Source organism: Gymnodraco acuticeps, unplaced genomic scaffold (assembly GCF_902827175.1).
Source record: "Gymnodraco acuticeps unplaced genomic scaffold, fGymAcu1.1, whole genome shotgun sequence".
NCBI classification, from domain to species: Eukaryota; Metazoa; Chordata; class Actinopteri; order Perciformes; family Bathydraconidae; genus Gymnodraco; species Gymnodraco acuticeps.
Genome location: NW_022990177.1, coordinates 327,617 through 449,235, shown reverse-complemented (window position 1 = coordinate 449,235; position 121,619 = coordinate 327,617). Strand labels below are relative to the sequence as shown.

General features: G+C 42.8%; 5 protein-coding genes and 1 long non-coding RNA gene across 10 annotated transcripts in view; all 6 read right to left on the bottom strand.

Moving 5' to 3' along the window:
- Positions 1-3,578: 3,578 nt before the first annotated feature.
- On the bottom strand, positions 3,579-10,744 carry LOC117547204. 2 transcript variants are annotated; one of them, XR_004569131.1, is made up of 5 exons: positions 10,241-10,744; positions 5,996-6,048; positions 5,213-5,276; positions 4,595-4,943; positions 3,579-3,631 (listed from the first exon to the last, which is right to left on the bottom strand). It is a non-coding gene; the product is annotated as an uncharacterized LOC117547204 (long non-coding RNA). The 2 variants fall into 2 exon arrangements; XR_004569130.1 differs by lacking the exon at positions 3,579-3,631 and having other exon boundaries at positions 4,015-4,943.
- Positions 10,745-12,250: 1,506 nt separating this feature from the next.
- Positions 12,251-21,487, bottom strand: LOC117547195 (zinc finger protein mnm-2-like). Of its 2 annotated transcripts, none has more exons than XM_034217763.1 (7): positions 21,328-21,487; positions 20,726-20,826; positions 19,608-19,865; positions 17,510-17,570; positions 16,131-16,387; positions 13,376-13,533; positions 12,251-13,251 (listed from the first exon to the last, which is right to left on the bottom strand). In XM_034217763.1, the coding sequence occupies exons 1-7, from the start codon at positions 21,473-21,475 to the stop codon at positions 12,942-12,944; spliced, it is 1,293 nt and encodes a 430-aa protein (XP_034073654.1). In that variant the 5' UTR covers positions 21,476-21,487; the 3' UTR covers positions 12,251-12,941. The 2 variants fall into 2 exon arrangements, with proteins under 2 accessions (XP_034073654.1, XP_034073655.1); XM_034217764.1 differs by having other exon boundaries at positions 20,726-20,823.
- Positions 21,488-35,215: 13,728 nt separating this feature from the next.
- Positions 35,216-52,203, bottom strand: LOC117547200 (histidine N-acetyltransferase-like). Of its 3 annotated transcripts, none has more exons than XM_034217771.1 (6): positions 51,954-52,203; positions 51,059-51,142; positions 40,456-40,681; positions 38,548-38,772; positions 38,075-38,412; positions 35,216-36,292 (listed from the first exon to the last, which is right to left on the bottom strand). In XM_034217771.1, exons 3-6 carry the CDS (start codon positions 40,645-40,647, stop codon positions 36,061-36,063), a joined length of 987 nt encoding a protein of 328 aa, XP_034073662.1. In that variant the 5' UTR covers positions 40,648-40,681; positions 51,059-51,142; positions 51,954-52,203; the 3' UTR covers positions 35,216-36,060. The 3 variants fall into 3 exon arrangements, with proteins under 3 accessions (XP_034073662.1, XP_034073664.1, XP_034073663.1); XM_034217773.1 differs by having other exon boundaries at positions 35,216-36,289; positions 51,954-52,201; XM_034217772.1 differs by lacking the exons at positions 51,059-51,142; positions 51,954-52,203 and adding an exon at positions 49,219-49,340.
- A 4,873-nt stretch (positions 52,204-57,076) lies between these two features.
- On the bottom strand, positions 57,077-73,142 carry LOC117547198 (histidine N-acetyltransferase-like). Its single transcript, XM_034217768.1, is given in 7 exon segments — positions 57,077-58,150; positions 58,783-59,120; positions 59,256-59,480; positions 65,584-65,676; positions 65,679-65,814; positions 71,100-71,183; positions 72,311-73,142. Coding segments are annotated over 6 exon segments (1,071 nt in total). The 5' UTR covers positions 71,150-71,183; positions 72,311-73,142; the 3' UTR covers positions 57,077-57,921.
- Positions 73,143-83,865: 10,723 nt separating this feature from the next.
- LOC117547196 (GDNF-inducible zinc finger protein 1-like) lies at positions 83,866-97,945 on the bottom strand. The gene is made up of 4 exons (XM_034217765.1): positions 97,519-97,945; positions 95,229-95,326; positions 90,818-90,938; positions 83,866-84,971 (listed from the first exon to the last, which is right to left on the bottom strand). The coding sequence occupies exons 1-4, from the start codon at positions 97,778-97,780 to the stop codon at positions 84,259-84,261; spliced, it is 1,194 nt and encodes a 397-aa protein (XP_034073656.1). The 5' UTR covers positions 97,781-97,945; the 3' UTR covers positions 83,866-84,258.
- An 11,508-nt stretch (positions 97,946-109,453) lies between these two features.
- The window catches only part of crfb16 (cytokine receptor family member B16), a 17,376-nt gene continuing 5,210 nt past the window's right edge, over positions 109,454-121,619 (bottom strand). Inside the window, exons 3-7 of the mRNA XM_034217770.1 lie at positions 113,127-113,317; positions 112,457-112,575; positions 111,373-111,517; positions 110,908-111,059; positions 109,454-110,584 (exon numbers count right to left, since the gene is read on the bottom strand). Coding sequence (XP_034073661.1) covers positions 110,486-110,584; positions 110,908-111,059; positions 111,373-111,517; positions 112,457-112,575; positions 113,127-113,317 — 706 coding nt within the window. The 3' untranslated portion in view covers positions 109,454-110,485. The remainder of the gene's footprint in view (positions 110,585-110,907; positions 111,060-111,372; positions 111,518-112,456; positions 112,576-113,126; positions 113,318-121,619) is intronic.

Here is a 121,619-nt window from a genome sequence, read left to right as displayed (position 1 = left end):
TCTTCTTCATGTCTCTTCTACATCAACATGTGTCCCCTCTTCTCATGTCTCTTCTACATCAACATGTGTCCCCTCTTCTTCATGTCTCTTCTACATCAACATGTGTCCCCTCTTCTTCATCCCTCTTCTACATCAACATGTGTCCCCTCTTCTTCATGTCTCTTCTACATCAACATGTGTCCCCTCTTCTTCATGTCTCTTCTACATCAACATGTGTCCCCTCTTCTCCTGTCTCTCTCTACATCAACATGTGTCCCCTCTTCTTCATGTCTCTTCTACATCAACATGTGTCCCCTCTTCTTCATGTCTCTTCTACATCACATGTGTCCCCTCTTCTTCATGTCTCTTCTACATCAACATGTGTCCCCTCTTCTTCATGTCTCTTCTACATCAACATGTGTCCCCTCTTCTTCATGTCTCTTCTTCATCAACATGTGTCCCCTCTTCTTCATGTCTCTTCTACATCAACATGTGTCCCCTCTTCTCATGTCTCTTCTACATCAACATGTGTCCCCTCTTCTTCATGTCTCTTCTACATCAACATGTGTCCCCTCTTCTCATGTCTCTTCTACATCAACATGTGTCCCCTCTTCTTCATGTCTCTTCTACATCAACATGTGTCCCCTCTTCTTCATGTCTCTTCTACATCACATGTGTCCCCTCTTCTTCATGTCCTTCTACATCAACATGTGTCCCCTCTTCTTCATGTCTCTTCTACATCAACATGTGTCCCCTCTTCATGTCTCTTCTACATCAACATGTGTCCCCTCTTCTTCATGTCTCTTCTACATCAACATGTGTCCCCTCTTCTTCATGTCTCTTCTACATCAACATGTGTCCCCTCTTCTTCATGTCTCTTCTACATCAACATGTGTCCCCTCTTCTCATGTCTCTTCTACATCAACATGTGTCCCCTCTTCTTCATGTCTCTTCTACATCAACATGTGTCCCCCTCTTCTTCATGTCTCTTCTACATCAACATGTGTCCCCTCTTCTTCATGTCTCTTCTACATCAACATGTGTCCCCTCTTCTTCATGTCTCTTCTACATCACATGTGTCCCCTCTTCTTCATGTCTCTTCTACATCAACATGTGTCCCCTCTTCTTCATGTCTCTTCTACATCAACATGTGTCCCCTCTTCTTCATGTCTCTTCTACATCAACATGTGTCCCCTCTTCTTCATGTCTCTTCTACATCAACATGTGTCCCCTCTTCTTCATGTCTCTTCTACATCAACATGTGTCCCCTCTTCTTCATGTCTCTTCTACATCAACATGTGTCCCCTCTTCTTCATGTCTCTTCTACATCAACATGTGTCCCCTCTTCTTCATGTCTCTTCTACATCAACATGTGTCCCCTCTTCTTCATGTCTCTTCTACATCAACATGTGTCCCCTCTTCTTCATGTCTCTTCTACATCAACATGTGTCCCCTCTTCTTCATGTCTCTTCTACATCAACATGTGTCCCTCTTCTTCATGTCTCTTCTACATCAACATGTGTCCCCTTCTTCATGTCTCTTCTACATCAACATGTGTCCCCTCTTCTCATGTCTCTTCTACATCAACATGTGTCCCCTCTTCTTCATGTCTCTTCTACATCAACATGTGTCCCCTCTTCTTCATGTCTCTTCTACATCAACATGTGTCCCTCTCTTCATGTCTCTTCTACATCAACATGTGTCCCCTCTTCTTCATGTCTCTTCTACATCAACATGTGTCCCCTCTTCTTCATGTCTCTTCTTCAATCATGTGTCCCCTCTTTCTTCATGTCTCTTCTACATCAACATGTGTCCCCTCTTCTTGTGTCTCTTCTACATCAACATGTGTCCCCTCTTCTTCTTCGTGTCTCTCTACATCAACATGTGTCCCCTCTTCTTCATGTCTCTTCTACATCAACATGTGTCCCCTCTTCTTCATGTCTCTTCTACATCAACATGTGTCCCCTCTTCTTCGGTCTCTTCTACATCAACATGTGTCCCCTCTTCTTCATGTCTCTTCTACATCAACATGTGTCCCCTCTTCTTCATGTCTCTTCTACATCAACATGTGTCCCCTCTTCTTATGTCTCTTCTACATCAACATGTGTCCCCTCTTCTTGTGTCTCTTCTACATCAACATGTGTCCCCTCTTCTTCATCTCTCTTCTACATCAACATGTCCCCCTCTTCTCATGTCTCTTCTACATCAACATGTGTCCCCTCTTCTTCATGTCTCTTCTACATCAACATGTGTCCCCTCTTCTTCATGTCTCTTCTACATCAACATGTGTCCTCTTCTTCATGTCTCTTCTACATCAACATGTGTCCCTCTCTCTCTTCGTGTCTCTTCTACATCAACATGTGTCCCCTTTCTTCGTGTCTCTTCACATCAACATGTGTCCCCTCTTCTTCATGTCTCTTCTACATCAACATGTTCCCCTCTTCTCATGTCTCTTCTACATCAACATGTGTCCCCTCTTCTTCATGTCTCTTCTACATCAACATGTGTCCCCTCTTCTTCATGTCTCTTCTACATCAACACGTGTCCCCCTTCTTCCATGTCTCTTCTACATCAACATGTGTCCCCTCTTCTTCATGTCTCTTCTACATCAACGTGTCCCCTCTTCTTCATGTCTCTTCTACATCAAACATGTGTCCCCTCTTCTCCATGTCTCTTCTACATCAACATGTGTCCCCTCTTCTTCATGTCTCTTCTACATCAACACGTGTCCCCTCTTCTCCATGTCTCTTCTACATCAACAGTGTCCCCTCTTCTCCATGTCTCTTCTACATCAACATGTGTCCCCTCTTCTTCATGTCTCTTCTACATCAACATGTGTCCCCTCTCTTCATGTCTCTTCTACATCAACATGTGTCCCCTCTTCTTCATGTCTCTTCTACATCAACTGTGTCCCCTCTTCTTCATGTCTCTTCTACATCAACATGTGTCCCCTCTTCTTCATGTCTCTTCTACATCAACATGTGTCCCCTCTTCTTCATGTCTCTTCTACATCAAACATGTGTCCCCTCTTCTTCATGTCTTTCTACATCAACATGTGTCCCCTCTTCTTCATGTCTCTTCTACATCAACATGTGTCCCCTCTTCTTTATGTCTCTTCTACATCAACATGTGTCCCCTCTTCTTCCTGTCTCTCTACATCAACATGTGTCCCCTCTTCTTCATGTCTCTTCTACATCAACATGTGTCCCCTCTTCTTCATGTCTCTTCTACATCAACATGTGTCCCCTCTTCTTCATGTGTCTTCTACATCAACATGTGTCCCCTTTTCTTCTTCTGTCTTCTTCTACATCAACATGTGTCCCCTCTTCGTGTCCTTCTACATCAACATGTGTCCCCTCTTCTTCGTGTCTCTTTCTACAATCACATGTGTCCCCTCTTCTCCATGTCCTTCTACATCAACGTGTCCCCTCTTCTCCATGTCTCTTCTACATCAACATGTGTCCCCCTCTTCTCCATGTCTCTTCTACATCAACATGTGTCCCCTCTTCTCATGTCTCTTCTACATCAACATGTGTCCCCTCTTCTCCATGTCTCTTCTACATCAACATGTGTCCCCTCTTCTTCATGTCTCTTCTACATCAACATGTGTCCCCTCTTCTTCATGTCTCTTCTACATCAACATGTGTCCCCTCTTCTTCATGTCTCTGTCTCTACATCAACATGTGTCCCCTCTTCTTCATGTCTCTTCTTCCATCAACATGTGTCCCCTCTTCTTCATGTCTCTTCTTCATCAACATGTGTCCCCTCTGTGGAAAGAGACTCTGAAAAGTTTCAGGAACAAAGATTCTCTCTCTTTTTGATCCATTTCTATAAAAACCTGTCTGAAATGAGCTGATCAGATTTTGGCCATTCTTTATGATGTCATAACGAGGTTTTGTCTTGTGTAACCATTAGCCAATCACAAACCAAGGTAACCCCTCCCCCCCCCCCTCCCCCCCTATCACCTGAATCTCCTCCTAGAGCACCATTGAGTTCTTTGTAAACCAAATATCCTCAGAGGGGCGTGGCCAGCAGCAGCTCATTAGCATTTAAAGCTACAGAATCAGCACTTTGGAAACAGGGCTGAAACAGAGGGGATTATGGGTATTGCTGCAATGATATGTCTGGTGTTTCAGCCAATCAGAGACAGGCTCGTATATATCTGAGACCTGTGATATACTGATGAAGAACAGTATGATAGGGGACCTTTAAAGTTTGAACACAGTGTAATCCTAATGAAATGTAACTGTTAACAAAGTGGTATCCTGGGAATGGCTTATAAACGTTCGTGTGATCAGATGTGTCACAAAGGGTGTTATGACATACAGGAAAGGAAGAAGTTTGCTCTAAGGAGGATAGCTGCGATACCCAACTAGTTTTGCTTATTGTGATCGACCTTGGCTCAAATGTTATTGTTTGAAATGTAACTGAGCTTTTGTCTTCTCTATAAAAGAGTCCGTCACACACAAGAGGCTCTCAGGAGGAGTCGTCATGCTTGCAAGCATTAAAAGAAATATCTTGAAATACTTATATCGATATTGTGTTTCTTTGCATATTTGCTCATCATTTTCTCTAGACAGCAGCTGATTTTAAGTTGCTACGACAACCCCCTCACCTGTGTGGACCCTCAGGTGAGTCTTCAGGTTCTTCAGGCAGGACATAGTCTTCCCACAGAAAGTGCAGAAGAACTGTTTCCCTTGCTGGCCGTTTCCTTCGTCAGTAACTATATGAAAACTGTTAGAATCCGACGTCGCGGAAACGCTGTTGCTGGCGTACGAGCAGCTGGGATCCTCCCCCAAAGGATTGTGGGTAGAGCGGGGGGTGTTGGAGCTGTGGTTCGAATATCAGGCAGTCAGACCCTCCGCTGGCCTCTGACCTCTGGCAGGAAGTGCTGACAACTTCCTTCGCTACTTCCTGTTTGGTCGGAGGGGGCGGGGCTTCCTTCTCTGTGTGTCTGTCAACACCTGGAGAAATAACCAGAATTTAACACTTTCACAAACTTTATCGAGTGTTTTTTTATGATTCAAATGATAATAACACTTTCATTTAGCGTGAGAACGGCTTCAAAATGTTACAGTGTACTAAATAAACGTATGTCAAATGCTCTAATCTATAAATCTCAGTCAGTTTAGCCTCAAATTGCAATTTCTTTATGGTAATATGTGACCAGGTATCGTCTTAGATTTTGGATATTATGTCCAATAAAAAGAGAGTTTATTATAACTGGACTCACGGTACGGCTCAGTTTGGGAACATAACTCGTCGTCCTCCACTTTGATGGATTCTCCTACAGCCTGCTGCAAAAAGAGAGCGAGATTTAAGAGAGGTCTGCTTCATACTTATACTCCACTACACTATATCAGTATGTAGTGTCTCTACTTTAAAGAGTCCTCTCCTGCTGATGTTCAGGTGTATATCAGTATGTAGTGTCTCTACTTTAAAGAGTCCTCTCCTGCTGATGTTCAGGTGTATATCAGTATGTAGTGTCTCTACTTTAAAGAGTCCTCTCCTGCTGATGTTTCAGGTGTATATCAGTATGTAGTGTCTCTACTTTAAAGAGTCCTCTCCTGCTGATGTTCAGGTGTACATCAGTATGTAGTGTCTCTACTTTAAAGAGTCCTCTCCTGCTGATGTTCAGGTGTATATCAGTATGTAGTGTCTCTACTTTAAAGAGTCCTCTCCTGCTGATGTTCAGGTGTATATCAGTATGTAGTCTCTACTTTAAAAAGTCCTCTCCTGCTGATGTTCAGGTGTATATCAGTATGTAGTGTCTCTACTTTAAAGAGTCCTCTCCTGCTGATGTTCAGGTGTATATCAGTATGTAGTGTCTCTACTTTAAAGAGTCTCTCCTGCTGATGTTCAGTGTATATCAGTATGTAGTGTCTCTACTTTAAAGAGTCCTTCCTGCTGATGTTCAGGTGTATATCAGTATTAGTGTCTCTACTTTAAAGAGTCCTCTCCTGCGATGTTCAGGTGTATATCAGTATGTAGTGTCTCTACTTTAAAGAGTCCTCACCGTCCCCCGTGTAGCATCGTGTTCAGAGGGGTCTCCACATCGCACCGCCTCACCTGCAGGAGGTGAAAGAAAAAATGTTCTATCAATATTTAAAAACCATGGTGCTTATTGCTCATCAGTTAGGATGATGGATAATGTCAGAGATGCTTCTGATGATACATGAACACCTTTAGACTGTAACGATAGATATCCTTTGGCAGTAAAGTGACTCTCACAAATTCCCTTTTTTTAAAACCACCTATTATCTGTGAGGATCAGATTACTTCTCCCATTACGGATAATTAGTGCGAATGCTGTGCAATGTGAAATTCTACCGACAGCTGCTACCGTTTTTCAACTATAGTTAGAAATGTAGGAGGTTTATTTCTCATTCAGATCAATGGAAAGGCTCTCCTTTCACTGCACATCTCCAAGGAAACCTTTGATCTCTGGGCTCACACAGGTGTTTGATAACGTCGTCACCATGGTAACCTTTGATCTCTGGGCTCACACACTTATTTGTAGCTAAAAGCCGTAGTTAATTATGAAGTTATTACCCTATCTGATAATAATCCAATGCAGAGGCAATAATGTAATATAATAGGTTATTTTATATATATTAGGGATGCACGATAATTATCGGCCCGATAATTATCGGTCCGATATTAGGAATTATGACGTCATCCCGATAAACCCGATACCAGTATTAATAGCCCCGATAATATACAATATATTTTTTGGGTAAAAAAAAAGAAAAAAATACTGCGGTGTGGATTGGGATGAGGGGCGCTTATTTTTCACTCGGCTCCTCCCGTTTTGCCAGTACTGTGGTATTAGTGGTTTAGGAAGAGGGGAGTTTTTCACAAATCCAGCGCTCCCTAACTCATGCCTGGCTGTGACGTAAATGGTGTGCGGCCGTGAAGCCAGGACAGTAAACAAACATGTCGTCGGTGGTATGGGCTTGGAGCTATGTGCAACTCAAGGCATATGCTCGAACCGGAGCTGCCTGGACGCTGCAATCATGTTGCGCGCTATCCGTGCTGAGTGTGCTGACTTTTCGTACAATGTCCCACTGTCTGGCTTCCTGCATAAAGTCAAGTGCTCGGCGCAGTTGTGGCGAAATGTCGCTCCTCTGTTTTCATTTAAACAGCTCCGTATATCCGTTAGCGCAGCTAGCTAGCACCAGATGCTAACAACAACAATGCACGTAAGGTCTCTCTCTCGCTCGCTCGGGCCACACATACACACACCCTCCCGGTCCTCCAGATGGCCAGTCGGTGCCTGTCGGTGAGCGTGGAAGTGTGGTCTGCCACAAGCGGGCGGCAGGAGCGGGCTGTCAGCATCAGCTTGTAGATGGTATTTTAAACTCGATGCGCTCTGAAACTACGGGGCGGCCGAGGAAAAAAAATACACATGCGTTAATCGCGTTAAAATAATTAGTGGCGTACATTTTTTGTTATTATCGGTATAGGTCTTGAGAAGCAGGAAGTTATCGGTATCGGTATCGGTTTCAAAAAAACAATATCGTGCATCCCTAATATATATTTATATATTATTTTTTATATAGTCTTAAAGTTACAGCGGCCCTTTGAGTGCAGCCATAATGCTGATGTGGCCTTCGATTAAATTGAGTTTGACACCCCTGGTTTACAGCATTCGCACACATTTTCAGCAAGAAATGCATTTTCTAGTTAAAATGTACTTTTGGGTTATCTGTTGCCATTTTTTTTTTTTTTTTCAGACCCTCTAAATAAAAAAATGTTTCTAAAAAAAATCAGACTCTCTAAATACGAACTTAAAAAAAAAAAATTCAGACTAAATACGCACTTTTTTTCCCAGACTCTCAAAATCAGTGGTTCTCAACTGGTGGGTTTTTACCCAGGACCCGTTTCGAGTGGGTCGCAGATGTGTGAGTGAAGAAAAAAGAAATTGAAAAAAAAGAAATCTCTTTTCTTTTTTTTTTAAGTCAAACTTTTATTTTGAAGGCCCGATTTTCTAACGCATGCAGTCGGCGTTGGACTGGAAGTACCGGAGACCATAAACGGTTTTGAAAGCTTCTGTCACGTAGTGATCATCTTCTCAATAAAATATCTTTGCTGATGTTTTTTTCGAGTCTTCTGGCCAATCAGAATCAAGAGTGTAGCCGGAAGTCCCCACGGAGAATAACTTTGCGGTAGAACTATTCTTTATACATCCATGGGTACAACTTCAGATAGAAATGAACACATAATGAAATATGACCCCCGGTCTGATGATTGACAGGTCACAGAACAATGGGGGCTATCTCCCCTTACCCACAAAGTACTTCACACAGACTCCTCTTTGCTCTCTCTCTGTGAGGAGCAGCAAGCTGTCAGCACAAAGTGAAACACAAACAATGGCATAACATATTATTAATATTTCGGGTAGTAATAGATGTATTTATTCTCTTCTCAGAGTACCAGAATGCGTAGTTTATATGTTAGTATTTCTAAAAATCTCCTGGGGGAGAATCCCCCTCGACCCCCCTGCTGGGGTTGGGTTTCCAGCATGTGTGCCTTTCATGTCATGCAGTTCAGCTTTGACTCCATCACACTTTAGTTCTGTGAAGGGATATGAGGGATATATGCACTGTACTTCACTTTAATTAATATTGTATGCTGAAAAGCGTATATTTAGCAGCACGATTTTTGTTGAATAGCATTTGAGTGGTTCAAAATGTCGGGTCGCGATTTATTGACAAAGGAAAAAAGTGGGTCCCGAGGCCTGACCAGTTGAGAACCACTGGTCTAGCTAACCCTAACCGCTAGATTAATGTTTGTTATTTTGAGAAATGAAAAAAGTTCATGTGATTTTGCAAAATTAAAACCGGGGACATTTTGAGTTTTGCGGTCAATATATCATTAACATATCCAATTTCTCGCTTCACTGGTAAGAAAAAAGGGGGACAATTCTGGTTCAATGTAATTTGAAAATTGTAACTGTTGGATACAACAGACGGGTGGCGCAGTGGTCTGTGCGTTGATCATCAGAATCAAGGGGGCGTTGGGGAACTCCAGTTTGAAACCCGCTCCCGCCCCACTGCGTCAGGCCGTGTGTCCTTGGGCAGAACACTTCACCCGCAATTTGCTCCTGTGGGTATTGTCCACAGTAGATGACCATTACATGTATGATCTGTATGTGTAATGGTGTATTTGTAAAGTCTTTGAGAGTCTTTGATAAAGCGCTATAATAAATAATAAGGATTATTAGTAGAAGGACGATAGCTCATATATGAGACTTCAAAGGTCTTTTATTTATGAAACTCTACATCAGATTGTCCTGATTCTCTCTGAGTGACTAGATGGGGTCTCCTACTATCACCCCTGGAGTGAAATAAGTCTTTGATAATTTGACATGTTTTTATTTATTCTTGTATAAAAACAGAAGGACGATAGCTCATATATGAGACTACAAAGGTCTTTAATTTTGAAACTCTACATCAGATTGTCCAGATTCTCTCTGAGTGACTAGATGGGGTCTCCTGCTATCACCCTGGAGTGAAATAAGTATTTGATTGACTTCGAATGACTCTTTGATTATGGACAGTTTACATTAAATAATAATCAAAATATAGATGGACAATAGATCTAATTTGAGATTTTAAACAGCATACATTTTAAATTGTGCTTCAGAAAGTAATGTTATTTTAGGAGTGTTGTGAGATGGTGTCAACATCAATTGAAATTAGTCAATTAGTCAAAATATCAGATATGTCTTCATAACTGTATCCTTACATTTTACATTCACTCAGTTATAATGTGGTAGTTATACGTAGTTTGTTTTACATTATTATTGATCACATTATATAGTACATATTTCTTAATTTAAGCTCCAGTATATGAATATGTTTGGTGTGTTTTTTAGGTATATTTGTTATTGACCGAGTAAACGCTTTTATTTTGAAGGCAGTTTTTACATGCTTCTACCCTACCGTAATGCATAGGATATTCGCGCACCGCAATACAACAAGTGGGGGCTGGCTCGACCGCAGTCTGTTTACCCAGTGTTTCCTGACATGAAACGTTTTATTTCACCTTGCTATATGTTTTTAACGTATATTAAAAAAACGGGGACATTTCCGGGGACAGGCCAATACAAACGGGGACTGGCCCCAGAAACCGGGAACGTCTGGTCACCCTAAGCTAGCCGCCATTAAAAAGTGACGACAGATAACCAACAAGTTCCATTAAAACACTTTATTAAAATGTAAAATGTTTGACCTAAAGTTAAAATAAACTTTTTTACCACCAGTTTTTCCGGTCCTCCGCCGTTTCCAGGCTGATGATGAGCGGCAAACTGAGCGGCAGCGCGGCCGTTAGATAGGGGCAACGCGGTGCCGCTAGCGGTGGTTCTCAGCGTCGTTCCGCCTGCAGTGGTTGCTGCCGGCTGCGGTGGTTCTCAGCGCGGTGCCGCTTGCGGTGGTTCTTCCGCTTGCGGTGACCCGGACCGCTCGGATCTCCACGAGCCGCAGCTTTCTGCGCAGCGCCTCGTTCTCTTTGCGGCTCCGCGAGACCTCGAGCTGTAGCACCGCGAGCCCGCTGTCCACGAGCTCACAGATCTCCGCCACCGCCGTGTTCGCGAGGACCTCCATGATGGAGGCGAGCTGCGCGTGCAGGGACGCGGCAGGGGACATGTTTTATGGTTTAATGTTTATTATAATAAGAATAAAGTGTGGAAATCTGGACTAGATTCCCCCAACGAGGATGTAAACAGTCGCGGAGACAACCCCGGAAGTGAAGCGGGGCTACAAAGGACTAGAGAGAGCTAGTGCGCATGTGCAAAGTATCAGTTTACATTATTTCTTGGCAGCATTTCTATAGTAGTTTTTCATTATTGTTTGCCATTTTTACATTATTTTCTGTAGTTTTTGCATTATTCTCTGCATATTTTATTTCCACAAAATATGAATAATCTGTATATAAATAGAATATGTGCTGTATATTAGAATCTAAGAGTTTAGTTGTGAATTATACCAGTGTGACCTCAAACACACATATTTAAATCATGTCAATCCTTTATTGATAGACTTTCATCTACAAATAATTAATGATTATTATTAGCCTGCTAATGTTTCGCTCTGCAATGTAAGTTTTCATATTGCTTTTATTATTATTTTGCCCATCGTGTATCTTTGCAGTCATCATTCAGTGCATACCGGATGTAAAGCAATTATTTATTTTGCACCACGCCCTGATCATATTCACATGAAATAATAGCTAATCCAAAAACTAAAATACAGAACCACACACTATTAAATGATATTGCTATTTAACACACTGCCAGCAGCACAAAATGAAACACTTCTGTTCAATCATCACCTTTAAGACAGAAGAGGTGAAATGTGAATTTCAAAACACGATCATATTTATTCAGGATTCTTTAAAACACCTTTTGCAGAGGTGACAGGTCAATTAGTGATTTCTTACAAGTACAAATAAATCCTCTTTTGGAAGAAAACATTCCCAAAAAAGCTTCAGTCGTCAGGAGAGCAACACATGTAGGTTTAAGATAACTTAAAAAATATATATCATGTGTTAAAAGATCTGCAAAATACAAAAAGTAATAACATACAAAACTGTAGGAAGAGTTTTATAAACAAAGAAAAACACAATAACTGTAATTAAGTTTTTCACAACAATTTAAACATCGGATCAATATTTTTCCAAAGATGGTATAATTTTTTTTCTAAATTAACTGATTAATAGATATATTTCAAACAGTCCATTTCTGCAGCAAAGTCCTTGGTCACACACACACACACACACACACACACACACACACACACACACACACACACACACACACACACACACACACACACACACACACACCACACACACACACACACACACACACACACACACACACACACACACACACACACACACACACACACACACACACACACACACACACACACACACACATTACATTTACTTACATGCATTTCCTGGAGACTTATCCTAACCTTAACCATAACCAACACATCCATAACCCTAATCCTTACCCTAACCAAGTCTTCACCCTAAAATTAATGACTCCCCTTATGGGGACCTCCAATTTGTCCCCATAAGGGAGGCGAGTCCCCACACGTGACTGTGTAAACAGATTTAGTTCCCCACAAGTATAGTGATGCTAGGACACACACACACACACACACACACACACACACACACACACACACACACACACACACACACACAGAGCAGCGTCACAGTCGGGAGGCTGTGGCTCAGTAGTGCGCTGAACTTTGAATCAGGGGGTCACAGGTTCAAACCCCACTGCAGTCAGCATGTCGTTGTGTCCCTGAGACTCTTCACCCCAAAGTGCTCCTGTGGGGATTGCCCGCAGTATTGAGTATGTGAGTTGCTTTGGATAAAAGCGACTAACATGTAATGTAATGTCACCTCGTGGCTCAGCTCATGTTTTGCCAAAGCTCCAAATAAACCGTCAGTGTTTGCCATCAAAGTTCCAGCTCTCTGAGTTTCGTCTCCATTGCTTCAGAGGTTTCCATCACACACATCATTCACCTGCAGCATCTGGTCTAAAACCTCCAGACTCAGGGTCAGTTTCATCCCTCAGGCCATGAGGCGGTTCAACACCTGCACCTTTTTAAGAACATCCATAACATTCATCTGTTTGCAACTTACACATTATTTATCTAATATATCATATTCCAATCACTTATAGACTCTTATGGCACTATTTATATTCTATTTGTATTAACCTGCACTATTGTATCTGTGTTATTGTGTTGCTCTGCTGGAGGAGCCTGTGACCTCAGCTACACTGTAGCTCTGAACACATGCCATTAAAAGCCTTGAATCCTGGTGGTGGAAAACAGGAAGCATTTGAAAACCAGAGGTGGGAAGTAGTGAAGTACAAATACTTCCGTTACTGTACTTAAGTACATTTGTAGGTAAAAACGTATTCTCTTGTTTACACATTATGTCAACATTACATTTTGTTCGCCTCCAGAGGCGTGGTAGCGGTCCATGTGCAGCTTCAGGCTGTATTTGACGATGAAGCTGCGCGGGCAGAGCGTGCACGTGTACGGGCGCTCCCCGCTGTGCACGTGCTCGTGAGCCTTCAGGTGCGCCGACTGCGTGAACTTCTTCCCGCAATGTGCACACCTGAAGGGCCTCTCACCGGTGTGGATCCTCATGTGCACCTCCAGGTTCTGAGAGGTGGCGTAAGTCTTCGAACACACGGGGCAAAACAGACGCTTCCCTCCCTCAGCGCCGCTAAACTGGTCCCTGGAGGAGAAGATCATATCAAAATCAGAGAGGTACACACACCCTTTACTCAAGTAGAAGTACAGATAGCAGAAACATGTACTTAAGTACGGTAACCAAGTATTTGTACTCTACTTCTTCCCACCTCATCTCGTAATCAAACGCAGAGCCGCTGCTCTCGTTCGAATACGAGCCGCTGACGCTGACCATCTTCAGCCCGAAGGCGTCGCCGTCTTCCAGGTTCCCGCTCTGATGAAACTGAGGGAAGGGCGGCAGCGTTCTGGGGCTGGAAGGAGAGTCCGTCTGCACGAAACACAAAAAGCATCAACAAGGTGTGAAGATTTCCTGTTCTTTCAGAGCGGGAGTACAGAAGCTGTAGTGAGTAACGGTAGGAGTTCAGCAGGCTAAAACAAAGAGGGCTTTAGTACAAACTAGGGCCCAATTCCAAACCACACCCTACCCACTCCCCCTCAGTGATGGAGTGAACTCCGTCTGTAGTCTCACTCTAACCAGATGGGGGTGTGAAAACAGCACGAGGCTTTGGGACGAACTCCCCTCTCTCCAGCTGACACAGGAAATGCCGTGAATCTTCGTAGCAACGGTTTCAAATCAGCTTCTCTTGGATTAAAAATATATATTTTTAAAAATCTCTAACGGTGTTTCTTTTTGTAAAACACTTTTTGTTTTAAAATATGATGTTTGTAAGCTGCTTGGTTTTTACAACAGCCTGTAGATATACACAGGTAGCATGAAGTTGTTAACATCTGTACGACGATATTAAATGTGTCTCTTGTTGTGAAGTTTATCACTTAATGTTTGCAGGAACTATTTGTGAACGAGCAAACGGAGGGGTAGTGTGTAGGGGGCGGTTTGGAATTGGGCCTGAACCTAACCTCAAAGCTTTTATTTTGAAATAAGGGAGGGAGGCTGTGGTGCTGTGGACTAGTGGAGCAGTGGACTAGTGGAGCAGTGGACTAGTGGAGCAGTGGACTAGTGGAGCAGTGGGCTAGTGGCGCAGTGGACTAGTGGAGCAGTGGGCTAGTGGCGCAGTGGGCTAGTGGCGCAGTGGACTAGTGGAGCAGTGGGCTAGTGGAGCAGTGGGCTAGTGGAGCAGTGGGCTAGTGGAGCAGTGGGCTAGTGGCGCAGTGGGCTAGTGGAGCAGTGGACTAGTGGAGCAGTGGGCTAGTGGCACAGTGGGCTAGTGGAGCAGTGGGCTAGTGGAGCAGTGGGCTAGTGGAGCAGTGGACTAGTGGAGCAGTGGGCTAGTGGAGCAGTGGGCTAGTGGCGCAGTGGGCTAGTGGAGCAGTGGGCTAGTGGAGCAGTGGACTAGTGGAGCAGTGGGCTAGTGGAGCAGTGGGCTAGTGGCGCAGTGGGCTAGTGGCGCAGTGGACTAGTGGCGCAGTGGGCTAGTGGAGCAGTGGACTAGTGGAGCAGTGGGCTAGTGGCACAGTGGGCTAGTGGAGCAGTGGGCTAGTGGCGCAGTGGACTAGTGGAGCAGTGGGCTAGTGGCACAGTGGGCTAGTGGAGCAGTGGACTAGTGGAGCAGTGGGCTAGTGGAGCAGTGGGCTAGTGGCGCAGTGGGCTAGTGGAGCAGTGGGCTAGTGGAGCAGTGGGCTAGTGGCACAGTGGGCTAGTGGAGCAGTGGACTAGTGGAGCAGTGGGCTAGTGGAGCAGTGGGCTAGTGGCGCAGTGGGCTAGTGGAGCAGTGGGCTAGTGGAGCAGTGGACTAGTGGAGCAGTGGGCTAGTGGAGCAGTGGGCTAGTGGCGCAGTGGGCTAGTGGAGCAGTGGGCTAGTGGCGCAGTGGACTAGTGGAGCAGTGGACTAGTGGAGCAGTGGGCTAGTGGAGCAGTGGGCTAGTGGCGCAGTGGGCTAGTGGCGCAGTGGACTAGTGGCGCAGTGGGCTAGTGGAGCAGTGGGCTAGTGGACTAGTGGCACAGTGGTGCAGTGGAGCAGTGGAGCAGTGGACTAGTGGCGCAGTGGACTAGTGGAGCAGTGGACTAGTGGCGCAGTGGGCTAGTGGTGCAGTGGACTAGTGGAGCAGTGGACTAGTGGCACAGTGGACTAGTGGAGCAGTGGACTAGTGGAGCAGTGGACTAGTCGAGCAGTGGGCTAGTGGTGCAGTGGAGCAGTGGACTAGTGGACTAGTGGAGCAGTGGACTAGTGGACTAGTGGAGCAGTGGAGTAGTGGAGCAGTGGGCTAGTGGCGCAGTGGACTAGTGGAGCAGTGGACTAGTGGACTAGTGGACTAGTGGGCTAGTGGAGCAGTGGGCTAGTGGAGCAGTGGGCTAGTGGCACAGTGGGCTAGTGGAGCAGTGGACTAGTGGAGCAGTGGACTAGTGGACTAGTGGAGCAGTGGAGTAGTGGAGCAGTGGGCTAGTGGCGCAGTGGAGCAGTGGGCTAGTGGCACAGTGGGCTAGTGGAGCAGTGGACTAGTGGACTAGTGGAGCAGTGGACTAGTGGACTAGTGGGGCAGTGGAGTAGTGGAGCAGTGGGCTAGTGGCGCAGTGGAGCAGTGGACTAGTGGAGCAGTGGATGAATGAGCAAACGGAGGGGTAGTGTGTAGAAGGCGGTTTGGAATTGGGCCTGAACCTAACCTCAAAGCTTTTATTTTGAAATAAGGGAGGGAGGCTGTGGCGCAGTGGGCTAGTGGAGCAGTGGACTAGTGGAGCAGTGGACTAGTGGACGTGTGGCGCAGTGGAGTAGTGCGTTGGTGTTGGGATCAGGGGGTCTCAGGTTCAAACCCCACTGCAGTCAGCATGTCGTTGTGTCCCTGAGACACTTCTCCAAAATTGCTCCTGTGGGGATTATCCACAGTATTGAGTATGTAAGTCGCTTTGGATAAAAGCGTCTAACAAGTGACATGTGATGTAATGTAATTTAAAAATAACTAGAGTTTCACCATCTGAAGTGTAGTTCTGGGGCTGCTGGAGGGAGACTCTGTCAGGCTGAAGAACGAGGGTCTGTTCGGGTCCGTGTGAGAGGAGAAGGATCCCAGCGACTCTCCGGCCTCCAGAGAATCCACCAAATACACTGGGAAGTTCTTCTTCGCTGGTTTCGGCGGCTCCGAGGAGGACTTCCTGTCGGCGTCCTCGCCTCCGGGCCAGAGTCTCTTCACGCTCCGGCTGACGAGATCTCTGGAGGAAGACGTCTTATCATCTGCAAAGAAATACAAAACGCATCACTGAGAGGGAGAATAAAGTATGAGGGCGCTAACGTCACTTCCGGACACAATTAAGTCCCGCCCACTTTCCGGTGGTGAAAATAATGCATTAGAGCGAAGTGTCTTCATTTCTTAAAGCTGCTGAGTCACCTCAAACAACACATTTGATTGGATTTATTTCGAATGTGTAAAACAATAATACAAAAAGATAATAATGACATTTAACATGATAATTATTATACAATACAAAATGAAGCTGTGTCAAATTGATAAACAAAAATATTACTGATTCTAAATTATATATAAAACACAAATAAATCCAGAATCACGTTTTTTTTACTTCCTCTATAGAACAAAAAGGACAGAGTCAGACCCACCGGACATCCATCCCATAATTATTCTCCGTAAAAACAAAGCCCTCTCTGATGCTCATATTTCTGGAGAAATTATACCGTTTTTGACGAACAGAAATATTGTTTTCCGGCATCACTTTAACATTTTCGGTATGAGTGTAACGGCCCGTCCACACGGCGGCGTGCGTTGAAGCTTCAACGCTTCTTCCCATTCACTTTGAATGGGGGGACGTCAGGCTTTGCCGACCTGCATTGTGGTTCCGTCGCTTCGCGTTGCTCGCTTCAAAAGTTGAGAAAAGTTTTCAAGCTTCGGCGGAAGCGTCAGCCAATCAAATCATATGCCAGTATAAGCTCTAGCCAATCAAACCGCGTGCTTGTGTGTCCGGGGCGGGAGAGTCATGTGATTGGTTGTTGGCCGATTTTCAGACACGCCCGCCGGCAAGCTTCAACGCACGCTGCCGTGTGGACGCTGCGTAAGAGAAATATATAAAACACTGAATATATTTCCTGTTCTTCTCAGAAACTGTCTGTAAACCTTCTTTCTGCAGAGATGAGACACACGTGATAGTTTATCAAGTTTGCGACACTTAAAATGATTGTTGTTAACCTCAAAGCTTTGTTTTTGAAATAATTTAAGTTTCGTCATTTTAAGAGTTGTCTCAAGTGACGCAAATAAAATATTCAAATATGGTGGCGTCGTTTTTTAACCATTTGTTAATTAAGTTTACAGAAAAAAGAACAAAATACTGGGTGGTTTCCCCTCACCTTCCTCTGAGCTGTGGTTACTGTCCGAGTCTTCGTCTTTGATCAACACCACGTCGGGAAGCTGGAAAGAATAAACGAAAGCAGATATAATCACAGTTACAGCTTAAAGTGTGTAAGACTTAAAACATCTTTAATTCCACCAGAAATACAATTTAATACCAAATTCCTACTGTAATTTGTGTGACCTCAATTCAAGGTGTATTTGGAAAATGATTGTAAAAAATGCATTAATTAAAAGACCAATTTATTTTGTATTTTATAATGGAACATCAGAACAAATTATACCTTAAATCCCCCCAAAAATACAATATATAAATATATAAAGGAATATTAGAATTTGAAAGATTTAAAAAGGGATTTAAAGGTCACCTATCGTGCTATTTTAAGACATATATTATGGGTCTCAGATATATAAAAATAAATAAAAAACATGTCTGTGAAGTTTTTTGCTTCAAATACCAAACAGTTCCCTCGTTGTAGCCATGCCTCAAACCCCTCTATTACAGCTGTTAGAGAAACAAGGATTTTGGGTCCTTAGCTTAAAAAAAAAGAGGAGGCGGAGCTAATGCCTGATCAGAATTCTTCCGGAGATAAAGTTAAATTCTGCTGTGATAAAACGCCATCCTGTTCTAAACCACATCAAGGATTATCTCTGAAACAGTATGGAGCTCAAATGCTTTTGCAGGTTTATCACAAGGTGAGTTCCTTTTTTATTTCCTGCTTTTTAAACACATGTGCTCTCCAGTACAGGTTAGCTCTGAGTGTTAGCGATGCTAATGTAAACAAAGACGAGATCACGTCCAAAACACGTCAGGCATTGTTTCTGATAGTGCCGTGGGTCCACCGCCGATTTGACGTCATATCGGACGCAAATCTGTATCCGCTCGTTGTTCCCCCCCTTTTTTTAAGAGCTTTGGGTACGGAGGAAAAGAGAGAGGGTTTATTTCCTGACGCTGCGTGAGTTCCCCGACACACCGGGGACACGTGTTGATGTAGAAAAGACATCAACAAGTGCATTTTGCATGATAGGTCCCCTTTAAGAGATTTCAATATTAATTAAGTAGATAAAACGTTTTAGAACCCTAACCTTAAAAAACGTACGTAAATACCAATCCATTTCAAATGAATCGCAGAAGAATTTGCTTTATCAAATTAAACCCAAAACTAATCAAGATAAAATGTTTCCTGAGTCCTGATTGGCTGATTCTTCTTCAAGGTTAATTTCATTTTCATTTTAATGGAAGCTTTTTTTTTTTTATCCCATTATCTCAAAATCTCCGTTTAATTATCACACTATCTAGAATTAAAATCAAAAAACATCTTATCATAAAAACCTGAGTTTCAGCCCAAGGCAACGAGACTGGGATGAAGAAATAAATGAAATGTTTTATCTTGAGATCAGCTTCAGATAAGGAGATGATTAACATGCTGTCAGCTGCTCTCAGTGCATTAAGGTGGATCTTAAGGCATAGTAAGGATATTTAAAAGGATGCAGTGACCGCTTTGTTCTTGAAAAATCCAACATATCATCATTAAAGCGGAAGTTAAAAGTGTGGAGGAAAAACAGGCTGCTATTATTCAATTCAGTGATGGTTTACTTGCAGATGTAATGCTTGTTATTTACTTAAAGAGGCCCTATTTTCCTTTTTGTACTTGTCCCTTTCCTGTAGTGTTTTCTATAGGTTTTAGTGCATGTAAATGGTCTGCAGAGGCTAAAATCCCAGGAGGGTCAAACTCAAGGCCTACGGGCCAAATCCGGCACGCGACTTCATTTCATGCAGCCCCGCAAGAGCTTTCAAAGAATATAATACGTTTATTATACGGTTACAGGCCACTTAACAGAAGCACGTTGTCCATGAACTACATGTCCCACAATGCATCTCATTTTGAGACAGACTTCTGCTTTCACACGTAGTTAATTATGAAGTTATTACCCTATCCGATAATAATCCAACGCAGAGGCAATAATGTAATATAATACATTATTTTATATAATTACACCAGGTGCTCCGCGACGAAATTGAGTTTGACAGCTCTGCTCCAGAGGGATTTCCCCAAATAGTTCGGGGGAAAAGTAGATCCCAGTCTTTGTGTTTACCTCCTCCCTCAGCACCGCTCCTCCTCCTCCAGCAGCTGTTGTGTGTCCCCGGTCATTCTCCGGTTGCTGTGCGTCCTCAGTTGTCGGTTCGATCCCCGCTCTCCCCTCAGTTGCCGGTTCGATCCCCGCTCTCACCCCCCGCACCACGATGGACTCGATGAGGATCAGCTTCTTCTTCAGGTCCTGGTTCTCCTTGTGTTTGCGCTGGATCTCCGTCTGCAGAGCCTGGTATCCCTCCGCCACCAGCTCACAGATCTCCTGCAGGTGACCAGGGGCCAACAAGAGACATGGGGGACAAAGAGGGACACAAAAGAGAGGGACACAAAAGAGTGGGACAATGTGGGATAAGTTACTGCAGCGATAAGATACGTTTTAAAAATAAACATTTCTATTGATACTATTAGCTTATAAATTAGTAAATACATTTATAGACTTTGTTGGTTGATTGACATCCGACACAGCTAATGGGGGACATTATGGGCACACGGTGGGACCCCTGGTCACCCTAATGGGGGACGTTGTGGGACCCCTGGTCACCCTCATGGGGGACGTTGTGGGACCCCTGGTCACCCTAATGGGGGACGTTGTGGGACCCCTGGTCACCCTAATGGGGGACATTGTGGGACCCCTGGTCACTCTAATGGGGGACGTTGTGGGGACGTTGTGGGACCCCTGGTCACTCTAATGGGGGACGTTGTGGGGACACGGTGGGACCCCTGGTCACTCTAATGGGGGACGTTGTGGGGACACGGTGGGACCCCTGGTCACCCTAATGGGGGACGTTGTGGGGACACGTGGGACCCCTGGTCACCCTAATGGGGGACGTTGTGGGGACACGGTGGGACCCCTGGTCACCCTAATGGGGGACGTTGTGGGGACACGTGGGACCCCTGGTCACCCTCATGGGGGACGTTGTGGGGACACGTGGGACCCCTGGTCACCCTAATGGGGGACGTTGTGGGGACACGTGGGACCCCCTGGTCACCCTAATGGGGGACGTTGTGGGGACACGTGGGACCCCTGGTCACCCTAATGGGGGACGTTGTGGGGACACGTGGGACCCCTGGTCACCCTAATGGGGGACGTTGTGGGGACACGTGGGACCCCTGGTCACCTACCTGCACGGCGGCGGTGGTCAGAGCGCCCAGGATGATGGAGATCTGCTCTTGGAGAGCCACGCCGCGGAGAGACGCCATCCAACCAGAGCTCTGCTGCCCTGCTTTGTATCAGGTGCAAAGAAACACATTAACCTCAGCAGCAAGGATACAGATCCACAATAGCAGTGGCGGTTTATCTCATGTTCTACCTTCTGTAAAGCGTCTGTGAGCACCTGATAGACTTTAGGAATGTAATCCGTTACTACAACTATACCTGTCAGTAACTTCATCTCACTTTCTGTTACTTTTGGAGTACCTCGATATCAAATGCAAAGCAAATAAAAACAAGAGACAATAAATAACAATAGTTATATAAGTGTATGTCACCTTAGAAAAGAAGAAACTAGGATATCAATACATTATATTATATTGTTTAATAAATCAGGTGTGCTGTATTCAAAGATAAATATATTTAGAAGAATTAAAGTAGATATAAACCATAACGAAAATGCATTCAATACGTTTACCTGTAATATATCCATATGCATTTATACATGTATTGTTATGCTGCTACAGTAGTCATCTCTGTGCTTTCTAATGTCATGTACATCGAATATAGTTACCTTCTTTGCTTCCTGATCGCGTGATCTCGTCACATGTAATAAACTCCCGGAGAGTAAACCGCTCTGGAGGCTCCAATCTGCGAAGCAACAAAAACAAAACGAGAATACAAATTGTGTTTCTGCTCACGAGCGTTTTCCGGAATAACATACCGGACTTCTGCTTTGGTTCAATGGCAGAGAGCTCACTAACATTGAAGGGCTATTACTGCCACCTCCTGTGCTGGAGGGAGGACTGCGATTAATATAATAATAAGAATTAAAAAAGGAGGAAAATTATAGAAAAATATGGAAATAGGCCCAGAATTATCCAACAATAATAATAACAATAATAATAAATATACATTATTATTATACATTTTTTTAAAGTATTAAAAAGGGAATACTTTGCAGACTGCTAAATAACATTAAAGGTGCATTAGCGCCACCTACTGTGTTGGAGGGAGGACTAAAGTAAATAATAATAAATAACAAAGAAGATCATTATAAAAATAGTAAGACAATTGACTAGAATTGTGTATCCATAAAAGTAATAAAAACAACAATAATAATAATGAATACAAATAATAAATAAGTTAAAAGTTAATTTAAAGTTTTTTATTGTCATTATACAAAAAGTACAACGAGATTCAGACTCTGTCCCAGTGTGCAACAACTAGACATACGTAACATTAAAAACATGGCAGTAGGACAGACAACATAAACAATCATACGGTGGAAATAAATAGTTAAAAATATTGAATTTTTAAAGTGCATTCAAAGTGTGTATAGGCCTGGAGATGGTTACGGTTATTGCATTACATGTCACTTGTTAGACGCTTTTATCCAAAGCGACTATACTCCAGGTATCCCTGCAGGTCTTGAAAAAGAGATCTATGACCTCAAGGGACAATCTGGATACATAAAGGTCTGACATTAAATGATTCAATACTGTGGGCAATCCCCACAGGAGCAATTTGGGGTGAAGTGTCTCAGGACATAGAAATATTAGTAAAACATTAGGTAACAGCCAACACATAGTCATTGAACCAGAAGACAAGGGGGGACAAATAGTCATACAGGACAGGGACAATTACAGATTAGAAGCACATAGACAATTACATAACATACTTACAGACCACTGACACACTCACTACAATTAATAACACAAACACTAGTTAGGAACATTACAGAAACACTATACAGAAACAAATCCATCAACAAAAAACTAAAACAATATCTGGATGGTCCGGAGGAGCCCAGGCCCCGCCTCTTCTACCTGCTCCCCAAGATCCACAAGCCTGTGGAGACGTGGACGGTCCCCTCTGTGGTTCCGGTCGGCCGCCCCATCGTCATTGACTGCTGAAACCTACAACATCACAGAATACATAGATCACTTCATAAATCCCCTCTCCAAAGTCCACCCCAGCTACATCCAGGACACCTATCATCTTGTTAATAAAATAAAAAACCTCCCCATTCCCAGTCACACCCTTCTTTCTTCTTTAGATATAGACTCCTTATACACCAATATAGAAACTCCACTTGGCCTCTCTGCCCTTCAACACACCTTCAATAAATACCCAAACCCAGCCAGACCCGACAGTCACATCCTCCAGTTACTCCACCTCCACCTCACCCGGAATGATTTTGTTTTCAACAGTATACCAGTACCTCCAGCTGTGCGGTTGTGCTATGAGCCGCAAGTATGCTGCAGCATATGCAGATATTTACCTGGCCCACTGGGAGGAAACGGCCTTCATCAAACTCACCCTCAAACAGTGGCGGCGCCAGAGTATTTGTGTTGGGTAATCTATGGTAGGGCTAACCCATGCAGTGGTGGGGCTCAAGTCAGTATTTGCAATGTAATTACATACACGCTATATCGCTCCCCTTGACAATGAAACGCCACGCGTGAGGTTTAGATTATTTCCCTGTCTCAATCGAAATTGAACTGTATCAAATAAAAAGGCACATTTGTGTTGTAGTAAATAAAAAGGGCGACCTGGAGCCAATCCTGCAATTTCCCCACAGGTGAAAGAGTTGACATGCTGAAAACCCAACCCCTTTGAATCCCCCCAGGAGATTTTTTTTAAATACTAACATAAAATACACATTCTGGTACTCTCTTGAGAAGAAAAATAAATACATATATAACTACACATTTAAAAAAATGAATGCCATTTTAGTTTTGTGTTACTTTGTTCTGAAAGCTGAACCTTCTCTCCTCACAGAGGGGAGAGGGAAGAGGCTGTGAATGACTTTACATGGTGGATAAGGGTGGATAGCCCCCATTGTTCTGTGTGTCAAAATGAAAGACAGCCCACACACCTATCAATCACCAAACCGTGGGGTCTTATTTCACTCAGATGGAGGGAGTAAACACAGCAGCAGGCTTTGGGACGGCCTCCACTCTCTCCGGCAGAAACAGGAAGTGCCGTTACTGTATAACAACGGTTTCAAATCAGCATCTCTTGGACTAAAAATGTAAATGAATAACTCAAATAAAACTCCAAACATCTTTCATTGTGTTTCAAAGCTCTTTTAGTTTTAAACCTTTTTCTAGACTAAACACAGGATTGATCCTAAGTTAAAACATATGAGGTCATCATGAGGTTGTTAACATCGCAGTTTATCAGCTGGAACTACTTGTAATCAAAACCATGAAAGGTTATTCAAACTATTCAAGTATTATTATTGTAGTATGCCACTAAATACTTACATAACTAAACATTACATCAAGCCATGGAAACGTATTCAAACTATTCAAGTATAACGGTTTTCAAGCATGCCTGACGTTTATGGAACATGGATGTCTCTTTGACTTTGTGGCAAACATACTAGCTAGTGTGAATATTCCTGAACCAAACCAGGTGGAATTTCACAAGCAGCAAGCTGGTAACGATGTTGCTGCCTAGAAACACAAGGTGAATAGCCAATTACAATGCTGCATTGCATTTGCAAAACATTAAATCGGTTAGCACTTTGTCACTCAATTGTGAGCGATGGGGTCGCATTATCACCCCGCCATGGCTGAACACACGTTCAACAGGTGCACTTGATGCAGGGACTGCCATAACTTTAACCGCCACCTTGAACAAAGAGGGGAGGGTGTGCCTGTTCATGGCCCAAACCTGAAGGCAGCTTTGTCCATCACAAATGTCCAAATAGTGGTTCAGCTGAATTTGGAGACTGGAACTTGAGTCTTTCTTCTGTTTTTTGCGGTATGCTGAGAACAGCCCAGGCTGGCTGTCTGGCTCTGCCATTGTCATTTGGTCCTGCTCATCGGTGGTCGGGGTGGTCTTGGTGGTCTTGGTCACCTCTTTGAGAATCCAGTCTGATAAACACAAGCAAAAAAAGGTAGTCACAAAATGGATTCAGGGGTTGAATACTGCATACCAACAATCATAACACATACGTGGGTTATCATAAGAAACTATGTCCTGGCAATCTGTCAATTTATTTTATAACTCATCTCATCTATGGTGTGATATTAAGTTAGATTACCACGAAAAATATAACATACTTTTTATCATCATAGACACAGCCTCCTTGATGTTTTCAGTGACATCATGGGTCAACCACATGGTGCCAAATGAGGGATCCAGCAGAGCAGCTTTTAGGAATATAGGGTCAGAGAAGGGTAAGGTTGCACCATCACTCTCTTCATCTGCCATCCTCACATTGACAAAGATCCCTCTGAATCTTCTTTGGAGTGATCCTTGCAGCCCACGGATCAAGCCACCCAAGTAGCGCACTTTCTCTTTTTGATTTTCCAGGTGGTGATTAAGAGAAAGGATAGAGGGTACCACAGCACTTATGGTCACACTTTTTTCTCCTTGTGTGAGGTCTGTGGCTTCCCCAAAAGGCTGAAGAACATCCACTAGTTCCCCAATCTGATTCCACTCTCTAGCTGTGAATACTGTCTCTTTGTGTCCCCCATCTTCAAGAACTGTAGACAGTCTCAGGTGGTCACAGTTGAGCACTGATTTCAGTTGCCTCATTGTAGAATTCCAGCGTGTGGTAACAGAGGCAGGGATTCCACGCTGCCCAAACTCCTTCTCAAATGTCTCCTTGAAGGTGGTGCTTGTATGGAGCAAAGAGCTCAACCTGGAAGCTTTGGCGAGAGCTGCATTGATTAATTGTGTCTCTTTAAGGCCATCTCCTATAACCAGTTGAAGAGTGTGTGCAAAACATTGAAGTCTTGTCTGGGTTTTTGCGCTCAAAGAATGTTCAACCCTCTCTTGCTCTTCCACTGTCAGGTCATTCCATATGTCAGAATCATCAAGGTCATCTTCTTCATCTCCCTGTCCTGGAAAACATGTAGTTAAAGCTTTTTTCATATTAGCAGCGTTGTCACGGATGATGTGGTCAACTTTTTTCTTGATCTGGTACTGTTCACATATTTGCTCAAACTCTTCACAAATTCTTTGCCCTGTATGGGAACCTTTGAAGCGGTTGCACACAAGCAACTGGGATCTCATCTGAAGATTGTCATTGTTAAGGTCGATCCCGTGTGCTGTGACTCCAAGAAAGCCTCTCATCCTACGGTCTGACCATATGTCTACAGTCACTGACACATTATCTGCCTTTTCTAATTCATTTACAGCTTAATTTGCCTATCTGCCACCAGACCGTCAAGCTTTGATGTAATTGTTCTTCGACTCACTGGAGAGTACCTGTTGTCCACTAGTGACAAAAAGTGATGAAAGCTTTGATGTCCAATGATGGACAATGGCATGTTGCAATTTATAATGAGGTCTGACAATATTGAGTTTGTTATGGCTTTCTGCTGGGGGTGGTTGCAGTTGTATAGCGGCACAGTCCTTGATTCGATGAATTGGGAGATCGGAGGCTGGCTAGGATCACCAGGCATTTTGGTTTGAATGTACTCTTCATATCTGTAGACAGTAAACAGAAGAGACAGAAAATGGATTTAACCCACACTATGATCTTCATTACATACGTTCATTTGAAATCTAATTTAGACCGATGACAATCATATTAGATTAATATTAACCCTAGAACTGCAGACAATATAGTTAGGGCTCAAAAAGTCTGTTCAAAAAGGCAGAATTCCAGGTAAGAAAATCATATATGGCATTTGCCATTACACATATTTAATTTAAATTTCTGTTAACACTAGAACCGCCAACAGCGTCAGCACCTACAGAGATATCATTTTCAAATCCTTTAATTTTGTCCTCTTCATCATTTCCTTAAAAACTAAGTAGGACGATTTAAAACTCACTTAATTGGGTTAATTTAGAAATTGCTTCAGTTTATCATCATAAGAGATCAAAAAGTTCAGATTCATTTTACAACAAATCAAGGAATGATGCACTTCTACAAACAAAAACAACATAATTAAAATATTTAAACAAACTACTAAAAGTAGTTGAACTACATTATTCAAAATGTTACAGTCACTTCTGATAAAACACAGGGGAAATAAACTCTCTCTCTCTCTCTCTCTCTCTCTCTCTCTCTCTCTCTCTCTCTCTCTCTCTCTCTCTCTCTCTCTCTCTCTCTCTCTCTCTCTCTCTCTCTCTCTCTCTCTCTCTCTCTCTCTCTCTCTCTCTCTCGACAGCCCGTCAGTATCACCCTATTAATCAGGGTTCTAATGTTAATTTACCGTTGGCGTTTTGTCTTCTCTATGCAATGCTTAATCGATTTGAAACCAAGTCTCAAGGCTAACGTGGCTTAAACTTAACGTTAGCTTCCTAGCTAAGCTAACACAACACATGCACGTACCTTTCTCTGTGGGTCTTTTATAGTGACGAATGAAGTTAGATGTGGTGGTGGTCGTGTCACTGCACTTTGTGCTGCAGACCCTGTATACCGCTGTCCTCTTCTTTTTGGCGTCATCTACAACATAATCTTTGAATCCAAACTTCACAATTTTCGGAGTAACGCTAGCCGCCGCCATGTTAACTGCCGTCTAGTGGGTTGCCATGTTTGCGCGCACGGGGCTATAATCACCCAATCACGTTTCGAAAAAAATAAACAAACGTAATATCTCATTACAAAAACAAACGCAAATATTTAATTAAAACAATTTCAAGTCATCTGTCTCGAGCTTAAGTCAAGTCTCAAGTCATGAATACCAAGTCAAAGTCAAGTCAAGTCTTTTATCAATGTTAGTCAAGCAAGTCTCAAGTCAAAAAATATGCGACTCGAGTCTGACTCGAGACAAGTCATGTGACTCGAGTCCCCACCTCTGCCACTCCCCCTCCACACCGCTCCACACTCGTTGCTTTGGAACAGCCCTCAATATGGCGGACCCTCGGTGTGAACGCGCAAACGGAGGGGTAGGGTGTAGGGGGCGGTTTGGGAATGGGCCGAAAAGAGAGTCTCGGTTCATTAAACCCGCCGTGTTATTATCCAAAGTTACTGTAAACTTCTGAATAACGTATTACTAGTCTGTCAAAGGGAGAATCTAGTCATTTTTTCGCGCAATGTTAGTAACTATAGTATGATTACTGATAGGGTTGCACGATGTATCGTGTCGTGACGATAATCGCGATATGCGCGTGCACGATATTCACAACGTGTGATTTAAAAACAAATTTTTTAAATTTTTTTATTTTTATGACTTGTGATATTAAGTAGGCACATTTACTTAACCTCCTTAGCCCGAAGGTCCCCCCAGTGGACCCCTCCCACAGTTTTTTTTCGAGACTATGTCTCAGGGCTTCTTAACATTTATGAAACTATTAATGTTTCATACCCTTTTAAAGGTAAGCAACTCCGCTAACTGACAATAAGAACAATTTTTAGCTAAAAAAAACACAAGAGTAATACCAAGCCTTTGAATTAGCATTGAGCGAAAACATGCTAACTAATGCTAACGCTTTTTTACACAGAACTCACGGTAGAAATGCCCTTATTACTATCTTAACTGCACAAACAAGATATACGATTTAAAGCTGAGACTCCACAGATTCCACACATGTAATGTCATCACTGTCCGACCTCGAATTCCTGGAGCTATCAGCCAGAAAAGAGAAAGTAAACAACATCCGGTTCCAAAAATATTACAATAATTACGTCTTACCTTTTTTGATTTGTGATCAAAAGTTGTGTTCAACGGAATAAAAACGCCGCTCAAGGTTAATCCAATGTCGTTGTGTCACGTAGACATTTTTACTGATAATCCATCATCATATTTATGGCAATATACTGGGTATTGTGGTGACACGTTATTGGACATAATTCACCTCTCGTATTGTGTTGCCACACGGACCCTTTAGTGGGAACACCGGTAGCGTTAGCTTCCATTCCTGCTAGCTCGTCAAGCAGAGCAGTTCATGCGATAACCTCTCTGTTATTAATGGCTAATAAAGATTGGAACTCTGTTCTTAATACACCGCCTCCGACTCCCTTTTCCTGGCACTACACTGGTGACCTTGACTTTTCCGAGAAAGTTTCCGGGAAATTAACGAGCATGGCTGAACGCGATGTGGAGGCGCACTTCGCCTGCCGACAGGTCCGTGACGGGGACCTGAAATACTACCATGTGGTAGCAGCGCTGGGCAGCTCTGCGTCGTCCAGGTTGGTGGGATTCATCGCAGCCCCCCCACATCATGGCAAATATGAGGCGATTAAGGCCCTTCTCCTTAAGACATTTAGCTTATCTGCTAAGGAGAGGGCCCGCCAGATACTTGACATTCAAGGCCTAGGAGACAGCAAGCCATCCCAGCTAATGGAGAAAATGCTAAATCTGCCAGGGGGGGAAGATCCCCGGATTTTATTCACGGAGATTTTCCTGCGTCACTTGCCTCCCCGGGTACAGACGGCGCTGGCCAACATGCCTGTCACGGAGCCCCGTGCTTTGGCTGAGGAAGCGGATCGTTTTTTCCTGGCTACACAACAGCCCGGTGCAGAGACGTTAGCCGCGACGCTCAGCGGCCCACCTGCAGTCAAGAAAGCGTGGCGGAGGCCGGACACGGCTGTGGCGAGCCGGTGTGGAGACGCCGGAGAGTGCGTTTACCACGCACATTTCGGGACAAGGGCGAAGAGATGCATCGCTCCGTGCAGCTACAAACCCCCGGGAAATGGAGGGGCCGGCGCTCAGTAGTGGCTCTGAGCGTCGGCGGCACGTGCAGGATCCTCTTCGTCAGCAACAGCGTTTCGGGGAGCCTGTTTCTGTGTGACACGGGCGCTCAACGGAGCGTAGTTCCAGCGTTGAGTGAAGACGTCGCCCGTGGGGGGCACGGACCGCGATTGACGACGGCTAACGGCGGTCCCATTCGCACGTACGGCGTGAGGCCTATGTGTTTGTGCATCGGAGGACAGCGTTTCAGCTGGGATTACGTGACAGCGGACATTTCTTTTCCCCTCCTCGGAGCGGATTTTTTTGTGTGCTCATGGACTCTTAGTGGACGTTAAGAATAGGCGTTTGGTTGATGCCTTAACGTTTTCTTCCCTCGTGTGCATACTTGGCAGGGCTGTCAGGCTCGCTGTCAGGGGCAGACACGTTTCTCAGACTGTTGGCCGAGTTTCCAGACCTGTCGCTACCCGCCTTCTCTGCGCTTACCACTAAGCATGGCGTGGAGCACCACGTCACTACCGATGGGCCTCCTGTCTACGCCAGGGCTCGGCGGTTGAACCCTTCTAAGCTGGCTGTAGCGAGGGCGGAGTTCGCAACCATGGAGCGCCTGGGCATTGTCCGCCGCTCCGACAGTCCTTGGGCTTCCCCCCTGCACGTCGTTCCCAAACCGAACGGCGGGTTCCGCCCGTGCGGGGATTACCGCCGACTCAACAACGCCACTACGCCTGATCCGGTGCCGCACATTCAGGACTTTTCGGCGCATCTGGCCGGTACGGGGGTGTTTTCCAAGGTGGACCTGGTGCGTGGATACCACCAGGTGCCCATGCACCCCCTGGGCATTCCCAAGACAGCAGTGATAACGCCTTTTGGACTTTTTGAGTTCCTGCGGATGCCTTTTGGACTCAAGAATGCCGCTCAGACGTTCCAGCGCCTGATGGATTCGGTGCTGCGGGACCTGCCGTTTGTGTTGTCTACCTCAACGACATACTCGTCGCCAGCGTTTCAGTGCAGGAGCACCTGTCCCACCTCCGAGCCCTTTTGCTGAGGTCAAGACCGCGTTGGCTCAGGCGGCTTTGCTGGCACACCCATCATCTACGGTTCCCATCTCCATCACCACGGACGCGTCGGACTACGCGGTCGGCGCAGTGCACAAGCTTTTTCAGCCGCCAGCTGACGCCTAGAGAACGCAAATACAGCGCCTTTGACCGGGAGCTCCTCTGACTTTATTTGGCCGTGCGGCACTTCCGTTTCATGCTGGAAGGCCGTGAATTTACGGCGTTTGTCGACCACAAGCCGCTCACCTTCGCCATGTCAAAAGTGGCGGAGCCTTGGTCGGCACGTCAGCAGCGGCAGCTGTCCTACATATCGGAGTTCACTACGGACATTAAGCATGTGGCTGGCAAGTCGAACCTGGTTGCTGATTGCCTCTCCAGGGTCGTCATCGGTGCCGTCCAGTTGGGCCTGGACTATACTCGCATGGCGGCGGACCAGGTCACAGATCCCGGCGTCCTGGCTCTGAAGGTGGAGAGCGCGGGGCTGCGCTTGGAGGACGTGGTGTTCGGCGACGCGGGCATTACTCTCCTGTGTGACGTCTCTACGGGCCTGGCGCGGCCTGTCGTCCCTGCCAGCTGGAGGCGTCCTGTGTTCGAGGCTGTGCACAGCCTGTCACAAATCCGGCGTTAAACCTTCAGTACGTTTGGTGGCGGCGAAGTTCGTTTGGCAAGGACTGAAAAGAGACGTGAGGACTTGGGCCAGGGAGTGCGTGGCTTGTCAACGCGCTAAGGTGCACCGCCACACGAAGGCCCAGTTGGAACGTTTCCTGGTGCCTGAGAGGAGGTTTGATCACGTCAACATTGACCTGGTTGGTCCGTTGCCTTCCTCTCAGGGGTTTTCCTACCTCCTCACCATGGTGGACAGAACGACCCGTTGGCCGGAGGCGGTTCCGCTCGTTTCGACATCAGCCGCAGACGTTGCCCGGGCCTTCATTGCAACGTGGGTGTGTCGTTTTGGCACCCCGTCAGACATTTCTTCAGACAGGGGCTCTCAGTTCACGTCCGAGCTCTGGAACACTGTGGCAGGCGGTTTGGGGGTTAAGCTGCACAGGACTACCGCTTACCACTCTCAGGCTAACGGCCTCTGCGAGCGCTTTCATCGCTCCATGAAGGCGGCCCTCAAGGCCGGCCTTACATTACATTACATTGCATTTAGCTGACGCTTTTATCCAAAGCGACTTACAATAAGTACATTCGACCAGGAAGACACAACCTTGAAGAAAACAGAATCATATAAGTACATCAGGTTTCATAGAGCCAAACATTTCAAGTGCTACTCAACTGGCTTTAGGTAAGCCAGTCCTTTATTAGTATAAAAGTGCTTCGTTAATAGTTCTAACGCTCGAAGTGGAGTCGAAAGAGATGAGTTTTCAGTTTGCGCCGGAAGATGTGCAAGCTATCTGCCGTCCTGATGTCAATGGACGGTAACTGGGTCGACAAGCTGCCCTGGGTGATGCTGGGCCTGAGAACCGCACCTAAGGAAGATCTACAGTGTTCTACAGCGGAGATGGTCTACGGTCAGCCGCTGAGAGTTCCGGGGGATTTCCTCCCAAATGCATCAGCTCCCTGGTCTGCCACGGCCCAGCGAGTTTTTCTGCGTGACGCGGCGGAGGCTTTCGCTCCAGTCCCGACTACTCAGCACGGTGCGCCAGGGTCTCAAGTTCCCGCGGAGCTACGCTCGGTTGGGCACGTCTTCATTCGTCACGACGCACACAGAGGCCCCCTGCAGCCCCCTTACGATGGACCTTTCCGGGTTTTGGAACACGGTGAAAAACACCTGGTGGTCGACATGGGCGGTAAGGCTGAGCACGTCTCGGTTGACCGGGTGAAGGCTGCTCACTTGGGACGTGGACCGGCCGGTGGTGCTGGCTCGGCCGCCGAGACGGGGCCGACCCCCGGCTTTGATTCCTGTCAGGGAGTGTGGACCTGTTGTTCCGGTCCTTCCTCTGTCAGGGGCCGCACGGGCAGAGGTCGCTGTACTGACTCCTGTGCGCAGGTCTCGTGGGGGCAGGCGGATTGTTCCTCCCCGCCATACGGATTTTGTTTACATGTGAATTCTGGGGGGGCTTGTGTGGTGACACGTTATTGGACATAATTCACCTCTCGTATTGTGTTGCCACACGGACCCTTTAGTGGGAACACCGGTAGCGTTAGCTTCCATTCCTGCTAGCTCGTCAAGCAGAGCAGTTGATGTGATAACCTCTCTGTTATTAATGGCTAATAAAGATTGGAACTCTGTTCTTAATACACCGCCTCCGACTCCCATTTCCTGGCACTACAGTATAAAGTTTTGCCGTCCAGGCTTGCACTTTCAGATATGCTTCGTTTGCTTCTCTATTACGTCCGCTATGGTAATGTTTACGTGGATTTGGGAACTGCCCATCGATTCTATTGGATGTAATGGTTAAGAAAAAGGTGTAAATCACACGAATCGACCAATGGGTTCCAGAGATATGGTCCTGCGTAAAGTATAAAGAATGCCAGCCAGCGTAACAACATTACGCAGCCGACTTCATTTATTGTTTACAACGTAACGAAGCAGGAAATGCAGCAGGACCCAGAGCGCACGGAGCACAGAGCGGACAGCAGATAACGGAATTGCAGTTTTATTGCTTATAGATTATCAGAACATTTCAAAGGGGACACAGCCCTATTGGATATTAACCTATGGATTAACTACATCATCGTTTTTATCGTTCTAATGCCATTGAAGACCAGTTTAGACCAGACAACGAGGAAGGTAAGTCATTGTTAGCCTAGCGCATGTTAGTACTTAGTACTTAGCACTTGTTTTGATGTACGTTTTTGTTGATAACCTCGCGAGTTTGTATCTTTCAGTGTTGAGGTGGGCACCGTTAGATTCTGTGTCTCCTTGCGATCATAAACGATGTGTTGGATGTGCAGCTAGGATAAGTAATAAGGGAACTAGGAGTGATTTTCGGTGCAGTAATAGGTTAGCATTTTTCGCTCGGGGCTAATTCAGAGGCTCACTGTTAGCATTGTGTGTTTTTTTTGAAAAAATAAATGAAAAAGATCAGTTAAATGAGTTTTTTCCCGTTATATAGATATCAAATATTCATAGTTTATTAAATATTAAGGTTCCTTAGACGTTGTTTCCTGCAAATGATGCGATTTCGGGTCCGTGGGGCTAAGAGGATAACAGAGTAGGCCTATGTTTTATTTTTTTATTTTATTTATTTTTTCACAACAGTTGTATTTGGATGGAATGAATACCTATAGTGATAATTCAGGGGCAGGGCCAGTGCCCCCCTAACACTGACCTCTGACCCCCCTGTGGCCCCTAACAATGAACTTTTTTTGTTGTTGCCAAAAACCGCAGGATTTTGTTGCTGTAATGTGAGATTGTGCAGACACCCTTATGTAAAGTAGAGATGTAACTGTTCATTGCCTTTATTTTTATATAAATATGGCGTTAGTGCAAACATTGCACTCTAACTTAAGCTGAAGCTAACAGTAATAACTATAAGATCTATCTGCAATAAATAAGTGTACTGAAACAAATACCAATAACTGTATTGCATTGTTTTCTTATGCGCAATTACTTCAAACTGTCTTGTTCTCTTTTTCGTCCTGCATTTATTGTGCCCCCCTCAGAAAATAACTGGCCCCCCAGTGCTCCCCCCCCCCCCCCCCCCCCCCCAGTCAAATTGGTCTAGAACCGCCACTGAATATAGTTAAAAAATACCAATTGTATAGCATTAAAGTTCAAGAAAGGATGGTTTGCGGGAACAAAAACGGTCTTTTCTTCAATTCCTGTATGTTTTCATATCGCAGGAGGGAAAAAATCGCAATGTCAGTTTTTTCCAATATCGTGCAGCCCTAATTACTGAATCTATAAAATAACACGTTTCGCGCAATGTTAGTAACTGTAGTGTGATTACTGAATGTATAGAAGTAACGCGTTACATTAGTCCGTTACCAACAAATGTAATATTATTACAGTAACGCGTTACACCCAACTCTGTTTGGAACCTTGATAACCTCTAAAAATACATACAAATATGAGGTTGTATCAACACCTCAAACAGCAATTGAATATCATAGTCTTTACAAATGTATTTCTAACGGACGTATTGTATCTGATTACGTAACATTATTTCATGTCCACCCTCTGTATATATTTAGGTATCGTTAACCAGGTGAGCCCCAAGCCTGTTTTTCAGGCCTCAGGCTCGAAAATGACATTCCCAGAACAATTGACTATAACTTAACTTCTAAAAGGGGTAAATTAATAATCTTTTTTCTCAAAGCAATGATACACCTGTGAGTTGGATGTCATTTTTGTATTTGAAAGTAAATTTAGATTGAACATAGTAAAATATTTTAAATTATAGTGTCCGTCCCAAAAAAAAACATGACTTATAGTGAAAACTACCCTTGAATGATGATAAGGTAGACTAAAAGCTTTAGGAATCCAAACTACAACATATAATAAGTACCCTGTATCAAGATTGATGCAAAACAAGTGAAATTTGACCTTTTTAGAGAGATTTAGAAAAAAACAAAAACACTTCTGGGGTCATTTGGGTGGATTTTCCATATCTCTGGCCCCCCCTTGGTCGATGTTGATGATTGACACCTCTTTCTAACCGTTATAGCCAATATAATCGAGAGGAAGTTCCTTAAATCCATCTAAACATTACCCATTGGTGAATGAGTGCTGCGTAGCCAGAATGCCCAACACCGGAAGCTGTACACTCTCGTAGCTAATATGAAATCTCGGTTATTAACATAAATATGAAGATGGATTATCAGTAATCATTCAAAGTGACACAGACACATTGGATTAACCTTCAGCAGCGTGTTTATCGTTTTAATGCCATTGAACACAACTTTTGATCAGAACAACAGCTAAGGTAAGAATTTCTCCTGTGTTTGCTCCGTAATGCTACATTGTCTGATGTCTGTTTGTAGTTTATTAAATGTTAAGAAGCCCTCAGACGCTGTTTCTTGCAAGATGTTGCGTTTTGCCCCCGTGGGGTTTAACTGGTTAAATGAAACTGCGCTACCAGCAAAAACTTGTTTTGTTTTGTAGAACCTACATTTTGTTTGCCTGGTTTCTACCTCCTCATTACAAAGGGTTGTGTTTTTGTGTAATTGATACGATATTACTTTATTTGTCAGATAGCAGCTCCATGTCCAACATCAACAGACAAATATCCAGACACAATACATGAAACACAAACATTTAACATAACAGTACAATCAGTGAGACGAAAGAGAGCCTTCAGCGTGCATCTGATCTGGGATCAGCTCTGTGTTTACTGAGAGGATTGACTGATGCACAAAGGAGTGCTTCAGTCTGACCTTATTGAATGGTGGGACCCTGTATCTCCATTAGATGGTAGCAGTTCATATTCACTGTTCAGAGCATGGTTTGGGTCAGAGATTATGTTGTTGGACAGCCTCACTAGGTTGTTATGATAGGTCATAGAGTCTCTGACAGGGTTGAACAACAATCTTTGAGCAGATTTTTAACAGGTGGAGCAGTTTTGATTTTCAAGCTGCTGACAAACATTTGTACCATTTGTACCACCAATTGAGTTGTGTGCACTCCTTGTTGTTTTGCCCCTTGTCCTTATTCCTTTCTGGCTCCAACGTCTCCTACTCCTCTCCATCCACCTCCCGTAGCTAGATGACGTCTGACTCCAGCACGTATTGCTCGGTGTACTCCTTCACCAGCTCCACGTTCAAGATGTTGAGGCAGAATTCCACCATGGGCTTCCAGAGTGGGGGGTCCAGGAACACCTGGCACATCACGTGACCCTTCAGAGTGGCAGTGTGGCGCTGCAGGTGGCACAGGAACTGCTGTCGGACAGGATCCAGCTCCTTGCCGAACATGTCAATGTTCAGGTAATACCTGCTTGAAAATAAGTGTACTGGTCAATTGAGTGACAATACTTTCTTGTTCTACAATAACTTCTGGAAATCTTAACCCTCCTGTCGTGTCTGTTTCTCCCCCCTTACTAAAATGTGACCGTTCTGTAATTTTAACTTATCTTACATTGAAACAAAAACCATTAGAAATCATCACATTTTATTTAACACCCTGTTAAGATGCAAACAATGTCTCAGACTTCTGGTTTACATGAATGGGTGTGTACTATCTGATGGATGAACAGACTTTAGAGCAGTGGTTTTCAAACTTTTTTCAATCATGTACCCCCTTTGAAAAAACATTTCAGCCAAGTACCCCCTGATCAGCGCAAAAACAATTTGTTAAGGAAAAAAAGCCTATATAAAGAAGTACAGCACAGCACTGCACCATCAGTGTCTGATTTATTAAAACAACAACATTATAACTCAGAAACTCTTAAATGCTACATTTCAAATGTTTACAATCCATCACTAAATTCATGGCAAACCAATTTTAACATCATGCAATAACACTAAGACGACATTAGTTGCATTGAACTGATCTTTTTAATAAGTTGTACAATGTAGTGAAACATGGGCTTGAGCTTCACTGAGGATCCTTGTCATGCTGACAGGGAGGCAACCTGCAGTTATTACTCTTCGTGTTTTGAGATATGTGTAACTCTGTTAATATAAAACCCACACTGCTCAAACTTCGTTACTTTCCCTAAAATTGGTATATTTATTTATTTTGGGGCGTGGGGAATGAAGAGAAAAAAAAATATGAGCATTTTATGAGCATGGGATTTTGACCCCTCATATAAACATATGCATAATGCTGCGCTATACTTTGCTTATTGTTTAGGTCCTTTGATAAGCAGGCAGTCATATCATTAACTAGAACTAGCTAGATCTGATAGATTTGGACATAAACGCGAGTGAAGTCTAACCGGACGCGAGAGAGAGATCAGATCAGCTGCTGCTGACGGAGAACACGCAGCTCTGCATGATCACAGCTCCGCCGCTGTGACGGATCGTTGAGCCGAGCAAAATACACTAAGAGTTAGACCTAACACACTTAGCTAGTTTATCTACTCTGGAACTAGCTAAACTAGTTATACATATATTTATTCTTTAATGTCGGGTCACTTATTACAGGTTCAGCGAGCTGCACGAGACTGACGGGCTGTCAGGAGAGGGAGAGGAAAAGAGAGCACCCCGTTTATTTTTCCCATTTTATTATCCAGAGTTTCTGTAAACCTTTGAATAAAGTAGTTAATCTACTATTAGCAGTTTGTTTAAATGCATTAATTAGGTTGTTTTGTTTCATTAACATAAAATAAATCTTACGTACCCCCTGCAGTACTCCAACGTACCCCTAGGAGTCCGCGTACCCCCATTTCAGAACCACTGCTCTAGAGTTACCCATTCATTTCCTATGGTGGTCATTTTTGACTTGGAACACCATCATTGTTACAAAGTGAACTAAACCACTCAAAATTCAAAGAAAGTGGTGATCAGCAACTTTATATGTTCAAATGCCGACTGTGGAGGATATCATAAGGTCTTGACGCAATCAAATATAAAACATAATATTTATGATTGATAAAATAAGTAATCATTCCAATTTGATCTGAACATGACAGGAGTGTTAAAACCACTATGTATATAACAAAGTATCAAATCTGGCACCAATGGTATTAGTGTAAGACACTATTATTGAATATTTTTCTGCACACTAGTTGTCCCTGAATTGAAATTATTATAATAAGAAAGAAAGAAGAGTTACCAGTCATCTCCAATGGGCACCCTGAAAGGGAATGTACAGAGGCTGGTCACAGTAGGGTTGGCCACATCATCGACCATCCAGTCGATGTCCTTCTTCAGTAGAATAGCCATGTTACTGGGTAGAAGCTTGAATGGCTGCCAATCTTGAATGATGGTGGCGTTAGGAAGGACCCCAAGCATCCGATCAGAGGTCAGATACAGCCGGCGGACGGCTGTATTGTCGAGACGCACTGGAGGAGTTTTGAAGGAGGTGGACAAAGAAGATTGAATATCTCCAAGACCAAGATCGGACAGACGCAGCTTGAGTTCTTCAGCCCTGAAGCGCACCAGGAGAATACCCTATAGAGAAGAAAGCCAATGCATGAGCTGACCATGGACTATATCGTACATATTTACATCAATAGTGTAACCAACGGACTTAAATGGAGGCTTATAAAGCACAAGCCGATACATAGAAAGGCTTGTTGCTTGTACCTGCTTGGTTATGAGGCGATATTTCTGGAAATCCTTGGGTCCGAGCTGATCTTCACGGGTCAAGCGGGTTACTTTGACATCAGGGAACTTGGATTTGACCAGATCAGAGCAAAAGCGCTGCAGAACCCCAGCCACACCCTTACCTCTTTCCTGAGGGGCGACACGTAGTGCTTGCACCAGCATAGTCTCCCCATCGTCAATCACAAACACTGACTCCAGAGCAATCTGTTGAGTAGAAAAAGAAAAAATGCGAAGAAAATCATTGACATGTCCTTTTTAGAACCATTTCTGAAGCTGGTCTAGAGCAGCATAACTGACAAATGATGAATGATCTTAAATGTCTAAGAGATTTGGGAAACAAGAACATGCTAATCAGAGCATGAAACATGAGCCAATTTCTGTGTGGCAATGGCGGCAGACTAATTAATGTACCACCAGAACCAGAACATCTGTAAACAGTTAACGAAGTTTAGCTTGGATCCACTGATCTTTGGAGCTAGAAGGAGCCAGTTGAGATCCTTCAGGCATCTTATTATTATCTTATTCTGGAAACCTTCTTTTGTCCCTGTGTTCTGGGAATGTCCAACTGGAAGGAGAACCCCAAAAACTCAGAATAGCTAAAGAGATTATCCATTTGCCCTGAAAATACCTTGGGATGACCCAGGGTATGTTGGGAAGAACCCTTTGGATACTTTGCCTTCTGTCACTGAAAGTTATCTAAAACACTTTCAATGTCATTGAGTCGGATAAGACGTAAACACAGAAAGAAGTCTTCCTAAATACTCAAAGCTGGTGTAGTGTAACTTAAAGTAACTACTACCAATTCAAAGTTCCACCAAAGTTTGTATCCATACAACATGTCAGCATCAGTGCAGATTACGATTTAAAATTCAGTAATTATATAAACAGTTCCTAACCCAAGTAACCCCCAATTACTACTGTTGAGATCTCCATATTAGGTTGAATACTTAAAACGAAAGTTAATTATAATCAAATATAATCAAATATATTCTTGTATAACCCACAATGAAAATGTTTCATATTTTATGGTTTTCTATATTTAGAGTATAAACAAAAAACAAGCGGTTTGTTAAGTTGAGTGTGTAAGGCCTATTATGGTTTATGGGTGTCACTGATAAGAGAGGAGAGACAGTTTCTTCCCTCTCGCCTCACAGCAGTACCCAGGGAGGGGGGCTCCTGACTTAAAGAGAAATAGACTGAGGCCCCAAAAAGGTGTTTGTGCCATAGCCGAGAATAATATTTTTCAGTCCTGCACACTAGAGGTCATGACCTTTTTACACAAACTTGATAAATATCTCTCAAATTTCTTTGTTGAATGCGGAGTGAATTTCTTTGTTGAATGAGCGGAATTAATTGATGTTTGTTGAAAGTTAGTACCCTGCCAGTTGTGAGGAAAGGTCCTCCGAATTCATGTAGGACTAGTTGAAGTATACGAATGCGGAAATGAGCAAAAATTAACTGATTTGTTGAATGCAAATTTGAATGTTAAGGTTAATCACATTGGTGGGCTCTACTTTAGAGAGACTGGTCTGGGACCTGTTAGAATGGCAGTTAGTAAAAAAAAGTAGGACAAAGGTGACTCCCAGTAATTCACAATTGTTTCATTTGAATTCTGTGTTTTTGGATAGTTGGAGAATGGAAAATTCCCAGTAGGTTTCTGCTTATTAAACGCAGTTGCTGAGAAATGAAACCAACGAGGAATGGACTTAATTATGACAAATTTAATTTTTTACTTTTTAATTTTAAGTCATGAAACTCTTACTTTTGCACAGAGAAATGTCTTGGATAAGAAAACTATTTCCCGACTTCTATAATTCAAGAATTCAGCTTTTTATGCATCCATAAGTTATTATATTACTCATAATCAAATATTTTGATTGAACTTACTACTTTTCCCTGTTTGCGGGCCAATATGACGGTGCGGTTGGTCTCCTGCAGCCAGTCCATGTATATCGTGGGCAGGTGGTCGAGACCTCCATGTATACCCTGGCTCATGCCCATGATCTCATCAAAGTCCTCCTCAGTGGCCCCAGAAAACTGAAGGCCTGCCTGGGACAGGGCCTCTGGGAGCTGGAGCATGGTCAGGCTGGTGACAATCTTCCTCTTGAAATAACTGATGAGATACAAAGTGGGGGAGAGGTTATTATGGATAGTTATTTTCTTAACCTGTTAAACCCCGAGCCTGTTTATCAGGTTTCAGGCTCGAAAATGACATTCCCAGAACAAATGACCATATCTTCCCTTCTAAAAGGGTTACATTAATAATCTTTTATCTCAAAGTAATGATAAATCTGTTAGTTGGATGTAGAAAAGTCAGAATCAATATAGATGTTTTTTATTTTAAAGAAAAGTCAGATTGAACATGGTAAAAAACTGTAAATTATAGTGTCCGTCCAAAAAATATGTTGTACTTATATTGAAAACTAACCTTGGATGATGGGTTAGTAGACTAAAAGCTTTAGGTATCCAAAGTACAACATATAATAAGCACCCTGTATCAAGATTGATGCAAAACAAGTTATATTTGACCTTTTTAGACAGATTTAGCACAAAAAACCCTCTTCTGGGGCCATTTGGGTGGATTTTCCATATCTCTGGCCCCCCTTGCTGGATTTTGACATGTGACATCTCTTTCTGACAGTCAGAGCCAATGGAATCGAGGGGAACACCCACATAGTCCTTATTTGGTAATGTGTGTGTGTGTGTGTGAGACTGCTGCATCGCCAAGACCGGAAGCAGCAGCCACTCTGGTGGCTACCATTAGCAGCTAACTTTTGCTCTGCGATTTTTACATAAAAATGGAATTATGGATTATAAATGAAATACATTTTTTATACAGAGACGTTAAAAACCTATGGATTAACCGATTCAGCCGCGTTTTTTCTCGTTTTAATGCCATTGAACACGTCTTTTGATCAGATTGACAGATACGGTGAGACGATCTCCCTAGAAGCTCCGTAAAGATACGTGTTGTGATGTCTGTGTTTGCTTCCCCTGTCGCGAGTTCGGATCACTCAGTGATGGTACTATATATCTAAATAATCTGTGGAACCTCAGCTTTAATCGGATATCTTGTAAGTGCAGCTACGATAAGTAATAAGGGTACTTTATCTTGAGTTCTGTGCCAATGTCCGTTAGCATTTTTCGCTAAGGGGTCATTTAGATGCTTCTTATGAGACTTGTGTTTTGTTTTGGTAAAAATGGTTTGTATCGTCAGTTAGCTGAGATTATTTCCGTTAATCTGGTATAACACATTAATAGGTTCTTAAATATTAAGATCCCCTGAGACCAGTGATGTGCACAGGTACGGGCTAATGTTGCCCGGGCAACAGCCCGTTTGCCATTTTTGTCCGACCTGTCCCTCTGGAGAGAGCGAGAGTTTTTTTTGTTTTCTTTTGTGACCGAATCAACATGATAAGCCCACAATTAGTATTATAGCGTCTCACTGCGATAAAAACACAACTTGTCGGCGCTTTCATCTGCCTCAAGTCACGTGACTTTGTTTACAATCTGACAGCTGGAAGCAAAGGCAAGCCCTGCGAGTCCGGCCTCATATGGCTATGGTGATCACACCAAATGGCGTTAGAGTATAGGGGACTTTACTTCCTCTTGACACCGTTGGTTATTTACAAAAAAAACACCTAAATATACTTGTTATTGTGTTTCTGTCTTTCTGTGTCTTTCACTCTACTCCGTGAACTCCCTCAACGGGGCCGCTCACTCTCTTTTCTTGATTGCCCTCTCTCAGAGAACACTTCACTGTCCCGCTTCATTGTAGGATTTCTGCCATGCCTCTACTTTAGTTTGACCATCTCTGTTATTAAGTTATGGAATTCTAAATAAATAAGTAATGAAATACCTTACCGTTCATATAGAATTATAAGAATGATGCGTATTGAACTGGTTTAATGAATTTGTGATTTTATTTACGGTAGGCCTAATTAGTTAGAAGCCCTATTTTTTCAGCAGCCATGTCTGCCGAGCAGTTACAATGGTCAAACTACATTAAAACAGAATTGTCCCCATTTTTCTTTAATAGTTACTAACATTAGATATTTTAATGAGATGTGGACCGCAAAAAATTTGCCTGAATAATGAATTTAGCAGTTGGACATGAAAGTCAACTGAGTGTCACTTGCAATGACAGTGTTGTGCTTTTATTACATTACATTACATGTCATTTGTTAGACACTTTTATCCAAGGTGACTTACATACATTCAGTACTGTGGACAATCTCCACAGGAGCAATTTGGGGTGAAGTGTCTCAGGGACACAACGACATGCTGACTGCAGTGGGACTTTTGTATTGTATTGTAGCCTTTATTTAACCAGGTGAAAATCCCATTGAGATCAACGATCTCTTTTTCAAGGGAGACCTGCAGCAGACTTGAACTTCCTATCCCCAGATTCGAAGTCCAGCACACTACCCACTCAGCCACAGCCACCCCATTTTATATCATGAACCTTTTACATTAAAAACAAGGGGGGGAGGCCCTTTTTCCAGTTTAGAGCAATAGCCCCTCCAAAGGTCTGTGCACGTCCCTGCCTGAGACACAGTGTCGTGGAAAAAAAACCTTGGGGTTTAACAGGTAAGAATTGGGAAAGCCCAAGAGTTGTCCCAACCCAAGTGGAAAATCCTGGATGAGGCTAAACAAGCTTCTTCAAAATGTGTCTGCTTGGATAACAGGTGTTTGTGTCAAATCCACACCAAACTAAGCTGTTAGTTCTTAATTATAAACACATTCAATAATGTTTCTGCCACTTTAAATAGATATAATGGAAAGAATAATCACATTAGTAACTCCCGGCACAAAGGTGTATGTGTTATGCCTTGTACAGTGTAAATGAAACATACTGTAAGCAGCCTGTGAAAGCAGAGTAATAGCAGTGGTAAAACACAGACAGACAACATCTATACACATTTATTTGTTCACTTATTACATTATATAGGTGTTAGGAACCTTGACTCAATAGTTTAGGACTCAAATGCACAACCCAGAGACAAAAAAGGTTTGAAGAACAAATAATCTTTACTTGCAAAAAACAAAATCACTCTTTTAGAGGAAATAACAAAATGACTAAAGTAAAGCGCTCACATGGAGGGAAAAAGGCACAACACTGAATCTCTTAAGCGATGGCTTGGATCTGGCTTCTTGGGACAACGAACAAGACGAACCGACAACTAACAAGGGGAGACAGGACAATATGTACATGAGGTAAGTGGGCACAGGTGGAAACAATCAGGGGCGGGGCAGACACTGACGATGACGATGGTTTATTGCTGATGGATTATCAGAAATGTCAAAGTGACACAGACACATTGGATTAACATTCAGTAGCGTTTTTATAATTTTAATGCCATTGAAGACCACTTTTGATCAGAAAACAACAAAGGTAAGACACATTGCCGTGTTGGCTACCTAATGGTACGTGTTGTGATGTATTTGCTAGCTTCTCATGTCACGAGTTCGGATCGGTCAGTAATGATACTAATACCTGTATAATCTGTGGAAACTCAGTTTGCTAATCGATACCTTATTTGTGCAGATACGATAAGTAATAAGGGTATTTTAATGTGAGCTCTGTGCTAAGTGTGTTAGCATTTTTTCGCTCAGGGCTAATTCAGAGCCTTTGTTATTACCCTTATGTTTTGTTTTGCTAAAAATGGTTAATATTGTCTGATAGCTGAGTTTCTTCCCGTTAAGTGGGTATGACACATTAATAGGTTTTTAAATGTTAAGAAGCCCTCAGACGCAGTTTCTTACAGATGTTGTGATTTTGAATGGGGGCTTAACAGGTTGAGAAGCAACGAGAAGGACACGGACGTGGAAGATGCAAGCTGCGGCCACGAGGCTAAGGCTAAGCTAGGAGAAATGGCGTCGTTTTTTGGACTCGGGGACAGTCACATATGAGAGTGCGGACCAGGCCGCCGAGGATTTACGAGCAAAGGGATTCCGGATTCCACCGACACCTGAAGGCAGACCGAGAGGAGTGAGGCGGCTGAGCTCCGGCTGGGAAAGGGCGAAAAACACACGGCGCAGAGACAGAGAGCCCGGCTCTCGGGCCCGGGACAAGCTCCGTGGATTTCAACGACCGCCTGAAACGGATGCTAAGGACTGTTAATTCACCTCATTGTAACATTCAATCGCTTTGCATCTTCTCCATCGGAAACAGGACGGTGACGGTAGGCTGAACATTTCTAATGGCGCGTTTCCACTGCAGCGGGTAGCTCGCTTTAAGCGCGCCGAGCCGTGCGGGGCCCGTTTTTGGTTGCGTTTCCACTTGGCCTAGTTTTGGCCCGAGGCTACTTTTTCACCCTTTTTCTGGCCCGACTAAATCGTGGTTCTATCGAGGCCAACAAGCGGGGCCAACAACCGGGCGGAATATGCTAAACTAGTGACGACTGCTGATTGGTCAGAGAGAATCGTCACAATTCTCGCGCGACTTAATCCCTAGTGTCGCATATATTAAGGGACGCTTGCAGCATTTTTGTACACCCACTGAGTGTGTGTGAAAGATGGAACAATCACACCCCACCACTCGGTTGCTCGGTCAAGCATCCAAACACATGGTCTGCGGTGGCAACCTAACTTCTGAAATACACAAACAAAAGCATACATATTTTAATACGTAAAAGTGGTAGCTACAATTAATTAAATACTTGAAACACTTTTGTCATATAATGAGCGTGAAACACTTTGGTCGTATAGTGAGCGTGAAACACATTGCTAGTTAGCGAACGTTAGCTTACCGAGTAGCGTTGTCGTTGAGTCGTCCTGGAGTAGTCTCTGCCGCGTTGTACGATTGCCATAAGTCTCCCCTCAGCTTCTTCTGTATTACGTCTTGCTATAAGCAGCCTTTTCCGAAACAAAGTTTTCCTTCTTGCTGTGATAAAAAACCACATACCAAGAAGCAAGGACACGATGGCTTCCACATCCTCCATTGTTGTTGTGTGTTTTGTGAGTTGTGTCGCATTGAAGATGACATCACGGCAGTTGTATGCAGCGTCGCTCCGCCCGCCAAAAAGCTGATCGCCCCGCCTACACTGCGTTACTATGGTAACTACCCCAGTTCCTAAACTGTAATGGAAACGCAGCATTAAAGTGAGCCGGGCTAAACCAAACCGAGCGAGGCCGAGCGAGGCCTGCAGTGGAAACGCGCCATTAGTGGATTTCACTTTTTCATGTATTTCTCACCTACCCAAACTGAACCAAGATAAGGCTGCACAGAGAGCATCCCCTGATTATCTGGGCCAAAGGTTTTTTTATTTATTTAATTTTGGATTAAGGTAGTCAGTCTTGTTGAGTTATAATGACCGCCACCCACAGACATTTCCCGAGGGGGCCCCGCCACCTAGAGTTAGGAACATCCCCCTACTCAAGAGGTCAAGAGAAGGCCTCATTGATGGAAGCCCTTTTTTATTTTTACTGTTATGGCTGTTCAATGCTTACTGTTTATAGTTGTTGTTTGTTGTTTTGGGGGATCACGAGTGAGTGTCTAAGGGAACTCTGGTTTACACATGTATGACAAAGAACTCAAGGTTATCAGCCTGAATGTTAATGGCTTGTCCAGCCCCATTAAGAGGTGTACAGTTATTTCAAAGGCAAAAAAGGAAAAGGCCCATATTCTATTCTGGCAAGAAACTCACTTAACGGATCAAGAACATGAACAAATTAAGAAAATGGGTTTTAGACATACTTATTATTCATCTTTAAAAACAGGACATAAGAGGGGAGTGGCTATTATGATGCCAAATTCGGTTCACTTTGAACTTCTGTCAGAGACAAAAGACAAGGAGGGGAGGTTCATTATGGTTAAAGGTAGACTAGATAATAAAGAGGTGACTCTGCTTAATGTGTATGCACCTCCGGGTAGCAACGGGGCGTTCTATAAAAAAGTATTTGATTTAATTGCATTTCAATCTGTGATCATCTTGATAGATGTTTGGAGAGACTTTCATAATCAGGATAGACAGTTCACGTTCTACTCAAACCGTCATGATGTCTATTCAAGGATTGATTATTTATTCATGCACAGTTCTGAGAGGCACAGGGTAAAATAATGTGGAATAAGTCAGAGAGACTTGTCAGATCATTCCACTGTTCACTTAAAACTACATTTAGATGGTAGAACTAGGAGAACAATGTGGAGATTAAATATAAGTGTACTAAATAACACTGGAATCCTGGAAAGATTAAAGAACAAGTTACAAATATACATCACTGATAATGACGTTGGAAATGTTAGCCCAGTGATACTGTGGGATGCAGCAAAAGCAGCTTTGCGGGGGGATTTTATCAGAAACGGCTTTTGCTAGAAAGATGAAACCCAGAGACTCCTAGACTTGCAAACACAGCTCTCTGATCCAGAGTTACTCTCTCAAATGAGACCAATTCAACAAGAAATTGATGAGATATTTTGTGATGAGGTGGAGAAAAAGCTAAGATTTACGAAACTGAGATATGATGAGGCAGGCTCCAAGGCCTCTAAGTTGATAGCCTGGAGGTTGCGGAAACAGCAAACTGAAAATACAGTTCATAAAAATAGGGACCCTCTTCCTAAAAAGATTACATGTGAGTTGGAGGGCAATAATCATGCTGTCTAATCAGCATCTTGATATGCCACACCTGTGAGGTGGGATGGATTATCTCGGCAAAGGAGAAGTGCTCACTATCACAGATCTTTTCAGATTTGTGAACAATATTTGAGAGAAATGGTTATTTTGTGTTTATAGAAATGTTTTAGATCTTTGAGTTCATCTCATGAAACATGGGAGTAAAAACAAAAGTGTTGCGTTTATATTTGTGTTCAGTGTATAAACATAGAGATTCACAGATAAAAGACGATCTAGATAGCTGGGCCTCTTTGCCCCTGGATCTTGGAAACACAATGATGTCAGTAAAAACTAATATATTACCCAGACTTCTTTACTTGTTTATGTCATTACCCATTCATATTCCGGATACTACATTTAGAGAATGGGACAAAGTGATATCACGATTAATATGGAACAGCAAACCCCCTCGGGTGAGATACAAAACTCTACAGCTGCCAAAGCAAAGCGAAGGGATGGGCTTCCCAACCTTAAAGCGGCACAGATAAGCCCACTGATGCTCTGGTGTAATAAAGAATATCTTTTGGAATGGAAACACATGGAGCTGTCAATGCTAGACAGGCCCTTACAGAGTTTGCTAGGATGCCCACTAGCTGCTAAACAATATGAAATCCCGAGTCGCTGGGTTCGGTTTTCTATGGAGATCTGGTCCGGCAAATGAAACAACTCAACATTCAAAAATAAATACGAATCTTAATGTGGCCGACTCACGACCCAGATTTCAAACCAGCTGTTAATGACACAAGGTTCATTCAATGGTTGAGGCAAGGAATTACAGCACTTTGTGTGTTGGTTGATAATCAAGAATTTATAGATTTTAAAACGATGTCAGAAAGATATGGCCTTGCCCAGCAGGATTTCTATAGATACCTCCAAATTCGACACTATTTTGATAAGAACATCAAAGGATACATGCCAGGTAATGTATCGGGCATCACTCAAATGTTTATTAGGGCTTATAATGCAAAATGATCCAGAAAGATCGTAGGTGAGCTATACAAATGCATAGTTGAACTGAGAGGCCACTCAACAAATTACATAAAGATAAGAATAATAATAATCCCCTTGATTATTTATCACAGTTCCAAGCAAACTAGTGCTTTGTTTTGAAATCACATCCGTGAGTTTCGCCCCCCCCCCCCTCGCTCCAATGACCATTTTGTTAGGGAAATAATTGTCCTAGACTCCTAGATATGACGTGCATGGCCAACCCTGACGTCTGCTATCTCCTTTAAGCAATAAGTAACTGACGTAAAATGCTAACTGTTACAACAATATTAACAATCAATAATGTCATATATTATAATATAGCACATATGAAATACATTTTCCTGGAAAATTAGTCCCCTTATTTTTAATACTTTAATAGTGAGAGTAAGTGTGGTTTTAAATGCATTTACTTGTAAAGGAGTCTTTGACATTAATCGTATTGGTACGTTTACTGAAGCAAAGACTCTGAATACTTTTTCCACCAAAGTAAAGTACAAGTTCTCTGATCCTCCTCACAGTCTAAGTGTCTGTTACTTTATATAAGAACAAGGTCAACGTCTTCTTTAATATCAAATATGCCAAAAGGTGGCGCAGGAATGAGTTCTAAAACCAGCAAATGATTCAGCATTTTGGCACTTCCTTGTTTTACATTTGTTCTACGACGTTGATCAGAAACCCTGCAGCACTGTAAATAAGGAGAGTTATCAAAAGTATTGTTGACATCATATCAAAGTAATATCACCAAAAGTAAAATGTTAACGGCCAACTGGAAGATTTCAGAAAGAAGTATGATATCTGTATAAAATGCCAATGTACGTCCGTAGTCCCCAAGCAGGTAAAGAATACAGAACATATACCAGTACCAATATCCAATCAAAAACATACAATACACAAGTACAAAGAAAAATGAAATGCACTAAATGATGTTAGACGAGATCCTAGTTCTGGTTTTCCTCAAAGATTAGTCCTACCTTGAGATCTCTTTAGATCAGATCCTGGTTCTAACAGAAGTATTCAGTGTGTTTGAGGTTTGTAGGAAACTCACCAGAGATTCTGCTGTTTGTTGAGAAAAACCTGAGATCGTTGATTCTCCTTCAGAGAGACACGGAGCAGGAGACTCAGTAGCACAAATGATCCAGAAAGATCGTAGGTGAGCTATACAAATGCATAGTTGAACTGAGAGGCCACTCAACAAACTACATAAAGATAAGAATAATAATAATCCCCTTGATTATTTATCACAGTTCCAAGCAAACTAGTGCTTTGTTTTGAAATCACATCCGTGAGTTTCGCCCCCCCCCCCCTCGCTCCAATGACCATTTTGTTAGGGAAATAATTGTCCTAGACTCCTAGATATGACGTGCATGGCCAACCCTGACGTCTGCTATCTCTTTTAAGGAGATAGGCTGCTTCAGCCATGATGTTGTTGTTCCCATTCGATGACCGGGCAACCCTAGGTCACAGATGGTTTATTGTTGTGGGTACACTGGGACACTTCCTTCTCTGTGTTTGTGGACTCCAAGGTGTGAAATCTCCGAGGCCATAAGTGTCAGACGCAAGTAACTCAGTGTTCCCAACTGTTTAGGCTATCTTCTCAAATATGTTGATGACTCTCTGTGAAACCAGTTAAATGGGCTGACGAGAGAGAGGCGCTCCAGAGTTGACATGACAACTCTACCGTGCAGTCAGATCGTGGCTGCTGTGACTTGTGATGTGAATTCTCCGGCCGAAGCTCCTAAATAAACCACCAGTGTTTGACATCAAAGCTCCTGCTCTTCCCGTGTCTCCTTCATGAGTCGGTGACTCCCGCTGCATTGCTACACAGAAGTTTCCCCCACACATTTGACCATTTAGTAAGGTAACAAACAAAAGCACTTCGCAGACACTCTTCCGTTTACTTGTTGAATAAAGAAAAACAAATGGTCCGAAGATACACGGATTTCATCTCCCTCCATCATGTTGATTTGAATCCGAAGTTCTGAACATGAGCCCGCCCCTCTCGACCTTCTGAGCCAATCACAGCGCGATAATGACCTGCCTTCCGTTTCAACCATACTCCTTCCGTTTCTTCTCTTGCATACATATATTGTCTTCAGACATGCATATATTATTTATAATATTAAATGTAAACATTGAATGAATGTACACGAGAGCAACATGTATACATATGTGAGTGACAATGCATGAATGTGTGCATTGAAATAAGATAATATGAGAACAAAATGTATGAATGTGTGAGTGTAAATATATATGTATATGAGAGTGTAAATATATGTAAAAGGAGAATGTATGTGTGTGAGAGGACCAGTATTAGTTACGGCCTGTACGGCCCCTCATAAAGTTCTGCTCTGCTTCACTTACGGGGCGTGGTTTGCAAATTGCCCAGCCAATCAGAAATTGGAACCTTTTTCTCTCCAGGAAAGTCCCTGCTCTCTAGCAGGGACTGAAAAGGGGTGAAAAGGTTCCCGAAAAGTTCTAGTTCCAGATATTTTTGGTGTGAACGCAAAATCCCAGGAACTATCGGAACTATTCCTGGGAAAAGTACTCCGGTGTGAAAGCGCCTATTAGCATAAAGCTCTCTGAGCAGGGTCGGTCAAAGTAAAAGTGTTGGCCCAGTCTAATGACAAACAAATGACTACACACAATGACCAGGTTAACATGTGTGGCGTCTGACATCGATTCAGCGCCCTGACTGCCGGCTGTCCACAGCTTATATGGGCAACAACAGCAAGTCGTCCATCTTTGGTAGAGTAAAGTAATCTGACAGACAGCAAGTCTCCTCGCTCTGCTTCACTTAATGCACTGAAGGAGGAAGCAGCCTCTGCAGTTACCAGCGTGTTGTTGTTCATACCTGAAGATATAAAAGGGAGGGAACCATCACATACCTTGAGAGGGAGCAGCTGGCTGCGTTTGAGAGCAGGAAGGAAGGGAACAGGCTTTACTGCACAAAGAGGAGCAGTGTGTGTCATCTGTCGATTACAACATGCAATAAGTAACTGAAGTAAAATGCTAACTGTTACAACAATATTAACAATCAATAATGTCATATATTATAATATAGCACATATGAAATACATTTTCCTGGAAAATTAGTCCCCTTATTTTTGATACTTTAATAGTGAGAGTAAGTGTGGTTTTAAATGCATTTACTTGTAAAGGAGTCTTTGACATTAATTGGTACGTTTACTGAAGCAAAGACTCTGAATACTTTTTCCACCAAAGCAAAGTACAAGTTCTCTGATCCTCCTCACAGTCTAAGTTTTGGTTACTTTATATAAGAACAAGGTCAACGTCTTCTTTAATATCAAATATGCCAAAAGGTGGCGCAGGAATGAGTTCTAAAACCAGCAAATGATTCAGCATTTTGGCACTTCCTTGTTTTACATTTGTTCTACGACGTTGATCAGAAACCCTGCACCACTGTAAATAAGGAGAGTTATCAAAAGTATTGTTGACATCATATCAAAGTAATATCACCAAAAGTAAAATGTTAACGGCCAACTGGAAGATTTCAGAAAGAAGTATGATATCTGTATAAAATGCCAATGTACGTCCGTAGTCCCCAAGCAGGTAAAGAATACAGAACATGTACCAGTACCAATATCCAATCAAAAACATACAATACACAAGTACAAAGAAAAATGAAATGCACTAAATGATGTTAGACGAGATCCTAGTTCTGGTTTTCCTTAAAGAGTAGTCCTACGTTGAGATCTCTTTAGATCAGATCCTGGTTCTAACAGAAGTATTCAGTGTGTTTGAGGTTTGTAGGAAACTCACCAGAGATTCTGCTGTTAGTTGAGAAAAACCTGAGATCGTTGATTCTCCTTCAGAGAGACACGGAGCAGGAGACTCAGTAGCACAAATGCTGTCTTTGATAAACTGTTAACCTTTATCTGAAGGCGTGGCATTAAAGTACTGAACACAACAAGAAGACGGACCGGATCACACCTGTGACGGGTATGGGTGTGACTGTATGAAGAATATGCAACCACTGTCAATCCAAGCCAAAATCAGCCACGCAGGAAAGTCAGTAAACAACTCTGAACCGATTTTTTAATAAATGCGAGGGGTTCTTAGTATCCGCTGATCACAGGTTCTTCGGGGTAGAAGTTAACATTTACCGCTACAACCATCATAACCTGACTCATCAGAGAGAGAGAGAGAGAGAGAGAGAGAGAGAGAGAGAGAGAGAGAGAGAGAGAGAGAGAGAGAGAGAGAGAGAGAGAGAGAGAGGTGAGAGACAGACAGGTGAGAGAGAGAGAGAGGTGAGAGAGAGAGAGAGAGAGAGAGAGAGAGAGAGACAGAGAGAGAGACAGAGAGAGAGACAGACAGACAGACAGACAGACAGACAGACAGACAGACAGACAGACAGACAGACAGACAGACAGACCAAATCTAATTGGCTTCCTTCCAAAACACCGCACCACCTACCATGTATATGCCCTTCACACTTTAATTAACAAACATGTACACCAAACAAAAAATGTGGTGTACATGTGGGGGGCTCTTGGGAAGATATTCACTTGTTTCATTGATTTCAAGAAGCACGAAGGGCTCTGTTATAGACTTCTACATTGTGGTATAGGGGGCAACATGTATGATCTGGTTAAATCAATGTATTTAGAAAATAAATATGCTGTTTAAATTGGAGACAAACAAACTGAATTCTTCAATTCTCAAGTGGGTATGACACATTCATAGTTTGAGGGAGGATTAGGCAAATGAAGCCGCTGACGTCACTTCTTCTTCTGCTGCTTTGGGTTTACTGGCAGGCCGCAAACTACTTCACGGCGTATACTGCCACCCGAAGTCCCCGGCTGGAAGTCCCCGGAGTTGGGGAAGGCTTCAGTAGAAGCTGCTGGGACTCCCAGCAGCTTCTACTGAAGCCTTCCGAGTAAATCGCCAGAACGCCGACACCTCCTCATCTCCACCGCTCCCATGTTTTCTTTTGTGTTGCCATAAGTTAGTCTCTCTGCGTTGGTGCGCTGGGCTAATGCTAATAATGCTAATGTGAGCAAATAAAATGGCGGCTTCACAAAACTTTTTGTAGTTTTACGGGGCGTGGTTTGCAATTCGCCCAGCCAATCAGAAATGTGAACCTTTTCCCTCCCCAGGAAAGTACCATCTCTTTAGCAGGGACTGAAAAGGGGTGAAAAGGTTCCCGAAAAAAAACATTTTAGTTCCAGATATTTTTGGTGTGAACGCAAAATCCCAGAAACTATCGGAACTATTCCTGGGAAAAGTACTCCGGTGTGAAAGCGCCTATTAGCATAAAGCTCTCGGAGCAGGGTCGGTCAAAGTAAAAGTGTTGGCCCAGTCTAATGACAAACAAATGACTACACACAATGACCAAGTTAACATGCGTGGCGTCTGACATCGATTCAGCGCCCTGACTGCCGGCTGTCCACAGCTTATATGGGCAACAACAGCAAGTCGCAGTGTTAATTTTGGCAGCTGTTTTTGATTTAGTCTTAGTCTTTAGACGAAAATGGTTATTAGTTTTAGTCACATTTTAGTCATTTCTATCATAGTTTTAGTCTAGTTTTAGTCGACGAAAACTCAAAACGTTTTAGTCAACTGTTAGTTGATGAAAAATTACATTTTAGTCAACTTTTAGTCAAAAGGTTTTCTCTCTTTAAACTAATTCAGTAAAAATACAGGAATCTGAAATCTGAATCAATGTGACAGCATCAAGTGTTGAAATTCGTAAAGCAACATTTCACTCTCTTAACACTTTACTTGTGTAATATCTAGGGATGGGTATCGTTAAGGTTTTCTACGGTACCATTAGTCTTATCGATACTGCATTACATTACATTACATTACATTTAGCTGACGCTTTTATCCAAAGCGACTTACAATAAGTAATACGCAGTGAATGTTGTTTGTTCCTACCTGCATGACTAAAGGTAGGTCTTTAATGACATCCACTTAAACACAGACAGTGGCAGAAATTCAGTGTTAGTATTATTAGATCTCAGTGCTGCGTTTGACACTGTTGACCACAGCATATTACTAGACCGACTGGAAAACTGGGTGGGACTTTCGGAAACAGTTCTAAATTGGTTTGAATCCTACTTAAAGGACAGAAACAACTTTGTTTCTATAGGTAAATACACATCTGAGTTGACAAATATGACATGTGGGGTTCCTCAAGGCTCCATCTTGGGGACTCTTCTCTTTAAGATCTACATGCTACCACTGGCTCAGATAATGAAGAACAACAAAATAAGTTACCATAGCTATGCAGATGACACACAAATTTACGTAACAATTTCACCAGGAGACTATGCTCCAATTCAAACACTGAGTAAGGGCTAATAAAGATTGGAACTCTGTTCTTAATACACCGCCTCCGACTCCCATTTCCTGGCACTACAGTATAAAGTTTTGCCGTCCAGGCTTGCACTTTCAGATATGCTTCGTTTGCTTCTCTATTACGTCCGCTATGGTAATGTTTACGTGGATTTGGGAACTGCCCATCGATTCTATTGGATGTAATGGTTAAGAAAAAGGTGTAAATCACACGAATCGACCAATGGGTTCCAGAGATATGGTCCTGCGTAAAGTATAAAGAATGCCAGCCAGCGTAACAACATTACGCAGCCGACTTCATTTATTGTTTACAACGTAACGAAGCAGGAAATGCAGCAGGACCCAGAGCGCACGGAGCACAGAGCGGACAGCAGATAACGGAATTGCAGTTTTATTGCTTATAGATTATCAGAACATTTCAAAGGGGACACAGCCCCATTGGATATTAACCTATGGATTAACTACATCATCGTTTTTATCGTTCTAATGCCATTGAAGAGCAGTTTAGACCAGACAACGAGGAAGGTAAGTCATTGTTAGCCTAGCGCATGTTAGTACTTAGTACTTAGCACTTGTTTTGATGTACGTTTTTGTTGATAACCTCGCGAGTTTGTATCTTTCAGTGTTGAGGTGGGCACCGTTAGATTCTGTGTCTCCTTGCGATCATAAACGATGTGTTGGATGTGCAGCTAGGATAAGTAATAAGGGAACTAGGAGTGATTTTCGGTGCAGTAATAGGTTAGCATTTTTCGCTCGGGGCTAATTCAGAGGCTCACTGTTAGCATTGTGTGTTTTTTTTGAAAAAATAAATGAAAAAGATCAGTTAAATGAGTTTTTTCCCGTTATATAGATATCAAATATTCATAGTTTATTAAATATTAAGGTTCCTTAGACGTTGTTTCCTGCAAATGACGCGATTTCGGGTCCGTGGGGCTAAGAGGATAACAGAGTAGGCCTATGTTTTATTTTTTTATTTTATTTATTTTTTCACAACAGTTGTATTTGGATGGAATGAATACCTATAGTGATAATTCAGGGGCAGGGCCAGTGCCCCCCTAACACTGACCTCTGACCCCCCTGTGGCCCTAACAATGAACTTTTTTTGTTGTTGCCAAAAACCGCAGGATTTTGTTGCTGTAATGTGAGATTGTGCAGACACCCTTATGTAAAGTAGAGATGTAACTGTTCATTGCCTTTATTTTTATATAAATATGGCGTTAGTGCAAACATTGCACTATAACTTAAGCTGAAGCTAACAGTAATAACTATAAGATCTATCTGCAATAAATAAGTGTACTGAAACAAATACCAATAACTGTATTGCATTGTTTTCTTATGCGCAATTACTTCAAACTGTCTTGTTCTCTTTTTCGTCCTGCATTTATTGTGCCCCCCTCAGAAAATAACTGGCCCCCCAGTGCTCCCCCCCCCCCCCCCCCCCAGTCAAATTGGTCTAGAACCGCCACTGAATATAGTTAAAAAATACCAATTGTATAGCATTAAAGTTCAAGAAAGCATGGTTTGCGGGAACAAAAACGGTCTTTTCTTCAATTCCTGTATGTTTTCATATCGCAGGAGGGAAAAAATCGCAATGTCAGTTTTTTCCAATATCGTGCAGCCCTAATTACTGAATCTATAAAATAACACGTTTCGCGCAATGTTAGTAACTGTAGTGTGATTACTGAATGTATAGAAGTAACGCGTTACATTAGTCCGTTACCAACAAATGTAATATTATTACAGTAACGCGTTACACCCAACTCTGTTTGGAACCTTGATAACCTCTAAAATACATACAAATATGAGGTTGTATCAACACCTCAAACAGCAATTGAATATCATAGTCTTTACAAATGTATTTCTAACGGACGTATTGTATCTGATTACGTAACATTATTTCATGTCCACCCTCTGTATATATTTAGGTATCGTTAACCAGGTGAGCCCCAAGCCTGTTTTTCAGGCCTCAGGCTCGAAAATGACATTCCCAGAACAATTGACTATAACTTAACTTCTAAAAGGGGTAAATTAATAATCTTTTTTCTCAAAGCAATGATACACCTGTGAGTTGGATGTCATTTTTGTATTTGAAAGTAAATTTAGATTGAACATAGTAAAATATTTTAAATTATAGTGTCCGTCCCAAAAAAAAACATGACTTATAGTGAAAACTACCCTTGAATGATGATAAGGTAGACTAAAAGCTTTAGGAATCCAAACTACAACATATAATAAGTACCCTGTATCAAGATTGATGCAAAACAAGTGAAATTTGACCTTTTTAGAGAGATTTAGAAAAAAACAAAAACACTTCTGGGGTCATTTGGGTGGATTTTCCATATCTCTGGCCCCCCTTGGTCGATGTTGATGATTGACACCTCTTTCTAACCGTTATAGCCAATATAATCGAGAGGAAGTTCCTTAAATCCATCTAAACATTACCCATTGGTGAATGAGTACTGCGTAGCCAGAATGCCCAACACCGGAAGCTGTACACTCTCGTAGCTAATATGAAATCTCGGTTATTAACATAAATATGAAGATGGATTATCAGTAATCATTCAAAGTGACACAGACACATTGGATTAACCTTCAGCAGCGTGTTTATCGTTTTAATGCCATTGAACACAACTTTTGATCAGAACAACAGCTAAGGTAAGAATTTCTCCTGTGTTTGCTCCGTAATGCTACATTGTCTGATGTCTGTTTGTAGTTTATTAAATGTTAAGAAGCCCTCAGACGCTGTTTCTTGCAAGATGTTGCGTTTTGCCCCCGTGGGGTTTAACTGGTTAAATGAAACTGCGCTACCATCAAAAACTTGTTTTGTTTTGTAGAACCTACATTTTGTTTGCCTGGTTTCTACCTCCTCATTACAAAGGGTTGTGTTTTTGTGTAATTGATACGATATTACTTTATTTGTCAGATAGCAGCTCCATGTCCAACATCAACAGACAAATATCCAGACACAATACATGAAACACAAACATTTAACATAACAGTACAATCAGTGAGACGAAAGAGAGCCTTCAGCGTGCATCTGATCTGGGATCAGCTCTGTGTTTACTGAGAGGATTGACTGATGCACAAAGGAGTGCTTCAGTCTGACCTTATTGAATGGTGGGACCCTGTATCTCCATTAGATGGTAGCAGTTCATATTCACTGTTCAGAGCATGGTTTGGGTCAGAGATTATGTTGTTGGACAGCCTCACTAGGTTGTTATGATAGGTCATAGAGTCTCTGACAGGGTTGAACAACAATCTTTGAGCAGATTTTTAACAGGTGGAGCAGTTTTGATTTTCAAGCTGCTGACAAACATTTGTACCATTTGTACCACCAATTGAGTTGTGTGCACTCCTTGTTGTTTTGCCCCTTGTCCTTATTCCTTTCTGGCTCCAACGTCTCCTACTCCTCTCCATCCACCTCCCGTAGCTAGATGACGTCTGACTCCAGCACGTATTGCTCGGTGTACTCCTTCACCAGCTCCACGTTCAAGATGTTGAGGCAGAATTCCACCATGGGCTTCCAGAGTGGGGGGTCCAGGAACACCTGGCACATCACGTGACCCTTCAGAGTGGCAGTGTGGCGCTGCAGGTGGCACAGGAACTGCTGTCGGACAGGATCCAGCTCCTTGCCGAACATGTCAATGTTCAGGTAATACCTGGTTGAAAATAAGTGTACTGGTCAATTGAGTGACAATACTTTCTTGTTCTACAATAACTTCTGGAAATCTTAACCCTCCTGTCGTGTCTGTTTCTCCCCCTTACTAAAATGTGACCGTTCTGTAACTTTAACTTATCTTACATTGAAACAAAAACCATTAAAAATCATCACATTTTATTTAACACCCTGTTAAGATGCAAACAATGTCTCAGACTTCTGGTTTACATGAATGGGTGTGTACTATCTGATGGATGAACAGACTTTAGAGTTACCCATTCATTTCCTATGGTGGTCATTTTTGACTGGGAACACCATCATTGTTACAAAGTGAACTAAACCACTCAAAATTCAAAGAAAGTGGTGATCAGCAACTTTATATGTTCAAATGCCGACTGTGGAGGATATCATAAGGTCTTGACGCAATCAAATATAAAACACAATATTTATGATTGAGGAAAGAAGTAATCATTCCAATTTGATCCGAACATGACAGGAGGGTTAAAACCACTTTGATTTGATAACAAATTATCAAATCTGGCACCAATGGTATTATTGTAAGACAATATTATTGCATATTTTTCTGCACAGTAGTAGTTGAAATTATTATAAGAAGAAAGAAAGAAGAGTTACCAGTCATCTCCAATGGGCACCCTGTAAGGGAATGTACAGAGGCTGGTCACAGTAGGGTTGGCCACATCATCGACCATCCAGTCGATGTCCTTCTTCAGTAGAATAGCCATGTTACTGGGTAGAAGCTTGAATGGCTGAGAATCTTGAATGATGGTGGCATTAGGAAGGACCCCATGCATCCGATCAGAGGTCAGATACAGCCGGCGGATGGCTGTATTGTCGAGACGCACTGGAGGAGGTTTGAAGGAGGTGGACAAAGAAGATTGAATATCTCCAAGACCAAGATCAGACAGACGCAGCTTGAGTTCTTCAGCCCTGAATCGCACCAGGAAAATACCCTATAGAGAAGAGAGCCAATGCATGAGCTGACCATGGACTATATCGTACATATTTACATCAATAGTGTAACCAACGGACTTAAATGGAGGCTTATAAAGCACAAGCCGATACATAGAAAGGCTTGTTGCTTGTACCTGCTTGGTTATGAGGCGATATTTCTGGAAATCCTTGGGTCCGAGCTGATCTTCACGGGACAAGCGGGTTACTTTGACATCAGGGAACTTGGATTTGACCAGATCAGAGCAAAAGCGCTGCAGAACCCCAACCACACCCTTACCTCTTTCCTGAGGGGCGACACGTAGTGCTTGCACCAGCATAGTCTCCCCATCGTCAATCACAAACACTGACTCCAGAGCAATCTGTTGAGTAGAAAAAGAAAAAATGCGAAGAAAATCATTGACATGTCCTTTTTAGAACCATTTCTGAAGCTGGTCTAGAGCAGCATAACTGACAAATGATGAATGATCTTAAATGTCTAAGAGATTTGGGAAACAAGAACATGCTAATCAGAGCATGAAACATGAGCCAATTTCTGTGTGGCAATGGCAGCAGACAGTGGCCGCTGGTAGAATTGTTTTAGGTGCGGCTGTTGACATAGTGACCAAACCAAAAAAGGGTGGTCCGGGTGGATGCTCCGCCGGAATTTTTTTAGGAGAAATGACCCCTTAAATTATGACTTCTGGTGATGCTAGAGGGGGGGAGGGGGGGGGGGGGAGGAGAAATTGAGGCTTAAAAATATGAGAAGACTGATCAATACCTGCATAATCTTCAGTGTGGAAAATATTATGTATCAACCTGGACATCTACCACTGTACCAGGAATTTGTATTCTCAGAACTGGTCTTTGTTTTTTTCTTTCTTAAAACTGTTCATGTTTGATGAACCAACACCTCCACGAAGTGGCTTTACAGTGAACTGCATGTGGGATATAAAAGATAATGTGTTTCTGGTCATTAATAGCATCTTTTCAGTAGCATTAATTATATGCTATTAAATGATTCATATAATTTACCCCCGGCACAGTCCACGGGCACATCGTGTCCCCGGCTGTTTGAAAAGCAAGTATGGGAGACAAAAGACAGCATTTACCTGTTTGCATCAAGCTAGCCATGCCTTTCTGGTGTACCAGCTACGTGAGAAGCCTCGTTGATTCGTTTTGTTTTTTTCACGAGCTTGCTGCGATATATACAAATCGGGTTGGTCCGGTCCAAGGTCTTTATGCAACAATTTATCTCCCAAAGTTCTCCTTTCGAAAGGATTGGAGATTAGCTCTTGAACGGAATTGGGCGGGGACCAAGGTCTGGAGACTCCACCTGCACACGAAGCCATCCTCATCAACTACTGCCGTACTGCGTCACCCCACCGGATACGAGTCACTAGTGTCCAAACTACTCACAGACTGCACTGGGCGCTGACCAGTGGCGCCCTATGACCATCAGATTTGACGACGCTGATTGGCAGAAATTATGTTTCGGCGGCATAGTTTACAGACAGCAACAGTCAACAATGTGTTGGCTGCTGGCTGCACTGGCTCAGGGCTCCTCTCTTAGCGCCCAGAGGAGAGAGGGTAATGATACACGCTGCGGCCAGGCAGGAAACATGTGACTTATCAGTAACTTTAGACATCGTTACACAATTTTAAACGAGATTTTATTGTAGATTATACATTTTCCTGATAACAATTATATAATATTTACCTTATATTTATATATTTTTTAAATATATATATTTTTTAATGTGGGAAGAGGGGGGGCGGCGCCCCTATGGGCCGGCCGCTACTGGCAGCAGACTAATTAATGTACCACCAGAACCAGAACATCTGTAAACAGTTAACGAAGTTTAGCTTGGATCCACTGATCTTTGGAGCTAGAAGGAGCCAGTTGAGATCCTTCAGGCATCTTATTATTATCTTATTCTGGAAACCTTCTTTTGTCCCTGTGTTCTGGGAATGTCCAACTGGAAGGAGAACCCCAAAAACTCAGAATAGCTAAAGAGATTATCCATTTGCCCTGAAAATACCTTGGGATGACCCAGGGTATGTTGGGAAGAACCCTTTGGATACTTTGTCTTCTGTCACTGAAAGTTATCTAAAACACTTTCAATGTCATTGAGTCGGATAAGACGTAAACACAGAAAGAAGTCTTCCTAAATACTCAAAGCTGGTGCAGTGTAACTTAAAGTAACTACTACCAATTCAAAGTTCCACCAAAGAGCTTGGTGCATAGTTTGTATCCATACAACATGTCAGCATCAGTGCTTGGCGTGTAGAGGTTACGATTTAAAATGTAGTAATTATATAAACAGTTCCTAACCCAAGTAACCCCCCATTACTACGAGGTTTTTCTCGATTGCTGTCTAGCTGGACGTTAGAAAGGTTAAACACATTGGTGGGCTCTACTTTAGAGAGACTGGTCTGGGACCTGTTAGAATGGCAGTTAGTCTCCAAAGTAGGACAAAGGTGACTCCCAGTAATTCGCAATTGTTTCATTTGAATTCTGTGTTCTTGGATAGTTGGAGAATGGAAAGTTCCCAGTAGGTTTCTGCTTATTAAACGCAGTTGCTGAGAAATGAAACCAACGAGGAATGGCCTTAATTATGACAACTGTAATTTTCGACTTTTTAATTTTAAGTCATGAAACTCTTACTTTTGCACAGAGAAATGTCTTGGATAAGAAAACTATTTTCCGACTTCTATAATTCAAGAATTCAGCTTTTTATACACACAGCAAATTCGCCAGTGTGAAAATCCTGGCGTTAGGGCTTTTCGGGTTAAAGTGTTGTGGTCACATTTAACATGATAAACACCGCCTGTTGTTAATACACTATATAGTACAGGGTTGAATCATGGTGTTAAACATATTTAACGACAGATAGTGTGTTCTCTCAATCCGGGTACTTTTACGTGATGTGCGTGAAATTATTTAGATCTCCGCCATCTTTTTGATGCAACATTCAGTCTCGAGAGACCGCAGTCCGTGACGGTAAGTTATCGCTACGTTTCATAATTTGTTCCCCAGATAGCTTACATTGATTTGGCTTGAAAATACAGTTGTGTGTGGGAGGTAGCGTAAAATAATGTTTTCGTTACTAGCTTGCTAATACTATTTGACTGTATGGTCATGACCAGGTTCAGGTGCACGGACCATACAGTCAATGCTTGCTTGCTAAACTGTCGAATTAGATATGGATGTCGAATTAACGTTAGATAATTATGTAACAGAAAATGTAATCAACGAAGATCAATGTATTGCACATGTCTATCGTTAGTTCGACAGCGAGCTAACAAGCTCTAGTGTCCGTAAAAAAGTTGTTCGATAATTGCCGCCTTTTCCTTTCCAGCATGTTCTCCGTCTAACGGAAGCAGCCATCAGTCCGTCTTGCAGCAAGTGTCCACCGTGTGCCCTCGACAGACTGCAGTCAGTGAGTGACGTTAAGTTATATAGATAACGTTACATTTAATTTAAATTGTTCCCCAGTTATCTAACATTACTTAATTTGAAAATAACGTTACAGTTGTGTGTGGTAGCTAATAATGTTTACTAGCTTGCTAAGAATATTTGTCTGTAGTGGCCGTGCACCTGCTTGTTAAACGTTAGCTAGCTGGCTAGTTAGCTATCCGGTTAGTTAGTTAGCTAGCTAGCTAGCTGTCAAATTAGACACAGATGTCGAATTAGATAACATTAGCTATTTTACATAATATTATGTCATTACGAACACCAGCGTATTGCACATGTCTAACGTTAGTTCGACAGCTAGCTAGCTAAGAGGTTCTGGTGTCGGTGCCTATCGGTATAGTTAGCTGACTTCGCTAACAACGTATTTCCTTTCTAGCACTATCTCAGTGTCACCTAAGCAGCCATCAGCAGTGGCGGCGCCAGAGATTTTCTCTAGGGGGTGCTGTGGGGTAGCTTGACGTTTCATAGAGGGTGCTCAAACATTTAGGGTTTCCCATTCATGCACCAGCGCTACAGTTGAATTGTCTACTGCAACACTCCCCACGCACACACACACAGTGCACCCGCGACTGTTACAGTGAAGGCTCGATAATCAGCTCACGGCATATAGGCAGGGGTAAAGTGCTATTTTTACAAGTGGGGAGCGGACCTCACCTCCTCTAGGAGGGTCCTCACCTCCTCTAGGGGGGTCCGGGGGCTAGCTCCCCCGGGAAGATTTTTTGTTACATATTTAAGTTAAAAGCATCAATCTGGTGCACTTTGAGAGCAACATTAAGAGATCTATGGATACATCTCAACACCCATACGAAACAGAACTGTCAACAGATTTTCTATTTCTTTATAGATATTTTACAAATCACTCCCCTTTTAAAACAAACCGTTTGAGACCCACTGAGATAACTAGACTAAAGTTAACTATCTAAACACTGAGAGAGTCCTTTACTTCACCTGAGTTGAGGTTACCTGAGACTCTCCGTCTGACAGGAGAGAGTTCTCCCTCCACCTTGTTGTTGAAAAAGCTCCTTATATCCATTAGCTTGGCTAGCTAGCACCAGATGCTAACCACAACGATCTCCGGTAGATACCCACTGGTGCGCGAGGCGAGCTCTCTCGCTCGCTCGCTCGCTCGCGCACGCACGCACACAAAATGGCTCGTGCCACACACACACACACACACACACACACAGAGCAGGGCTTGCATGAAACACAGAGACCCAGAAGTAAGCTACTTGTACTCACAAGGCCTATTATGTGCAGAATCCCTCTCGCTTTCAGTTGGTTTTGATTGAGTGTCCACACGTGGTCGTTTAAGGACTAAAAAACGATCAATTTTTCACTTTGCTGTTAGCAAATCATTTGGCGCTCTAGCTAACAGGAAGTTAATCAAGTGTCACAAAGTAATTTAGCCTATGGGTAGGTCAAAAATCGAATGGGTGCTGACCATTGGCCTAATCATATCACCTGTGTTGGCTTTATGTTTTTGGTCAAAAATGTGTTTGTTTCACATATGCATTGATGTAATCAATAATATTTCTAATTTAATTTAATAAAAATAATAATAATAATTTTCGAAAAAAAAAAAACAAACACATATTTCTTGGGGGTGCTTAGGGGGTGCTTTGGCAATCCTGGGGGGTGCTTCAGCACCCCCTAGCTCCCCCCTGGCGCCGCCCCTGGCCATCAGTTGCTGATATCATATATGCTGATATCTGGAATGATTTATTGGTCATTGTAACTTTTAACACCAGTTTGTTGTCATCATAATACCAATACACTACATTTGATACTAGATTAGTGTTCATTTTGAACTCCCAGAGGGTTGAGGCTAATGCAAAATGCAACACCAGTAGCTATAATGTGCATTCAATACTAGCTCAGTGATAGATGGGATGAATTGTTTCACTACTGTGTTACTCTACAGCAGGACAGTGTAAAATTGCAACACGAGTAGTGTACATGTTTAACTCTTAAAGGTGTTAGATGGGAAAAGATGTATCACTACTGTAGTTTTACTCATTTATAAAGCCTTGCGTATAATTCAAGTGGGAAGGTTGCTTACGTAGGACAAAGCAAATAAATACGCACAGACATTTTTCCGATTTATATAACACTGCGTAGGATGTGCGTGCAGCACATCATACGACGGTTTCCCTTTTATAAATCACATGGCACACACCGGCATAAAACATTAGTAACGTGATAGTATATAAAACCATGCTAGTATCTATACAACCTATAGAAAAGCAAAACGGCCTCAGTTTAGACGTAATTATGTCCTCCTGCTTACCGCATAATTTAAGAGAATACATTTCTTAACAAGAGAACATAATCGAGGGGTGATCAATAACATTTCCGTATTTATTTATTTCTCCAGGTTGTGTTTGTGTGCACTGAGGAGTCTCAAACAGGCGTTTGTTAAATTATTTTAAGATTGGCTTTAATCAATGTTTGAAAATGAATTCTTCATAAATGATAAATGAGAGGTAACATTTTATTCATGGTATTATTTCCACATATTTCTCTCCATTCTTCCTTCTGCCAACGGCGTCGCAGTTTCTCGTCTCTCCCGTTGTTGTGCTTAGTGCGTACGCATGGGTTAGAGTTTGCGTGGAGGACCGCACGTTTTCCCGTCAAGTTGGTTTTTTATAAACCGCAAACATTGCTTAGAAACTAGCGTACGCCATCTTTTGAGCGTGCGCAGCGTTTATAAATGAGGCCCCTGGACAGTGTAAAATTGAAGCTGCAGCCAACACTGTTAGTGTTGTTCTTATCGTCTTGGTGTTCAGTGTTGGTGATCACATCTTACACTCTTAGTGTTGCTATAGTAACACTGTGATAATGTTATATTGTCAACACTTTGGAAAGTGTTAATTTAACACTTTGCTGGTGGTTTCCATATAAACTCGTGTTAAAATGAACTACATGGGTGTTGAATTTTAGATTTCAAATGAGCTGTGCATCCATAAGTTATTATATTACTCATCATCAAATATTTTGATTGAACTTACTACTTTTCCCTGTTTGCGGGCCAATATGACGGTGCGGTTGGTCTCCTGCAGCCAGTCCATGTATCTCGTGGGCATGTAGTCGAGGCCTCCATCTACAGTATACCCTGGCTTATGCCCATGATCTCATCAAAGTCCTCCTCAGTGGCCCCAGAAAACTGAAGGCTTGCCTGGGACGGGGCCTCTGGGAGCTGGCGCATGGTCAGGCTGGTGACAATCTTCCTCTTGAAATAACTGATGAGATACAAAGTGGGGGAGAGGTTATTATGGATTGTAATTATTTTCTTAAACAAGGACTTGGGAAAGCCCAAGAGTTGTCCCAACCCAAGTGGGAAATCCTGGATGGGGCTAAACAAGCTTCTTCAAAATGTGTCTGCTTGGATAACAGGTGTTTGTGTCAAATCCACACCAAACTAAGCTGTTAGTTCTTAATTATAAACACATTCAATAATGTTTCTGCCACTTTAAATAGATATAATGGAAAGAATAATCACATTAGTAACTCCCGGCACAAAGGTGTATGTGTTATGCCTTGTACAGTGTAAATGAAACATACGGTAATAATATAGGCATCCAATACAGTGGGAAAATAAATAGGAATCAAATTGATGAGGTGTAGGAATTGAAACTGAAGCAAAACAATGCCAGTGAAAAACCTTTCATTTTCATTCAATCCCCAAAAGAGTGAACCAAATACAAATGACTGCAGGAATGATAATGGCAGTAACTGAATCCGATTAAGCAATTGATGAGTAGAAAGCAGAATAAAGACTTATTCAGGAAAACATGAATGGATGGATCAGAAGGATAGAGAAATGCAAGACATGAAACCAAGAGGCAGACACAAACAGAAAGATGGGCCAACATTCTCCACATTATAATCACTGGTATCTGTCCAGAACTTGGCTAAAGAATTTACAGAATTAAAAAGACAAGATAAAATAGAGAAAGCTTTAAACACATTTATTTCATCACACAACCTTGAAGGCCACAATGCTGTTATTTCACCCAGAGAAGGCTGGATTATTGTAACTCCTTATTATCAGGGTGTACCAAGAAGTCAGTCAAGTGGCTTCAGCTGATTCAAAATGCTGCAGCTCGTGTACTAACCAGAGTTAGGAAAAGGGACCACATTACTCCTGTTCTGGCTGCCTTACACTGGCTCCCTATAGAACACAGGATATAATTTAAAACTCTTCTTCTCGCCTACAAAGCCCTTAATGGGCAGGCGCCATCTTACCTTAAAGAACTCATTATACCCTACTGTCCTACTAGGGCATTGCGTTCCAAGAATGCAGGGTTGTTGGTTGTTCCTAGAGTCTCTAAAAGTACAATGGGAGCCAGAGCCTTTTCTTATCAAGCTCCACATTTGTGGAATCAGCTTCCAGTTTGTGTTCGGGCGGCAGACACCCTATCCGTTTTTAAGAGTGCGCTTAAGACCTTCCTTTTTGATAAAGCTTATAGTGATAAAATAACATAATAAGAGTGCATTGACCTATACATCTTAGTTCTTACTCTTTCCTAAAGGCCCTGTCACACTGTCCCGAAATTGACACCCGATGGACACACGATAAAGGAAATGTTCAAATTCGGCTGTGATCGTAGCAACATCGGGCCATTCGTGAGGGCATCTAAGCCATCGTATGACCGCCGGTGGAGTTTCTCAGGCTCTGGCAGCAACTTCGTGAGCGGCAACTTCGTAAGGCACTCGTGAGGGCATCTTGTCAAATCGTGTCATCTTCGTGTTATCATCGGTGCAATCGCCCTCACTCTGATCGGGGCGAATGCCCGATGGCACCGATGATAACAAGATGCCCTCACGATGGCCTTACGAAGGGCACAATTGACACACGAATTCAACACGAAAATGAACCTTCGCAAGGTCCTTCGGCAATTCTTTGGCATGCCAAAGACTTTGCCACCGCTCACGAAGTTGCTGCCGGAGCCTGAGAAACTCCACCGGCGGTCATACGATGGCTTAAGATGCCCTCACGAATGGCCCGATGTTGCTACGATCACAGCCGAATTTGAACATTTCCTTTATCGTGTGTCCATCGGGTTGTTTTATTGCACAACAAAATCATGTAAATATATTATGTAAATAACCCAATTTGTGTTCTGTGAAACTGAAAAGGATATCATATATTATTTTGAAGGACAGTTGACAGGAAGTTGTTGTTGTTATGGAAACAACATTACGGAGAAAACGTAATATTTTCTACATATAACGACGGATAAAGTAAAGAACAAAGTCTGAAGATATCAGTACAGTATCCAGTGATTCCCGCAGAAATGAAATATACTTTGGGGGAACGACTCGGGGTGGGGTGGGGTGGTGGCGGTGCGTGAAAAAAAATCTCCTCAGAAATCTCTCAAAAATGTAGGAGCGGGGATAGTCCTGGTGGGCTACCCAGGCTGAGTGACAAGGTGGCATCCAGGAAACTGAAATGTTCAGGTCACTGCCATCGACACCAGGAACTTCCAGCTGGCAAGTTAGTACTCTGGGAGCCAACACACGGGCACCGACCAAGAGGGCGCCCCACGCCAACATACGTGGAGGTGCTGAGGAAGGATGTGGGGGTGGAAAGCTCCACAGAGCTGGCCGGGTGTATGGAGGACCGTGAGGATTGGCGAACCCGTTGGCAAACTCGTCTAAGGACGACCTAGTAGTAGTAGTCCTTGATTGGCTCAAGTTCACACCTTTTTAGGGGCGGGGCTAGTGATGTTGTCCCGGGGATGCTTAGGAGTTGATAAAGGAGATAATCCCACTGACGTCATCATTTGATTCCAAAAGTGGGTCTGGACTCGCGCCCATAGAGGCTGTTTACCAGTATAATGGCTCCCCCCAAAGTATAATTTATGGGTAGCTCCCCCCAAAGTATAATTTATGGTTTTTTAAGTTTGTTTACTCACTGAGCACTCATTGCCACCAATGCAAATGCAAATGAGTGCTCACTGAGTAAAAAAAAAAAAAAAAACACACAAATTATACTTTGGGGGGAGCCATTATACTTTGGGGGCCCCCCAAAGTATTAACATGCTGTGGGAATCACTGGTATCATAGTACTGTAACATCATTGTTTGTGTTACTTTCGTTGCAGTTGTATGTCTTAAATGTAATGTAAATGTTGCCTTCGTGTGTGGTTCGGGCCATCTTCGTGCAAAATTCACAATTCCATATTCGTGTGTCCATCGGGTGTCAATTTCGGGACAGTGTGACAGGGCCTTTACTGGTGGTATATCATTTGGTTGTGTGTGTAGACGGTGGAAGCAGGGAGAGGCATATATGTGCCTTGATCCCTGCCGAGTCGACGCACAACTGTTGATTGGTGTCAGTGCCAGAAACACTTTTTAGGAGCAATGCGCTCATGGTATAGATGTGGCGCATACATCTTAGTTCCTACTCTTTTCCCTCACCCTATCCTAAGGGAGTGCATGTACGTAGACACGTTAGTCTAGCTGCTATAGGCTTGGACTGTCGGGGACACCTTACTCCGTCTTTCTGTCTGTCTGTACCTGTGTACTCTCATGTTCCGAATAACCCAGCTTCCCCCAAATCTCTTTTTGGTGTTTATCTACGGCGGGATCCTGAGTCGTGGCTGATCCTGTTGCTGTGGTCGTGTGTCCTGCATCCTGAGTCCTGCATCCTGAGTCCTGAACCAGTCTCTGCGGTCCTGCCTGACTCTCATCACACTACTTCCCTAATGGCTCCCACAGGATTGTTGACATCCTCGTGGATTCATCTTCCTATTATACACACATGCATTTCCAAACATTTGGACTACCTATGTTGCAAATGTATTAGCTTTTCGATTTACACACGGCATCTATTGCACGTCTGTCCGTCCTGGGAGAGGGATCCCTCCTCTGTTGCTCTCCCTGAGGTTTCTCCCATGTTCCCTTTAAACTGTGGGTTTTCTCTGGAAGTTTTTCCTTGTACGATGTGAGGGTCTAAGGACAGAGGGTCTGAGGACAGAGGGTCTAAGGACAGAGGGTCTGAGGACAGAGGGTCTGAGGACAGAGGGTCTGAGGACAGAGGGTCTAAGGACAGAGGGTCTGGGGACAGAGGGTCTGAGGACAGAGGGTCTAAGGACAGAGGGTCTAAGGACAGAGGGTCTGAGGACAGAGGGTCTAAGGATAGAGGGTCTAAGGACAGAGGGTCTAAGGACAGAGGGTCTGAGGACAGAGGGTCTGAGGACAGAGGGTCTGAGGACAGAGGGTCTGGGGACAGAGGGTCTGAGGACAGAGGGTCTAAGGACAGAGGGTCTGAGGACAGAGGGTCTGAGGACAGAGGGTCTAAGGATAGAGGGTCTAAGGACAGAGGGTCTAAGGACAGAGGGTCTGAGGACAGAGGGTCTGAGGACAGAGGGTCTAAGGACAGAGGGTCTGGGGACAGAGGGTCTGAGGACAGAGGGTCTAAGGACAGAGGGTCTAAGGACAGAGGGTCTGAGGACAGAGGGTCTAAGGATAGAGGGTCTAAGGACAGAGGGTCTAAGGACAGAGGGTCTAAGGACAGAGGGTGTCGTATTGTCATACTGATATTCTGTACAAACTGTGAAGTCCACTGAGACAAATGTAACATTTGTGATATTGGGCTATAAATAAACATTGATTGATGATTGATTGATGATTGATTGATTGATTGATAAGACACATCAAGACAAAGTCAAGACCAAAGTGTTGTGGGCATTAACCAAAAAAAAGTATATTGAAGAAAAGAGTGCACAGGTGCCAGGTGTTAAAGTGCACCTATCATGCTATTTGTAGGCATATATTATGGGTCTCAGATATATATACAAATATATAAAAACATGTCTATTTTGTGTTTTTCTCAAAATACAAACAGATAATGCATTTTAGAATCGCTCATATCCCTCTATTCCAGCCCTGTTATGGCGCTTTTCCACTGCAGCACGTAGCACGGCTTAAGCAGGCCCGCTTTTTTAGGGCTAGTTCCGGCTCAGAGCTACTTTTCATCTTTTTCTGGCCCTCCAAAATCGAGGTTCTTACCGGGCCAACAACCGGGCTGAGTATGCTAAACTAGTGACGTGAACACTCTCGACTGCTGAATGGTCAGAGAGAATCGCTACAACAAAATGAACATATTTGACCGTGATTTAATTGTAATACACGTTTGAAAATGATGCCGAACTAACAACATACTGACACCGGTTAGTAAAACCATGAATTAATGCTTTGACAAGTCTGCAGACAGACGGCAGGGGAAAACCTTTTAAAATGTGTGTTTTCTGAATGGAGATCGGTGAGATAAACCTCACTGAATCTAGTGGTTAAACAATTAACAACCCAACAGCCAAAACAGCACTCACTGCAGTGACAGAAAGCTCTCTGAGCAAAGTAAAAGTGTTGGCCCAGTCTAATGATATACACATTACTTCACACACAATGTCCAGAATAACGAGTTAACCAGGTTGATGCCCTGAAGGAGGAGGCAGCCTCTGCATTTACCAGCATGTTGTTTGCCCTAAAGGTATAAAAGGGAGGGAACCATCACATACCTTGAGAGGGAGCAGCTGGCTGCGTTTGAGAGCAGGAAGGAAGGGAACATGCTTTACTCCACAAAGAGGAGCAGTGTGTGTCATCTGTCGATTACAACATCCAATAAGTAACTGACGTAAAATGCTAATTGTTACAACAATATTAAAAATCAATAATGTCATATATTATAATATAGCACATATGAAATACATTTTCCTGCTAAATTAGTCCCCTTACTTTTGATACTTTAAAAGTGAGAGTAAAGGTGGGGTAGGTCATTTTGGAGAAACCAGCTCGAGTGGCTAGAATTTGAAAATACACAGCCGGAACAAATCTGCCGCTTCCTCACAGAGCCCCTCCTCCAACACACACGAACGCACACATGACCAATGAGGGCACGAGATCAGTTTGTGCCCAGATGGAAGGCTGACAGGCAGGTAGGCCGTCCAGTTACCTTAGCCGGCTCAGATGATTGGTCGAGCTTTCTACAGCGCCACGGCTTCAAAGCACTTCAGATATTCATTGCTATCGGATGTTAAGAGCATTCCATGGAATATAACAACAAGTGTATCTCGAGCCGGTTTCTCAAACTTACCTACCCCACCTTTAAGTGTGGTTTTAAATGCATTTACTTGTGAAAGGAGTATTTGACATTAATGCTATTGGTACGTTTTCTGAAGTAAAGACTGAATACTTTTTGTCTGATCCTCCTCACAGTCTAAGTGTCTGTTATATAAGAACAAGGTCAACGTCTTCTTTAATATCAAATGTGCCAAAAGGTGGCGCAGGAATGAGTTCTAAAACCAGCAAATGATTCAGCATGTTGGCACTTCCTGTGTCCTTGATATTTGTACATCGTGTTCTACGACATTGATCAGAAACCCTGCACCACTGTAAATAAGGAGAGTTATCAAAAGTATTGTTGACATCATATCAAAGTAATATCACCAAAAGTAAAATGTTAAGGGCCAACAAAAAAGAAGCAACTGGAAGATTTCAGAAATAAGTATGATCTGTATACCAATGTACGTAGAATACAGAACATGTACCAATATCCAATCAAAAACATACAATACACAAGCACAAAGACAAATGAAATGCACTCCATGACGTTAGACGAGATCCCAGTTGTGGTTTTCCTTAAAGAGGAGTCCTACGTTGAGATCTCTTTAGATCAGATCCTGGTTCTAACAGAAGTATTCAGTGTGTTTGAGGTGTGTAGGAAACTCACCAGAGATTCTGCTGTTAGTTGAGATCGTTGATTCTCCTTCAGAGAGACACGGAGCAGGAGACTCAGTTGTTATGTTTATGCATGTTTTTTTTTGGGTTGTTGTATTGTTTCCTGTTCGCTCCTTTTACCCCTCACTACTCTGTCTCTCCGTCTCTGCAGGGCTGGTGTGTGACAGGGGGCGTGGCTGGTATTCTCCCGGCTGCAGATGAGGCACACCTGTTCTGCTGAGTCCATTTCTTACATGTTCAGGCGACAAAATGGCAGATCTAACTAGAAATGTACCCTATTTGCACTCTCTATGGGCTGATGTTGATTACCCTGAGTAGTGTTGCGACCACTGGAGATAGAGATGACAATTATTATCTCTACTGTTTACAATTTGTTTTCAAATAAATTCAATCCATGGTTTGTTTGGGTATTCAGAAACAATAATAATAATAAAAAAAACTCACAAATGAATGCGAGAATAACGCGTTAACTTGTCCAGCCCTAATTATAACTAAAAGTGATGGATGAGTGACGAGTGTTTCTTTAAAGCTCACCTATTATGCTATATTTGAACAATATATCATAGGGCCAAATCTATACAAAAGTGTTTGCTAATGTTAGCTTAGGTACGTCAAGTGACAGTGACACGCTAACGGTAGCGTGTCACTGTCACTAGCTAACATTAGCTTTATAACATGTTGTTATGTTCTCTCCACTATGACAGACCCTTTTCATTCTGTCACACTTTTCTTTGTGTTCATATTTCAGGTTTTGGCGGCGTATGGGCAGCTTTGTGAGGGAGACATTATCTGGATGGTACCTCCAGACACGTTCTACCATAAGTTAGAAAGCCTAATAGTGTGGGGTTATGGCCTATTAGCACAGACTGAGAGTGATGGTGACCTGTCTCACAGGGGATATTTGAGAGTCAGGGCCTGATCTTAGCACATAATGCGGGCTGTGTCAGTGAACCGTCCCAGAGGAGAAACATGAGAGACGGGATGATGGTAGTAGAGGTATGTGAGTTCTCACCAGGGACGAGAGAGTCTTTGCGGCAGTCGTACAACATCCCGAGGCTGAAAGGCCGTCCGAGCGCCGCCACCTCCATCGTCCCGCTGACTTCCACCGCTTTGAAGGAACTGAAATAATCGACAACAGCTTGTTAGTTAAAGGTCACCTATTGTGCAAAATCCTCTTCTTCATGTCTCCTCTACATCAACATGTGTCCCCTCTTCTTCATGTCTCCTCTACATCAACATGTGTCCCCTCTTCTTCATCAACATGTGTCCCCTCTTCTTCATGTCTCTTCTACATCAACATGTGTCCCCTCTTCTTCATGTCTCTTCTACATCAACATGTGTCCCCTCTTCTCCATGTCCCTTCTACATCAACATGTGTCCCCTCTTCTTCATGTCTCTTCTACATCAACATGTGTCCCCTCTTCTTCATGTCTCTTCTACATCAACATGTGTCCCCTCTTCTCCATGTCTCTTCTACATCAACATGTGTCCCCTCTTCTTCATGTCTCTTCTACATCAACATGTGTCCCCTCTTCTTCATGTCTCTTCTACATCAACATGTGTCCTCTCTTCTTCATGTCTCTTCTACATCAACATGTGTCCCCTCTTCTTCATGTCTCTTCTACATCAACATGTGTCCCCTCTTCTTCACGTCTCTTCTACATCAACATGTGTCCCCTCTTCTTCATGTCTCTTCTACATCAACATGTGTCCCCTCTTCTTCATGTCTCTTCTACATCAACATGTGTCCCCTCTTCTCCATGTCTCTTCTACATCAACATGTGTCCCCTCTTCTTCACGTCTCTTCTACATCAACATGTGTCCCCTCTTCTTCATGTCTCTTCTACATCAACATGTGTCCCCTCTTCTTCATGTCTCTTCTACATCAACATGTGTCCCCTCTTCTTCATGTCTCCTCTACATCAACATGTGTCCCCTCTTCTTCATCAACATGTGTCCCCTCTTCTTCATGTCTCTTCTACATCAACATGTGTCCCCTCTTCTTCATGTCTCTTCTACATCAACATGTGTCCCCTCTTCTTCATGTCTCTTCTACATCAACATGTGTCCCCTCTTCTTCATGTCTCTTCTACATCAACATGTGTCCCCTCTTCTTCATGTCTCTTCTACATCAACATGTGTCCTCTCTTCTTCATGTCTCTTCTACATCAACATGTGTCCCCTCTTCTTCATGTCTCTTCTACATCAACATGTGTCCCCTCTTCTTCATGTCTCTTCTACATCAACATGTGTCCCCCTCTTCTTCATGTCTCTTCTACATCAACATGTGTCCCCTCTTCTCCATGTCTCTTCTACATCAACATGTGTCCCCTCTTCTTCACGTCTCTTCTACATCAACATGTGTCCCCTCTTCTCCATGTCTCTTCTACATCAATATGTGTCCCCTCTTCTTCACGTCTCTTCTACATCAACATGTGTCCCCTTTTCTTCATGTCTCTTCTACATCAACATGTGTCCCCTCTTCTTCACGTCTCTTCTACATCAACATGTGTCCCCTCTTCTTCACGTCTCTTCTACATCAACATGTGTCCCCTTTTCTTCACGTCTCTTCTACATCAACATGTGTCCCCTTTTCTTCATGTCTCTTCTACATCAACATGTGTCCCCTCTTCCTCATGTCTCTTCTACATCAACATGTGTCCCCTCTTCTACATGTCTCTTCTACATCAACATGTGTCCCCTCTTCTACATGTCTCTTCTACATCAACATGTGTCCCCTCTTCTACATGTCTCTTCTACATCAACATGTGTCCCCTCTTCTTCATGTCTCTTCTACATCAACATGTGTCCCCTCTTCTACATGTCTCTTCTACATCAACATGTGTCCCCTCTTCTTCATGTCTCTTCTACATCAACATGTGTCCCCTCTTCCTCATGTCTCTTCTACATCAACATGTGTCCCCTCTTCTTCACGTCTCTTCTACATCAACATGTGTCCCCTCTTCTTCACGTCTCTTCTACATCAACATGTGTCCCCTCTTCTTCACGTCTCTTCTACATCAACATGTGTCCCCTCTTCTTCATGTCTCTTCTACATCAACATGTGTCCCCTCTTCTACATGTCTCTTCTACATCAACATGTGTCCCCTCTTCTTCATGTCTCTTCTACATCAACATGTGTCCCCTCTTCTTCATGTCTCTTCTACATCAACATGTGTCCTCTCTTCTTCATGTCTCTTCTACATCAACATGTGTCCCCTCTTCTTCATGTCTCTTCTACATCAACATGTGTCCCCTCTTCTTCATGTCTCTTCTACATCAACATGTGTCCCCTCTTCTTCATGTCTCTTCTACATCAACATGTGTCCTCCTCTTCTTCATGTCTCTTCTACATCAACATGTGTCCCCTCTTCTTCATGTCTCTTCTACATCAACATGTGTCCCCTCTTCTTCATGTCTCTTCTACATCAACATGTGTCCCCTCTTCTTCATGTCTCTTCTACATCAACATGTGTCCTCTCTTCTTCATGTCTCTTCTACATCAACATGTGTCCCCTCTTCTTCATGTCTCTTCTACATCAACATGTGTCCCCTCTTCTTCATGTCTCTTCTACATCAACATGTGTCCCCTCTTCTTCATGTCTCTTCTACATCAACATGTGTCCTCTCTTCTTCATGTCTCTTCTACATCAACATGTGTCCCCTCTTCTTCATGTCTCTTCTACATCAACATGTGTCCCCTCTTCTTCATGTCTCTTCTACATCAACATGTGTCCCCTCTTCTTCATGTCTCTTCTACATCAACATGTGTCCCCTCTGTGTAAAGACGTTCTGAACGTTTCAGGAAAAAAGATTCTCTCTCTTTTTGTCCTGATCTGTGAGGGCTACAAGACGTTCTGAACTTTAATGGTGAATCGCTTCCACTTGGAGCATACAGTTTCAAGAAAAAGTATGTGAACCCTTTGGATTCTCCGCACATAGCGTTGTGTGTTCCTTCCAAACAACTCAACGTTGGTTTCATCTGTCCACAGAATATGTTGCCAGTAGCGCTGTGGAACATCCAGGTGCTCTTTTGCAAACTTCAAACGTGCAGCAATGTTTCTTCTGGACAGCAGTGGCTTCCTCCATGGTGTCCTCCGTGGTGTCCTCCGTGGTGTCCTCCGTGGTGTCCTCCCATGAACTCCATTCTTGTTCATTGTTTTACGTATCGTAGATTCGTCAACAGAGATGTTAGCATGTGCCAGAGATTTCTTTAAGTCTCTAGCTGACACTCTAGGATTCTTCTTCACCTCATTGAGCATCCTGCGCTGTGCTCTTGCAGTCATCTTTACCGGACGGCCACTCCTAGGGAGAGTAGCAACAGTGCTGCACTTTCTCCATGTATAGACAATGTGTCTTACCGTGGACTGATGAACATCAAGGCTTTAGAGATACTTTTGTAACCAGCTTTATGCAAGTCAACAATTCTTAATGGCAGGTCTTCTGAGAGCTCTTCTGTGCGAGGCATGGTTCACATCTGGCAATGCTTCTTAAGAATAGCACATTCAAAACTGGTGTGTATTTTTGATAGGGCAGGGCAGCTTTAACCAACACCTCCAGTCTCGTCTCATTGGTTGGACTCCAGGTTGGCTGACTCCTGACTCCCATCAGCTCTTGAAGAAGTCTTTAGCCTAGGGGTTCACATACTTGTTCCACCCTGCACTGTGAATGTTTACATGGTGTGTTCAATGAAAACATGAACACATATCATTGTTTGTGTGGTATTAGTTTAAGCAGACTGTGTTTGTCTATTGTTGTGACTTAGATGAAGATCAGAACACATTTTATGACCAACTTGTGCAGAAATCCAGGTCATTCCAAAGGGTTCAAAGGGTTTTCTTGCAACTGTATATCGCCACCTAGTTTTTGAGGAACTTGAAGATCAGCTTGTTAACTTCATTTCTTGATTTACTTTCGTATATTGACTTGAAATCCATGTCCTTGATGTTATGTTGTTCCAGTGCAGTTTTCCAGAGTCTTTGTCTGTTAGCTAAAAAATACATGATGTATTGTCTCTGGTTGTTGGCAACCATCACAATTGCCATTTGGATGTTTTCCAATCAGATGCAGTGATGAGTTTAATCCAGAGTGACCCAATGTTATCCTGCTGTTAATGCTCTGTTCTCTTCTACTACTCCCCCAAGTGCTTCCCGTTCCCACCTCCCTTTGTATCTGGTATAAATGTCTTTCTTTCGTGTTACTGTCCCATAGTTTTGCCATTGTAGCTTGATAACAACTCTTGTAACAGATTTGACTTCTGCTCTACTGATGGGTACCATTATATCAATCTGGTTTGCAAACCACATGTTGCCAGTTGATCCACTACCTCATTCCCTCTAATACCCACATGCGCTGGAACCCACACAAATTGAACAACAATTCCCAAATGAACTAACCTAAACATGATGTGTAAAATGTAATGTAAAATATCCTGACGGCATTCTGAAGAGAAGTTGTTTATACTCTCCAGAGATGCACTGGAGTCAGAGCAAATGACTCGCATTGGCTGTGTTTCCTCTACCCACTGAAGTGCTAGAGAGATAGCCATCATCTCTACTGTATATACTGCCATGTGATCACTCGTACGCTTTCCCACTTTCACCTTTAACTCAGGAACATAAACTGCACAACTAGAATGTTCTGGATCCATCAGAACATATTTGTATAAACTGCCCATATTGTTCATGTAGAACAGTGTTCACGTAAGCCTGCACATTGATTTGACTTTTCATTGAATGTAACCGTTTCAATAATGATAAATCTACTACAGGTTGAGGTAGCAACCATGGTGGAACAGCTGATAACAACACCGTCAGACTAATATTCCATTCTTTAACTTTGAATTCCGAAACACAAACACTTTCTTTTTTTAAAAGGCTGAGCTGATGGAAAACACCTGCCTTTATAGATGTGTCAGCTAATTGGACTACGCCATTCCTCAAACCCTGAGGGGTGTTTAAAGAGGCCACTCCATTTAAGCCACCCCTTTTTAGGGCCTTTTCCCCCTGCACGCAACAATGGACTGGCCAGTAGTGCTATACATTCCTGCAGTGTGGAGATGAGGGGGGGTGTGTGAGTTCACACTACAAACCAGACAAAAGGTAATCAACATGTTGTCGAGTGCAGAGGTTGTTTCCTTACCTGCAGATCTGTGAAGGAAAAAACCAAATACACTGAAAAACTGAATCTTTGGCAACAAACTCTGCATAACTCTATTAGGTTAGTTGAAAGCAATACGTTTACATTTAAAATGAAAACCCTAATTTAATACAGTTATGTGGAATCTGTTGACATAATACATTGAATTAAAGTCAACGTTTTTTCAGTGCGTCACGATAGGGTGTGGCTCGCTGTGTTTGAGAACATGAAGAAAAGGTTTAACTGTGTTATCCGTCATTTACAAAAGCAGTACATTTATAAAGTTAAATGCTAATTGAGGCAACAATATTAACAATTTAATAATGTGATATCAAAATATACTACTATTGTGGCAATTTTCCTGTACAATTAGTACTTGTTGCAGATAATCCTTCTCTACTTTAACTTTCTTTTTTATATATATTGTTTATATGGTTTTATATTTGATATTTTAATTTGTAATTGTTAACTATTCCACTTTTTAAGTATTTGTATTTTAATGTTGAACACACTGCTCCTGTAACAACATTATTTCCCAAATTGGGATTAATAAAGTACCTCTGCGGTTCCCTGCTGTGGAGGTCAATGGTTTTCTGAATGTGTTTTTGGTTGTTAGCCTGAAATAAGGTGTGGCTAACACAAGCTGAAGAGATTTTAACATTTTGTTCTACAACGTAAAATAAGTGAGGGCTGTAGAAAGTATATTTGATAAAGTATCAAGTTACAATACACCAGTTAAAAAAGACTCCATGACGTTAAAAGAGATCCCAGTTCTGGTTTTCCTTAAAGAGTAGTCTACATCATCTGTGATCTGAAGGCGTGACGTTAAAGCACAAATGATAAGAGAAATACAAAGGACTAAGTAGACGCCTCAAGATCCTCGTCACAGTTTAAGTTAATGATCCTTTGTTCGTGTATCAGAACAAGGTCTGTTAGTCTTCCTTAATTCCTTACATATCCAGAGAGAGCTGCAGGAAGGAGTCAGCATTCAACACTTCCTGTTGCCTCGTCGTGAAGTCAATGGGTTTTTGTCTGTTTTTGGTTCGAATGAAATATCGTAAATAATCATAAAATGAAGATCACGTTGATCATTTTCATCAACTTATCGTACGATATATGGACTAGCCATGGAAAACGTTACTTATCGTACGTTATAAGGATTCAACGGCAATACATTGTACGTTTTTGTGCCATAAAAGGAACATGACCTAAACAGCCATGTTTTTATATTGTGACATACCCTGCTAGTTATCTCATTGGTTGCCCTTCAAAAAGGTCACCGGCAATTGAGGTCAAAGTTGAATTATTTTGAACTTTTAGGGAATAGTTCAAGTGGACCTATTATTTGAAAAATATATTGTAGGGCCATACCTATACAAAACATGTCTGTGAAGTTTTTTGCTTAAAATCCCAAACAGATCCCCCTTGTAGCCTCATACTGCTCATACCCCTCTTTTGCAGCCCTGTTCCAAACAGGCTGATTCGACTTTAAATGGAACGGCTGCTGCTAGCCACGCCTCTTTGTAGCTGCTGCTAGCCACGCCTCTTTGTAGCTGCTGCTAGCCACGCCCCTTTGTAGCGTCACGCAGCTTTCGCCTGCTAGAGAGTTTTCTACAGGGAGAAACTCTGCTAAACGCTGCCATGATTAAACGCCATATCATGTTCCCAACCACTTCAAGCATTATTTCTGAAACAGTATGGAGCTCAAACGTTTCTCTCTCGCAGGGTTTACCACAAGGACATTACGTTACACATATTCTCTCCAGTAGCCTACAGGTTAGCTCTGAGTGTTAGCATGCTTGCTAATGTAAACACAGACCATATTACTCCCAAAACACGCCGCATATTGTTTCTGATACAGCACATAACTTGATATGTTCTTTCTTAAGTGTTTACCGATAGAACAGTGCCATTATATGTATTATACAGTATATATAACAACTTTACTCTAAGTGCCTCCTGCAGACATCCTACTGAATACACAGACACACAGCTGCGAGAGGGGATTCACTGAATCCCCTTCTCAAAGTGTGGTCCGCGGACCACTGGTGGTCCGTGAGCGCCCCCCTAGTGGTCCATGAGTATATTGGTACAATTTCACATTTGAAATAAATAAATAAATTAAAGTTGTCCGCACTCTCGCGGGAATATCTCCGCAATGGAGCGAGCTTAAGTTTCAGCCCAGCGCAACACCTTCATCAAACATGTTGCCACTTGTTTGTACCATTGTCAGGTGATTTGTAATCTGTTCTAGAAAAACGATGTGTTTTTTAATATTTGTGGAGTTAGGTGGTCCGCGAGTGTTTTTGTATTGGTTAAGTGGTCCTTGGTATGAAACAGTTTGAGAAACACTGAACGACTGTATACGGAGACGATAGGTTGGGACGTGTCACGTGTGCTGGAGACGATAGGCTAGTTTGAGATGAGCGAGACCGACGCAGACCTGCGCAATTGCGACTGCCGTCTTGCTAGTGCGTTGCATGATGGTTAGTCATTTTGTCCGACTTGCTCTGGAGGCTCGACTGCATGAGACGTTGAAATCTCGTGGGACAAAGACGCCGGCAGCCTTGAGAGCGAGGCGGCGCAGTTTCTCTCCACGAGCTGCAGAAGCTAAATGCTTGATGGGAAACGACTCGCTGGTACATCGAGCTGAGCGCTCATTGGTGGTGTTTACCCCGTGCTGCTGATGAAGCTCTCCAATTGGCTCGGCAAACGTTTTTTGTTGTTTTGTGTCAGTTTTACGTCGCCACATCCATTCACATTTTTCATCATTGTTCCACAATGTTTATCATCATGAAATTAATATCTATATATTTTATACTATACTTGCACTGCTTACTGTTTCATACTTTATATATCTTAGCATATTCATACACACTGTTCATACTGCTCACAGGCTGATATCTAGTGTATTCATACCCCTCACTGTTTATTCATCATTCAATTCATTCTATATTTTATTCTGTAGATTGTAGGGATGTAACGATACCAAAAAGTCCACGGTACGATATTTATCGCAATATTGAAAAATAAAGGAAAAAAATGTGAATAATAAAAAAAAAAAATGTCTTTATTAAATAATAAATCTGATTTGTACAGCATTTTATAGGATAGTAGTATTTTAAAGTGTCAATAATATAATAATCAGACCCTGCAATAGAATAAATCAAGTTTCACTTTAGTTTTTCAAGTAACTCAACTCTAACTCACTCACTCAGCATCATCAAGGTTATCTTTTAGGAATATGAGCATGTCCACGGTACAGTACAGTACAGGTCTCTACCGTAATGCATAGGATATTCGCGCACCGCAATACAACGTGCGGGCTGGCTTGACTGTGTTTTCCGAAGTGGGGGCTGGCTTGACCGCAGTCTGTTTACCCAGTGTTTCCTGACATGAAACGTTTTATTTCACCTTGCTATGTGTTTTTAACGTATATTAAAAAACGGGGACATTTCCGGGGACAGTTTCAAACGGGGAGCGGCCAATACAAACGGGGACTGTCCCCGGAAAACCGGGACGTCTGGTCACCCTAAGATAGAGGCCTGTAAAAACTGCCTTCAAAATAAAAGTGTTTACTCGGTCAATAACAAATATACCTAAAAAACACACCAAACATATTCATATACTGGAGTTTAAATTAAGAAATATGTACTATATAATGTGATCAATAATAATTTAACTAGTATAACTACCACATTATAATGTAAAATGTAAGGATACAGTTATGAAGACATATCTGACATTTCCACTGGGTGACTAATTTCAATTGATGTTGACACCATCTCACAACACTCCTAAAATAACATTACTTTCTGAAGCACAATTTGAAATGTATGCTGTTTAAAATCTCAAATTAGATCTATTGTCCATCTATATTTTGATTGTAATGTAAACTGTCCATAATCAAAGAGTCATTCGAAGTCAATCAAATACTCATTTCACTCCAGGGTGATAGCAGGAGACCCCATCTAGTCACTCAGAGAGAATCAGGACAATCTGAAGTAGAGTTTCAAAATTAAAGACCTTTGAAGTCTCATATATGAGCTATCGTCCTTCTGTTTTTATCCAACAGTTCAAATGTTCGAATTACATTAAACCAGAATTGTCCCCCTTCTTTCTTTAACAGTGAAGAAAATTGGATATGTTAATGATATATTGACCGCAAAACTCAAAATGTCCCCGGTTTTAATTTTGAAAATCTGGTCACCTTAGTCAAAGGACCCAAATTCTGGATCCTTTTTTTTTAGAGATGTGGGTAAGGAGGAAAAGAGAGAGGGTTGTAGTCTCTGAAACTTTGTGAGTCTCCTGACACATATTATAAAAGACATAAAAAAGTGCATTTTTCATAATAGGTCTAAACAACAATTGTTTACCGCTTCCCCGCTGATCATGTGATTCCTGCTTTGCAGTATCCATGTGCAGTATTTCAGATAGATAGATGCTTTATTTATCCTAATTGGGAAATTATTTTGTCACATCAGCATTGTTATCAAGCCTTACACACAAGTTACAAATATGTAAAATATACAGTAAGATACAAATCTAGTAAAAATACAAATGAACATTAACAGCAAGTATTTACAAATTATAAATATCACTTTTTCAGCAGGTTTCTCCACAGTGTTTGTGAGAACTGAATGTCCCTCTCCTGCTGATGTTCAGGTGTATATCAGTATGTAATTTCTCTACTTTAAAGAGTCCTCTCCTGCTGATGTTCAGGTGTATATCAGTATGTAATTTCTCTACTTTAAAGAGTCCTCTCCTGCTGATGTTCAGGTGTATATCAGTATGTAATTTCTCTACTTTAAAGAGTCCTCTCCTGCTGATGTTCAGGTGTATATCAGTATGTAGTGTCTCTACTTTAAAGAGTCCTCTCCTGCTGATGTTCAGGTGTATATCAGTATGTAGTGTCTCTACTTTAAAGAGTCCTCTCCTGCTGATGTTCAGGTGTATATCAGTATGTAATTTCTCTACTTTAAAGAGTCCTCTCCTGCTGATGTTCAGGTGTATATCAGTATGTAGTGTCTCTACTTTAAAGAGTCCTCTCCTGCTGATGTTCAGGTGTATATCAGTATGTAGTGTCTCTACTTTAAAGAGTCCTCTCCTGCTGATGTTCAGGTGTATATCAGTATGTAGTGTCTCTACTTTAAAGAGTCCTCTCCTGCTGATGTTCAGGTGTATATCAGTATGTAGTGTCTCTACTTTAAAGAGTCCTCTCCTGCTGATGTTCAGGTGTATATCAGTATGTAGTGTCTCTACTTTAAAGAGTCCTCTCCTGCTGATGTTCAGGTGTATATCAGTATGTAGTGTCTCTACTTTAAAGAGTCCTCTCCTGCTGATGTTCAGGTGTATATCAGTATGTAGTGTCTCTACTTTAAAGAGTCCTCTCCTCCTGATGTTCAGGTGTATATCAGTATGTAGAGTCTCCATGCTCTAATGTTCAAAAAGCTCTTTATTTCTCTCATACTGCCTGTGCTGCAGCACCTCCTTTCACCCTCTGTCTGAAACCAGAGCCCAGTATGCTCTGATTGGTTAGCTGGCCGGCTCTATTGTGATTGGTCAACCGCTTACAGATGTCCCGCCCCTTTAGCTCATCCTGCAGAGCCTTGCTGTGAAAACAGCCAGTTAAGCTGTTACCTGATTGGTTGTCCGTCAAAATGTCTGCTGCAACGTTGAAATAATCTACCATTTTTAGCTTTTTTCCTAGAAACAAAACGGCAACCTCAGCGCTGAACATACGCAGATCATGTAGTGGCAGGTTAACAGGTCCCCTCACAGAAAACTGCATTGTTCTTCTGGTTAAAGCTGCTGTTGATCCAGATGGTGTTTCTGCAGGTGGATCCTCAGGTTCTGCTTCCCGGCGAACCTTTTCCCGCAGTGCTGGCATCCGAACGGCCGCTCCCCGGTGTGAACGCTCTGGTGCGTCTTCAGGTGTCCGGACTGCGTGAAGCGCTTCCCACACTGAGCGCAGCTGTACGGTCTCTCGCCCGTGTGAACGCGAACGTGCGTCTCCAAACTTCGCCCCGACGTAAACCATTTCCCACAGTAACTGCAGACGAAACGACGATCCCTGCAGAACTGATTCATCTCCACTGGGTCCAGTTGGGATCCTGCGAACTGGAGCGCTAACGGGAAAGCTGGGACGTTCATATCAGATCTGTTGTTGTCGAGAAGTCGGTGAGACGGCAGGCTCTGATTGGTCCAAGAGGAACAGCAGATATCTGAGTCGTAGGAGATTAAAGACCCACCTATTTTCAGCTCAGAAGTCCCGGGAAGCAGCAAGTTTTTTCCTCCCGACGCCCCAACGACGAGGAACTGTTTATCCGGAGACTCACAGTCCGACTCCACGTCAAAAACAACGTCTGAAGAGTCGCCTCCTCTGCCTGGAGACCCAGGTGCACTCTGGGAGTTTTGACGCTCCGATGCCACCTCACTGTTCTGGTCCCAGAGCCTCGTTTCCCCCGAGGGTCCAGCTTCACTGTCGTCTGTATCCGACAGCTGCACCGCCGATCCTGCAGGAACACATCAACACATTTTTTGGTAATTTTGATGCAAAATAGTCTTAAAATACAGTTGTTTTGCCTCTCAAATAGAGAGATTTCCTGCGTTTCTCTGTTTAATATCATATTAAAGTGAATATATGGAAGATATTTCAAGACATCACCTTGGACTTTGAGTAAATGGGATGGATATTTTTCACTATTTTCTGACATTTAATAGACCAAACAACAAACAATAACCCACAGATTTACTAATATTCAAAATACTAAGCAGAACTTCCTGAAACTCAACAGCTCCAAGACCGAAGCCATTATAGTTGGCACCCCACACCAGGTTCGGTCATCCACCATCACCACCATCACCTTCTCCGGCCAGGACATTCCCCTCTCCTCAATAGTCACCAACCTGGGTGTGAAAATGGACGCCCATCTGACCTTTGAGGCTCACATTAAACAGCTGTGCAAGAACTCCTTTTATCACCTCAGGAACATCGCCAAACTCCGCCCCACACTCACTCTGTCTGACGCTGAAAAGCTGGTCCACGCCTTTGTCTCCTCCACGCTGGACTACTGCAATGCACTCCTCATCGGGATCCCTAACAAAAGCATCCAGAAGCTCCAATACATTCAGAACAGCGCTGCTAGGATCCTGATGAGGGTGCGCAAATATGATCACATCACCCCCATCCTTAAAGCACTACACTGGCTCCCCGTGGAACTGAGGATCGAATTCAAGGTCTCCCTCCTCACCCACCAGTGCGTCCATGGAACTGCCCCTCCCTACCTCAAGGAACTCCCCGCCCCCATACCACCCGCTCCAGAAACTCCAACTTCCTCAAACCCCCCAGGACTAAGCTCCATGCTATGGGAGACCGGGCCTTCTGCTCGGCTGCTCCCAGTCTGTGGAACGCTCTCCCCGACCACATGAGAGCACCAGACCGTGGAGGCTTTTAAAAAAGGCCTCAAAACCCATCTTTTCAGTCGAGCCTTTGCCTAGACCTTTTTACCACCCTTTTATTTTATTTGTATTTCTCTTGTTTTTTATTGCTTTTTATTATTATTTCTACCGTGCTGTGTAATGTTTATGTATACTGTTCATGCTCACTGCTTGTAGCACTTCAGGATTTGAAATAAAATATGAAGTGCTTTATAAATGAAACCCATTATTATTATTATTATTATTGTTATTTACTTCCTGTCTGTCTACTTCAGTGGCCTGTACTACGAAGCCGGTTCAACCTAACCTGGATATGTTTGAGTTAGCCGGTTGGCCTAATCCAAAATATACGCGCTCTCGCTAAACGGTACTACGACGCTGGTTATCAAGTGGATCGCTCAAGCCAGCCGTGACCTATCGAGTTAGGTGTTCACATGAAACGGGTGGTATCTGGAGCATTCGACCAATCACAGACATGGAGAAGCGTACTGACAGCGCAGCGTCATACTTCCTGAATGAAAAGTGAACTTTAATATTAGACATATGAAGAAGTTAAACTTTAAACATCCATGACTTAAACACTTGATCCAGGATCAAAGCCACAGAGCTGCACCTGCAAGGTGAACACAGCTGGGAACAGAACAAGTGTTTGAATGCGTACATTAACAGGTTTATGATATCACTGCCCCGTCTAAGACACCATCTGACTTTCATTACATTTGACTCCAGTGTTTCCTCAACTTAATGTGTTGCTTAAAATAATCCTTCTGCATCCAGTCTGTGACGCTGTGAGTGTTGCACGGCCAGATACGGCTCAGCTGACTCAGATAAGGAGATATATGATACATTATGAAGTGATATGCCGCGGACTGTACTTAATGTTACTCTGATCCGGTTACTTATGTTGTGGCAGATATTTCAGTAAGCTTTCTTAACGCTAATGTTATAATAGTCAGATTGCTCTGAAGATGGAGCTGATATTCTATTCATGTTCACGTTCACACAGTCGCTGATTTTTGCCGGCCGTCTTTCCTGCAACGGCAGCTTTTCTGCATTTCCTTTCTCCTGTAATATGACTTGATTGCTTTAAACTCCGCCCACTGAGCTCTGATTGGTCAGCAGACAGTGCTTTCACTGAGTTGATCTCTTAGCCTGCAACCTAACCTGGTCCCGACCAGGTTAGCCGCTAAGCATAAGTTACCATGGAGATCTAGCCTGCTAAAAAGAGAACCAGCTTCGTAGGACCGGAAACCCCGAGTTTTCCCTGAAGTTAGCCGCTAAGAGAAAATCCTGCTTCATAGTATACCCCCCAGGCCTCTGCTGTTCCATTTAGTGTTTACGTCCTGTCTCTCTTCTTCTGCTGTTCCCTTTAGTGTTTACTTCCTGTCTCTCTTCTTCTGCTGTTCCCTTTAGTGTTTACGTTCTGTCTCTCTTCTTCTGCTGTTCCCTTTAGTGTTTACGTTCTGTCTCTCTTCTTCTGCTGTTCCCTTTAGTGTTTACGTCCTGTCTCTCTTCTTCTGCTGTTCCCTTTAGTGTTTACGTCCTGTCTCTCTTCTTCTGCTGTTCCCTTTAGTGTTTACGTTCTGTCTCTCTTCTTCTGCTGTTCCCTTTAGTGTTTACGTTCTGTCTCTCTTCTTCTGCTGTTCCCTTTAGTGTTTACGTTCTGTCTCTCTTCTTCTGCTGTTCCCTTTAGTGTTTATGTCCTGTCTCTCTTCTTCTGCTGTTCCCTTTAGTGTTTACTTCCTGTCTGTCTTCTTCTGCTGGTTTATCTGACGTCCAACACTCCGTCTTTTAACCTCTTTTCCTTTCTCTCTCTTGATCCTCCTCAGCAGCGTTGTGTTAACGAGTATTAACCTGTTAAACCCGAAGGTCCCCGCCGGTGGGTACCTTAGTTTTTTTTTCACTACACTGTGTCTCAGGGCATCTTAATATTTAAGAACCTATTCATGTGTTATACCAGATTAACGGGAATAATCTCAGCTAACTGACGATATGAACCATTTTTACCAAAACAAAATACAAGTCTCATAAGAAGCATCTAAATCACCCGAGCGAAAAATGCTAACCTATTACTGCACCGAAAATCACTCCTAGCTCCCTTATTACTTATCCTAGCTGCACATCCAACACATATTTTATGATCGCAAGGAGACACATAATCTAACGGTGCCCACCTCAACACTGAAAGATACAAACTCGTGACATTAACAACAAAAACGTACATCGAAACAAGTGGCGCTAGATAGCCCACAACGCTAACATGGCTTACCTTCGTCTTAGTCTGGTCTAAACTGGTCTTCAATGGCATTAAAACGATAAAAACGATGTTGTAGTTAATCCATAGGTTAATCCAATGTGACTGCATCCCCTTTGAAATGTTCTGATAATCCATAAGCAATAAAACTGCTTTTCCGTTGCTTGATATCAGAGCAGGGATATTTCTCCCCTCTAAGGCAAGCTAGCATGCGTGGAGAGGCTACCTTTTTTTTTTTTTTACATGAGTGTGTGACAATTTCCCTTGGATTCTATTGGCTCTAACGGTCAGGAAGAGATGTCACATGTCAAAATCCAGCAAGGGGGGCCAGAGATAAGGAAAATCCACCCAAATGGCCCCAGAAGTGGGTTTTTTTGCTAAATCTGTCTATAAAGGTCAAATATCACTTGTTTTGCATCAATCTTGATACAGGGTACTTATTATATGTTGTACTTTGGATTCCTAAAGCTTTTAGTCTACTAACCCATCATCCAAGGTTAGTTTTCACCAGTGGTGTAGTGGGGATTTTTTTACTGGGGGGACGCTATTTTAATTAGGTCATCCCAAACAATGCCACACAAGTGCGCACACGCGCAGTGCACTCACAAAACGGGCAGTCAGGTCCACAGAAACAACCGGTATGCTTAGTCCTACTTTAGTTACTGTTCTTCAAAAAGCAGACGGCGCTGCGCTCAACACACACACAGACTCAAAACCATGGACACACTGGCACATAAATTACAACAATTTATAGGCCTAAATTGCATAAGCTACAACTAAGCAGACAGCGCTGCTTCTCTCTATCTCCACTTTCAAAATCTATTTAAAACTCATAACAAACAAAATTCCCAAAGTTGTCCTGAAATTAACTTATTAAATAAACGAAACGAAAAATATAGCCTACTTATGCCAACAACATGAATCTGGACTTGAAATTATTCTGATTAGGCCTAGCCACACACACACACACACACACACACACACACACACACACACACACAACACACACACACACCCACACACACACACACACACACACACACACACACACACACACACACACACACACACATCACACACACACACACACACACACACACACACACACACACACACAGCACACACACACACACACACACACACACACACACACACAACACACACACACACACACACACACACACACACACACACACACACACACACACAAACACACACACACAACACACAAACACACACACACACACATCCACACACACACACACACACACACACACACACACACACACACAACACACACACACACACACACACACACACACACACACACACACACACACACACACACACACACACACACACACACACACACTGCGTTTTGAAGACTGATAAATCCGAAATGGATGAACAGCAGCCCAGTTTCCCAGCTTTGCAGTCTATCCACGGGTAGGATCTTGTTTCCTCCGCCACATCTCCTCCGTCCATACCTCTGGGAAAGGTGAGCTTGAGATAGCCAGGGGAACGTTGCTAGAGCAGCTAACGTGCACGTTAGTTAGCATTATTCACGTCTTTAGGCGGCTCTTCTGATGATGTAGTAGTAGCAGCTTCACTTGTAGCTTCGGTGCTGCTAGCCTCTTTCTTCTTGTGAATTATATTCTTTTTAGAAAATAAGTCAAGTAAAAAACGTTTTCCTTCCATTATAGAGCTGTTTCGTTAGCGTTCTTGAAGGAAAGAGCTGCCGCAAAATCGGCGGGCGGTGAGCTGGCCGTGGGTGTGTCAGTGACACACCCCCAGCTCGCCGCGGGGTCACCAGCGTGATGACGAATCATCATTTTTGAAGGAAATCGTTTTTATTTTTTATTATAGGCCATTACTGTGAAATGTATTATGTTTTTGTCATTATTACAACAAATACACACTTGCAACTGATAAGACTGGCAATGATTTTACATTTATTCGACTATTAAAAAAAAGATCATGCTCCAAATAAGTGGGGGTACGGCGTACCCCCGCGTCCAACGCCCACTACACCACAGGTTTTCACTATAAGTACAACATATCTTTTGGACGGACACTATAATTTACAGTTTTTTACTATGTTCAATCTGAATTTTATTTAAAATAAAAAGCATCTATATTGATTCTGACTTTTCTACATCCAACTCACAGCTTTATCATTACTTTGAGAACAAAGATTATTAATGTAACCCTTTTAGAAGATATGGTCATTTGTTCTGGGGATGTCCTTTTCGAGCCTGAGACCTGAACAACAGGCTCGGGGCCTAACAGGTTAATAACCTCTGAATTCCAAATTGACCAATCAGAATCGAGTAATCAACTATAAACTGGGTCAGTTTCCTTAAAATGAATTAAATAATAAATACCATCATCATACGCAGCGTGAATTTGTCCATTTACCGGGTGAGATGTTTTATGATCCAGAGAGTGCAGTTTGCATATAAGATGATGATGATGATGATGATGATGATGATGATGATGATGATGATGATGATGATGATGATGATGATGATGATGATGATGATGATCAAAGCAGCCTCACTCCTACTTCCAGTTCTTCCCACTGTGTGCTTTTAGCTTGAATTGAGACTTCTGCAGTAAATGAATGAGCGACTTCCCGGATATGTAACGGTCTGTTTCCTGTCTCACCTTCCTCGTTGAGAAGCAGATCGTCTGCATCGTCGCTCACTTCCTCTTTCGTGGCTTCCTCCTTTATCAGAACGACGACATCCTGTTCCCTCGACTCCTCTGCGGCTCTGCTCGAGGAGTCCTGAGGGTAGAAAATACAATGGTGACAAAATCAAATGCTTTTTAAATCACTCTTAGAGACCCATTTCAACCAAAACCAGCCAATACTTTAATTTGAAGTACGCCATTAGTGCAGAACATACACAAATCACAGCAGGACAGAAATACACTTGAGTTTATTAAAATAAGCATTTATTCAAACATTAACAGGATCAAATAAGGTGATATATGTCTCATAAATCTAAAAATAAATGGAGTGTAGTTTGTAGGAAGATCTGAAACTATTATATTTTGATAAGGAATACATTTTTGGGGTAATTTTTATGCAAAATCGTCATAAAATACAGTTTCCAGCCTCTCAAATGGAGATTTCCTGCATTTCTCTGTTTAATATCATATTAAAGTGAATATATTTGAGTTTTGGAAGATATTTCAAGACAAGCTTTGATGTTGAGTAACTGGGATGGATATTTTTCACTATTTTATGACGTTAAATAGACCAAACAACGAACAATAACCAACAGATTTACTAATAATCAAAATGCTCATTAGTTGCAGTCCTACATGTAGGTAATACTGTATGAATACGTTACGGATATTATGATTTATAACATGACAGTTGTCCTTATTGGAACTTTTTCACATTGTTATAGGATTAACAGTGGCGGCTGGTGGAAAATATTTTTGGTGGGGCTATGGAAATAGGGACCAAACCATACTAAGGCGGTCCGGGGGAATCCTCCCCCGGAAGAAATGTTTGAGAAATGACTTATATTAGGCCATACTCAGAGTGTATGAGTTAGTTCCTGAAGCTTACCGGCAAAAGTTTAGACACCATAGGAAGAGTCCTGATCAAACGCACGTAGAGTTCGCTAGGAAAAAGGGAATGTGTTTTGCTAAGTGGTTTGCCGCATGTAATGCTACAGATTATTCTTCCTTGAAGGAATTGATTATGTTGGAGGAATTCAAGAAATGTTTGCCTGAGCACATTGTTATGTACATGAATGAGCAAAAAGTAAATTCCCTCTCTGCTGCGGCTGTGTTAGCCGATGAGTATGTGGTGATGCATAAATCTGTGTTTTCCCGGGTCTCTACTGAGAGATCGCGCCGTGTAACAGCCGCACCCTCTACTGAGCCGTGGAATGTGTTTAACGTAAAAAGAGAGGAGAGAGAGTGCTGTTACTGTCACCAACCTGGACATGTCATCGCCAACTGCGCAGCTCTGAAGCGTAAAGAGCAGCGGCAGAATATGTCCCCGCCAAACGGTATTGGCCTGATCACACATACCCGTGCACAGGCGAGTAAAAGTGTTTCTGATGTCTCATTATCTGATCCTGTGATTGTGCCGGTGTCTTCAGATAAAGCTGTGTCCGAGGAGAAGCCAGAAATTGTGGCTCCCCCTCCTCCGCGAGAGGATGTCGTGAAACCAGCGCAACACGCTGGCTCAGACAAGCCTCTCGACTTTCCGACTCTCCCGGTAACCCGAGAGCGTCAGCTCGTTCATCGGATCCTAGTGTTGGTGTTAGCCCTACAACATGTTAAGGTTCATGTTGGACCCAGCCTTTGGCCAATTGTGGTGTTTGCCTGTTATGACCCCTTTATATTCTGCCCCAGCGTGTCCAAGCACAATCAGCGTCTCCTGCACTGGGCTAGCTATGAATCTTCCAAAACTGTGCAACAGTACAGTCGGCCCACACAAACTGCAGAACACTGGTGCTTTGGGAACACTCAAATGATTTAATTCCCATTTAAAATCAGGAGAATAAATACGATGAGAGAGAGAGAGAGAGAGAGATACACTTGCCAACCCGAGACTCCCGATTTCATTGCCCTCTCCCGGTTTCCTCCCCGGTCACATTTCTCCCGATTTCTGACAAAATCAGATTTACTCACGACTGTTTCCACTCGGACTTTAATACAGCTACACCATTGTTTGGTTTCCATGGTAGCGCGTCTCTTTAGCAGCGCGCGCAACTCAAAGTTTGAGAGGGTGAGGAAGATGAAAACTGAACAAGAATCGACAACTCCACCCTCTGCTCACTCCTTTCCTGTAAAACACAGGTCCAGCCCACACATGCTCCATGGTGCTCCAGGCATTGCCCTTACAACTACAATAAGCATGTCAATGTTAATCTACAGCTCCGGCGATCCACTAGCACCGGAGTCTCCACCTGCAGACAACTACTGTAGCGTCACCTTGGATACGAGTCCAAACAACTCACAGACACACAGGCCAGGGCGCTGACACGGCGCCCTTTGAGCATCAGATCTGACGACGCTGATTGGCTGAAATTATGTTTCGGCGGCATAGTATACAGATAGCAACAGTCAGCTTGTTGGCTGCTGCTGCTCTGGCTGAGGGCTCCTTTCTACCGCCCGGACGAGAGAGGGTAACGATACACGCTGCGGCCAGGCAGGAAACATGTGACTTATCAGTAACTTTAGACATCGTAAAACTATTTTAAACGAGATTTTATTGTAGATTATGCATTTTACTGATACCAACTATATCATATTTACCTTGTTCATTAAAAAAATAAAAACATTTATTTTTTGATTTATTTTTTATTTGTAATGACAATCAAACATGTGGGAAGAGGGGGGGCGGCGCCCCTAGCGCCCCTATGGGCCGGCCGCCACTGAGGATTAAATATAAGCACCAGGCAGTTTGTAAAGTTTCGAGACATTGAGCATTCATTCAGAGATAAGGACAGGGGGGATGTGATGGTAAATGTTAAAGGTCCCATGTCATGGCCATTTCTACTGTTCCATTGCTGAGGTCGACTAGAATAGATTTACATTGTTCAATGTTCCAAACTCACATTGGTTTCTCATACAGCATCTCTGTATAGTCTGTGTATTCACTCATTGTCCTACACGGCTTGTTGGAGCTCCTGCCCCCCCCCCCCCCCTCCCTGTGAGCCCACTGTGCTCTGATTGGTCCACCACCGTTACAGCTGAACATCAGTGATTATGTGTTACAATGGTGTTTGTTAGCAACCAGGAAATGACACCAGTAATGACAAACAGATGAAAATGCTGCGTGGGGTTACTGGTGTCATTTCCTGCAGCGAGACACCGCGGAGCTCAGCCTGAGCACACACACACACTCAGAGCCAGCCAGACTGTGTGTGCGTTACGTCACTGTGACCGTTACGTCACTATACCCAAGAAGAAAACAATGGAAAAAGAGAAATGTCCAACGAGGCGTTCAGGGGCAGCACAGACAGGTCTTCTCTGTGTAAAGCCCCTGTCACACTGTCCCGAAATTGACACCCGATGGACACACGAATATGGAATTGTGAATTTCGCACGAAGATGGCCCCGAACCACACACGAAGGCAACATTTACATTACATTTAAGACATACAACTGCAACGAAAGTAACACAAACAATTATGTTACAGTACTATGATACTGTACTGATATCTTCAGACTTTGTTCTTTACTTTATCCGTCTTTATATGTAGAAAATATTACGTTTTCTCCTTAATGTTGTTTCCATAACAACAACAACTTCCTGTCAACTGTCCTTCAAAATAATATATTATATCCTTTTTAGTTTCACAGAACACAAATTGGGTTATTTACATAATATGTTTATATGATTTTGTTGTGCAATAAAAAACCCGATGGACACACGATAAAGGAAACGTTCAAATTCGGCTGTGATCGTAGCAACATCGGGCCATTCGTGAGGGCATCTTAAGCCATCGTATGACCGCCGGTGGAGTTTCTCAGGCTCCGGCAGCAACTTCGTGAGCGGTGGCAAAATCTTTGGCATGCAAAAAAATTGCTGAAGGACCTTGCGAAGGTTCATTTTCGTGTTGAATTCGTGTGTCAATTGTGCCCTTCGTAAGGCCATCGTGAGGGCATCTTGTTATCATCGGTGCCATCGGGCATTCGCCCCGATCAGAGTGAGGGTGAATGCACCGATGATAACACGAAGATGACACGATTTGACAAGATGCCCTCACGAGTGCCTTACGAAGTTGCCGCTCACGAAGTTCCTGCCGGAGCCTGAGAAACTCCACCGGCGGTCATACGATGGCTTAGATGCCCTCACGAATGGCCCGATGTTGCTACGATCACAGCCGAATTTGAACATTTCCTTTATCGTGTGTCCATCGGGTGTCAATTTCGGGACAGTGTGACAGGGGCTTTAGAGTTTTACTCGCTACAGGGTGTACTTTGAGGGTTTGTGATTCTGCAGACCGTTCACATGCAGAAAAACCTTCATAACAACAAGGGGACGGGTCAGAACCAGAGAAGCATGACATGGGACCTTTAAAGAAATGGTAATTAAACTCACCTCTTTAATAGCATGGGTCATTTCTACAGCAGTCTCACACACAGAGACTCTTCCACTGCTGGGGAATTCTGTTTTCTGCTGTTTGGCCCCGACTGCAGCTGGGGAACAAAACAAACATGTTCAGATATAAAACACAGATCAATTACTACTGAAGTGCCAGTGAAAAGGAACTAACTGAAGAATTGTAATTAAGTACTTTTTTGACATATTTGAAATTTACTAACGTTTTTCCATGTAATGCTAATTTCTAGTCCTCTACATTTTTCTCCATTACATACGTTTAACAATCACAGTTACTTTGTACACATAATAGCACATGACATATATAAATATACTGATATGGTCATACTGTACCATAATAATAAAATACTGTGAAAATAGTACTTTCACTGTTGATAATTGAAGCTGATAATACTTCTGTACTTCATATTATTCTGAAATGGGTCATTGGTGTACTTTGACTCCACTGCATGTATTGAATCCCTTTAGTTACTTCACAGATGAATGATGGTAAATATAACCAAGTGTTGAATCAGACTTTAGTTCCACCTGGAGTAAATCCACAAGCTACCCTGCAGTATACAAAGTACTTCAAACTAGCTGCACCTTCACCAGCTTTGAGAACACTTTCATGATCAATCATTATAAAACATATCATATATATTATTCTGAAATGGACCAATCTGCACAACGACTACTTTCACTGTCGCTACTTTCACTATATTTTGATGAGAATACTTTTCTACTTTTACTTGAGGAACATTTTGAATGCAGGACTTTTACTGTAACAGAGTATTCCTACACTCTGGTACTTCTACTTTTACTCAAGAACAAGATCTGAGTACTACTACTTTTACTCAAGTACAAGACCTGAGTACTTCTACTTTTACTCAAGTACAAGGTCTGATTACTTCTACTTCTACTAAAGTACAAGATCTGAGTACTTCTACTTTTACTCAAGAACAAGATCTGAGTACTTCTACTTTTACTCAAGTACAAGATCTGAGTACTTCTACTTTTATTCAAGTACAATATCTGAGTACTTCTACTTTCACTACAAGTACAAGATCTGAGTACTTCTACTTTTACTCAAGTACAAGATCTGAGTACTTCTACTTTTACTCAAGTACAAGATCTGAGTACTTTTACTCAACTACAATATCTGAGTACTTCTACTCAAGTACAAGATCTGAGTACTTCTACTTTTACTCAAGTACAAGACCTGAGTACTTCTACTTTTACTCAAGTACAATATCTGAGTACTTCTACTTTTACTCAAGTACAAGACCTGAGTACTTCTACTTTTACTGAAGTACAAGATCTGAGTACTTCTACTTTTACTCAAGTACAAGATCTGAATACTTCTACTTTTACTCAAGTACAAGACCTGAGTACTTCTACTTTTACTCAAGTACAATATCTGAGTACTTCTACTTTTACTCAAGTACAAGATCTGAGTTCTTCTACTTTTACTCAAGTACAAGATCTGAGTACTTCTACTTTTACTCAAGTACAAGACCTGAGTACTACTACTTTTACTCAAGTACAATATCTGAGTACTTCTACTTTTACTCAAGTACAAGATCTGAGTTCTTCTACTTTTACTCAAGTACAAGATCTGAGTACTTCTACTTTTACTCAAGTACAAGATCTGAGTACTTCTACTTTTACTTGAGTAACATGTTGAATGCAGGACTTTTCCTGGGTGCTATATCTTAGTTAGACTATTAAACTACTGTTATAAATCTGTAAATAACTGCAATATATACTTTTACTTTCACCACTGTGACACTTATTTTATTTTTTTAAATACTGTTCCTATTGTTTACACCTGGATGTGTATTTTGGTAAATTGTAATTTGTGTAATTCCAACTTGTTTTAATCTTTACTATTTTAAGGATGCTTCTTTATAAATATGTTGCTCTTTTGGCTCTTTACTTTCGCTGTAACAATGTAAATGCAATATAATGTAAATGTCTATGCCTAACCCTAAAACAAATTAGGTATTCTGATTCTGCTCTATTCAAACCTTTTTCTTTTTTTTTTAAAAGCCCCCGAAACCCACCGACAGTAATTGTACTTTGTTATGTGTACTTGAGTATTTCTATTTTCTGCTACTGTGTACTTCTACTCCACTACAATTCAGAGGTAAATGGTGTACTTTTACAGCACTGCATGTAATACCTTTAGTTGAAACATTTACATTTCCTCTCTGTATATACACCAATAAAGGTATTCTGATTCTGCTTATTTAAGAAAATAAAAATAAAAAAAGCCCCCGAGACTCACCGACAGTGACCTCCACAAAGACCCCCCCAGCTGCCTCCTCCTCCCCGCCGCCGCTCTCCAGCTTCCCTCCCCGGGTGATGACGGTCTCCAGGAGCTCCAGCCTCCTCCGCAGCGCCTGGTTCTCCATGTTGCTGCGGGAAATCTCGCTCTTCCACCCGGCGCAGCTCTCCTCCAGCAGCTCGCTGATCTCCAGCACCGCAGCCCGGGTCAGAGCCTCCATGATGGAGGACAGCTGGGACTGAAGCACCCGGTGAGAGGTCATGCTGAGCGGCAGAGAAACAACGCTAACAACCGCCGAAACGGAGGAGCTCCAGGGGTTAATTCCTGCTTCTGTTACCTGGGAATTGAGTGCTTTTACCGGGGGAAACGGATGGGAGGATGCTGCGGTTGTTTGTTTGTTGTTGGTCGGTTATTTCCTCCTCCTACAACTTCCGTAACACCATTTTCAAAATAAAAGCTCAGAATCAGAAACAGGTTTGTTGACTTTTTTTATTAGCTTCCCAAAAGGGTCGTTTTGAGCTTTCTTTTTGTCTTTGTTATTGCCAACTATACAAGAGAAACACAGAGAAAAATAGACATTATGTGCTGGGTTTGTTACATTTCGAGAATGTAAAATGTGTTGAGGAGGATACATATAAAAGTAGAAGTACTTACATATATTAACCCTCCTGTTGTCTTCGGGTCAAATCTGACTGATTTACTACTTTCATCATAACTTTTTTGTTTTACATTAGATTGCATTAAGGCTTGATGATATCCTTCACAGGAGACCTTTGAACATGTAAAATTGCTGATCACCACTTTCATCGAATTTTGGATGATTTAGTGAACTTTGTAACACCATGGTGTTCCCGGTCAAACATGACCGCGACAAAGAAAAGTAATTAGTAACCATCCAGATCAGAGAAAACACACACACACACCTTCACACACACCTTCACACACACACACACACACACACACACACACACACACACACCACACACACACACACACACACACACACACACACACACACACACACACACACACACACACACACACACACACACACACACACACACACACACACACACACACACACACACACACACACACTAGATGTGTCCCCCGCCCCTTATGTGCCCATCCCCCCACATGGATCACACCTGGCACACCAATACATGTTCAGTGTCTATTCTTTGTATATTTACTGCAGCACCCCCATCTGTTGGCGGAGAGTTGTAACGGCCAAAAAGTGCACTAAAAAAAATCAATAAAAGTTTTATTTTGAGTTAGCATTTTAGTGTAAGCAGTCTGTAAAACATGGTTGTTTTTGTAAATGGTTGATATATAGAAAATATCGTTAATAAGCAGCAGACTAACACTGATGTCTGCTGGTTAATTCAACCTCCTCAACCGTGATTTTTCGCTCCCAACGTTATTTGTTATGATATTTTCTGTGTACTACACAGAAAATATCATAACATAAAACGTTGGCCGCGAAAAATCACTGTCTGTAATAGTCTGCTACTAGTATTGCTACTACTATGTCTCAAAAATGCATATTATATTTCTTTAATGGCCCCAAAACCAAACAACCAACGCTGTAAAATGTATTATATTTTCAATTTACACACGGCATCTATTGCACGTCTGTCCGTCCTGGGAGAGGGATCCTCCTCTGTTGCTCTCCCTGAGGTTTCTCCCATGTTCCCTTTAAACTGTGGGTTTTCTCTGGAAGTTTTTCCTTGTACGATGTGAGGGTCTAAGGACAGAGGGTCTAAGGACAGAGGGTCTAAGGACAGAGGGTCTATGGACAGAGGGTCTAAGGGCAGAGGGTCTAAGGGCAGAGGGTCTGAGGACAGAGGGTCTAAGGACAGAGGGTCTAAGGACAGAGGGTCTGAGGACAGAGGGTCTAAGGACAGAGGGTCTAAGGACAGAGGGTCTAAGGACAGAGGGTCTATGGACAGAGGGTCTAAGGGCAGAGGGTCTAAGGGCAGAGGGTCTGAGGACAGAGGGTCTAAGGACAGAGGGTCTAAGGACAGAGGGTCTAAGGACAGAGGGTCTATGGACAGAGGGTCTAAGGGCAGAGGGTCTAAGGGCAGAGGGTCTGAGGACAGAGGGTCTAAGGACAGAGGGTCTGAGGACAGAGGGTCTGAGGACAGAGGGTCTAAGGACAGAGGGTCTAAGGACAGAGGGTCTGAGGACAGAGGGTCTGAGGACAGAGGGTCTGAGGACAGAGGGTCTAAGGACAGAGGGTCTAAGGACAGAGGGTCTGAGGACAGAGGGTCTAAGGACAGAGGGTCTAAGGACAGAGGGTCTAAGGACAGAGGGTCTATGGACAGAGGGTCTAAGGGCAGAGGGTCTAAGGGCAGAGGGTCTGAGGACAGAGGGTCTGAGGACAGAGGGTCTGAGGACAGAGGGTCTGAGGACAGAGGGTCTGAGGACAGAGGGTCTGAGGACAGAGGGTCTAAGGACAGAGGGTCTGAGGACAGAGGGTCTGAGGACAGAGGGTCTAAGGACAGAGGGTCTAAGGACAGAGGGTCTGAGGACAGAGGGTCTAAGGACAGAGGGTCTAAGGACAGAGGGTGTCGTTTTTCTCATACTGATATTCTGAACAATCTGTGTTGTATTTGCCGTAAAGTGTTTCTACTGTAGGCTAATTTTATTATATGTTCAGCACTTTGGCTCCACCAAACATCTTTATAAATGTGCTATATAAATAAAACTTGATTTGATTTTGATTTGATTGATTGATTGATTGATTGATAGATAGATAGATTGATTGATTGATTGATTGATTGATTGATTGATTGATTGATAGATAGATTGATTTGATTTGATTGATTGATTGATTGATTGATTGATTGATTGATAGATTGATTGATAGATAGATTGATAGATAGATAGATAGATAGATAGATTGATTGATTGATTGATTGATAGATTGATTGATTTGATTGATTGATTGATTGATTGATTGATTGATTGATTGATTGATTGATTGATAGATTGATTGATGGTGCCGCAGAGATTTCATGAAGTGAAGGAGGTGTTCCTTCTATAAAACAGCTGTGGGCAGCAGATACTACACTGAACAAAAATGTAAACGCAACACTTTTGTTTTTGCTCCCATTTTTCATGAGATGAACTCAAAGATCTAAAACATTTTCTATAAACACAAAATAACCATTTCTCTCAAATATATTTGAGAATACGGAATATTTAGATTTATTGTGGGTTTAATTTTTTAATAAAAATCATGTCCCCAGTTTTCATGTCACTACGAAACCCAAGGGGTCTTAGTCCAATGGCTGAGCCTGGTTTTTAGCCACACCACAAGGCAGTGACGCTGCATCCCTGTCGCTCATGGCTGAATGGTAAGTAGCTAGATCCCATACTTTTGATATAAATCTGTTCCAAAATCTGAAAATCGGTGTGTAACCTTAAGAATTGTCACTACCGAACACATATTCTCTTCTATTAAGCAATATGGGGTTTTATGCAAAGTATTAGGTTTGTAGGCCTATGTGTGTAAACGTCTTCAAAAACGTGAATGCTAGCCATGTAGTTGCTAGCATTCTTTAGTTATGCTCAAATGTAGCTAGAATCGTCACTACCGAAACAGTCACTACCGAAACATATGGTTACGTTTCGGTAGTGACATGATTATTTCGGTAGTGACAAAAATGAATGGTAAGCAGGTTATTTTGAAATAAATGTTTTAAAGTTCTCCTATTATAGTATTTTTAAGCATATATTATAGGTCTTGGATATATAAAAAACAAGTCTATGAAGTGTTTTGCTCAAAATACTAAGCACATACCCATTCTAGCCTCATCCCCCTCTATTTCAGCCTGTTACTAAAGTGCTAGCTAGGCTACATACCTAAGTAGTGTGACCACAGTTTAGTCTATGTCTTCTGATGTAAGTAACTATGTAAGCTAACATTAGCTAGGCTATGTTTTGTAGACTAAAGTTTAAACATGTAGATAATGCTAATTTCTGTCTGAAATTGTTCAGGGAGAGAGAATCATAAGACACCAACATGCCAACAGGAATTAGAAAAAGTGGATCAGAGAGGCTGAGAGAATACAGACAAAGAGTGAGGGATGACCCACTGAAGCACGAAGAATATGTAAGAAAGGAAAGAGAAAGAAATAAAAAACGAAAGGAAGAAGGAAAATTGAAATGTATCAGCGATTTATCGAACAGGGAACAAAGGAAGGTCAGAGGAAAAGACAGCAAGAGCACAGGGTGTCTGTGAAACGACAGAGAGAGATGGAGACCATTTGCAGGGCTTCCACACCACCTAGCACTAGTGAGGCTGATCAGACACCAGAGCATAGACCTGCAGACCAGAGCATAGGCCTGCAGACCAGAGCATAGACCTGCAGACCAGAGCATAGACCTGCAGACCAGAGCATAGGCCTGCAGACCAGAGCATAGACCTGCAGACCAGAGCATAGACCTGCAGACCAGAGCATAGACCTGCAGACCAGAGCATAGACCTGCAGACCAGAGCATAGACCTGCAGACCAGAGCATAGACCTGCAGACCAGAGCATAGACCTGCAGACCAGAGCATAGGCCTGCAGACCAGAGCATAGACCTGCAGACCAGAGCATAGACCTGCAGACCAGAGCATAGGCCTGCAGACCAGAGCATAGACCTGCAGACCAGAGCATAGACCTGCAGACCAGAGCATATACCTGCAGACCAGAGCATAGGCCTGCAGACCAGAGCATAGGCCTGCAGACCAGAGCATAGACCTGCAGACCAGAGCATAGGCCTGCAGACCAGAGCATAGACCTGCAGACCAGAGCATAGGCCTGCAGACCAGAGCATAGACCTGCAGACCAGAGCATAGACCTCCAGACCAGAGCATAGACCTGCAGACCAGAGCATAGACCTCCAGACCAGAGCATAGACCTGCAGACCAGAGCATAGACCTGCAGACCAGAGCATAGGCCTGCAGACCAGAGCATAGACCTGCAGACCAGAGCATAGGCCTGCAGACCAGAGCATAGACCTGCAGACCAGAGCATAGACCTCCAGACCAGAGCATAGACCTGCAGACCAGAGCATAGACCTGCAGACCAGAGCATAGGCCTGCAGACCAGAGCATAGACCTGCAGACCAGAGCATAGACCTGCAGACCAGAGCATATACCTGCAGACCAGAGCATAGGCCTGCAGACCAGAGCATAGGCCTGCAGACCAGAGCATAGACCTGCAGACCAGAGCATAGGCCTGCAGACCAGAGCATAGACCTGCAGACCAGAGCATAGACCTGCAGACCAGAGCATAGGCCTGCAGACCAGAGCATAGGCCTGCAGACCAGAGCATAGACCTGCAGACCAGAGCATAGACCTGCAGACCAGAGCATAGGCCTGCAGACCAGAGCATAGACCTGCAGACCAGAGCATAGACCTCCAGACCAGAGCATAGACCTGCAGACCAGAGCATAGACCTGCAGACCAGAGCATAGGCCTGCAGACCAGAGCATAGACCTGCAGACCAGAGCATAGACCTGCAGACCAGAGCATAGACCTGCAGACCAGAGCATAGACCTGCAGACCAGAGCATAGGCCTGCAGACCAGAGCATAGGCCTGCAGACCAGAGCATAGACCTGCAGACCAGAGCATAGGCCTGCAGACCAGAGCATAGACCTGCAGACCAGAGCATAGGCCTGCAGACCAGAGCATAGACCTGCAGACCAGAGAATAGGCCTGCAGACCAGAGCATAGGCCTGCAGACCAGAGCATAGGCCTGCAGACCAGAGCATAGACCTGCAGACCAGAGCATAGACCTGCAGACCAGAGCATAGACCTGCAGACCAGAGCATAGACCTGCAGACCAGAGCATATACCTGCAGACCAGAGCATAGGCCTGCAGACCAGAGCATAGACCTGCAGACCAGAGCATAGGCCTGCAGACCAGAGCATAGGCCTGCAGACCAGAGCATAGACCTGCAGACCAGAGCATAGGCCTGCAGACCAGAGCATAGACCTGCAGACCAGAGCATAGACCTGCAGACCAGAGCATAGGCCTGCAGACCAGAGCATAGACCTGCAGACCAGAGCATAGGCCTGCAGACCAGAAAAGGAGAAAGGAAAAAATGTGTAGCTCCAGAAAATGACAGAAGCTCGAGCAGAAGGTCCAAGACGTGCAGCGGAGGGAAGCAACATATAAGAAAAGGTGTCAGAGGTTGAAGTTGACATCAAGGGACGGGTGGCGCAGTGGTCTGTGCATCTGATCATCAGATCACGGGGGTGCTGGGGAACTGCAGTTCGAAACCCGCTCCTGCCGCCACTGCGTCAGGCTGTTGTGTCCTTGGGCAAGACACTTCACCCGGATTTGCTCCTGTGGGTATTGTCCACAGTACATGTATGATACCAATGTGTACCCCGATGACTTCGAGGCGTGAAGATGGACGGTGTGGCGCAGTGCGCTGTGCAATGATCATCAGATCAAGGGGTCAAGCCCGCCGCTGCTGCGTCTGTAAAGCCGGTGTGTCCTTGGGCAAGACACTTCACCTGAACTTGCTCCTGTGGGGATTGTCCACAGTGACCATTGCATGTATCATATATGTGTAATGTGTGTACTGTATATGTAAAGCGCTTTGAGCATCTCGAAAAGCGCTTTAATAAATGTAAGGAATTATTCATTATTATTATCAGATGGGTCAAAGTGTTCCCCAAGAACAAAAACATGGAAGGATGTACAGAAGCACAGAGTTCTTCTAACCTAATTAAGAACAAATACAAGTCTGTCAGCTACAAAGAGAAACATGCATTCAGAAGAGCTGTCTCAGACAGATCGCTCAGAAAATACAAACTTGTTAATTTGCTAAAAAAAACCTGTAGGTCTCGCCCACAGAGAGTTAGACAAGACTTTAGACAAGCCACGATCGAGGTTCACCTATCAGAGAAGTAGTAATAAAAAGACCATGGAGATAGTCAAAATGTTCTTAAGTGGAGATGACAATAGTCGGGCATCAGCAGGGAAAAATGAAACGATCACAAGATTCAAAAGGAAGAAACAAAAGAGGTTCCTCTCTGAGACAATGCTGGAGATGCTGGAGATGCTGGAGATGCTGGAGATGCTGGAGATGCTTCATCTGAAGCTGTCCCATTCGCTTTTCTGCAGGAAAAGACCTTTTTGGATTGTTGGCCCAAACATCAACAACAGGGAGACATGTGTCTGTAAACTGCATGACAATGCCCAATGAAGGCAGACAGGCTCAAGCACCTTGGCATTATTAAGTCACCGAGCTTGAGCAAAGTCGCAGAGGAGTTGTGCTGTGACGCTCAGGCTAAAGCTTGCATGTACAGGGAATGTCTTCCATGTAAGAACAAGGCTCTCTTAAACACAACGAGTACTGGTACATCAGAAGTCACATGGTGGTACCAGTGGCTCACGAAAAAAGAAGATTATGAAAAAGAAAAGGACGGAGAAAGACAAAAGATCACTGTGACGGTTAAACAGAGATGTGAGGGCAGCCCAGAGCACCTCTTCAACATCCACCCCCAGTACACACAGCTCCAATTCCTGCACAAATCTCTGAAAGAAGACGAAGCTATTATTCACATTGACTATGCAGAAAACTGGCAGTGCAAATATGCAAAGGAGGTGCAGCAAGTCCATTTTGGAGCATCCCACAGGCAGACTACACTGCACAATGCTGTTGTGTACACCACAGATGGTACACTGACATTATGTGCCTTGTCCCCATCCATGAAACATGATCCTCCCGCCAATTGGGCTCAACATGTTTGATGAAGGTGTGGCGCTGGGCTATATCATGCAATCGAAAGTGAAACTTAACCTCGCTCCATTGCAGAGATATTCCCGCGAGAGTGTGGAAAACTGAAATATATTTATTTATTTTAAATGTGAAATGTTACCAATATACTCACGGACCACCAGTGGTCCGCGGACCACACTTTGAGAAGCACTCATCTAGATCATCTGCCTCGAGCCAGTTAACTAGCAGGCCTTCTAGAATACCCTGGAACCGAGGGGAACTCTGAAAGAATACGCCCATTGGCTTCAAATCAATATATGATTGGTTGATCAAACTGTCAGTCCAAACGTACGCTCTCATTCAGTGCAACGGCCAGGGCCTTCGATCGAGGATGTAGAATACCTTGGTGAAGGATATTCTACCCAGAGACCCAGAACAAGATCTGATTGGTTGCTTTCTTTTCTAACACAAAACCACTGAAATGCGTAGAGCATGGTCCGAGAAGGACAAACACATCAACGTAACACTGTGATATTACAGATCAACAACACAGATACCATTCTCATTTATTCATTTTATATACATTTTATTTATATAATTAAATAGATTTTTTGTTTGTTTTATCTGAGTGTTCCAGGGTGTTCTCTGAATACCTTGAAGGCCCTGACGGTTCGCCACTGCTGAAACCTTGTAAAGCCGGTCCCGCATGCTGGCTCTTACGGAACCGACTAACTCCCCTTTAGTGTATATACAGTCTCAACATGCCCAGACTTGTAGTGATTTTCACTTCATTCTGAAAGAAAGAGGTGAAATGTGCTAACGTGACGGCCATCTTGGTGTTGGTGACGTATGCAAGACCAGAGATGTAGTTCATTGAGCGCTTCACACAAAAAAATGTGTTACTTCACAGTTTTACGACACATTTTAATTTTTTTGACTTGCAAAATTATCTTTTAAATTGACAAACATCATATGTGTAATTCATGGCACAATTCAAACGGGATCAAAAGATAATCTTTCTCTCTCCATTGATTTCAATACATGATTTTTCCAAAATAAGGTCCCATGGAGGTCCCCCGGAAGGGGAGGGACTTCGCCTCTCTATTGGAGCTCCAACGAGCCGTTAAAGGCAGAGAGTGAAATTCAGTGAATACACGTAGTTTACAGAGATGCTGTATGAGAAACCAATGTGATTTTGAAAAATTGCACAGTATAAATCTATTCTAGTAGACCTCAACAATGGAATTATGATCAGTGGAAATTGCCATGACATGGGCCCTTTAACTTTTATGAGCTTCTCAAGTAAGTAAAACATTATTTTATCCACAGACATTTGAGACACCTTACCTCAGAAGATCCTCCGTTGCTGTGTGGTTGCTGTGCGGTTGCTATACGGTTGTTATGCGGTTGCTATGCGGTTGCTATGCGGTTGCTATGCCGTTGCTATGGGGTTAACCCATAATCTCACATTTGCAACAGCAGGCGGCGTAGTTGTACCATTTAAGCAGGGTTGGTTTAACCATAGACTGTACAGTATAGTATACAGTTTGTGTATCTATACACATACAGTGGCGTTTCTATATGTACAAAAGTGGTGGGGCACAAAAAACTCAGATGTCTATATATAAGCTTCTGCAGTGAGGTTCATGGCTGGCGAGGCACTGGCACTGACTCTTCAGGTTTACAAATATTATATTTTGACCTAAATCAAAATATAATCTCTGCCACCTCCCTCCATGCCTGGCTCCTCCGGTTTGTATCCCGGTAGGTGAACAGGGACTGATCATAAAGCACCGGGTGATTCCCTACCGCTACGATTATTTTCTCCTCCATTTTTTGGCATATGAGGAAATTAACTGCGGTCTGGCTCTCCCAGCATACACACGGTTTGATTGGCTAGCGCTTGTACTGGCAGATTTGCATAAACGGGATTTGATTGGCCTCCGTCGAGGCGGCAAAAGTAGAACATTGCTCTACTTTTGCAGCGAGCACCGCGAGAAAAGCTACGCTTTGCTCCCACAATGCAGTTCGGCGAATCGTGACGTCACCCCATTCAAAGTGAATGGGCAGAAGCGTTGAAGCGGCAACGCACGCCGCCGTGTGTAGGGGGCCGTTAGTAAGATCCCATTTTCAATAAAATTGTGGTCTTACCTTGACTTGAAGATGAAGTCCATTTGCCTATCCTTCTGGACAAAAATCTCTATTACTTTTTTGTAAAAGTCCTCCTTATCTTCTTGTAGTTTCAAAAGTCTATCATAAATCTAAATTATGGATTTATGATTCGAAAATGATAAAAGTAGGGTAGACATGTGGATATTATCCGGCTGAACAAAACGTGCATTTATCTAACAGGTTTGTTTCCCACAGATCTTATTTTGAGCTATTTTCTAAAATCCTATGGAGAAATATCATTGCTTTTTTGTGGAGGGAAGCCATGCGCAGCTTACTTCCTGGTTTTAGGACGCGTCACTGCAGCTCTCTCGTCTCCTCTTCACACACCACACTTTTCGCGGCACACGTACTTACAGCCAATCAGCTCTGAATGATGTGAGATGACGTATGGTGGGGATGGCAGCTCAATGCCCCATGGTCATTATTTTTTGCCACACACATTAAATAGGACAATACTCTGAGCATGCGCAGTGTAGTTTTTACAGTCACCGTTCACTTAGACAGTGAGAGGGAGGGGCAGGATCGGGTTTTGTCCCACATGGCTCTAAACAGCTCAATAGGCACACACTGTAGACACTAATTAGAAGAACACAGACTAAAACAGCAATGAGACGAATCAGATGATTAAACATGATCTTAAAATATATTTGATATATATTTTAATTTATTTTTTGCATTTTGTTGTAATCATTATTTTAATACTTTCTGCTGACACTAGGTGGGGCTGTGCGGGTCTACAGGAGCTAAGCAACCTGGATCTACGCAACACACACACACAAACCCTACTCTAAACACAGAATACCACGACACACTGCTAACCAGTGAGATCGCACAGAACTCTACAGAATATACTGCTAAGCAGTCTAACGAGGCATAGAAAATACACTGCTACGCAGCCTAACAGAATCACAGGATGAGGGCTTTGTCACAAGTAGAGGGTTGAGGCATCTGTCACAAAATACAGGGCGTCCAGACGGATGTTCGTGCCCAGCCTTTATCCTCCTCCCCCGGATGACGTGGCAGCAGCGAGTAGGACTTGAGTGACGTCTGTCCAATCCCCGCGAAGGTTGCGAGGTCGGAACGGCCACTGACAGCATCGGAAGGCACAGCTCATTTGCATACACACAACGTTAAAGGCACAAGGTAGCAGCGGCCGTAACATGCACACATTAGGAGGCATAAATAAAAGGCACAACATTCAATATACAAAATAACATTGTTTTCATAAGGAACAATAGGGTTTTTTCTATTTTCCCTGGGCAACAGGACAAAGTTAATCTGTAGAGTTTTGGCATCAACTTGGTACCACAGTAACGGATCCTGGGACGTCCCTGATCTGATTCAGACTTTCAGAAAGCCTAATAACATCTTGTTGTTTTGATGCAGTTTTCCTTTTGTTTCTTTCCATAACCCCTTCACACAGGATTTGATTGCCCTACATATTTAGCTCATCAGCATCTTCTGGAAAACGTTTGGATATACTCCCATGAAATCAAAATATCTAAAATCCAGAATACATACTTCAACATACACTCCTTATATAATCCTGAAAGCATATTGATTAGGAAGTTAATGAGGTCATAATGCCCTCTCTGATATGTATTTTCTAATTGCTGTAAACTAGTCAAGACCACCTTAACCAAGACCAAGTCAAGACTTTCAGAGGTCTAGACCAGGGGTGAGTGGGCCAGTGAGGGCCACATACAGACACATATACGAAGGGCTGGCTCACTAGAGGTGAGGTATACTGCCTTATTAGTAAAGTTATAAGTTAGCTAAATCAATCAAGTGCTTTAAGAACAAAGCAGCTCACAGCTCTCCAGAGGGTTTCATTATTTTGTTGGTAGCTCATTCCTGAAAACAGAGGCTTCAGATTGCTGATAAAAAGAGGACATTTAAAGGGTAGATTTCAAGCTTGTTATGTAAGATAAGATAAGATAAGATAAGATGAACCTTTATTAATCCCCAAAGGGAAATTCAGTTGTCCAAAGCAACAACAGGGTAAGCTTGAAAAAAAAACAGTACAGCAAAGATTCACACAGATCAATAAAATCTAAAATAAATAATAAATAACATAAAATCAAGGAAATAATGATAATAATAATAAAAGACTATGAAAATAAGAGATGAATAAAAATAAGAATAAAATAACTGTCACATATTTGGTCATCATCTAAGCTATAAAGTGCGGAATAGGTTAAAGTGACAAGTTAACATGGGTTGTTGTGGAAACAGTGTATATTTATGACCAGTGATTTAATTTGATTTATTTTTCATATTTAACCCCTTATTGTGCAGCCTGAGGCACAAAGGACTGTCCGAGGCGCTTGGTGCGTTGTTGTGGAGGGATGAGTCTGTGGCTGAACGTACTCCTCATCTTCACTAGCTCTGCGTGGAGTGGGTGGGAGGGAGGGGTTCTCTAGGATGCTGTCGAGCTTCCTCCTCGTCCTCCCCTCTGCCACCTCCTAAATATGTAAATAAGTTATTGGGCTTTTTTTTTTCAGCTAAGATTTTTTTGAAAATGTTTCCAACTTTAATTAACTAAATGTATTTGAAAAGTGGGCTTATTAACACATGAACACTGTGTAATATATTTGTACATAGTAAGTAGGATATATGACAAGCACAAGTTTAATTTGTGGGCCATATTTCATTATACTTTTTTAATTAGCTGGGGGCCGTTTCAAAATGAGCCATGTTTGGCCCCATGGTCATAAATTGGACACCCCTGATCTAGACCAAGACCGGTCTCGAGTACTACAACACTACTCTAAACACTGTACTTTTCCACATTTCCTTTCAAAAACTTCATTTTACAAGACTACATTTTAACACATCTTGATAACGATACAGGTCAGCTTTGTCCAATTCTCTTTTTTCCTACATAAGGCTTAAACGCAGCATGTTGAACGATATGGAATCTGGCGCTGCTGACTGCTAACAGCTAACTGCCAACAGCTAACGAAAACCAGCCCTCAATTGTCTTTTTTCCCACAAGATTTGAATGCACCACAGACTCAAAATCCAAGAATCTGCATTTTGTACTGCAGGTGTCTCTTCAGGGTCAGAGGTCCTCGGAAGGGCAGTCACTGCACACCTGGATCCGCTCACAGAGCTCCACATCCTCGGGGCTAATCGGGATCTGAATCACCCAATCAGGTTTCTGCAACAGAGGGTGCATTTAGAGATACTCTCGTAAGACACTACAACATTCAATTTACATCAATAATAGACTGCACTACTTTGAGAATTCTAAATCGTGTAATGGAGAGTAAAACCGATGGAAATATAAATAAGTTAAAAAATATTGTTTATTTGATTTATATTCCATATTTAGGTCTTCTTTGATTCATTACCTTTCATTTCCACAGTTTTTTAAAATACTTGTATAGCTTTTTCCCCTTTTTATGGCACACCTCTGACTCCATACAGGGTGATTCTCATTTACATATATGTGTATTTGTAATGTACTGAAAGGTGACTGACCAGTGAGTGTGGCAGAGGCTCTTTACGGAAAAACGTTTTGCAGCGATCCGGATGGCAGTGAGCGACGCACCAGAAGACGGCGAACAGGAAACCGGCCGTGAAGACGACGCTCAGCAACACCGCCGTCGGTTTCCTCCAGGGGGCGTCTGCACCTGGAGAGAGATCTCCTGTTATCCCTTACAACTACATTTGCTGAGGCAGCTTTCAACGCTGGGTTCTTTTCAATCCAGTTTACAAACCTTTATTTTTATCATTGCACTTTGATTTTCTCTTTGTTTGAGTGTTTGATTTGTTTTTAATAAAGTATTATGTGTTAAATGCCTATGTGAATCACTTTGAATTGCCTCTGTGTCTTAAAATGTGCGATACAAATAAACTAACCTTAAACTTATATATTTGGAAAGAATATCGAGCAAGAGGACGTTATCGGAAAGTTAGGACATGTTTCACAGTGAAAGCACGGACCTGTGATGGAGATGCACTGTTCGTTGGTGCTGTCGCTCCGATTCTGATCCTGCAGGACGGTCTGAGCCCGGACGCAGTACTGCGCCACCTGCAGGCCAGGGACCGACAGCACGCGCTGCTCCGCTGGCACCCAGTGCACCACAGCCTGGGAAGAAAAACTTTCTTCTTCACTGTTTTATGTTGGAAATTAACTTTTTTCAATACAAAATACCTCCAATTTATTACTTCTATTTTGTGCAACAAATAAACTTCTTAAATGCAAGATACCTGCAACAAAATAAGATGTTATCTTCTATTTTGTGCAAGAAATTAACTTTTTTTTTAAGCAAAGTAACTCCAACTTATATCTTTGTACTATTTTGTAAAAAAAATTGAAGACATTTTCTATTTTTCGCAGCATTTTAACATTAAAATGCAAGATACCTCCAAGAAGGTTTTTCTACTATTTTCTGCAACAAATGAACTTTTCTTCAATGCAAAAGACCTGCTTTAAATGTTACTATACGTATCTCACTGTAACTGTTATGTATTTATACCTGTGTAATTCTATATCAGCTTGTTTTATGTTATTCTCTTGGCTCTTTCATGAATCTGCTGCTCTGTCTCTTAATGTCATTTTGTAAAGCATTTGCTTTCAGCTCATCTATTGTTATTTTGTATATATTGATTGTTGTGCTTTTATTTGTGTCTCAATGTGTGCATATGTATAAATGTGTACAGTATATTATTATTACATGTTACTTGTTAGACGCTTTTATCCAAAGCGACGTACATACTCAATACTGTGGGCAATCCCCACGGGAGCAACTTGGGGTGAAGTGTCTTGCCCAGGGACACAACGACATGCTGACTGCAGTTGGGTTTGAACCTGTGACCCCCTGGTCCCAACACCAAGGCTCTATCCACTGCACCACACGCCTATAGGTATATACATATCTTTATATACATTTGTATTTTGTATTCCTCTGGATTGTGGGAAACGGTATTTCGATCTGTCTGCCTGTACACACAAACTGAAAGATTGATAATAAAGTTGACTTTGACTTTGAACTATTGGGGAACATTTAGTTTTGTGACCTCTGACCTCTTGGCCTCTCCTCCACACCGTCACACAGACGTCGGCGTTGAGAGGAAGTTTTCCGAACGAAACCTGAAGAGAGTCGCCGACCGCCATCACCGACATCTCCGGAGCCGTCAGGACCGCTGAGGGACAAACACTCAGGGGCTTACTCAAGTTACAAAGCTCTGACATTGGATGAATGAAATGTACTTTAGTTCTAGCGATAAAATGAAATGAAACAAATCCGGATTTCTCTCACTTTTTAAATAATCTTGGAAATTGTGATGTTCCTCTAAATGTTCTTCTTGAATCTCAGAGAATATTAAAGGTTATTTTTCTTAATGATCTAACTTGATGGAGATCTACTCAGTGATACACATTTTCGACAAAAGGTGTATCTGAGATTAAAGAGTTACATTTACGTATTTTAACTTTTTATTTCATAGATTGAAGTTGTACATTTACCAGATACAAATACATTATTAACCAAAAATATGTTTTTCTTAATTATACAGGGATAAAACTCTGAATTTAAGTTAATCAAATGTGTTAATTTAAAAAAAGTAATTAAGATATTCTCTGTGATTAAAGAGGAAAACAAATCACAAATACTGAGAGTTTTTTAGCAACAAATAAATACTTGTAGTTTCTGGTGAGAAAGCAGATTGTGTGCAGGATTGAGAAAGCGCCTCACTGTCTTTGCGGTTGAACGGAGCGCTGAGTTCGGTCCAGGCTGAAGTGGCGGCTCCGCACTTTGCTCTGACCCGAAGGCTGTAGTCCGAGTCTGAGCCGAGCTCAATGGTCACGTCGCAGCGAGGGTCAGAGGTCAGCTGACACTCGGTGGCGTTGACCCAGTTGCCGTTTTGCACCAACAGCTCGAACTCTCTGAGGGCGACACGAATAACCAGATGAAGTTATAAGTCCATCTCTTTTTGGATTTGTTCTACTATTTCAACAATTAGACAGTTTATATCTGAGAAACGCAATGAGTAGCAGGAGGACAGACAGACTATACAGAGGTCGCCCTCCTGTCAGTCATCCAGTGCAGGATAAAGAAAACTAAAAGATAATTCCGTAATGAAATACTCAAACACAATTCTATACATACATTATAATATTCATTAATCCTTTCCTTGATGTATATAACATCCATACATGTGTATTTCCACATGTTTATTATTACATGTTTTAATGCTATTTTATTTCTATTTCAGACATTTACATTTTGGATTGTTTATGCAACGCAAACATTTAGCACATTGGGATCAATAAAGTCCTTCTTATCTTATCGCACTGATATACTAGTGATTACAGAGGGGTGCATAGACCCGCTTTAAAGAGTGCTTCTTCTTCCTCTTGGGGTTCCCTCCTCTGCAGTGCGGTGGAAATGTATCGAGGCAAACCAGTAAATAATAATGAAATGGTGAGGAAACTTTCCGTTTTACTGAAATGAACATTGTTGGAATAAGACGGTCTTTAAGGGAGTTATTCTGCAAGAAGGGAAACCGTCAGAGAGGCAAGCAGTCTGCCGCGAAAAGTCTGTTTCAGCTTCACCGTGAGCAGAGATGCAGAAACTCAAGATGTGCACTAAAAGCAGATATAACCAATCAATCAAGCATCATATCACCGTCCCTCTGAGGCGCGCTGCACAATCTGCTTGAATCATGTCTTATAACTGTTTGTGTGATAGAGATGATGCAATGCTTGTCGTGTTTGATTGTTGTGTCCTGCAGATGAAATGAGCTATAGCTCACATCTGCCATCATTCATCTCCTCTCTTTTCTGAGATGAATGTATTTGTATGCACGGTCCTCTTTGAAACACGTAATAATGAGGGTCTTATATTCACATGTTCACAGCAAGAATAGAAGAGGAGGGGCTGAGACAAACATAACAGATAAACGTACTACATATAGGATTCTTTGAAACTTGAGAAACATCATGTCGGTCCACAAGAGGACCATGAACAGCTCCAACACCGTTTACGACTCATTGAGGACATTTGCTGCTTCCTGTTGTTAGAAATAGAACAGATGGTGAACTTGAAATTCCTCCTTCAGCATGAACCAATTTTCCATTACACTGTGTGCACCAGGGACGGGCTAATGTTGCCCTGTTTGGCTGACCTGCCCCTCTGGAGAGACGGTTTCTCATGTGGCCGAATCAACACGATAAACCCACAGCTAGTACAGTAGCGTCTCGCTGCGGGGACACGCCTTGTCAGCGCCGTGGTCTGCCCCCAGTCACGTGACTTTGTTTACAATCTGACAGCTGGGAGCGAAGGCCCTCCGGCCTCATATGACTATGGTGATCACACCAAAGGCCTGCCTGGCTTTAGGGGCCAATCCCCGGCTCAATCTGTCCCCGGAAATGTCCCCGTTTTTAAATATGCTTTCTGAACACAAAGCAAGGAGGAATACCATTGAAACAGTTGATGTTTCAATGGCGTGGTGCTCGTTCGCAGCAATACAATTATTGTAGCCTTAGCGTTAGCATTTAGAGTTTCATTCTTCTTCCACTACTTCTTCTCCTTCTTCTTATATGTAATTCCCCGCAAAATGTTGAATGAAGAACTCGTTTCAGTGTGAACTCGTTCCACAGTATGACCACAAAGTGTTTTAAAACCAGGTACGTCTTTATTATTTATGTTCTATAACGCTAAGTGTGTCATTACACATGTTACGTGTTATATATATTACACTGTGGTGCCGGTGCGTTGAGACCACAGTGTCGGATTTTTAGAACATTGATTTGGAGTTTTCTCACGACTTGACTTCCTCTTGACACCGTCAGTTATTTACAAAAAAGCACCTCCATACACTTGTTAGTGTGCTTCTGTCTTTCTGTGTCTTTCCATCTGTAAACTCGCTCACCCTTGCTCTCTTCTCTTGATCGCCCTCTCTCAGAGAACACTTCACTGCCATGTCTCTACTTCAGTTTGACCATCTCTGTTACTAAGTTATGGAATACTAAATACAGAAGTCATTATATACTGTAGAGTATTCGCATTTGGTCTCTTTGGTCCTTCTGCAGACACCGTACCGGATGTAGGGATCTACATGCGGCATGCGAGTAGTGTGGTGATAACTACCAGGGCTGCTTCTCAGGTCGATTAAATGAAATCCTTGCGTCCCTCACTTGCGTCATTTCCCTGCGTTTAGTCCCTCCCACCAGGGAAGCATGGAGGGACGCAAGGAAACACGAGAAGCAGGGAAATGAGTTTTAAGAGCAATGGGACGTCCTTTCCTCCGGAGCGTCACGTGAAGCGACGTCCGTTTGTGATGACGCTGATCGTCTGACAGCAGCTCTGTCCCCGTTATTTCCACACACCCCCCCGCCTCTGTTAGTACCAAGCGGCAAACTGTGGGGTAGAGCCGGGAAGCCAATACGGAAGTGCCACACACTGCAGTTCATATATTGGCCGATAGGCGATGGCTGCAGAAAGGAGCAATTTCCATAGACCCCCATGTTAAAATGCCCGATTTTACAGCAGAAAAAAACATGTTTCTACCCCTGGCTCCATACATTTTATTATCGATATAGTTAGATTCCACCTTCATGATTATGGATCTGTGAGTGAATTGTTTTCTAACGCGACCCTTTATATTTATATTAGGTCTTAAAGTTTGTGCATACATTAGGGCGTGGTCACTTTGATTGACAGATACGTGCCTCACTGTCAGCTAACAGCAACTTGTCCAATCTGCTAGGCTACAACCATAGAGGCTACAACGTTAGTTAGTTGTAGTTACTGTACTTGATCCTTTAGCCGTGTTCGTGGTGATCGTGCCTGTTAGAGAATATTGTTACAAATACCAGATAATTAAAATGTCGTGCTGTGCGCTTGAATGTACTAACAGATCTTCCAAGAAGTCTACTTTCAGCTTTTTTCGGTGAGTAAAATGATAATATTATACATGTTAACCCCGTTAGCAGGTGTTTGTGTGCTTGTTAGCTTAGCCTGTTATGTAGCTTATTAGCCAGCTAAGGACGTAACCCTTTATACATATATACAGTTTAGTTTATGATTCAGCCTTGGGTAAGACTTTTATACTATATGGCTATGACGCCCATAATGCTAAACGGGAGCAAATGTTAAAAGGGGCGGGCCGCCGGGACGCGCTAGCGAGCTAGCACCCTGCAGCCCCGTTAGCTTCGGCGGCGTGGACTCCGGACAAATGTTAAAAGGGGTGGGCCGCCGGAGTCCATGCCGCCGAAGCTAACGGGGCTGCAGGGTGCTAGCTCGCTAGCGCGTCCCGGCGGCCGTAGCTAGCACCCTGGGGCTCCGTTAGCTTCAGCCAGCGGCGGAGTCCGGCGTTATAACTGGAGATCAAGGAATGCATCGTAACGCGGACTTGGTTCGCCTGCAGCCCGCTGTAGTATTAGCTAAATAAATGATGTTGAGCAAGGCTTATTAAGCTGAACACCGCCACAATTATTCTGCTATGTATCGGTACTTATTTTATTTTATTAACGTGTGAATGACAAGCATTAAGAATAATACCAAATAGCTAATTATCTTGCAGATTGTCTCGTTTGATTATGAATGTAACGTTTATATAGTGGAACTACACTGTTTTATCAAAACCAAAGTGCCACGCAGTGACTTGGTATGCATGTATTTCAGCAGGAAATGTGCAACCTAGATGACATTTGCCAACACAGACCAGTGCTTGAATTGGAATGAAAAAGGTGCCAGTACTCTAAAATCAGCAACTTTTTCAAGTCAATTTTATATATACAGCCCACAAACAAGAATTTGGCTACTATAATGCTGGTGGGTTTGTCTCTTTACTACTGTATATTTTAGAAAGGTTCACTGTACTTAACATTTTTTATGATAGGCAGCGGATATGGCTAAAGCTCAGTAAGGTCAATATTAACTGAAAATATAGCAATCAAAGTCTAGATCTTCTGCTGAAGACACATGAAGCAGAGACCTTTCAGGTGAGAGCCCCTCTGGTGGTGTTCAACATTAATGACAAGGAAACAAAGCTCGGGTCAGAAGCATTTTTTATAAAAAGCTTTAACAAAATTAAGTATTTCTGTACATTTTGAATGCAATCTAACTTTCCAACTCAGAAAACGAAAAACGAAAAAGTGCCAAAAGTCTTCTCACATGGCTGAGCTGCTTTGCAATATACTTCACCACTGAAGAATACAAATATGTATAAAGTAAACTATGATGCAATCTAACTTTCCAACTCAGAAAAATGATAAAGAGCATGAACAAAGAACATGTAAAAACAAATGCAAAATTTGCACAATCTAAAATGAGAAACTGTAACTGCAAGTAACAAAGTCTGAGCCATGGTAAAGAGTTACATTGAACACCAAGCTGATCAGATAACTCCCTGGTTGGTCTGAAGTCCTTCTATCTCCAGGATCTGTACAAATCGGCACATTATGCCAAAAGTCTTCTCACTGGGTGAGCTGCTTTGCAATATACTTCACATTGTTAGAAAAGGCTCCAGAAGGCCTTGGGGACATCAGTATCAGGGGCTGGAGCTGGACAGGCTCTTTCATCAGCACTTCTCCTTCCCTTTGCCAGCCAGGACCTCACATACTGTTCCGGATTGAACTGTCCTAGTGATGGTCCATTACATTTAATGAAAACCAGGCTGGACAGTCGGCTGACAGAGAGAGCATTCCTTTTTGCAGTAAGGATATCGTTCATGCAGCTGAATGCCCGCTCACACTCACTAGTGGAGACAGCGATGGTTCGGACTGCTTTCAGTAGAGGCTCCATGGCAGCAGGTGTACGGGATGCCCTGGTTTCCTTGTATTCGCGAAAGCCCTGAACAGTCTCTCTTCTGTCCACTTTCAGCACTTCGCACAAACGTAGCACCTCTACGTCCCCATACTGTACGTCTAACTCCTCTTCAGGCCAACTTCCAGGATGGATAACTTTCATGTCCTGGATTAGCTGATTGTCCCGGGCCTCCCGGCCATGTAATGGGATTTCTCTTGTGCTGACATGAGAGGAGGTTGTGGAAGTCATTCTGTGTCTCAGATTCTCTACCATACTGCGGAAAAACTGACCTGCATGAATCTGTACAAGCCTGCCATTCTCACGCAGGGCAACACCCTTGAAGGACTTCTCAGCTAGAGCTGTATGAACTGTAGTCATGTGTGGGCCAGGCATGGTGACCATGGATTCAAAAACTCGTATTTCTCGAGTTAAGAGCCTATCTGCTGTAGGCAGTGTCATCTCTCTTTTTTTGGAGTTGCCGAGAGAGGTCGCTGAGCTCTGTGAGCGCATCGTACATCAGTCCCAGATTGCTGACAAACGTTGCAGATGTGAGCACATCATCCAGGCCCTTGTACTTTGCTCTGTCTCTGGAATCCCTGCTCGTGTCGTTTGCAGCATTTGTGAAGTGATCATGAAGCACTCGGTAGTTTTCCCAGACTGCTCTGACGCTCCTTTCACTTGAAGCCACCCAGCGGATGGACAAAACACGCCCTATCACCAGGAGACGCTGTCCGACTGCTTGCGCACACTGCGCTAACTGCCTCTGATTTTTGGGGGAGGCATGGAACAAGGAATAGAGTTTGTCAAAAAAGATCTGGAAATGATTGAGCCCTGAGACCTCCTTGACCACATCCCCAACTGCCAGCTCTAGACGATGATTGGAGCAGTGCCACACAAACAGGCTTGGGAATTTACTACACAACTGGGTAGCAACGCCTGTTCTCTTCCCTAGCATGTCTGAAGCCCCATCACATGCAAAAGAAACGAAACACTGACCTAAAAAGTCCTCGTTAAAATCTCTTCCAAGACACTCCATTAACGCCTTTGTGATGTCATCAGCCGTTGTTCCATCCAACTCGATCAGCTCCCAAAAAAACGTTTCGGGCTCAGCATCAGCTAATGCTGAGCGTAGACACACAACAAGCACCGTTTTACCACTAATAGTGGTAGATTCATCGACCAAAACACAGAGTTTTCTTTGGTTTTCTGTAATGTCTTTTGCCATTTTTTTCTTCAGCTCATGAGCTATGTGGTCGATGATTTCGCCACAGGTTTTATTGGAGTGCAAAACCCTGCCCACGTTCAGCCCATTCAGTTTCTGTACATTCAAATAAATTGGCATGTCTGTGAATGGCCGGCTATGTTTGCCAATTTTATATGCCGTTCGAAAAACTCTGATAGTGGTGTCTAATTCAGATTTATGCATAGACTGCACTTGATGTTGAATAGTTTCACGTGAAGCAGATGTAAGGATGTCAGCAGCTTTTACATGGGCTTGTGATTCTTTATGTTCTTTGATTTTTTTTCTCAGGCTAGCTTGTTGTTTGCCCTTGTCAACACCGAAATGAGACACTGCACACTCACCCCATTCAGTTGACAGTTTCAGTCCTTGTCCAGTGTGTATTCCCAAAGATTTGACATCTCTGCATATCCGACATCCTAGCTTCTTATCTTTAAGAAGGAGCCATGCATTGGTCTTGCAAAAATATTGCACCTGGTCCGTTGTCCAGCAGTCAGGTGCATCGCTTTGCCCGGTGTTGGTGGTGGCAGTTGAGCCAGCAGCAGCTAACGTTAGAGGCTCTGGAGGAGGCGGCGGAGCTAGTGCTAATGCTAATGCACTAGAACTTGGAGCAGGAGGATCAACCAAAGAAAGCTCCCCATCAGACACAATTTCCAACACAGGCACAACATTCTCTGTATTTGAAGTTTCTTCCGGCGACAACAGCTGTCTTTTTGCACTTTTATTAATCCACCCTAACATTTTAGAAATGCTAATTTGTGACGTGACTTGCTTTCCTTCTCTCGGGGGCGTGCCTGCTCTGTTCTATCACTCTACATAGCCACCCACTGGGTGGGAGTTGCACTGCATAAACACAACACACGTGCATCTAGGTATGTAAATTGTAAAGCATTAAAACATGGTTTTACTAACAGTTTTCAGTATGTTGTTACTTCGGCATTATTATTATTATTATTTTGAAACGTGTATTACTATTAAATCACGGTCAAATAGGTTAATTTTGACATAGTCGTTTCCACCACAGTATTTACATGGAGAAGATAAGCCCCGCCCCCTCTCCAGCACGTTCTGTTTGAATGACAGGAGTAAACAGCTGACAGCCGCTGTGAAACTCCAGCGGTTAGAGCGATGAGAATGTCCGTTCGGCACCTCATGACGCATCTACTGAGTACCGGGCGGCTGTATATATATATATGGATGTATAATAAGAACGGCGGGAGAGTGTTGAGTACTGGCACGGTGCATGAGTACCGGAGTACCGCCAGCATGCCGGTACTGAGCAAGAAGTGCCGGTACTCCATGGGTCAGAACCAGAAGTGCCGGTACTGCGTACCGGTGAGTACCGGCCCAATTCCAGCACTGACACAGACTATATAGAAATATTTGTAAAAGTTGTTCATGCATTACTAAGTGAATATGGCATTAACCCTCCTGTTGTCTTCGGGTCAAATCTGACCGATTTACTACTTTCATCAATCATGTTTTACATTCGATTGATACTGAGAGCATGTTAGCTTAGCTTCTTAGCCTGAGCTAGGACTCGAACGTCACGCTCGTTGGCAGCAGGTCCCGCCCTGTCCCGCCTCGGCTCCGCCTCTTTGCCCTTATTTGGAGAAGGCGGGAGAATTCGGGAGTTAGACTCTGACGACACCGTCGAGCCGTTAGTGGCCGACTCCGCCTACTAAGGGCTTCACGGCAACTCTGCAGAATCCTATGGGTGACGTCACGGACCCTACGTCCATTTATATATACAGTCTATGGTTAGTACACATTTACTGACACAAACATTTGTATCATCTGTTGTAGACCCAAATACATAAAATATAAATAAGAACTAATTCTCAAAAAAGATAAACGCCATTCTTAAAATGTATTTAAACGAACAATAGTTGGATTAATATTGATTAGAGTGCACAATAGAAATAAAATAATTGAGAGAAGAAAAAGAGATATGTTATCTATCAAAACCCAGTTAGATTAACATTCATTGGATTGCACACTTTGTGTGTTTGTGTGGATATCACATTCACATTTTAATAGCACTTAATGACTGAATGGAAATGACAATAAATGAAAATGTAAAACGAAAAAAGCGATCATGAAAATGTTTCCAACAAATGAATTAAATGATTTTTGCCCACTTTGTTGTTCAGATATTTCACATATTTGTAACTAAATGAAACATGAATTGAAAC

Coding starts and splice junctions, on each gene's coding strand:
- LOC117547195 (XM_034217763.1), bottom strand. CDS start 21,475: ATGTTATTCCGGAAAACGCTCGTGAGCAGAAACACAATTTGTATTCTC. Junction 20,827..21,327: donor GCGATCAGGAAGCAAAGAAG/GTAACTATATTC, acceptor CCTGATACAAAG/CAGGGCAGCAGAGCTCTGGT. Junction 13,534..16,130: donor CCAGAACTACACTTCAGATG/GTGAAACTCTAG, acceptor TGTTTCGTGCAG/ACGGACTCTCCTTCCAGCCC.
- LOC117547200 (XM_034217771.1), bottom strand. CDS start 40,647: ATGCTCCAGCTCCCAGAGGCCCTGTCCCAGGCAGGCCTTCAGTTTTCT. Junction 38,773..40,455: donor CCCGCAAACAGGGAAAAGTA/GTAAGTTCAATC, acceptor TCTACTCAACAG/ATTGCTCTGGAGTCAGTGTT. Junction 38,413..38,547: donor ATCGCCTCATAACCAAGCAG/GTACAAGCAACA, acceptor TCTTCTCTATAG/GGTATTCTCCTGGTGCGCTT.
- LOC117547196 (XM_034217765.1), bottom strand. CDS start 97,780: ATGACCTCTCACCGGGTGCTTCAGTCCCAGCTGTCCTCCATCATGGAG. Junction 90,939..95,228: donor TGACCCATGCTATTAAAGAG/GTGAGTTTAATT, acceptor TTCTACCCTCAG/GACTCCTCGAGCAGAGCCGC. Junction 84,972..90,817: donor TCTGCTTCTCAACGAGGAAG/GTGAGACAGGAA, acceptor GTGTTCCTGCAG/GATCGGCGGTGCAGCTGTCG.